This window comes from Polyodon spathula, chromosome 11, assembly GCF_017654505.1.
Source record: "Polyodon spathula isolate WHYD16114869_AA chromosome 11, ASM1765450v1, whole genome shotgun sequence".
In the NCBI taxonomy this organism is placed as follows: Eukaryota; Metazoa; Chordata; class Actinopteri; order Acipenseriformes; family Polyodontidae; genus Polyodon; species Polyodon spathula.
The window spans coordinates 7,611,615-7,755,793 of NC_054544.1; the positions used below are offsets into that span (position 1 = coordinate 7,611,615).

Genomic DNA, 144,179 nt, shown 5'->3' on the forward strand with positions numbered 1-144,179 from the left:
ATTTATTTTTACAAAGGTTACTTTGTGTGAACTACCAGACTTCCAACTGAAAGATAACACTAGAGGGAGCTAAGTTATTGCATCATCATTTTACTTTGAAAGACTAAAGTTACGATACACACTTAAAGCCCGCTGGTTTATTAGAAATGGATGGATAGTTTCAAACAAATTAGAAACAAATTATATATCTATTGTTTCAACTCCAAAGTACTACAAATATTTCTTCTCAGAAGATAAATTTAGCTAAAGGTTGCTTTATGTATTATCTTACACAGATTTATTTTTCAGATGACAAATTCAATGAGAGCCTAAAACGTTATTGTAGATGTTTAAAATTGACAGCTTTGTGTTCTGCTTTATTCTCTCTGTATTTCATGAATTTGGCAGATCAAGTTAAACGTTCTTTAGGATGGATTAAGTCCTTTCTCCACACAATACAATTATTGTGTTTAATGTTCTAAAAGGCAAAGGTTGTCTAGACCCAAACTGAGTTCTCCAAGTTTTCTGAGTGAAATTCAATTTACTCTAGTGATAAAATGACAAACCTTTTGCAGTTCTTTTGGAAAAGTGGCAAGAATAATAATTCAGACCTATATCACTCTGGTTGAAACAGTTAGTGAAAAGATAAGGGAATGGTGAAATGAATATTGGCTAAATTATATGGAAAAAAGGCTTGTCTAGCTGGTTCAGAATCCTGGGGAGGGTGATGACCTTTCTCCTTTTTGGATCTGAAATGTTCTAGACATGTTAGTAAAAAGTCTTAACTCTTTTGTTTGGATGAGACACCACTTGTATTAACATTCATAGCAAGTCCCGAGTTCAAAGTCTATAGGGATTCATGTTGCTTAAAGAGTAAGTAGGGGGTTCTGAAAAATATAGTGTTATACATCCCAGCGTGTTGCTACGTACCTGTAATTTTCCTTTTCATTGTTAAGACCCTGACAACTTTTTACACTTATAAATTTAAAGTCTCTTTCAAAGCTCTTTTCAAAATGTTCACTCTAGTGCACTGCGGTTTGAGATTTGTCCTATAAATCACTGCAGAAAGTGCTCTGGCTTTTCTCTTCTGTACCACATCATGGATCGTTGTTGCTGTGTTACCTGTTTGACAATGTGGGCAATAATCCTTACCTGATCAGTGCACCAGAGTGGACATTTTGAAAAGAGCTTTGAAACATACGTTATAAGTTCATTTATAAGTTCAAAACATTGTCAGGATGCTAACAAAAATAAAAGCATGTTATTTAAACAGTTGTGCCAACATGTAAGGATGTGTGACGTTATATTTATCGAAACCCCACTACTTACTCTTTAAACACCACAATGAGCTAAGTACAGATATTTCTTTACACTATGACTTGTGTTACATGATGTTAATATTACTGTTAATTTTCAACTATTTGTACAAGCACACAATCTCTCCAAAATCAGTCTTCACTAAGTATTTAAGCATTATCCTATTACATATGTTACAATCACTTATCAAATGTTAATCTGCAGCATGGTCCACTTTTGAAAAGTACATTTAGGTCTAAACAGTACATGCCATTCAGTGCTATTGTATAGCCTATAACACCTGTACTATTCCTTATTCCATTATTAACTACAATTGAAAATGTTTTATTGAGGGTAGACAGCTCTGTTCTATGACAGGCGCAGATGAAAAAGCACTCTAATTTTCAATGAGGTCTCAGGGGAAATGGATGATAAATGACACAAAGGTCCTAACATTATTAATGCATGTACATACCATTTACCCAAAAAAGTCATAAGTATATAATACTACTACTACTACTACTACTACTAATAATAATAACAATAATAATATCTTTATTTTTATATAATGCATTTCACAGCGCTTTACAGAGGTAGGCTGTGAACTGTGCATTATATGCAGTCACTTACAATAGGACATTTTCAAGGACAAATCTTGAAATTCACATGTTGTATGTTACAAGTTTACTGAAGGTATGTTACCTATTTTCTTTTATTTATAAAAGTGCTCATTTCTCATAACCATGCTGTGTTCCCTGGCTGGCAATCGTTCCAGACATTGTTTGGCTGTGTTGCAACAAAATAATTACATTAAGCACACCTCATCCATAAGAACCACAAATAAATTGGACCGCCACACTAGTATAATTACACTATAACTGAAGTATATATATATATATATATATATATATATATATATATAACTGAAGTAAAATATATATATATAAACCAAAAAATGGGATAAAACCTCAAATACACAGGTTCCCATGAGTTTTAAATCACAGCCTTTCCTTTGGATATGATGATATATGGATAACGAAAAAGCGAAATTCCTGGAAATATGGCTGTAACATGAAAGTTAATTTTTTGACCTGAGTAACTTTCACTAAACAAAACTATATTTAGTTTGGCTTTTGGACAATATTTTAATTAACACAAAGAACAAACAACATTTTAATTGAACCAATCTGCAATACCCATGGTCGATACTTTTCTAAAGTACATTTTCACAATTTAATCCTCACTTGAATAAAGCAGCATATCAAAGCATTTATTTAGCTCACACACACACACACACACACACACACACACACATACACACATATATATATATACTGATGCTCAATGAAAACACAACAGTCTAAGTTATACATCAATAGCTCATTGGGCATATACATAACGTTATTTACATTTTAAATAGTGAGCAGATAAGTTTGTTGATTGTTTGCATTGTATTGTTTCTTGGGATAACAAAATACTGAGCTCAAGTCATGTGATTTCATAAAAACACCTGGTGCTCAGTATTTGGTATTTGAGTTGAGTTAGAATTGCCAAAATTAGTTGATTAAGACTCTGTATAAATAACCATTCAAAAGGACATTATTTTAATTAACACAAGAACAGCGAAAGATACGTGAGAGACAGACCATGTCCTGGAAGGCAGAGAATCACCACATCTGCCCAGGACGGTCACATTTGACTGGTCCATCTGTGTAATCTTTTTCAGACTGCAGTGGCTACAGAAATTCCAGGAAGAAATAGCTTGCCGTCTACATAAAAATGATTTGCATGCTCGGAGGCCGTTCAGGGGTAACACCTGTTGACAGCTGAAAGATGAAATCATCATCTTCTGTGGGCCAGAGAACACCTGAGGTGGCGGCAGAGACAGTGCGGTTTTGCCCTTGACTGTTACTTTGTTGAAGACAACCGTTGGGGCAGTAGAAGTGTGATGATGTGGGGAGGAATCTCCTTTAACACAGGAATGACTTTGGTGCAGATTGAGGGCAACCTTACTGCTCAGCGATACATTGACAAAGTCCTTGAAGCAACAGTTTTTCCGTTCCTGCAAGCCAACCCAGAAGTGTTGATTTTTCCAGCAGGACAGTGCTAGGATTACAATTGCATGATTTCAAGAAAACAATGTTGAGGTCTTGCAGTGGCCAGCTTTTTCTCCTGACCCGAGTCCAACAGAACATCTGTGGAACCAAATCGCCAGTGCCACCCACAGGTGACAACCGCGATCAGCCGACCTTCGCCAGATGCACAGGAGGAGTGGTGGAACATCCCACAGCAGTCTATCCAGAGGCTGATCAGGTCTATGTGTCACTGCTGCCAGGATTGTATTAATGTTCAGGGAGCGCATACCCGATACTAACTTTGTAATGTATACATTTTGACAGTGTGTCCCATTTCATACTGAAAATGTATCATGATTCTTTGATCTGTATTTTTGTTCACATTGTCTGTGATTTTGTTTGATATCTCTGTTTAAAATATTTGATGAAATCCATTAGACCTCAATGTTGCATCTTCATCGTGCATGTGTGTGTGTGTGTGTGTGTGTGTGTGTGTGTGTGTGTGTGTGTGTGTATATATATATATATATATATATATATATATATATATATATATATATATATATATATATACTATATATGTGTGTAATATATATATATCTTATATATAATGTACACACACCTTAGCACATTTTATTTTATAGTACAGGTCCGACAGACAACCCAAGATGAATTACTTGCACAGCACAGAATACTTCACGTCATCTGTTTTTTTACAGCTGTATAAAAAGAAAAAAAACATGCTTACAATCTATGAGAAGATTTAGTTTCAGTTTCTCTTACAGAGAAATTACAAAAAAGCGGTAAATTACAGTGTGAAAAAAAAAACAGAAATCAAACCGATATTCAGAGGTAATATTTTTCGTTAAGAAAAACAACTGCATCACACTCAACTACCGTTCTCTCTCCTTTCTTGTCCCACTCCATAGCAACCAATACACACTCCTGATTCACTAGTACAGTACTCTCCTGACCTCCCAACTCCCACCTAATAGGCTTGTTAACTGTCAGTAAATGTACTGTACTGAAGCCCCAAAAACACACAAGAGTATAGTACTACAGATCAGAGCCTCTCATGGCGCTGCTTCTAAAATGCCTTAAATCATGTGATAAAATATCGCAGCGTTTGTAAAGCATAGTATTATTAATAAAGGCCGCTCTCATATAATCACTGCCCTCGTTTAAGGGCCGCAGTCATTTTGATAAATTTAAAATAAACGCTGTATTATAACACAGCCTTACAGCTCAGGTGCATTTGCGCCCTTTTAAAGGAGACACAGGCACGGAACAGTACTTTTTAAGGCACTTTTGTGCACTTTTATAAATTGCAAAACAAATAAACAAAGAAAAACTCATTGAAGTACTAACTAAACTTGTCTTTTCGTTCTAACTAACCATTGACGGCTAAGCCATTTACCAGTAACAAAGCATGTTAAACACACACATGTTCACACAATACCTTTTTCCTTGACCACACAGGTCTGCTCTTCACATGACTTTTACTCCTTTAGCCTGGCACACAGCTCTGACTGCAGGGTTTCCAACACTTTATGCATGGCTTCCACATTAAAATGGAGCCAGGTGACTCCAATCTGGCTCCTGGTAACCCTGCGGCATTCTAGGGAATGTAGACTACAATATTTCTACCCTTCCCCATATTCTGCCACTATATATATAGTTTTATGATTTAGAATACCGCTATTTACAGCCTAAAAACTTATGCTGATACAGGGAATGCTTTAGTTTGGTACATTTTGAAGACAAAATGTAGTTTTGTCATTGCAGCATGGAGACCGTTGGAGCATGGAGGACTCTCCAGACTGTATAATCCGTTATGAAAAAATATATAGGATATATTTAAAATATATTTTAGACTGTAATCCATATATTTCTAAAATTAAAAATATATGTTTGTTCCATAAGGGATTATACAGTCTGGAAAGCCCTGCAAAACATACAGTAAGTAAAAACATAAATTATTGTGAATTTTTTTGTTGCTTAAAACTTAAAATTTTCTTTTTTCTGTTATTGTTATCTTTGCCGAGTGAGACAGTTTCAAAAATGGTTGCAGGATGATCTGAGTTTCAAAATCCTCGTTGAGCAGATTTTTGTGAGATAAACCAGTTAACTTTTTACTCAGACTTTTGATCTATCACATGGATGGCAACTGAGTTTAAGCAGAAACACAAAAAAATGATTTGTCTTCTTGCTAATAGCACACTTATCTCTCTACACTCCATAAATCTTTAGAAAATTTCTATTACGGTACAATTTGTCCAGCTTAGTCTATTTATTAGCCATTTTATTCTGCTTCTTTAGAAAGTAATTGTGACGTTTATTTATACCGCACGTTCAATAAATTGTTAATTATAATGCACTGATTGTGGCTAACATGATTTAAAAGCTACATTAGCACTGTACCATTAGATTTATTTTAGACCTATCAATCCTTCAATCGCCTGTTTCTGCAAAAATCAAATAAAATTAGCATGAGACCGATTACTGTAAAAACAAACGCCATCATGCACTGTTCTTACCTTTTCTTGGATCTTAAAGAAAAATATAGAAAGAAAATATTAAGAAATAATATATATATATATATATATATATATATATATATATATATATATATATATATATATATACACACAAAAGAATGCAGGCACAAAGTAAGTTTAAAAAACACTGCCGTTGCGGATTCTGTCCCCTTTGGTGAGAAGGGATGAGGTTAAATTAATTCAGAGGAGCGAGGCTTGTCGGTTCGTTTCTAGCCTCTGCCCTGTTACACTCTGTAAATCAATTGTACAGTTCTTGTTTCTGCTCCTGTCTGGGTGCTCAATGGCCCATAAGACCCCCGTATCTGACACCTATGCGGTTAATAGGGTGGTTATTTGATCTCTCTTTTAATGCATGATCCTATGAGATAATTTCCTGTGAGATGAAATACTGTACAAGGAAATACCATACTGATTAATCTAATCCAAAACTGATTCAGGTGTCCAGATACAATAAATAGCCCTCTGATTTGTAATTGATACTGTCACATATTTTATATCACTACGGGCTGAGCTGAATAATGTTTGGTTAGTGCCCTTCTACTAATGGGAAGGGGGTGATGTATAGATACAGATGTGTTTTATAGGAAACATAATACCGTACTGTTACCATAGTTTACAATACAAAATACTCATCAGAGTGTGCTAAGCTGCCATAATATCTTAATACTATAATATTTAGAAATACAGTGAAAGTAAACATCTGTAGCTGCTTAAGAAAGGTGTGTATCCAAGGCAACTAGTCACTCTCTTAAGAAGAAGAAGAAGAAGAAGAAGAAGAAGAAGAAGAAGAAGAAGAAGAAGAAGAAGAAGAAGAAGAAGAAGAAGAAGGGGAAGAAGAATTTGATTACAGGGCCACAATACAGTTTGTATAATGTTTATAACCTTCACAAGAGGCCGTAAACATCTGTGTAAATATTTTGAAATGCAGATGGTGGTTTAAAATATGTTACACACACAAAAAACTCATATAAACACTGCTGCCTCGTCTCAGTAGAGTACTTAAACCCCTATTTAATCCTTTACATAGTTTTTTGTTATTTGAAAAGGTTTAGCTTGAGGGTTTGCTGCTGCTTAAAATTAATTGTTATACTTTGGTGACTGTTTTGTGAACTTCAGTTTTCATTCCCATGTTGCATTTAGCTATTATGCGAGCTACAGCGAGTCAGCACTGAAAAAAAAAAAAAAAAAAAATCATCTGCACATTTTAAACAGGGTTGCAGTACTCATAATTAACCAACATTTGTGAAATACTGCATATTATTATTAGAGTGAGGTAAGTAAACTGTTCTGTAGGATCTGACTTAATGTTACTTTAGTGTTTTACAATGACACTACCCTCCAGAAATGATTGGGACATACTATAGGTTGTATGGTACTATATGTGTATCTTGACATATACTGGCCATTGAGTCAAACATATCTCTATACCTGGAGGATGAAGATATGTCCCTTATTTGGACAAATATCAACCTGGAGGCCCAGTAACAAGTAATGTTAAGAGCAATGAAGGAAAGCTACTAGCTTAGGAAATTCAATGAGCGACAGAAATCCAGTGGAACCTGGCATGCATTTACGGCCCAAAGTGAAAATATTATTAAACCTCTAGACTGCCAAGTGGAATTTATCAAACATGTCAGCTGAACACAATGTCGCTTATAGGCTGTGGTCTGCTGTCCTGAAGGAGTGTCATTCATGATTACATTTTGGGCATTTTCACATGTCTTTAATTTACATCCATTGAACTTCATCCAGTTCAGGGCATTTGATTCATGCAGACTGTGATGTTATCTAAAAAACAAACAAGGGGTAAAACAGTAATTTAGGAAGTGTCAAGTTAGTGGACATAAACTTTTCATTACGTTATTGTTAAGAGTCACTTACGGTAACAATTCTCAGTGATGAAAACACCTATATTCTGTGTGTATATATATATTATAATATTATATATATATATATATAATTTATGACCCATATATATACGCTATATCTAACGGGTAATATATTGCACACATGCAAAATTGAGCCGTGTGTGTGTGTGTGTGTGTGTGTGTGTGTGTGTGTGTGTGTGTGTGTATGTTAGCTGGCGTAGTTCAGGGGGCGTGAAGCAGGGGGCTTCCAATTTCCTGTCAATTAGTACCTATTTTCTGTTTAAGCCCTGATCACTTGCACCTTCGCTGTCTAGCATTTCATTTTTGTAGCAAACGCTCAGATGCTGTCTTTTCGTACTTCACCGCTAATCTACACTTCGTCGCCTTTCACTGGAGGTCAACTCTCTGTGCAGCGCTCCCAAGATATTATCAAATATTTTCCTACCGGCTCCAGTGCTGCTTCTCATCATTCAGCTTCTCTATTCGGCTGCAGGAGCTCCAGCGACAGTCTTTCCTGCTCTTTCCAGCCTCCAGCCCAGCAACAGCACCGTTCAAACCGCAGCTTCATTTCTCATCTTGTCCGCATCTTCATTAGACAAACTGGCCCTCCACTAAAACCTCTAAAGCTCCTTCAACAAGACATCGACTTTCCCGACGTCAGCGTTTACCTTGCCATAATTCCTCTTTTTAATCCACCACAAAGATCTGTCACCTGAACATTCCTTTACTCTTCGCTTGCAATCAAGTGCCCCTCCTCCACTCCCAGAGCCAGCACAAATTACCGTTCCTTCAGAAGATCCTGCCCTGGATTTGTTTTAGCTACTTTCAACGTTTTAAAGACCTATCCAGTCAATTTCATACTCCATTTTAAGATGTGGTGGCTTCGACTGGTCACAACATGCTCCAACAACACTGCTGTTCTGCAACTTTTCCACCGGCGCCTCTGTCCGTGGCTACCACGGCAACGCCCTCATTGCATGACTGTGGGGAGTGGTATGTTGCCATGGTGACCAGGCAGCTTCATCTGCACTGCGAGCTCGGTGCTTCAGTACTGTAATCTTCTGGCTTGCTGCTGCTGCTCTTTCACAATCTGCGAGGTCTCGTTCAACTTGTCGAATTGTGACATCTAAATACTGTGTTAACGTATTTATATACATGACTAACTGTCCTAAAACATGTAATGAAGATATTCAAATCTAAAAGAATACGCAATTGTTGTTCTACACCGACAAGGATTTTAATCACAATAACCAAATATATTCTACCCGGCTTCACTCAAGCCAGTGGTTAATTCTAATCATAACCGCTAGATGGCAGTATAACACCACAACTTTTATACAGTCTCTAAGCTGGTTTGCTATCATTGTGAAGCTCGCACGCTCCAGCTTTTCTATACATTCCTGCAGTTTGTTGTCACTCCGAGGGATTCGCAGGAGTCCCCCTCCTCCTCAACCTTTGTGACATTCTCTGTTCCGTTTATCCACACAGATTGCAAGAGCTAAATCGGTATCTCTTTCTTGTAACTGAATTCTCTGTGCACTATGGGGGCACTCTATTCTATCAATACCACTGCACATTCTCAGCCAAAGCTGCTGCCACCCTTTCAGCTGACAACCATATCACGGACTGGTCCCATTCCCACCCAAATCTCTTCACCCGTATCTTCAGCGGCATTCATGCCAATGCCTGCAGCGCTTGCACCTCCACAGTGCACTCCACCTATTTATGCCCTAAGACAGCAGCTAGCTCTCTTCAACCCAGTCCTTGTCCCTTGCCCCTTGCCCTCTCTTCTCCGTCAGACAATTTACCCCCTGTGGCAGGCTGGCGAGTGGAAAGAGGCCCAGAGACAGACTGCAGTTCAAAAAATCCTAATTTTATTATAAAAAACCCCACAAAAATAAAGTGCACAAGGGCAAAACAAAGCTCTTTAGACACAAATAAAGCAAAAACAAAACTTACAAAAAAAAAATAAGGTTTCCAGGCTGGGCAATGCCTTCACTGGATTCAAAACTTTCAAACTAACAAACAACCACAAACACCAACCTGCTTCCTCAACTCCCTCCTCCCTACTGGGAGGCTGAGGCCTCCTTTTATGCCAGGTGGCTAAATGATAATTGATTAATTACATTAGTTGATTGCTCCCACCTGGGGCAATCAACCTGGACAGGGAGGAGAATTTAACTCCATCCCTGCCAGTATTTCCAAGGGCAGAGCCCTGCTCTGCCACACACCTCCCCCCACGTACAAAGTACGGATGCCGCAATCGGCCAACTCCCCCCTCCCCCCAAGAGTCCAATTATGTCCCTTGGGTGGGCTGTTTTGGTGGGTGGTGGTGGGCGGGGTTGATGTCAGAGCCCCCAAGCCTTCTTTGGTTGAGGTGGCCCCGAATCTCCAAGGTAGTATGGCGACGGCGGCCCGGCTCCCTCTGGTGGCGGAGGCGGCAGCGTACCCTCGGGAAGCGACAGCAGCAGCGGACCCTCGGGAGGCCTAAAAAACAAAAAGGAGACACCAGCAGCCCCAGGCGATGCGGAGCAGCAGGCAACCCCAGGCGATCCAAATATGTCACCCCTGAGCAGAGCGGGCGTGGCATCCCTAAGCGGTGCAAGGCAGGCATCCTTGGGCCATAGCTCCTCCCCTCTGGGCTCCGAGAGCGGCAGCTCCGTCCCTCTGGGCTCCGAGAGCGGCGGCTCCGCCCCTCTGGGCTCCGAGAGCGGCGGCTCCTCCCCTCTGGGCTCCGAGAGCGGCGGCTCCTCCCCTCTGGGCTCCGGGGATGGCGGTTCCTCCCTCTCGGGCTCCGGGGACGGCTGCAGCTCCTCCTCCCTCTCTGGCTCTGGGAGCGACGGCAGCTCCTCCTCCCTCTCTGGCTCTGGGAGCGACGGCAGCTCCTCACCCCTCTCTGGCTCTGGGAGCGACGGCAGCTCCTCCTCCCTCTCTGGCTCTGGGAGCGACGGCAGCTCCTCCTCCCTCTCTGGCTCCGGGAGCGACGGCAGCTCCTCCTCCCTCTCTGGCTCTGGGAGCGACGGCAGCTCCTCCTCCCTCCCTGGCTCTGGGAGCGACGGCAGCTCCTCACCCCTCTCTGGCTCTCGGGAAGGCGGCTCACCCCTCTCTGGCTCTCGGCAAGGTGGCTCACCCCTCTCTGGCTCTCGGGAAGGCATCTCCACACTCTTTATTGGAGTGACTGGGGCATCTCCCATGTCTACCGCCAGGTAATTAACCACCATGAGGGCAACTTCTGGGAAGGACGCCGGGTGGTGTTGTTCCTCCCACTGTTCCCACCTCTCCCCATCTCGACGCCACAGCGTGTTGATAACTATGGGGAGATCATGGACGAGGTCTGCCTCAGGGTGCATCAACCAGTCCCAGATCTCCTGGGACGGTGGTGAAGGTGGTGGTGCTGGAGGTAGTGGGGTGGCCCCTGATGCCTGGGGTGAACACTGCACCTCTTCCTGGGCCTGGCTGTAGGGGCATCCTGCCCAGTTGTGGCCGTCCTCCTCACACCGGCCACACCAGTTTGCCGGTGGCACATCTGGGCAGGACCGCCAACGATGGTCCTCCTTCCCGCACCAGGAACACCAGGGGAAGAGGCTGGCCGGGTCCTCCAGCGGTGGCTGCAGCAGCTTACATTTCTTCAGCTGCTGCTTGTCCTGCCTTTGCCGCTGTCTGCTCTTCTTTCCCATGTTAAAAAAAAAAAAAAAAATTATCCCATTCACAAAACAAAAAAAAAATACTGCTCATGAGCCTCTAGGTGGCGCTATCACTCTAACACCAAATGTGGCAGGCTGGCGAGTGGAAAGAGGCCCAGAGACAGACTGCAGTTCAAAAAATCCTAATTTTATTATAAAAAAACCCCACAAAGATAAAGTGCACAAGGGCAAAACAAAGCTCTTTAGACACAAATAAAGCAAAAACAAAACTTACAAAAAAAATTTTCCTCTGTGTATCTTCCCCCCGTCCCCGAGGAAATGCCAGGTGGCGAAATGATACTTGATTAATTACATTAAATGTAATGAACTAACGACCCTTGATCCATCCCTCTGCCGGTCATCAAGGTTCCCCTCTCTGGACGAGACGGTGTGGGGGGACAAGTAACTAAGGAGAGTGAGTAACTAAGGATTAGTGAAAATAGTAGTGAGTGGAAGTGGGAGCGGAGGCTCGTCTGGAGAGAGGAGAGGTGTCTGCAAGGAGAGCGTCCGGAGGAAGGAGAGGTGGAAGAGGAGGTCTCGTCCGAGGGAAGAGCTAGGGAGGGGGGGAGAAAGGGAGGGGGATTTGAGATACGGAACAAGAATAGAGTTCAGGGTCCGTCGCACTTTCAGAACCGGGTTAACCCCCAGATTTGCTCCCGTTTGGCAATGTCTTCAGAATCCTTGAATCACATTTCTCGACTTCGGCTCTGTTCTCCTCTGTGGAGAGCTTCGCCGCCGTCCTCTCGTTGTCCTCTCTCTCGCGCCGTCTTGCTCTCTCCCTCTCTCTACTTTTTTCGTCCGAGTCATTCCCCTCTCTTTGTCCCGGTCTTCCGGGACCATCTTCCTCCGAGGGGCGGCTCCCCGAGTCATAACCCTCATATGTGTTTTCGGTTGCTGGGTCCTTCGCCCCTGGGTCGTGTTGGCATCACCGCCTTCAGTCAGTGACCACTTTCTGTATCCTGTCTTCGGTGGCTGGGTCCTTCGTCCCTGGGTTGTGTTGACATCGCCGCCCTCAGTCAGTGACCACTTTCTGTATCCTGTCTTCGGTTGCTGGGTCCTTTGCCCCTGGGCTCATGTCGGCATCGCCGCCCTCAGTCAGTGACCACCTTCTATCCTAGCTTCCATGTCCAGCTTTGCTGGTCTACTACTAGAGTTGGCCTCGCCTGCTCTTCTATCCTAGGTCAGGTCCTTCTAGCCGGCACTCTGTCCTACTTACTGCTTCCTTCTGCTTCTTCTGCCCTATCCTTACCCCACAGCTCACGCCCTGTGAAATATATATATATATATATATACACACACACACACACACACACACACACACACACACACACACACACACACACACACACACACACACACACAAAACATGCTACTTAGAAATGAGCCACAGGTCTGTTGGGTCTAAGATTATTGCTATTTTCTACACACAGTGCTGGTGTTATAATGGCTCTGTGAAGTCATTGGATCTTATTTCTTTTCTGTGCAATCTGCTAGTGCAGATGATACCAGCAATGGACACTAAGTCAACTGCTTATTGTTCATTTTTGTACAGCTGTCCAGCACAGAAGAACATGGGAGTTCATATCCAGGGATAATCGGTTTTTCATTTGCTAGCAATGTTAATGCCTGGTCTCTGGTGAATCGAGCTTTTGGTCAAAGAATAGAAATGGTAATAACAGAGCTTACGAGTATAGCCTTTAATCCTTAGGTGACCACTCTCACAACCCAGATGAATAGTTACTGTACATGACGAAAACAGTTTAGAAACTACTGGGGCATTATTTTGTCTTAAAATGTGCTGTACTGCATTATCAGGAATTGAAAGTCAGTGAAGAACTTCAGGGAAACTACATTTGTCAGTTCACAGTTTAGAGGATACACCAAATCAATTTATAAGATTAAGTAGACCATGTGTCATGGGCTCGTTTTTCAAGTCTTATATTAAAAACAGCACTCCCAGATTATAGACCACTTTTACAGCAGACATAAGAATGTTATATTTTGGTTCTCAACCATGTTAAATCCTATTTACAGTTCCCTTTTATTATGACATGAACCTCATTGTGATATTCCTTGAGCTTTCAAGGACAATGTTACAAAGAGGGTGGAGTGTAGTTTGCATCACCATAATAAGACCAGCCAAACATTAAAGGTCTATTCTTAATAGCTAACAATGTGTGGCAATAGATTCATGGCCGCTTAAGCTAAAATGGCAATATGACGCTCATATGAGAAACTATAGTTTTCAGTTATTTATTTTATAGCTCTGTATCAATCCAAAAATCCAATTTTCCCCTAACTGCAAGTACCGCAGATTTTTTAGAAGTTCAAAATGACTAAAATGTTGTATTAGCAGTTCCAAATATAACCCTAAATCAATATCAACCAACACTTAATTCTCAAAAACAGACTTTGATTTTTTTTTTTTTTTTTTTTTTTTACTTAAAAGCCACGTGAATTACAGCCTTGTGGAAAGGGCTCTATAAGTGGATTAACATTGCACTTCATGTACTGGAAATCAGTTCATAATGGTTCACAATTGTGATTGAGCAGGTGACAGCAACTGTGCTCATATGGAGAATACAGCCTGGTAAAAACTTAACATACTATGGATGAATTTGTGAAAAATGTCATGAGAACATTTAAAAAAAAAAAAAAAAAAAATCTCTAAATTAGGTGTAGGTTAAAAAATTGTCACTTCAAAAGCAAAAATATAAAATATATAGTCTGAATATGAGTATGTCACATTTGGTGTACAGCAGCAGTATGCAGAATACTAAAAGTCTTTAGCAGTATGTAGCATACTGGTGGAATCCTCAGTGTGACAGATATGCACACTGACTTTCATTTCTTTACATGGGACATCCACCCATGCACGCTCAGTATTGAGCATAATACCAAAGGTGCATGCTAACAGGGAGTTCTAGAGAAATTGCAAAGCATGCAAATACACTATGTAGAATACATATTGCACATACTTATATACAGCATACTGCAGTATACAGAAGACTAAGTGTAGTCTGGTATTGCAAGCCATGCCCCTTTCTCTGTTTTACATGTGCCCATCAAACCCTCTGAACGGGGCCTCCTATGTTCTGTTCTGAATGCCCCTTTATCTAATCTCCATTTGTGACCCCTGGTCCTTGTTCAGGTTGAAAAAGTCCCCTTGGCTGACATTATCAATACCTTTTAGAATTTTGAATGCTTGAATCAGATGGCCGCGTAGTCTTTTTTCAAGACTGAACAGATTCAATTCTTTTAGCCTGTCTGCATATCTGCATCTGTGTCTGACATGCCTTTTAAACCCGGAATAATTCTGGTCGCTCTTCTTTGTACTCTTTCTAGAGCAACAATATTCATTTTGTAGCAAGGTGACCAAAACTGACCACAATATTCTAGATGAAGTCCTACTAATCCCTTGATTTCAATTCAACACTACATATCCAAGCATTTTGTTGGCCTTTTTTATAGCTTCCCCACATTGCCTAGATGAAGACAATTCTGAGTCAACATAAACTCCTAGCTCTTTTTATAGATTCCTTCTTCAATTTCAGCATCTCCAATATGGTATTTATAATGGGTATTTGTATTGCCTGGATTCAGCACCTTACACTTTTCTATATTAAATGTAATTTGCCATGTGTCTGCCCAGTTCCGAATGCTGTCTAGATCATTTTGAATGACCTTTGCTGCTGCAGCAGTGTTTGCCAGTGAGATAATGACTCAAGTGTTCAAACGCATATACAGGCAACTTTTCTGAAGAGGTTATTATAATAATAGTTGACTAGTGTTTGGAAAGGGGAAAAAAAAAATCAAGAGTGAGAAAAATAAGATTTGATATTAAAACAATGTGAAACATCTTAAAAACTATATCACACAACTACTCTGCCACTATAGTCTATGTATTAAAAATAATTAGCATGTTTATATTTTTTTAATCAATCATATGTACCCAGACCAAGACAAACCTGCCCAGACAGGGCACTAAATCAATGAGAAACAGAAACATCTTACTATACTACATGAATAAAAAAAGTATATAATGATTATGCTTTTAATGTACAGAGGCTTAGTAATCGCATGATACAGTTTTCAAGATGTTTCAAATTGTTTTAGTGCCCTGTCCGGGCAGTTTTCCAATCCAATCATGTATCCCGAACATCTGTGTATGTGGGTAATATCAGCATGAGTAGGGGTGAATGGACCGAAGCTGAAAGCTGAGGTCTGTTTACATGCTGTGAGAAAATGATACGTTGCTTTATTCTTAATATATAAGTTAGAAAAATCCAGCTATGTATTTTTTTCTAATCAATGTCAACCTTTATTTATTCCACTGTCATTTGCATTGAAATTGGGAAAAAGGCTGAGGAAGTTAATACTGTTAAAGTGGCTGAGGTAGGTGGCCGATTGTGATGTCATCGTTTTAAGTGTTCATTGCAGTTAAGTTGAATACAGAGAGGCTTCTTAAAGTGATTTTTAAAATCAGGTTATATCAACAATGCTGATATGGAGAACACAGAAAGTTAAAAACTGCGAATGGTATGGTTGATGAAGTGTCATAAAATGCAACAGACGAAACATGCTCTGTAATTGTCTGAAAGATCCTCAGCAGTCTGTAATTAGGGATATAGAAATGAATGCCTTTAAGTACAGTATATACAAACACTTGGCACATTTCCTTTGTATATTGGAGTGCATGAATAACACCAGTAGGGAAAAACAAAACTGCAAGCTATTTGCAAGGAGTGAGAATGCTTTGTGCAAGCAGATGAACACAATAGTAAATGTATAGTACAACTCTTTGATCAGTGTCATTCCTATTACACAAAGGAATCGATCACATTGTGAACTACCAGTGGAGTATCTTGGAAGGCCTCTTCAGTGAAAAACAGATTTCAAGCAGCTTTCCTTGATGGAACTACACAATAATGGAATTCAAAGGTGTTTTTCAAATTGTCCTCTTGTTGTACCTTTGAAAAATTAGCTTTGTCACAACATATAGCCCAATTGCCAAAATGTTTCACCATGGCTTTATTTTATTTTATTTATTTATTTATTTATTTATTAATAAAAAAGGGTTTAAATGTACTAATCCCATGAGGCTGAGCTCTTCTACAAACAACACTTAAAGTAAAAGAAAATTAAAGGTTTGCTCTTAATGTCTCGAATCAGTGCCTGTAGATGCACATTATATTGTATTCTTTCCATCCATATGCTCCTAACATAACTGCTCTCTTGATTTGATTACTAGTTTTTTCATACAAACTGTCAACGCTTTCTATTTGTTACAAGAGACACTCAAGTAAGCAAAAGGAGAATTATATATACCTGTCATTTGAATCACATAAAACCAAAGTCTGAGATAAAATAAAGTAACAGTTCCTGTCTGAAGAGGCTTCCCTGCTGATTCTGTTTATCTGAAAATTGAGTGTTTTTTTTTTTTAAAGCTCTTAATGGACTGAGATTTAAATAAAATGTGACCCTCGGAATAAAAGCAGACATCATGAAAACAATAAAATTATTCATTTAGCTTGGAAAATGGAATTAAAACGGTGGCTGCCTTTGGCTGAAATCTTTTACATAAAGAAATGTGGAGAGAAAGAAAAAGCGTGCAGCAAACAAAAAAGGGAGTCATCAGAATGATTCTTTAGTGATTATGCTTTCATGATTTAAGGAGGATTTTTATTTTTTTTTTCCCCAAGAAAGATCAGCATATATTTAATATAAACCTATATACAGCACTTCAAGGTCTTGGTAAAGTAAAACAAACTTTGACAATGATGTATGTATTTCTCATTGAGAAAGGTATCCAGAATGGGATTTGTGGCAGTGGAAACAGCCATTAGAATTTGATTCAGGTTTTCACTGAGTAATTCCCTTTAACATGTTTGAAGTTTTCAGTTATTAATTTATTAAAATGTAATAAAAGCTCTCAAAAATGTGTTAATTACACAACACAAAACAAAGCTTTGCCTGTTTTGCCTCTTTCTACGCAATTACTGAGGTCCAATCAATACCAGTCTGACAGCATGATTTAATATGGAGGTTATCTTGTTCAAACCAACTAAAACCACACAGACTGCATCTGCAATTATTTGTCTTGCTTTTATCCATTTAATATAAAACCATTTGGATTTCACTTCCTGATTTTCACTTTGCTTGTTTCCATAAAAATGCATCTCCCAATCTTCGCAACACCCCTGCAGTGGATTGTGGGATTGTATTCTTGGATAAGCAGTCCTCTGATTAATATACTTTAGTTTTTTAAGGTACAGTAAGAAAACTTAAATACATTTTTACACATGCTTTTTATATAATGTGCATAGAGAATAATGCAATGTCATCAAGATCTGAGTTTGTGGTTACTAATATTGAGATTTACAGTACCTTAGTACAATCTCATTTAATACTGTGTAAGTACATAGAGTAGCATTAACATGTTACATTACCTAACACACAATAAAACCAATTGATTTTTTTTTTCTGTATCATTTTCTAAACTGCTTCTCTTACCAGACAATCAACCACAACTACTTGGGTAGTTCTCATATTTCTCAATGCTTCAGCATTCTTGCTTCATTGATTTAAATCAAAACCTATGCAGAAACAGTGCTAGTTTTTACCGCGAAAGGTAAATAGAATAAAAGGCAGAGATACAAAACTTTTATTATGGAATTTCAAGACCATATGTATATTAATGGCATGTGCTCCTGGCCCCAAGGGTAAGTGTTTTTAAGGTTACAAATAAATATTATAGACTGCATCTTTAAATCTCCTTGTACACAATCTCTGTTCAGTGAATATTTATACAGTATACAGTATACATCACCCACAGCAATACTTTTTGCATTTACTTTGTTTTATTAATATTTTGCCAATTACAATGCCATTGACACCCATCTGCTGTGTTCCAAAATAGTTGTATTAGCAATAGCATGCCAAGAAACCTAACCTGGTTTTGTTTCAACTTAAATGGCATTGGTCATAAGAGTGCTTAAAGTGATTGTAGTGAACACAATAATTCCATAAATCTTAACCATTATGATATTGCATTAACTACATAGGTCTAAATGTGCAGTTGGGAATGAAACACAAGTTATATCAGACATGTATTTTCACTTGAAAACAAACATCTGACACAACACAAGGTTAAACAAATGTAGTTTGCTTGCCTTACCTACCAGGAAGTCTTTATTGCTTTACCTCCTTGGTGATTTCACCCCAGTAGTGTCCTCTGGGTCAAAGCATGTTATTGGACGAAAGCATGTCAGTCATTAGGGGAAGCAGCTGATTGGTTATTGACAGGAAAGAACCAGTGAAGGGATGGGGACAATCACACTCACCATGTAAAATGACCCAGGAAGTACAAGACTGTCTAAAAGCATGGCTTGCAAGCAGAGATGTATTTGTCTAGTGTATGTAATGTATCTATGTATCTAGTGTATCTAATGTACTGCACATTTGAGGCCAATAAAATGAATGGATGTGCATAGTAGAGAACATTTATGGAATTATTTTGTTATAAACTTCATTCAGCCTTTCAAAGGGGTCTGTGCATCTCTTGTTGCACAACCCTACAGAGACTTTTCTACTGAGTAATCATCTGGGGGGAACAAAATAAAAAGCAGTAAAAAGTAAAAATAATACAAAAATGTGGTTTATGGGGGAAGAATACTACAGCCTCTTCAATACGTTTTTAACAGACATAATGTAATACCTACAGTTCATTGTATTGTTCAAAATATAAAATACAATAGCTGGATTTGGGTCTTTCACAGGTCTGTAATAGAACCAGAAGGTTAAAGATCCTGGATCAAAATAGTACAAGAGCCAAGAAAACATTATTTTAAAGGGTCATTTCTTCCCTACAGATCTTTCAAAAGGGTTATGTACCTCTCAACCCTTGCTAGTGACACCCATGAATATATTACAGAAAACTATTGCTACAAAAATTATAGGACGGAAACACAGTATTTCTGTTAATTTGCACATGAAGTGAAAGATTCTAGCACAAGGGATTGCTTCATACAATGTAAAAATAGACCTAAAATGCATGTATTTGAAACTTAAACAATGTGCAAGCCTAGGTGAGAAATTGTATTGAAAAAAAAATTCCCATGCTTGAAGAAAAGAATTTGCAGTCTGTAAAAAATACTTCCACCTTAAAGAATAAAAAAAAAAAAAAAAAAAAAAACATAACATTATTAGCTTTTCCACAGCTGTAGCCCATTCGTGGCTATTTGCATCTTGCAGAAACGTGCAGCTGAGAGCGGCTTTCTGAGGTGTAATGACGGGTTGTCACAACACGCTGGAGGTGGCCCCCTAAGCAAAATGATCCCCTGTCAGTCCCAGAGCAAGGAACACATTGGCAACCTGTAATTCACTCGCAACGCTTGCTTCCTGCCTGGGTTTTGTTAAATGGCACTTTGTAGGAAGTAAATCTGCAAAGTTGTGTTTAATAACGTTTCTGAGAGTGATATTTGATGGGAGTGTTCAGAAAGCAGCTCATGGGGTTAAGAGAGATTTGTCATTTGTTTGTACTCACAGGTCTTAATCTATTCATTGAAACAGCCTATTTTTCTAACTATACATGTTAAGATAAATGGAAAACAATTATATGGGAAGGAGTTGAGGCAGCTTCCATAAAATCTTCCCTTGTCTATTTAGTTTAAACTTGGTACATTTTTTTAAATTATTCAGTAAGTGCTATAAAGTGCATTATTACCTATTATATGGTAAAAGGCGTCTATTCAAATATTCATGATGTAGAAAACAAAGAAGAAGAGGAGAGTATGCTGCACTGAGATGAGCCTGCAACACCTTACTGAAATTTAATTTTACAATGCTGGACATAGTTATATCTAAAATCCTTCAGTGGCCATTATCACCAAATTGATTATTTTATAAAATATGGCTCTGGAACACTGTTAAGATGGGTTTGCTGCAATGCAATTTTTTTTAAAGACAGGTTTTACCAGCAGCCACACTCTTTTAAAAGCAGAACATGTGTCACAATGGCCAAGAGTTTTGCATCACACTACAGAATTAAAGTCGACATACACCTGCTGAATAATGTTCCTTTAACATATTGAATTACATACACCTTTGAAGTTTTCCAGATACTTAACGGAAAATTGACAAAAAATAATAAAAAAATGACATTTTAAAATCTAGCAGGACATACTGTACCACTATTATGGCTTCTGGTAGACTTTTGCAATTTCATTTTGTAGTTTCTTTGATTACATGATAAACAAAAGATCTAAATTATGTTCATATAGTTTTTCTTTTAAAATTATGTCTCAATCCCAAAATTCTAGATGATGCAAAACATTTGGCCATAGCTGTACAAGTTGTTTGAGCTAATTGCTCAAAAGTAGAACCCTTCTTTTCTGAAAAGAGACATTGGTTACTTGCAACGCAGCTGTGGACCAGATTTGCACTGAACTACTAGGATGAAACGTAGGAATCTATTTGCAATTGACTATCACGTTTAATATCAATTCACTCTCTATTGCATTTTTTAAAAAGAATATAGAAATATACTGAAAGAAACATACATTTTTTTGTCAAATGTTTGTAAAGAATCACGTCTTGTTTTTTGCTTAGGGAAACATCACATTTGGACAATAACTTAAAACAATAGCTAGTATTAAAGTTTATCTTTCTAGTTTGATACTGTTGTTTTATTCACACATAACATGGGGCCAAAATGTTCATACATTCAATTAATACTACTTAGAATATTTTCTGCATATTCCTATGTACATAAACGATACACTGCTAAGCAGTCTTTGGAAACATTTTCACATTTGTACACTTTGAGCAAGTATGATCTCTTACCATACATTATTCCCCAACAGGCAAATACATAACTTAACTAAACCTGTGAAAAGTGCAGTGAAAATTAGAAATTAAACATTTTCAATCTAATCTGTCACCGATGCATACATCTTGCTGACAGTTTTAGTCACTTTAATGACCTGACTGTTCTAGAAATCTGTGCAAACTTGCACAGTTACAGAAAAAGAAAAGTATATGTTGAACATCACCTTATTTGCATAATTTACCAAAAGCCAATGAGGCAGTGAAAGCAGCGCTGGTGATAGTAATAAGTGTTTGGGGAAAGGCAGAAAGAGCACTAATGGTTTGCCTTTGGGGATATCTGTACTCCATGGGGGAGGAACATGAGAAATATTTTTCAAACAGCAGGGGTAAAGGTTTTAAAACTAGAAACATATTGAGTGATAAAGATGTTAATGCCACAGGGTGCAAGGCATTTACACTGTGTAATTTCAGCATTAAGAGGTAATAATCATGTTTCACCACTGATATTAAAACATACCCCTAAAGTCTTACAAAAGACTGCTTGATGACTATATTTACCATCTAGGTATCCAGGTAGCAAGGATAACATGATATGTGCCTTGGTGTAACTGACTGCAATCACCCTACATTACCAGGCACAGCTCTTTTGCTGTAAGAGATATCTAACAGGACACAGTCATAGGACAAAGTTTTAATTTTGGGAATCCTGAAGTCTCTTTTGTTTAACCCTTCATCAGTGGCTATAATTGGGCTCACACACAAGGCAGGAAGGGTTGTATATGAAAGACATATTTTTTAAAATAATAGATTTTCAATGACGTACTGTAGGAGGTAAGAGAGTAGGAGCTGCATGTAATAACCTAAACAATTATTTTTTCAATAGTGTACGGTAACAGGATACTGTAAAGAATGCAGTTATCAAATACAATGCTGGAAACTAATGTGTCACACACAGTTTCTACATCTCCCTGGCTGTCAGGCAAGTCTGAGCAATTTATTCTGCCACTAAGCAGGAGCTGTGGTTGTGGTATATAAAGAAAATATATATTTTTTGCAACCCTGGGAAAGCAATAAGGGGTGCAAATAAACCCCAAAAATGTACCATGTGCACTTTGAAGAACAATTACTCACTTTTCTGGATGAGGAAGTGCTTGGTATCAAAATAAAGATAATTGATTAAAGTTATTCATTTAGTAAGGATATCCCACAATATTAAAAGCTTCAAGAGATATGGTAGTTTTAAACAAGTTGGGTTGCATTTGAAGCTTTTGTTGGGAAAATGATCACAGCATGATATTGTCTTGTGATTGTATTTGTGTTGTAGCATACACGGGGCAAGGCTAGTAGGTACCACAATCTAAAACATGAAGATATAAGCTCAATATCAACTTCTGCAAGGGAGCCGGCTCATTTGAACAGTTGTATTGATGCTATGCTTCAGAGCAGGAGGTCCTGGGTTTGAGTCCCACCTCGGCCTGTGAGACGCCCCTGCCTGTGGGAACCACAGTAAGAATATATGGTCATTTTTGGACACTGGAATTATCCAGAACCCTCTGAAAACCTAGATATTCTTTTTTTAAATAAAACGTCATCTTCAGTTTAATGTTACTGTATTACCCCTTTTACTGTGGAATGGCAAGATATAAGCATAGCAAAGTGTTGTAAAGTTAATAGTTCACATGCTCTTTTACTCTTGACAAGTTAATACTCAATCGATCCTTGTTGCCCTCACAATACAGGAGTAGAACATTGATTGATCTTTTTTTAACCAAGAATTTATTACAAGTGTAATAAATAGCACTGCTTTCTAGAAATGTTACTGAGAGCATTGAATAACTTCTCGCCTTTTACTGAGGTTCAGTGATACATTAAGGAGAAATATAAGTAAATTAGCAGCATTTGGATTTTGTTTTGCCCAGCGATATTTATTTCAATTGTTTACATGACCTGTTAAAAGAACTATTACAGAAGCATTGGCTGTTATCATTTTATATGATATAAACAGTGTTAGGTATCATCAAGCCTTGCAATTAAACCGGGGCATGCAGATCAATTACATATGAAGACCATTATACACATAGGTTCAGTGCCACCGGGAGTCAAATAAAAGTGACATGCAGTCAATGTTAACAGCAGAACAGAGGTAAGTCAGGATACAGACCTCTCCAAATCCACCAGTTGAAGTTAGAGAATCCTACAAGAAATGCTTACTATAAAGCACAATGCTAACTCTGCGCTAATGAGTTGATTAATGTGCAAAAGATGTTTCAGATCTACACATTGCATCAAATTACATCAAGCACATGTTTATTCAAAACAGAATGAATTATTTAAGGAAAATACACAGTGGTAATTTATCAAATACAGGAAGGATGGGGAATGCTTTTGAATGTCAATGGAGTGCTGTTAACTTTCCATGAAGAAATTATAAATGAAGGCACCGAGTCAGTAATACAGTACATTGTGATAATGACATTTGGGAAGAGATACTGTGGCAAAGCTGTTAAGCTCCTTCATTGCACCAAGAAGATTAGTGAATAGATGGGCTTGAATGACAGTGAAGGTAGAAATTCCAGCCTGCAGAAGAATTGGCATGCAGAGGTCTTCTAAAAGCCAGACATTTACTTTACACGAAGGACCAATTGTCCTTCGCTTGAGAGCAAACTCTTGTCAAAATCTACAAACCAAAGACACTTGGATTCTCAATTCATTTGTCATTTGACTTTTTTTTTTTATCAGCATGGGCTTATGTAGGAATTGATCATAATTGTTTGTACTTCTCAAAGTTTTGGTGTGGTGAGAGGTTAACCAAATCAATGTGTGGATGTGTGGGAGTAGTAATCTAATATTTAATGACTGTTCAGTTTTAGCGCTCTCATAACATCCAAATGGTTGGTTGAACATACTCTGGATTCTCTCACACCTTACTCAGACAGAAACCAAGAACAGCTTTGTGTTGTATATCTTAATAGCTGGGACATAGGCCTGCCACAGCTTTGTCTTTTGTCACATAGTCCATGCCCATTATAAGCTTTTAGGGAGAAACCTGAGTATGTGCAAATGTCCTGAGTGTGTGCAAATTCATATCCCATTTTTATTAGTGTTTGATCGCTTCAATTTATATTTCATTTACTTGTTCAAGTTACAGTGAGCTTTGAAAAAAGGAGCATTTTGTCAGTTCTTAAGTGTCTGACAATCTGAATGAAGTTTAGCATGCTAAGACCAAGAGGGCATCTTTTATCTTTAAAAACAGATATAAATGACAGTCCAGTATCGGTCACTGAACTCACTAGTGCATTAAGAAATTCTCATTCTGTCATCAGAAAGCTCTGACTGGAGCAGAATGTGCCTGGGAGAGGACACATTGCTGATAGCCCTGTGCCAGCACAGAGCTGCCTGGTGATCACAACAAAGGAAAATTGGAAAAAGTGGTGAAACACGTATACTGCCAAAGTGACAGGAAAGTCATCTCGAGAGGGGATCACTCTTCTTTGTGGGTCCTCCTTGGCTGTCAGTGGTAACACCACCTTGAACTTACCGTTGATTTTGTCTAACAATAAATAAGATGGGAATTACAAGTTACTTCAAAGTTAAAATAAGTGTAAGAGATCAACCATTTTGTTTTCCTATTATTTTTATTTACTGTCTGTTTTCACTTGACAGTAAGTCTTGTGGAAGCTCTGTTATTTTGAGGCCTGAGTCTCTGCCATCATCCAGAATATTTCATTATTTTGTTATTATATTTAGTACAAAAAGACAGTGACGATGGTTATCTGAATCCTCTGTTAGGGAAAGGAATAAGTTGGGATAGCATTAAAATAACAATTACAATGACAATATGCTGTAAAGTCTCAGTTTTTCAATCAAGTAGGACTTCCAAAACAAAGATCTCGATTAATAAAAGTCTGGATTTTGAATTGACAGCTAAAACATAGATGTCTGCATGTTAAGATTTTGATTGGAATTATTGATATTAAACTGTCACCCTTGTGAACCACAGGAAGGTAAAAAATGATTTAACCAAAACTAAATAATTATGCGTGGAAAAGTTGGGGGTATTATGTATAGAGAAGGAAACCAGAATTCTGTACAAAAATCAAGCTGTGCTTTCTGATACATAAATTGTGCGTTGTCTTACAAAGAAGGTTAATGATGCAGAACGTTTGAAAAAATGTCGAAGCTACATGAATGGAATGGGATGAAAAAACAAACAGTGTATTGAATAAACATGGTGCGGTCTTCCCATCTAAAGCATTTTTTCACTGACAATGTATTTCCATAAAGCATTGCAATTGTTCTTACAGTATTTATCTGCTTTTTGTAAAGGTATAAAGGTGATGTTTATTTGAAGTACACTTTAGGTTATGACACAAATAGGGAAAATAATGCATCGTATTACTTAACAAACCACACACATTCAATTATATAGGTTTCTCTTTCTTCTGTTTGGTGTTATTCCAAAATTATACATGTCAGAGATTGCACAAGGGGACTTACAGGAGTAGAGCATTCTAGAGATATGCAAGGAGGACCCCATGTTGCTCACCTGGCAAAGACATAATCACATGGTGTACACGGTGAGTCATACAGTCACGGGAGTGCAGGTCTGAGTTACTCTGGCTCTGATGCTTCCATGACTTAGGTAGGCAAAATCATCAGAGACTGTTTCTCTTTATTGTGCTAAAGTAGACTCTTGCGTGTGTCACTCAGTGCAGCACTGAATCCAGGTTGAGCTACAGCACTCTGTTGCTTTGCAGATGGAAATGTTAATGCTGAAGCGATGTGTGATATTTTCTCCAGTGAATAACAACAGGCTTATATATATATATATATATATATATATATATATATATATATATATATATATATATATATATATATATATATATATATATATATTGTGGGTCATAAATTACTGCTTTGATGGTTCTAGGTGGGCAGGATTGTAACTTCATTATTTTCGTGATCCTGCCTTTCAGGGTATTTAATACATGTATTTAGGAACTTTAAGACACGCAGAGTAATTTAAATTTGAAAACCTCAAACCGTCAAAATGACTGCCGTGGCAGTTGTAGTGTTAAATGGAAAAATAATATTTGTAAAAAAATAAAAACAGTGACTAGTATTATCCCTCTCTTATAAGTTTTCCAGACCCTGGACTAGATGGCTTTTGTCACACTTCAATGTGAGTCAGTAAAGGAAAGAACCACACCTACTGTAATTACTGCAAAAAACAACAGTTCATAACATAACTATCAGGGAGGTTCGTCGTGTCCTACTCAACTGCAAATAAGACATTACAATTCATTCTAGTGACCCTAACCTCACCTCAAACTTCAAATACAGGTTAAACCGGTCTTTTCAACAATACATATTTTCCACTGGCTACATTGCTGCAGACACCTTGAGAAACAAGCAACCATTGCCAAGCTAAACTAAACCAAACTTGTAGCTTGTTTCAATAGAATTATTTCAAAACATGAAGAATGCAAGACTCCTCAGAGTAAACAGTAGCCAGACATCCTGGCATCTGTTACTATTAATTTACTGCTCAATGCTTTCATTGTGATTTCTCCCCCCCATATGCTTGGTATGCTGTTGCTTCTATTCTGTCCCTAATCAAGCAGGTTTTATGTGAATTATTTACTGAATGCGGTATTCAAAGTAGTTGAATATAAAGACTGTAAAAAGCACTATAAACAATTTATTAAACAAAAATGCTGTTCTCCTCAACAATATAATTATGCTCGGTCACTGAATCTTGAAAAATAAACCAAACTGGCAAATACGTGTACTAGGCAGGAAGTGGTTTGAAGATTTTATTTGGTTCTCATAGTTAGGTTCAGCTTCTTATCTGATAAAGACCAGGTGTGTCTAGCATACTGTAATGTGTTTAGTCTGAGATTAACCCAAACACCATCTATTAAGCAGAGTGAGACAGGAAAAATTACCAACTTTTTAATCTCTTTGATAATGTTGGAAATTCATAACAATATATTATACTGGGCATGTAAGCAGCACAGGAGCAGTTCGAATAGGTGGGGCCAGTTTGATGCAGAACTATATACAAACTATATACTCTGTTTTTTTGTGCCACAGAAAGCATAAAGCAATATATATATATATATATATATATATATATATATATATATATATATATATATATATGCAAATTTAAGCAAATACAATGTGTAATCAGCATCTTCTAGCTTCACTATCCTTCACTATACTATGCTTTAAGGAGGGTGGTACTGAGAAAGAAAAGCTTGACAGTGCTGCAGCAGAAGGGATATTTAATTATTTAGTCATCTTTTGAGGAGTACACCCATGGTTTTTGGTTTGCAAACTGTACTTCCCAGCTTGTTGCAAAATTAAACAAACTCACATTTTCATCTGTACAGGAGCATCACCCTTGTTAACTGAATTGTGAATAGACAGCTGAATTAAATTTAGGTCTCAATTTAAAGAAAGCAGTGCACATTTCTTTAGGCTGCTCTAGTTGAAACTGTAAGACTGCATATGAGCTTGTTAACAAACACTCACCGTAGTCTACATCCTTTCTTAGTTATTATACCTTCCAGCTAAAACTTATGCAAAGAACACTTTTGCAATGGCCACTTGTCCTCTATTCCCATGGGTTGAGTTTTTTTTTAAATTTAATACAATTATCAGTTACTAGCTACATCAAGAGTGAAGCAGGCTTCTAAACATCGTGTGGTATTATTGAAGGTTGAAACTAATCATCAGTGAATTGCTGAATGGTTTTGAAAGACCAAAAGTTAATCCAGACCAAGGTAAATGTAACATGACAGCAAGGATTCCCTAGAGATTACATAATTGCAGTATCACATGTAACACAAAGCAAGACATTTCCCACTGGAGCTCCTACAGATGGACATTTTTACATATTTAAGAGTTACGAGACAGTTAAATCATTTTTTACATCTGATCTAGCCTTTGCGCTGATATGCGGTGATCGTAATGACCTCTACTTAAGAGTTATTATATAAGAAGAGGGTGTTATTTTTACATAACTTTTACATTGTGTTGTTCTACTGTGTTTTAGAATAAGGTGGCAGATTTACTTTTCCTAATGTAACCAAAAAAACAAACAAAAAAAACAACTGGTGGTGGAACAACCATTATATTAGATAGAGAAGTACCCAGAACAGACTTGTCTGGTGATAGCAGTGTGCTATTCCAGCATCTCTCCATATATTTATAGCTACTCAAACACAGTTTTACTGCTGTAACTGGCAGTGTTGTTTTATAGTCATTGCAGATTCTGTTCCCTGTCGATGAGATGAGGTTAAACGCTCAGGAGTGACAGTGAGCCCAGCTCTTTTGCATAGTGGTTAAGATGCTCACCTGTGAAGTGTGAGGTCGCGGGTTCATGCCCATCCTCCGCCCTGTTTCATTATCATATTAGATTGAAAAAACAATAAGGCGGCAAATATCATGTTTATGTTCCAAATGTATGCAGGCCATCAAGGCAGAAACCTGAGGCTACTTAAAATACGCTAACAGATGTCTGAGTAGCCCAATGTGGCTCTCGTACCATCCAGCTTTCAATTTGTTTTAGAATTGCATCCTAGCATTGCCTGTAGTTTCATATAAAATCTTCCACAATAAGGTGTTATTGTAGTAAATATTCAACGTAGTTTAATGTCTGCGCATATTATATTATAATATTTAACTGTCAGCTTATCCAATTTATTCATTTTCATTTGGCAGAAGGGACAAATATACTGTAATAATATTGTACTCATTGGCTATTCATTTGACAGATATATGGGTACTGTGCATATTAAATCACATAAAACAATGAAACACTTGCTTCTAGAAATCCCTCCTCAATTTATTTTGTTTAGTAAATGTATATCTTGTTTTGTATTCATATTCATATTCATTTTATGTAAATAAGCAGTTTTCAAAGGGTACAGGAGAGAAATGAGAGAACAAAGCTATAACTGTTTGTTTATTTTACTGCACTTATATGGTGTGGACATTCAATGACCATTGTCTTTGTCAATATTTGTAGTCTGTACCCCAGTACCAGGTGGTCAGTAATCTAACAATGCATTATCTCCTAGATTGAAATTGTATGTGCTAAGGATCAATTCAGATCCACCTTTAATTTAGTCATTCTGTAATAGTATGCATATAACACCAGATGGAGCTGTCTGAGTCCATTTTGGATTGATAGAAGTTGATGTAGACACAACCTCAGTCATTTAGTCTTTGAGAGATTTCCCTCCTTCCTAAGCTTCAATTTTGTTTCTTTGATATACTCTCAAAAACTGTGGTAAATTGCTAATAACTAATGTTACAATTGAACATGCATTCTCTTCTGGTGGTGGTGCTAATAAACAAAACTGACATATAATTGTATTCCTATATTACAGTAATGTTTGTGAAAGTCCTTATTGCTACAAAAAAATAAATAACCAAAAAAAAAAACAAGAAACAAAAACAGTAAAGAAACAAAACCAAACAGAAATATTAAAACAAATCTGTGGTGCTAAAAACCTAAAAACTAGCTTTGAATTGCTTGGGTCTGTACCAAGGTAAACAGACCTTGGGATTAACTGACACCAGCAAAAAGGAGGCTCATTTTCAGAAACCACGTGAGAGGTTCCTGAGCACAGTCCAGATAAGAAAGATATTACCACAACAGTTTACAGTGCAGCTGGTCCGTTTATTAACTTGAGTATTTCATTATAAACATTAGATACTAATGATAGCCCACCATAGTCAAAATAAGCTGGGATAAAGTACTCAGCATATACAGTTTAGAAAGTGTAGCTTTTGTGATATTTATTTAATAATTGTCCATAGAAATGAGGCAAAGTGTAAAGGGAGTAAAAGTGAACAAAAAGCAGCACACAAAGGTCTTTTTGAAAGATTGATAAATATGGTGGAATCTCAATTAAGCTTTAGAAGAAATGCAGATATTAAAAATTTGGTCAAGAATCTAATTAGCTAGAGGTAATTAAACAGTCTCACACGGGGTCATTAATCTTTTTCACAGACCTTTGATGTTTTGCATACTGTCTTCCAGTCATTAATAAAATTCATAATGCTTTTCTTTATGGTGTTTTATCATCACATTTTTTGTATGAGCACGGAGCAAGTGTCAACGCATCACAAGGGCTCCTCTTCAGTTAATTTACTTTTCGTGCTTATTACATTAAAAGTTGCATTATCCCTTTTTGAGACACAATTACAAAAGCAGATCAAATTAAATCCTTCTGCAAGCATAGCTCACGAGATATATTTAAATAGGATTTTGATTCTAATATGGCCAAGTGAGAAATACAATCTTTAGATAATAATCTTTATTATTATTATTATTATTATTATTATTATTATTATTATTATTATTATTATTATTATGTATCTGTTTAATATCCTGAATGAATACACACTATTCAAATTACATACAGTATGCATTTGTATAATTCACTGTTGCAATGTCATCAATCACAATGCAGTTAACAGTGCTATTTTTTATATGTTAACACGAGGGTGAGGGTATGGAATAGGTCACCAAGCCATGCTGTTGATGCTGTATCATAAGGATGCTTTAAGAACCAACCGAATGCTCCCCTCTCCTTTCCTATTTACTGCCCTACAGTTAGTATTAACTACACGTTTTACCTGATCTGTTGCAATTGTAATCACATGTTAAATATGTACATTAGACAGTATTACTGTAACCCATTTTAAGAAAGGCAGCTCAAATGTAGAGCATCTGCAAATATGCTTTAAAACAATCCTGTCACTGCTTAATAGTGGAGTATTAAGAAAGTAAATGGATGTTTATCCAGAAATATTCCAGTAAACTCTTAATCCAGTGATGATCAGGCAGTGGTTTAAGTGCGTCTCACCTTACAGAACAGTGTCGTTTTAACCCTTCACGGAAATCAGCTGACTACAGAGCTGGCTAGGCCATGGCTCCAGGGAGTATCAGGTCATACTTGAGGTTTAGATTGTTATCAAGCGACATTTCCTTTCAAAGGAAACACATCAGATGATCTGAGTGGAGGCTGTCAGCACACATAATGTTAATGGAGCATATCATTGAAGGGAATTTGTGTTTCTGTCAAAAATGATCTTTAGTATAGTTCTCTTTTTTTTTCTTTTTAAATCTATGAATACATCAGAAAATACAGTTTAGCACTTTAAATCCTTCTCTGAAATATTAAAATGGGTGTACACTTGTTGCACCCCAGGAAAGTATTCCTCTGATGACTCTCCTTGAATAACAGGGTGGTTATAAAGCACATTATGCAAAAAACTAAGAGACCTTGATGTATCTACAGCTATGGCCAACAGTTCAGCATCATCCTATAGAATTAACACATTTTGCTTCGTAAACTACACTGCTGTATTACATACTACATTAAAAAATGTGACATTTCGAAATTTAACATGAAATGCTGTACTACTGTTATGGCTTCCGGTAGACTTTCACAATATAACTGTACAGTTTATTTGATTATATGATGTTAAATAAAAGATCTAAACTATATTCATATAGTTTTTAATTTTTTTCAATCCTAAAATTATAGATGATGCAAAACTTTTGGCCATAGCTGTACCCATGAGTCAATCGTGATTTTATTGCTAAATTGGCTGTTTCAGCATATTTCCACAATATTTTAAGTGTACGCGAAACGCATTAAAAAGGGAAACACTGCTTCTTTGACCGTGACAGCTACTGTCAAAACCCTAGTTAGGCAGAGCAGAAAGAGAAAAAAAACACATCAAGTTGCTAAAAGGAAATTATCAATCTAATTCAGGCTACAATATTTCACCTTCTTAAAAAAAAACAAAAAAACATGTACTCAGCTTCCTTGAATTCTATTTTTAACCAGGGCTTTCAGATATTTAAATCTTAAGGGCAAAATATGCCTCCTCACAGTTTCCTGGTTAACTGTAAGGTCATACTCAGAGCAGCTGGGCATGGGAGAAATGTACAATCCTGGAACCATTATATCATTTCCTGCTCTGTTTCCTGTCAGACGCCCCTGCCAAAAAAAAGTATATTAATGAGCAATTTCCAAAGGGCAAAGGGAGAAAACCAGAGGGGAGATGGGCAGTACAGTACAGAAAATGCAGTTATGGGAATCAGACTTAAGAGGGCAGGATTGTATGTCTTGTATGTTGAACAAAAAAGCAATTCCATACTGTACCTGCTTTATAAAAAAACATTTTGCTTTACTTTAGTAAAATTGATTTTATAGATGATTCAAGGCAGCCCCCCAAAAAAATTAAACTGACTGAAGGTAAAAGAGAGGGTTGACCCTTGAGATTCCTACATTAAATAGGGCTACAGTAGAAACATTTTTTAATACATCTAACTAATGAAGGTGGAGAGCATGATAGGGACTCTCTTAAAGACTCTCTTCATTCATTTGCACCAAAGTTACTGTACATGCTGAATGCCAAAACAGTCATGAGCACAGTCAAATATTTTGTCTTTTGGGATATAAATATACTTCTGAAAACACCTAAAAAAATATGCCCCATATCACACTGGAGAGTATTAAATACAAGTTGGCCATATAGGTATATAGAAATATTACATGTAAAAAGTTGATGAACATTCCCTCATATAATTATATTAATGTGTACTGCTATTTAAGGGTCATTTCTGTACACATCTATATTATATGCCAGTGTTCAGTGGACATGATTTCAATTATTACTGTTTATATACACCTCTCTCACCAGGACATAATTTAATTAAATGTAATTATTAGCTTTCAAGTCAGTAGGCATTTGCCATGGTTTTAACATGGATATTCTCATTTCCTTTGAAGTGTTTCATAAACCAAGGACATTATCAAGTACTACTGAAGCAGGCCAGAAAAACAAAGCTAAACAAAAACAAAAACAAAAACAAAAAAACTGCAAACATAGATATCATACTTTTTAAAGAAAAGAATCCTTTTTTGGCAAGCCAGATTTTTCTATTAAAATAATAATTAAAACAAAATAAATACATAATAATAATAATAATAATAATAATAATAATAATAATAATAATAATAATAATAATAATATGGCTACCATGTTTGTATGTGTTTCTAATTGGGAACAGGTTGTACAGGTAGGAGAATGCTGGAGAGAGATGCTCTTGAGCCCCACATTGTCCTAGGTTGACAGAGTCAGTTAGCCAGGTTTATTTCAAATAGTTCTTTAAACAAACAACTATTTTGTGTCAGTCACACATTTTTTGATGAACAGCTTTTTCAGACTAATTCACTTTCCTCCCAGAATCAGCCCAATAAAGGTCTACTTTGAACTGTAATTAAAATCATGTTAATAGTGGCAGTTAATAGCAAAAATAGGTTTTAAGAAGGTTGATTTGAAAGGAACCATTCTGTAACAGAGACAGGTTACACTCAAGAACTGAACAAATGTTGACTAGGATTAGAATCGACAAAATCCTTCAGATTGGTAGGTTCTGATTTGCCTTAACAGGAGCTAAGCCTATTGTAGGTTTAAATTACTGTTCTATAGTAATGTTGCATGTCAGTATGTCAATGATGTAGAGTAGATTTACCAGCTACAATAAAGCAGGTATAGTATTAATTATGTTTCACCTTATACGTTATGCCCTTCTGTCAGGGCCAATGCTAATTTATCATAACTTTATGTTTTCCTCGCCCCTCTACACAGGTATGTTGGTTTTCTGTGCTGTTGACCCCATCCCCCCAGGAGGACAACCAAGGACCATAACCAGGTAAGTGAAATCTCAATGTTCTTTATCATTGCATTTAACACGCTTAAAATGATAGTATCACAGTTTATCACTATTCAAGACCTACAGCATACAAAGCACCAATATTAGTAACTGAGCTATTCTACTAATATAGTACCAATACCTCTTTAATCTAAAAACATCTATTATAATACTCAATTCAGATCACCCAATATATAATACAATTAAGCTATTAGTAGTAATATATCAAGTGCATAGTATAGCCAACTAAACATCTTATTTAACTTCAATAATACAGGGGGATACACATGAAATGACTTGTTAAAGCATTGATCGATCGATAGGCATAAGAGGCGTAACCCAAACTCATTAACAACGTGTTAAGCAATAATAGCATTCCAAGTAAATATCACTTAGCTCGTAAGCAGCGTGTTGAACAATAGCAGCGTTCAAGGTAAGTATCAATAACTCATTAGCAGCACGTTAAAACAATAGAAGTGTCCAGAATAAATATCAAAAAGACTTATTAGCAGCACATTCAGCAAGCGTAATGTTCAAGCGAGTAGACAAGCTTAAGCAAAAGTAGGCCCATCACGGGAATCACTCAAGCCCTTTATAGAATGACTGTGGCAGTTCTTTAGACTCAGCCAAGTGTAATGTTCAGGGTCTGCGACGGGGCCCAGTCCTCTTCTCCTGTACAACCCCCTAACAACTGCAGGCACCCGTTAGAGCCGTGACAAAGATTCCAAGTCCACAAAACGTTCCAAACGTTCCACAAAAACCCTCGGCCTGGGAAACAAGGGGTAAATAACACAATTAATAGTGTACTACAATTCAATCATAACAAAATACAGTGCTGTAAGAAAGTTTGGGACTCGCTTACATTATGCCATTTGTTTTTATACACAAATTATGTGGAATATTCATTGGCCTGTCTTGTTTAAAATACAGGATCAGTCCAGATTTGGTTAATATTAAGTTGTAACATAACTTTTTTTTAAAGGTTTTGCAAATAATTGTAATTTTTTTAAACATAGTGACCTAAAAAACATATTTTGAATAATTCAAAAACTTAAGCAGAGCCTAGAAAGATAGGAGTGTCCCAAAATATCATTATATTTTTTATTGCTAGTAACATAACGCAGATGCAACTGCATTTAACTTGTGAATCAAGCATAACATTGAATCAACAAAATCAAAAAGGAAATGCTCCACTTTGAATAATGCAAAAAGACCAAAATGAAATATGGTTAAATCGTCTTAACAGAATTATAATATGTGACTAAAATCAACTGCAGTACTTCACACATTCTCCATAGGGATCAGGATTACTGTCTCTTATTCCTTTTCTTCTTGTTCTTAGTTTTACAGTTTGTTAGAAAGTAAGGTACAGTAATGTGCATTACCTAAGGTAAAATCATATTTTTGTTTTAGCCATTTTTTTGACCCAATTACTAGTTTAAAAAATTGGACAGTTCTTACTGTGGGATTATAAAAATAAATAAATAAAAACAAACAAACAAACAAAAAAACAACGTTTAAAGATTACGCTACATTTATCATCAACAAAGATATGAAGAATGCTGAAAAAATATTTTACAACTCAGCATTCCAGAACTTCCCCTCTATCTTGAAATAATACACTATACTGCAGTCCATACTTCACAAAATCTATCAAATCGCAGTAATGTTTCCATAGTTCCCCTTCAGTTGTTATTAAACACAAAATAACTTTAAACAATATAATACAAGATGTTTAGCAACATTCTGGATTTACAATACCCATTGTTACAATAACAATTTTACCCAATTAGAAAGATGGAGACAAGCACAGTAGACCATTTTAATATGACATGACATTGGGAGCTACCCTTCAAAGTCATAAATAAAAGTTGAAAGAATTTTCATTGGTGTGGAAATAATTTCCTTAGTGCTAATAAATAGTTTGAAATGCACAGTGTTTATTCTTACACTAATAAAGTAACAAGATGTTATGCTATGTAGGACAAAGGCACATTCTATGAAAGTGTAAGCAAAGGGATAAAATAAGAGCGGTTTGTTATACATATTTTACCATGAAGGCATAAATTATCCAGTATCGTTATAGGACGGGTAAAAGAAACCTTTTTTTTTTTTTTTTTTTTTTTTTGACAACGTCATAACCTTTTAAATCCTATTCCATAACAAAAAGATTTCTGTTTCTGAGTTTAAATGGAATTGAATATGTATCCCGGTGGAGTTGACCAGTGGCTCCCCTTAGGTTGGAAGGCTCATGCTTCCCTCTGCTTCCCATCATTGCTTCTTGACAGCCGGCATGTGGTGCCAATTTGTTCCCCCTACGCATAGGGCGGCGGAGTCTTGGATTTAATTTTCAGCCTTGACACAAGGTTTAATTTGCTAAAAAGGGGAGCTGCATGGCTATAAATCTTAAACAAGACACCAAGGTTGTAAAACTTTGTTTTTAGGCCTTATTTATTCAAGCCAGATTGGGGAAGATCACCTTTCGAAGCACTGTGTACATATGTGTAATGAAATAGATCACTTCTCGATCTGAGACTTTCCTGTGCCTGGAATCAAACATATATAACAGCTGATGATTTTTTTTTTTCTTTGCTGATTGTAACAAGTTGTCTCATAAGATGTTGTATACAGTATAATTCCCTACTGATATATCTTAGTAATTGTTAGCACCTAATTAGACAAAGAGATGAAGACATGTTTCATCTCAAAACTATTAGACAATTAAAGCATCTTTCTATAATCTTTGTTATAATTTTGCTGTGATTACTTGGTTGTTTTTATTTTATATTGCTTACTATGTTCAGTTTTTGCTTGGTGTGTTTACTATTTTGTTGTATTTATTATTAGTACACTGGTGACCAAATGGTAGAACTGATTGACTTTCTGAGGAAACTAACTGCATCGCCTGTTACCCATTACCTCATGCCCTATAAAAGGTGTGCTCTCAGCCCAGTGCAGGAGAAAGCAGAGCAAACTGTTTTGCTGGAGGACCTAGGCCAGGAAGTGGATGAGAGAAGTTGCTGGAGGAACCCGGAAAAGTTGGACAAAGAGATAATGGGACATCACAATCAAGTAGTGCTTTTGTTTGAATGGTGAAGTCTGTCTAGCTTGCAGATGTGCAAAAGGCCTAGAATAATTTTGTTCAGTGTGTGATTGGAAATGTTTTTTGGCAGTACAATACATATTGACTTCACTACTATGTAGGAATTATGAAGTGTGTCAAATAACATTGTACTGATTTTAAATTTTTGTTTTGTTTTTGTTTTTTTTTGTATAAATTGTTTTGATTATTGTGACCATTCACTGTAATAATTGACGGTTCCTTTGTTGTGGTCCTTGGACATTCATCTGGGGGGTCAGGGGTTGGCGTCACAGAAAAGCAAAACACCTGTAGTGGAAAATGGGAGGGGTTACTTTTGTACAGGTAACAGTGCGTGATTTGTCAGCGCTATGTGCCATGAAGATCATTCTCCTGGTAGAAGCAGTTTTAAATGTGAAATTAAAAACCTCTATATAAACATAAGAAACACATGGCAACATATTAGGTATGTCAAGAATATTCAATTCCTTAATTTGGTTTTAGATTTTACAGATTATTTTAGGTTTGCTAATGGAATTTAAAATATCTACACAGTGAAATCTGCAGCGCACATGTGAAGTTTGTTCTTTTGGAGGACTGACTCTGAAAAGTCATGCAAATGTCAGGTTTTAAAAAAAATAATTGCTTACCTTGCAAAATGTTAACAAGTGTATACAATAAGCTGTTGGATGTCTGGCAATGAATACAATATCATGCTTTTGAAATACAGTATGGTAGTGCATCTTTTATAATACTGGTCAATGGCAGCAAATACAATAGTAATTAATTTTATTTTTTTTTTTTAAATATTGTGAATTATGTGCTCCTGCAAGGTGATGGTTAATGGTAAAGGCTTTATTCAACTAGCACCACGAGAGCTTCCTCTCTCTAATATTCGGGATCCTCACCAAACTCACTTGACGTGAAGGGCTGTAAACACCCTGCATGAGCAACTTCCCATCTTTACTTTGCTCAGCTGACTTCATATATGCCTCAGCTGAAAACATTTAAATGCATTCAAATAATAAACTTCAGTCGCTATGTAAAATATACCCCCATCAATTAAACAATGTCAGCACTGTAAACAACATGCAATTTACAGAACTGAGGATACAAGTTTTTATAAATGCATTCAAATAATAAACTTCAGTCGCTATGTAAAATATACCCCCATCAATTAAACAATGTCAGCACTGTAAACAACATGCAATTTACAGAACTGAGGATACAAGTTTTTATAGCCAACTGGCAAATCAGAACCTTAAAACCACGTAGTGTTTAGTTCTAATAGTCATTATGTGACACCGGCGTGGAACATTTGATATAAAGACACAAATAGAATATCACAAATCAAGTAATTCAAAATGAACAAGGCAGCTTGTCATTTCGTGGCAAGAAATTGACAGTCTTGCGTCCATTAAGAGATGCAACCTTGACTTATTTTGCTGAAAGAAGGAACCATGACCAATAATTTGTTCACAGCGCTGCCTTCAATTTTATGGACTCCTTGCCATGTTCGTTTACCGTCTTCAAAATCTCCAGAGCTGGTGTTATTCTGCCATGCTCAACAACTAAACACCTCTCCTCTTGGGATCTTTCTGTAAATCTTATTTTCCTCAGGTTGTATATAATATCAGATTCAACTAAAGCCATTATTGAAAAAAATAAAACTGCACAAATTCTAACTGCTCCATATCCTGTAGGTGCATCACCACCAGAAAAGAACTATCTAGCCTGATGAGCTGCCATGGTAGCAAGCAGCTTTGTGAGGCACTCAAGGTTTGTGCCTCATGCAGCAGTGCTGTAGCGCTACATTGTTCCAGTTTTCTGACGTTGCGTTTTCGCTACTGGTGAAAGCGAGTTGAAACTTTTAAATAATGTCACTAGAGCAGTGTTCTTCACTAATTTTCAGAGGGGGACCACTTTTGTCGATAAGACATCAGGGTGAGGGCCGCCACACTGCCTTTTTCACATTTGTGCATTGTCTGCCGTCACTAAAGTCCACAAGCATCCGCCAGTGGCCCGCGGGCCTTGCAACAGAGTACACTGCACTAGAGTTTCTGTGGATATGCTTAAATGTGTTTATATTTCTCAATTAAATGAAACACATATGCAAAATGTTTTTTTTTTAGCCTTTGGGAATTATTGGTGAGGCCATGCCACCACTGTGTGTTACCATATTGTTTGAAATATACTTATTGTAAAGAGATATACTGATTGGGATAAATAGGATATTTAAAGTACAAAAAAAAAAAAAAAAAAAATTGCATGTGTTTTGTCTCCTGAGAGTGACAGAGCTACAGTATGAGTGTTGTTTTTTCTGAGCGACAGATTTTTCAAGGTGTTAAAAACTTCCATCTGCTATATATTAAAGTTCTTTCACAGCAACAAATGTCGTCATCGTGAGCCAGGTGGCAAAAAGAGAAAATCTGAACCAGCCATCTCAGTACTTAAGTCTAAAGAGTTAGGTAAGGTTACATGGATGTCTTTTTGTTGTATTATTTGGGAGTGGGAAGATCATTTCTTAGGCTTTATTGTGAATTTCTTGGGACAAATACACATACAAACATTTGTACACCTAATTTGTCTGTCATAGAAAAAGCAAGTTTAAGTCACTGTTTGTTAATAATGTAGTTTCCCCATTTTAAGTTGAGTATCATGTCATATAATTACCTCAGCAATCTCCTTGATTGGGCCAGTGGTGTTGTGTATTTCCAGTCTGAATATTGTGCCAAATGCATCAGTCCTTTTGGAACACCAGTAGTTTTTAATATGAAAGATACAAGCTTGGCATTTACCATTGATAAACCATCTGGTACTATTTACTATTTATATGAATTCTTTAGCATCAGAGCCATTTAAACTATTGAAATTAACTACAATTGTCCTATGATAAAGTACCATTCATTTTACCAAAGAGAACTATATTACCTAAGTATCATATTTTACCATATAGTATTGCTCAATTTCCATTTTATTTTGCATAGATGAGATTATATATATATATATATATATATATATATATATATATATATATATATATATATATATATATATATATATATATATATCAGTTTTCACAGAAATAAATCATTTGTAGTTGCTCTATGTACAGTTAATTTGATGGTAAGTATAATTGATGTCATATATCCAGTAGAGGTACAGCTGGTAAATAAATTGTGTTACAGTGTGAAATCTGATAGTTACTGACATGTTTCTCATTAACATAATCACCTTTTTATACATTGCAGGATACCTAACTACTATTCTAACACCGTTTTAGCAGGCCAGAACAGTCCTGCTCCGGTTAGGCGTGAAAGATGACTCGGCGTCTATCTTTCATTAAATAAAATTATATTACTAAGGGAGTTGACCAAGTTGCATAATTTTCCAGTAAACTATCACCTTTTTCATGCTTTTCATCGAGAAGGCTTTATTTTTAAATAAGCAAACTATTTATGATTTTCCTCATATACTGTAAATGAAACAAACTTTCAATAAAATAAATATCCCAAAAATTGTAGTGCTGCATTGTGTTCCAGGAGAAACTGCTAATCATTGCTTATATATTCAATAGAAGTGGTGTTAATTCACAAATAAATAAGAGAAAGTCCTTGCTCTGGTTTGCTTAATTGAAATAAGCAAACAATTTAAGTAAAGCCGGGGGGACTCTGGCCGGTGCGATCAATAGTGACGTGATTTTTTAGTCGCATCGGGCAGTGTGTTTCTATATGATGTGTACTATGATGTTAGCTATTAGACCTAATATTTACAGAATACTGTACTTAAAAACTGCTGCTATAACCATGATGTATTTATTATTAATAGCGTTTTAATTTAACTATACTAAATAACATTTTTATTTACAACGAAGGAAATACATAATACTTGTTTTCATTATAAGCATTTGTTCGACAGTATGTTTCCTACATTGTACATAAAAATGTGATTAGGTATAATTTAATTAAAACATTGTTGATATGAAATGAATCATGGGTGTAGCAGCATTTAAGTATTGTGTAAATATTTTGTCTAATAGTTAAACAGTAGGGCTGTTAGAACTTGTTTTCAAAAGATATCAGCACAGACATTATATACAAACCAATGGAATACCTTGTGTGTAGGTATGTATGTTTGAATGTACGTATGTTGTGTGTGTGTATTAAAAGAGAGGGAGAATATATGCATAGTATTGTCATTGACTTGCCTCATTGCCACTGTACTTTAATGTATTCAGGGTAGGTGAAACATCAGAAAAAAAAGACGAATTGTGCATCCCTTCCTGCGATTTCAATCAGGCAGTGTGTGTCTCAGAGGTGTTTCTTGCAACGCAACCTCATCCAGAGAGATGCGACGATCGCATCGGGAACCATGTCCCGGGCTTAATAGATCAGGCTCTTACAGAATTGACAGTGTGAAATAGCTATGAAATTATATAAATACATATAGTCTGTTTGCTGTTAGCATGGGGGCTAATGGTCTATGATTAGCACCCACAGGACTCACAGTGCCACTTCAACTAAAGAATTCAAGCCAAATATACTATTTTAGTTTGTTGTTCACTAAATTACACCAGCCACTGATTAGGAATATATCAAACCATAAACAAAATAGTGACTAGTCCTTTAGGCTTTTGACTGAATTGTGAAGATCTTTATTACAGATCTTTATGCTGTCCGATGCAAACTTTTTCTCAAGGAGATTTTATTCTCAAAAGCAAAAATATTAAGATCAAAGTACCTTTCTTTATTTCTTCAGGTTAATATATTTAAATAACAAAGTAGGCATTTCCTAAAGATGTGTCTTATTAGGACCATTATAAAACTTTGACCTATTTCATACCCCCTTAAACAGAGGCACACAAAATCGTATTGCTAGTCTACACTACCAGAGCATTTGTAACAAAAATACGTCCTTTCAATTTATTTTGCCTCCAGTGTTTTTTATTGCATCTCCTGCGGTCAGATGGAGTAGAACAAAACACTTCACAGTCACAGCCATGACGTACAAAATACAAGTTAAAAAAACAACAAAAAACTGCACCAGCCCATTAACTGTATCTGTAAGTACCCTAAATCATTGATCAATAACATCAATATTTCTTTCAAGCACCTGTATTGTTTGCATCAAACTGTGATAGCACATTAGATAGGGAAATATGGTTTGAAAACTGTTTTCATTGCCTGGTCATTATTAGGTTGAACCTGGAGAGAGAGAGAGAGAGAGAGAGGAGAGAGAGAGAGAGAGAGAGAGAGAGAGAGAGAGAGAGAGAGAGAGAGAGAGAGAGAGAGAGAGAGAGAGAGAGAGAGAGAGAGAGAGAGAGAGAGAGAGAGAATATGTAAAGAAAACAAGATCAACCACAGTTATGTTCTAGCCTTAGGCAATATATGGGGATCTAAAAAGATGGTAGAGAGGATTGTCAAGGGGCAGAGATAATGATTGCAGTACATGTGGGTACACAGAAGGCCAGTAGACTTGAGAGGGGTTTTACAGGGCTGGTAAAATGGTACAGCAGAATTGGAACAGCCCTACCATGCCAGGTAGCTGTGAGTAGAATGAGTTGTGCTAACAAAAATATGTGCCACAAAAGTCAAATTGTCTGTGAAAAAGGGGTTTTTAAAGATAATGGATTGTATCTGAACAGAGAATGGACAGAGGTGCTAAGAAAGAAGCTAGTCAAAAGCAGCCAGTGTGCTTTTAAACTGAATTGAAAAGCTCTGGGGAGAGGGAAGCGAGCAATTATAAGAGGAATAAGCTGAGTTCATATTTGACCGTAATTGCCATTACAGAAACCTGTTTAATCCAAGGTTTAGCAGTAGCTTGTAGAATGTTTAAAGTGTGCAGGGGGTTAGTAGACTAGAGACAAATAATTGAGGGTCAAAACTGAAGACTACGGCAGTTGAAAATGAAATTAATTTATAAAGTATCTTAACAATGTGGTCACTGTGGCCGGTAGAAGAGCCGGTTTAAAAAAAAAAAAAAAAAAAACCTTCACTGGGAGGTTTATGAAAAACATAAAGACCTGACTTACCTACCTTTAAGTTTTAAAAATAATGTGTGTGTGTGTGTCTGACACTTTTCAAAGGAAAACTGTATTGGATTTTTCAAATGAATATTCTTTAATTATGAAGTGTATGTGGCTTTAATTCATGTTTATGTGTGATCTCCTGGAGACTCATGGGAAACTTATTTCTGCCAGAGGTTACTGGACAATAGACAATACCATTACCGATTAGAATACAATAAACTACTAGTCAGAAATTCACAAGGAAAATGGAAGACATCATCTTGACACCTACTTGGATGAACATTTTGTACTTGAAATAACTGGAGTGGGGGGGGGGGGTGGGGTGGGGGAAGGCCAAAACCCCCTTCCGGTTTTGGTATCCTTAAATTATTATTGAGATATAAGGGAGACAATAATTCTAATTAAATAAATAATAATAATAATAATAATAATAATAATAATAATAATAATAATAATCATAATTGTGTATGACATGTAAACAACCCAACAAATTCCAAATTGGATAGGATTTGCCAATACATTTTAAACTTGACTATGAAAAGTCCATTGTACTAATACTATGATTGATATGATTCAGTTGAAGAGGCTACATTTCAAGGCTGTTTCAAGTAAATTTTGAATTTTGGTAAATCGTCAGGGGAAGCCCTGAAGTTCAGGGTTACCTTGGAAGAGTTATTACTTCATATATCCTACAAAGAGGAAGTAAGGAGTGTCAAAACACTGGATTGAGCAACATCTTGAACTTCAAGGTCTCATATTTAATACATCCTTGAATGCAAACAGATGACAGTGTAAATAAGTGATTGGAGTCATTGATAATACAGTGATTTGTTTGTGTTTTACTTTTGATTTAGTGCATTGAAGAATTATTATTTTTTTTTTAACACTGCCTCAACTGTGAATTGTTAAACAATATTTAGAGTTGTAAAAGCTTTTTCCTATTGCTTTGTTTTCCTTCCTACTGTACATTGTAATTTTGTGACTGTATGTACACAGTAACTGTAGTCCCTTAATGTAAAGTGTTACGGTGTTCTATACAAACTTTGAAAGCATTATTCAGAACAAAGAATCTGCAATGTGATGATTTATTGATTTGCAATTGTACAGACGATTTAATGATAAATAATACATTTGGCAGGAGACCTATCCCATGGGTGCTCGACAGCTACCTGAGCGAGACTGGCTAGGAAAACACAAATGATGTCATGCATCCCAGTGCCGCATTGGAAGTGGCAGGACCACCTCAACCAAAAGATGAGGCCGGCAAGCCATGAATGGATAACATAATAATGAATGATTAACACAACTAGCCGCAGTGGCGCACTGCCACCGACCCCCAAAAAATCTGGAAAAAGATGTACAAGATGCATGAGTAAAAGCCACACAGAGCCTTGGTGATGATGTTGGTTAGTGGTGGAAGTTTTCAATGTCTATCTTACAATGGATTGTCACTGCATGTTCATCCCCTTTTAGTTTAATTTTAGATTTTTTTTCTTAATGAGGTTTCTTTTAACATCTGTTGTTAGAAACATTCAAAAAGATTTAAAACAAGAAATCACTGTATAAATATATTTTAATAGTGATTTTCTATTTGATATATTCTGCATAGTAAAACACAGACAACTGCATCTTCGTCTGTTATAGCTTACACAGTAAGTAGAGGATAACTTTAGATATAAGGTAGATCTGAACCTGACAGTGACTGCATGTTGAATTATGCATTCCAGGCTTACTTCTGTAAGCCGTCAGACAGCTCGGATAAAGTTGTCTCTCTAAAATAATTGCTCTACCGGGCATTCATTTTACCTGCAGAAAAAAAGAGCGACTTGACTTATACAAATTATATGTTAGCTTATAATGGGGATTTTTGACAGCTATTAGCATTCTTTGAATATGAGCATTGATATAACTATGAATATCTTTGAATCACTATTCTACATCTTAATGCCCTCTGAACTAGAATTATTTTCTTTGTTTATGGAAAGAATAACCATTCACTGTGGAGCCCTGATCACTCAAACCAGAAGTGTGTATAACTACTTACAATGCCTCCATTCAATTATGTTACTATAAAGTGCAGTTTCCATTTTTTTTCATAGCTACAGTATTCTTTCATTGCATCTTAAAACCAGTTGGCATGGGCACATATTATTACTATGACAACAAATACAAATGCCTTGTTTGTAAAATAAATCACTGTGGTGTAATCACGTTTTGCTTATGAAATCCCCACTGGATACAATTGTGCTGCGTCTGGTGTCAAGCATTTCCTTTTTTTTTTATAACTTATCTTATGATTTTAAACTAATGTTCCCAGTATATATAGTAATTGCATACAACACCACATAAAAATGTAATACTAGATTACAGCAGAGTAATATTCATTATTGGAAGCAACTTCAGTGTGAGATAACATATCTTTTTAAAATTTTTGTTAATGAGCAATGAGAACTTATCATAGTTTACTGGAGGTACAGTAAAAAGTAATCTTTACCAGTAAGAGACAATTTATAGAGAAAGATTAATGCTATATGCTCAGAATGAAAGGTGGCACTGTGAACTGTTGAGATACTCACTGACAAATCATATTAATGTAACGTAATAGGTGTCCCCAAATATAACACAAAAAGCTAATTGATAGCAATATAATAATAACAAAGTTAAGAAGAATTCTAAACAAACAAACAGCTGTGCTAAAGAAGATAGAGAGTGAAACTTGGAAGTGATCTAGAACATTTTTCTTTGTGTGTGCCAGACAAGATTTCTAAGTCAGAACAAAGCACTGGTCAGCTCAAGCTTGTGAAAAAGCTTCTGCATTTTATTTTATTTTTAATGAGGACAAGAGATTATTCCCTTGAATGGTGACAGTGAGAAAAGCTGAAGGGCAAAGCAAAGCTAATACTGAAAAGGAGAAAAGGTTATTAAGTTACCTGGTGTAATTTATTTTAAATGTGAGTGTCAGTTGCAGGCGAGAGCTTTACATTATTTTAAATAAGCAGTGTCAGAACAGGTGTTGATTGTGTTTTGTGCTGCAGTCTTTCTGTTCAGGAACTGGATGAGGCAATGGTAAAATGAGGTATAAAATGTTCATGCAGCATTACTTGTATGCATTATGCATGCCACCTTAAATTACAGACTTTTCTTCTTTAAGCTGGATTTTTCCTTTTGATATTTGTGTTCCATGTTGTAAAAGTTTGGAGAAGCACTCCGATTTGCATAACTGAAAGTGTTGCAACAGGCTAAGTGGGTGTCATAGTTCGTTTGTGTGTCGCTTTATTGCATTGACAATTCCCCCTGTGATCACACCTAAAATCCAGTCCAGCACAGTGACCAAAATGTTCTTTTCTGGTAGCTGTTCAGGTTTCATGTAGCAGCTCAGGCAATTGCACTTTAAGAAATATTTATTCCAACTCTTTCAACTAGTACTCTTCAAGCTTCCTCAGATCTGAGGGGCCCTAAATTATGACATTCCAGATTGACTAGAATGAAGGCCAGTATATTGATTTATAAGATAAAGTGTAGTGCTAAACTGTTGAACACATAGCAGGCACTTTCAGTAGTACTGGCACCATTCTAGGAAATACATACTACAGAAAGAGGAAACAAGTTTAAAACAGATTAAATGCACTTCATACATCACGTGTTTGAGAGAATGACTGGCTGCCAAATTGTATGCCATTGTAACCCTGCCCTGATACATACCCCATCACTGTATCTGTATTATGTTTAGAGCTAAAAGATGACTTTATTTAGGTCTGAGACTGTTTCGATTATTATTAGACACCACCCCCAAAAAAAATTCTCAGTAAAAGGGATATCACATCACACTGAAATGTAATTAAAACACAACTTTTTTCAAGCATTTGAGTCATCAACATTAACTTTGTTTTTACAGTAAATAAATTGGGAACCAAAATGGCAGGAATATACAATATTCTATAATCTTGATCATGCCATTGTCACTAAATAAGATGGTGTATTCTACCTGACAGAGAGAAAGAACAGACTACTACTGTGAGAAAATGGCATACCTTATTTGTTTGCAACATTCAGTTGGTGTCAGGTTTAATAAAGACTGTATTCACTTGCAGCAGAGAACCCCACTGATTAGATGGAGAATTAAAGAAAAAACAAGATAATTAGATACAAATGAAAAACATAATGGTGTACAAACAGAAAAAACTTCAGATCCATATTTCCCTGGTGACAGACCAGCATACCACATAGCTTACAGTGACTCCCTATAGTCATGGCATATGCTTCCTAATGATCTAAGAATGGGAAATACCATGTTGTCATTTCCCACAGGCATTTTCTCATCTGTCACACTGGGAGGTCCAGACTGGGTGAGGTGCTCTGAGACATTTCCTAAACTCTTTAAATCCAAACTATTTCTGCCAAACTCCTCCCTAATGATCTGCTGTCATTCGTTACTGTCATTCTAAATATCTGTTAAGAACATAAGAACATAAGAAAGTTTACAAACGAGAGGAGGCCATTCGGCCCATCTTGCTCGTTTGGTTGTTAGTAGCTTATTGATCCTAAAATCTCATCAAGCAGCTTCTTGAAGGATCCCAGGGTGTCAGCTTCAACAACATTACTGGGGAGTTGATTCCAGACCCTCACAATTCTCTGTGTAAAAAAGTGTCTCCTATTTTCTGTTCTGAATGCCCCTTTTTCTAAACTCCATTTGTGACCCCTGGTCCTTGTTTCTTTTTTCAGGCTGAAAAAGTCCCTTGCGTCGACACTGTCAATACCTTTTAGAATTTTGAATGCTTGAATTAGGTCGCCACGTAGTCTTCTTTGTTCAAGACTGAACAGATTCAATTCTTTTAGCCTGTCTGCATATGACATGCCTTTTAAGCCCGGAATAATTCTGGTCGCTCTTCTTTGCACTCTTTCTAGAGCAGCAATATCTTTTTTATAGCGAGGTGACCAGAACTGCACACAATATTCAAGATGAGGTCTTACAAGTGCATTGTACAGTTTTAACATTACTTCCCTTGATTTAAATTCAACACTTTTCACAATGTATCCGAGTATCTTGTTAGCCTTTTTTATAGCTTCCCCACATTGCCTAGATGAAGACATTTCTGAGTCAACAAAAACTCCTAGGTCTTTTTCATAGATTCCTTCTCCAATTTCAATATCTCCCATATGATATTTATAATGTACATTTTTATTTCCTGCGTGCAGTACCTTACACTTTTCTCTATTAAATGTCATTTGCCATGTGTCTGCCCAGTTCTGAATCTTGTCTAGATCATTTTGAATGACCTTTGCTGCTGCAACAGTGTTTGCCACTCCTCCTACTTTTGTGTCGTCTGCAAATTTAACAAGTTTGCTTACTATACCAGAATCTAAATCATTAATGTAGATTAGGAATAGCAGAGGACCTAATACTGATCCCTGTGGTACACCGCTGGTTACCACACTCCATTCTGAGGTTTTTCCTCTAATCAGTACTTTCTGTTTTCTACATGTTAACCACTCCCTAATCCATGTACATGTGTTTCCTTGAATCCCAACTGCGTTCAGTTTGAGAATTAATCTTTTGTGCGGGACTTTGTCAAAAGCTTTCTGGAAATCTAAATAAACCATGTCATATGCTTTGCAATTATCCATTATCGATGTTGCATCCTCAAAAAAATCAAGCAAGTTAGTTAGGCACGATCTCCCTTTCCTAAAACCATGTTGACTGTCTCCCAGTACCCTGTTACCATATAGGTAATTTTCCATTTTGGATCTTATTATAGTTTCCATAAGTTTGCATATAATAGAAGTCAGGCTTACTGGTCTGTAGTTACCTGGTTCAGTTTTGTTTCCCTTTTTGTGGATCGGTATTACGTTTGCAATTTTCCAGTCTGTCGGTACCACCCCTGTGTCAAGAGACTGCTGCATGATCTTGGTTAGCGGTTTGTAAATTACTTCTTTCATTTCTTTGAGTACTACTGGGAGGATCTCATCCGGCCCAGGGGATTTGTTTATTTTAAGAGCTCCTAGTCCCTTTAACACTTCTGCCTCAGTTATGCTAAAGTTATTTAAAACTGGATAGGAACTGGATGACATGTGGGGCATGTTGTCAGTATCTTCCTTTGTAAAAACTTGTGAAAAGTAATCATTTAACATATTTGCTATTTTTTTTTCTTCCTCTATGATTTTGCCATTTGTATCTCTTAAACATTTAATCTCCTCTTTGAATGTTCTCTTGCTGTTGTAATATTGGAAAAACATTTTGGAATTGGTGACGAATGCTGATGAAATGCTTTGAACCACATTTAAGATTCGTACCATATATACTTTTAGTAGGTTTAGCAAGGTTGAGAATTTTGCTCACCGTTGGGTAGCCTCAGTTATCCAAATGCTTCTGTTGTGTTCAGCAATGTCAAGTTTGCTTACTTGGTTTTTAAAGAAATCTAGGGTGGAGTGGAATAGGTTTTCAGGAAAAAAAAAAAAAAATGTCCATAGACAAATATCACAGTCCAACCACCCTAACATCTAATTTGCCGCAAACACAAAAAAACCACTGGTTTAGGATTTATATATAATCTCCTCACAGCTGCCTCTTCTCCTTGTAGGCCACACAATCTCCCCTCTAAGGATTTGTCTTGTTAGGGTACTTTTATTGCGCCAACTGCTGCCCCCTTGATCAACATCAAATGTGCAGCTACACCTTATGCCCAACCTAACCCACAAGTGTGTTCCTATTGATTGACCCAGAAGCCCAGATAAGGGAACTGAATTTAGCAGGGGCCCAATCCAGTTTACTATTGAGACCTCCTGGTCACAGCTGAACACTAGTGCTCGTCTAAAGTAAAGCAACCAAACACACCCTACTTGTGTAGCTGATGAAAACAGGAGAGATCAGCCCTGTTTCTCTACACTATAACAATTTAAATATTTAGGTGCTGCTATTTTTTTTGTTGCCAAAAGGTACCCTTCAATGGGATATATCCTATTAGCATTCTGTGTCTGGAACCTCTTCATGGTGGCTATATGGTCCATGCAGAGCCTAATTCAGTTACGGCTGTATCAAACTATGTGATTAAGTCATAGGGCTAGTCCTATGATTGTTGTCTTCTGATTGTGATTATTATTTTTATAGTCTTCAAGGCTGGAACTGATGGAATTGTAAAGGGCTCACTGAAGCCAGAGCCTGCAGGGCAGTGCAGCTTCTGTTTTATCCTGCCATAGATCTCTCATAACATCACTGCCCTCCATGGAACTAACATCAATGTGTTAGGCACAAAAAACCAAACCAAAACAAAAAAAAACACATTCCATAGTAAAAGCCAACCTCTGTCAAACTCTGCATTTGATTCTGAATATATATATGTTTTTTTATTGTTTGTTTTGGACCACTTTGGATTATTAGCTTGTGGACCCTGTTTTTATTGTATTTGGAAAAAAACACCTCTTCTACAGGGTTTTGTTAATGTTGCTCTATAAATATTCCTGTGCCAGTTGAAACAAAAGTATATTGCATTTAATTAAATTAAGCAATATATATTAACAACTGTTCAGTTTTTACCATTACTACTTAATTAATGATAGTCATTATGCGCTATTAGTCATCGAATTAGCACAGTCACACTGAGAGTTTCAAACAATGTGCAGTATAGACTGTACAGTTTATAATTACATTACTGCAATGGAAAGAAATATGTCAATAGCTTTCAGTCAAGGTACCCTGTACTGTAGATTTTAGAATATACTTTATTTTACACGTATGTGCACTGCAATACATTAAAAAATAAACAAACAATACTCTATTATATACTGCTTATTATACAAGTAAAAAAAAATGTATCATTGAAAAAAAAATAAAAATAAAAAATAAATAGAGAATGCCACTAAGGAGCAGATGTACTAAATTGTTGCGTCTGTCGCAATCGTTGCAAACCAGTCGGAAGTGTAGTGTGAAATGAACTAAACAAATGACTGTTAGCATCAGAGGTAGGGAACCTTCAAGTCATGACCAAGATATGGGTTTCCCCTCACACAAGCCCTTTCAATTAAATGAGAGCTAGTCACAAAGCAGTTTTATTGAAGAGTACAAAATGTATATAAATCTGCACAGTAAATCTCACAATGTATTAAAGAGATTGTAATTAGAAAATGTAATTATCAAGTTCAGGTAAGATTGAAAGAAACACCAGGATCAATATGTAGAGGCTAAACTTGTACAAAGACAGCAATACCATACAGAGCACAGTTGAGACAGACACTGAAAATATAAAAGATAAAGTGATATCAATGTGAAAAGGAATTAAGTAAATATAAACCCACAAAAACACCAAGTGCAACATTAACCAGAAGGGTAAAAAAGTGCAAACCAATTCAAATACTGTCTATGCAAACAGTGGTAGGGCTGCACTTTCTTGTAGATAGATATATAGTGCAAAAGGAACATTCAATAATTTATGCAAAGTGAAAACACAAGGTGTATAGTAGAAGGAAGAATTATATTTAGATAGAGAGAGAATCCGTAATCACAAATCGTAAGCAAATAGTGATAAAAAAATAAACAATCGCTAACAGTAAATAATAATAAACATTAAAAACAAATAAGCAATAATCGGCGCTCACAACCTAAAAGAGAAGAAACAAAGAGTGAGCCATAATACACAACTTAAAAACTAAATACTGCACAAAATAATAATAAAAAACAAAAACAAGACGACTCCCTGCACTTTGCCCTACAAAATACCTGCAAGAACAATAATAATTTAAACCAGCAAAAGACAATTGGCAGCAAATTGGCAACCTGATTTCTTATTCGTACATTGACGTTTCATTTTCGAAAAATAAATTTTTATTCAGTTTAGAACACTTCTGATTAAAAACAAAAGAGGAAATACAAAGCAAAAGTACTTGAACTTTTATCATCTGCATCAGATTTCAATTTCACATTATGATAACAAATTAAAATAATTATATATAATTTCATTCGTACTTATGGTTGTTCATTTTTGTTAACTAACATTTTGTATTCAAAGCAAATCAAACCGTTTTATTTAAGCGCACACATCCTGACTAATTTAATTACCGTTTGAAAGGCGCAGGAATGCCGGTGGTAGCTGCTAGCTTGTTGTCTTCAGACGGTTTATCAACAGTTTTCTGCCGTTTAGACCAAAACAAATAGCATTTTCTTTTTTTAAATTGTTAATTTTTTCCTTTCCTCTACCGCTGTCAGGCCATACTTCACGTCTCTCACTCAGGATTCCGTCACGTTGTGCGTCCGTTTGTACTGCAACGTATAAAGTTGTGTCCATTGTCCAATCAGAAGAGTTCAAGTTTGAACCGCTAATGAATGACAGTAAATAGCCCAATCACAAACATTAATTTGAAAGACGTGCTATGGCAGACAACAAGCATGTCATTGGTCAGTTGTGAATGGCGGTTCATGTGTATACTAATTGAAAGCGGTACTGATTGAAGCGTATTGAGGCCACCGAAAAAAAAAATGTTTTCAGCACTAAGCCACTGCCTGGCAGAAATCGGGTGGGGGGGCGCATATATATATATATATATATATATATATATATATATATATATATATATATATATATCAATCAATTGGTAACAAATGTTCTCAAAATGCAATAAGTTTACAGAAGCTTTTCAAACTTAAGGTTTTGTATATAACATGGTTCTCATTTTCTCATTTTTCAAAAGGCATTCAATTACTTGCTTTCCCCCACCAGTGTAAATATTTTGTAAGGCAATTGGTTACAGCAATACTGCAGATGCCTAAAGCCAAGTCTGTTTAATTTGATACAGCATGCTTTATATATATACATATATATATATAGGTCTGGATTCTGGTGCAACTGACCTTGAATATGGGGTAGGTCACAAAAAGGCATTTCTATCAATTATTTTTACATCATAAAGACAAGATCTGGCTAGCTCAGAAGTTTATTTTATGTGTCTTCAAAGTATTTCTTTTGATTTCAGAAAAAGTAAAGGTTTTAGTCAACATATGCAGACTGCAGAATCCTTCAAGGAAATCTCTTTTAGGATTCAAGAGTATGTCTACTTTCTCTCTCTTTTTTAAAGCTCCCTTAAGGGCTGTGTACACACTGAATAACCCCATGTTTTGACAAACTTAGGTGGAACAAAATGTAACAAGTCTTCTATGTTCTGTGTTTTGAAGCCTTTTCTCAGTTCTGACAGACAGCTCGGTACCCATTTGATGTCTGCTTGCCGGTCAAGGATAATGGAGCATCATGGGACTGTTGTCATCTTTGTCAATAAAATGGCCAGAGGGAGACTATGCAAAAGCTACCTTTCTACTCGCTGTTCCCCTTCTTCTTCTCAAGACATGTGAAGAGCCTGTGTCAGTTAGGTCACCTTATTTCAAATTGATGTATCTTGATAATAGCATTATGTATAACCCAAAACATTTGACAGGCATTCCTTGAGTGGTTCTTTTGCTTGTGTGGGTTTTCTTTCTTTTAATTCCTGTCTTCTCAATGTCAAACAAAAGCTCTGAAAACTACTGATCATTTTTTGTTTGGATTGAATTTAACAAGATTCCTGTTCTTTGATGTAATTAAGCTCCTGAGGGTTGATCTTGGAGCCGGAGTTAATTTTTTTTTAGCATTGCAGGGAGCTATCAGAGCACTTCAGATGTCTGACACTCTTTCAAGCTTCACAGCACCTCATTCTGCGCTCACATAAAAGAACAAAACAAACAGACTGCCTGGTACTGACTCCTGGACTGATAGACCTGCTTATCTTGACGGAAAAGTCCCTGAGGCCTTTTAACAGGCTCAAAAATTGCCCACCTGTAGCGGAGGAGGCTTCTCAACATTTGTAAAGTCAATTTCTGTTGAGTGAGCAACCTGTGTCACTAGTGTTTAATGACATGTCAAAGATATTTACAATGGAAGGTTTACATTCCTGATGTTTGATATCTGGTGGTGCTAAAACTATTGACACCATTTATATATAGTGCTAAGCCCTTATTACTGTGCAAACAAATATTCCCTTAGGGAACACAAGGACACCTTACCAAAGGGGTGGAATGACTAAGCATAGACTTTACACCCCATACCCTCTACCCCCAACCTCATTGTTCTAAATAGGTTTAAATGCCTGATAACTGGCAACACTGTATGTAACATGCTTCTTGGGCATCTTATCTTCAAACTATATATATATATATATATATATATATATATATATATATATATATATATATATATATATATATATATATATATATATATATATATATATATATATATATATATATAAGCTCCTAGCATGACAATTGGGTCCCTACACTAGACTAAATAAGAATTTGAGAAAATCATATTACTGTTATTTATATATGTATGATACTTAAAGTGTTTATGTTTTGCTTATAGTAATCTGTCAATGACTACATATTACATCTAAGTATAACAATGAAGAACAAATTGCTTATAAATTCTTGCATGCATTTCTTTTGCTTTTTTGTAACACGATGCGTTCGGAGAATGCAAACGTCTTCATATCTGAGGTCATGTAAACGGTGATCTCCTAAGAATAGATTTATTTAGGAGCAGACATTTGTTACTGTTCATGTCCACGTCACATTCAAAAGAGAAAGTTGTTTCAGTGTTTGGTAAATGATGACGTTGCAAAGGAGCTTGTATCACTAACAACATTAAATGCAAGTTAACGTTGACTGACATGTTATAGACATAAACCCGCTGTTATTTGTATATTCATAATTGAACTAACAAACCCCAATTGTGCTCCTTGTACCTGTATTGAATTTAATATAGCTGCTTTTTAAATCACTTAACTACTACAGGGCCTTCCCTGATGTTTAATATTCTTTTACAGACCAAACAGACAGTAAAGAGGTCATTACGTAACACTCCAATTTTAAAAAAAAGAAAAAAATTACAGCTTGGAAATATCCAGCCACAGTCTCTTTTTACGTTTGGGATTTCAAATATTTAAATACTGTTCACTGCGCTGACAATCTTAAGAGCTTTCAAAGGACCTCTGTGTCTTAAATAAACCCTTTGTTAGCGGCCATTGCAAAGCTCACACAGAAGGGCTGCAAATGCACCCTCCTTCCCCAATAAATAAACAATTATAATGTAAACAAAAAAGGGCACAGCATTGCTTTACATGATATCTAAACAATTCTTGAATGGATAAATGTTGTTTGAAGTACTATATTTTTTTTTTTTTTTTTTTTAATTTACTTAAAAAAAAAGAAAACTGCCATTAACAGTAAATACATTTCAACTTGGAAACTCTGCATATATAAAATCTAGTAACAAAACAAAACAAAAAAAACACAATACAGGAAAGGGTGGCACATTAACATGAAGACCCATTATGCATTAAGAAGCAACTTCAGTCAATCATTTCATCTAAAAATCATAGAGCACAATGAGAGCTTGCATACATGACAAAAAAACCCCAAAGATACAAAGGCGCCATCCTTCAAAAAAATAAAAGAGTGCCAATCTAAGATTCAAAAATCCTGTACACATTTATAACTGGCCTGACATCTCTCTAAGGCATCAATTCTGCAAATCAACAGGGGTTATACAATAGTGGTGTACAGTGCCTATAGGAAGTATTAACCTCCTTTGGACGTTTTCACAGTTTGTTGTGTTACAACCTGAAATCTTGATGCATTTAAATGGTATTGTTTTCTGTTGATTTACACAACCTACTCAACACTTTCAATGTGTGAAAAAATATAAAACCTGAAAAATCTATTCACCCCCTTTGCTATGACTCTCCTAAATAAGCTCAGGTGCAACCAATTGCCTTCAGAATTCAAATTAAATGGAGTCCATCTGTGTGCAATAAAAGTGGCTCACATGATTAAATACACCTGTCTTTGTAAGGTCCTATAGTTGGCTAGTGCATTTAAAGCAAAGATACTACCATAAAGACCGAGGAGCTTTCAAAACAACTCTGGGATAAAGTTGTGGAAAGGCACACATCAGGGGAGTGGTATAAAAATATTTCAAAGACATTGAATATCCCTTGGACTACAGTCAAGTCGATCATTAAGAAGTGGAAGGTATATGGTACCACCCAGAATCATTGGTCAGAGAAGCCACCAAAAGGCCAATCACAACTCTGAAAGACCTACAGCGTTCTATGGCTGAGATGGGAGAAACGGTCCCTGTGTTAACAATAGCTCAGGTACTCCACAAATCTGTGGAAGAGTGGCAAGAAGGAAGCCATTTCTGGAAAAACCCATGTAAAATCCCGCTTTAAATTTGCAAAAAGGCATGTAGGAGACTGAAAAGATATGGCAAAAGATTCTGTGGTCCGATGAAACAAAAATTGAACTATTTGACATAAATGCAAATTGTTAAGTCTGGAGCAAACCCAACACAGCACATCACCCAAGTAACACTGTGAAGCATGGTGGTGGCAACATCATGCTATGGGGATGCTTTTCATTGGCAGGGACTAGGATGCTTATCAGGGTAGAGGCAAAATGGATGGAGCTAAATACAGGCAAATCCTTGAGGAAAACCTGCTTCAGTCTACAAAAGACCTAAGACTGGGACAGAGATTCACCTTTTAGCAGGACAATGACCACAAGCACAAAGCTAAAGTGACACTGGAGTGGCTTAAAAACAAGAAAGTGAATGTTCTAGAGAAGTCCAGTCAAAGCCTGGACTTGAATCCGATTGGGAATCTGTGGCAAAACTTGAACATTGCTGTCCACCAACGATCCCCATCCAACTTGACACTTGGACAATTTTGCCAAGAAGAATGGGTGAATATTGCATGATCCAGATGTTCAAACCTGGTAGAGACCCCAAAAGACTCACATTTGGTTCTACTACGTATTGACTCAGGGGAGTGAATACTTATCTAACCAAGACATTTCAGGTTTTCATTAACTGTTGTTTCACAATAAAAATTCTCTTGCCTCTTGAATGTGTTGAGTAGGATGTGTAAATCAAAGGGAAAAAAAATCCCATTTAAATGCATCAAGATTTCAGGTTGTAACACACAAAGGAAAAACGTCCAAGGGGGGTGAACACTTACTATAGGCACTGTATATGAAAGACGTCTTTTTAATATTGTTTCAGTGACGTACTGCAGGGGGTAATAAGCAGGGTACTGTAATGAATGCAGTAATCAAATACAGTGCTGGAAACTGATGTATGATGTAAACAGGATTGACTTGCTTATTGTAGCCCTACCCTTCTGCATCTTAAAAACACTGCATGGATGGTTTTCTGAACCCATGTGTTTGTAGTAATATTACAACCAAATGACTTTGATTGAGAGATTCCAACCATGGTGTCCATTAAAAGAAAAAATTGAATGTCTAGGTATGGTTTGTCATTCTGCAGACATGTATTATATTACAATAATGCCATGCTTTCTGGAAATGCCAATGGTTATAAATACTGGCAGAAGTGATCTTAATAAATGGTAACAATTGAGGTCATCCACGATTTAAATTTCCTCCAATAATATCTATTTAGTTCCAGAAATCCTCCCTGATTGGGTCTTTACATTGGCTCAGTTGACAATGTACGTTTCCAATTAACTGGCTGAGTTCCTGGAGGACATGGGCCACTGCCTCATTCCGCACACATGGTGCTTTAACCACATAACCTTGGCTGAAAACACAGCACCACAGCCGACATGCTCAACAATGTTATATTTCTGTAAGACAATAATCTTTGAAATTAATGTGGAATGTGGGCTTCACTTTGAACTGGCAGTATTTATGCTTCACTATTTGAAAAATAAAAATAAACAGGAAAATCTTTAAACCCTAACAATTAAATCTCTCGATAATACTTGGCAACTAATCACAATGGCTCCTTTGTGAAGCCTACAACGTGGCAAGTAAATATGGTGAAATGGTGGAATACATACATTCAAGCAAGTTTATACATTAAATGTCAAACACTATGAGGTAATTTGTCTATTCCCTATTACACATGAGCAAGGACACCATTAGGATCTAAGAAGACTGGATACTTTTAGAGATGCAGAATTTATAGATCTAAATCTCCATCTGAAGCACCATGCTGTGCGATATTGTAAAAACTGAACACTGTACAACATATAGAACATATATAACTTACCTGACAAACATAATAATAATAATAATAATAATAATAATAATAATAATAATAATAATAATAATAATAATAATAATAATACAGTATATATTCTTCTTCACAAAAAGAAGAGTTCTCGACGTATTGATGTACACAAGGAATAATTAACCTGCTATAGTACACAATGGCTTTATATTTTCCAGGCAATTCCTACACTGAGAGATGGAGAGAGTAACAACAACCGATATAGTTATTTTCAATAGCCGCACAAGCATTTATTATAGAACCAATGTGAACAGGTGGCTTCGCCTCTTTGACTCTTTAGTGTCTACTATTGGGTAAGCAGAGAAGTACAGGAGAATGAGAGAAATAGGCAAGTAAGAGACCCTTTGGTGGGGAACTATAAATAATTATATGAATAGTAATTTTTAAAACTATTGGGAAAAAAGGATACCTGCTCTAAACTGTTGTACTATGATTATAGAATGTGCTGTGCTCAATTTCTCATGAGCAAAAGAACAGGCTCATAAAAAAACACAATTAAAAGGGAAGCTACTAAACACATCATCTCATAGTTTATAAATGTTGTTTAATCAATGCAGTTAAGAATGATACCACGTTATAAGTTGGTTTGCTTTCATGCTGTAGAAAGAGGTGCGGACAAAACGGTGAAAACAGTTGAGAAATGGAAAGATCCTCCTCTCGATTGGTCAACATGTTCTAATCGTTCTGTTGGTTTTCTATAAACAGTATTAGAGTTCCCATTCCTTCATACACAAGTCAAACATTAGAATGACATGACACCAGAACACTGCGTCACAGAAATGCTCAGCTCTTAGTATGTCAGGGAAATGGTTTTCATCAAACAACTTTGTAACTGTAAAAAGAGACTCCAGATTTTGCCCAGAATTCCTCGAACATGCACAAAATGACAAGATTCCTTAGTAACAATCACCAAGAGCAATATTTCTGTGTTGATAACAACGCAATATCAAATCATAGAAAAAGGGTGTACAAGTATGTGCAATATTTAAAAAGAAATACATATTTAAATATATATTCCACTGATATAGTAATGTTCTTTGAGTACTGCCGCTTGTGAATGCTGTAGAAATGCGTGAAGGAGCTTGTTGCAGTTTTGATAGATGAAGATGAAGAACTGTGTTCCTGTCAGTCAGACACAGAATGTTAATTACACAATGCATTCCCTTATTTCAAGTTAACTGAAACATCTGGAAATAAATGTAAAACAAGAATCAGGCTACTTGGATTTAATAAGACCCATGTTATGATTTAATCTGATGCAGTAACAATTTAGAAAGCTGAGACCAAGTGACACATTATGTGCAATTTAATTTCTGCATATTGTTGTCAACCAGATAATTTCTGTAGTGTGTTACAGTACAATTATATTGAAATGCACGTGTGTAACCTCTCACAACCCCTAATCTTCCCTTGCTGTGTATGTGGAACATTTATGTCCCATGTTATTGCCTCTTGAACTCCATTTCCACTAATCAACTGACCCCTGTAATCCACTCTTGTGTTTCCCATTTCCTAGTTCCCAATAAACCATAACTAACTGGGGACCCATTCAATCCAAGCTAGCACACACACACGCACACACAAACACACACACACACACACAAACACACACACACACACACACACACACACACACACACACACACACACACACACACACACACACACACACACACACACACACACACACACACACACACACACACACACACACACACACACACACACACACACACACACACACACACACACACACACACACACACACACACACACACACACACACACACACACACACACACACACACACACACACACACTAATTAGCAATCAAATTTACACCTTCATCAGTGCTGCACTGACTTGTTTTTTTCAAATACTTATTGTATTGAATTCTACCAAATAACCATATAACATTTAAAACTGAAAAGGCCGTCTTTTCAGTTTTAAAGTTCTATTGTTCTTTAAAAAATACAGTACGGTATGGCAGATTTATTGCTGAACTGTGAATACAATTTCCTATCCAGTTTGAAAGATGATTCTCTTGATCCCTTAAATAAATACACTGGCCTAAATATGTAGAGAAAAGGGAGTTGAACTGATATTCCAGAGAAGTGGCCAGCAGAAACAGATGCATGGTTTAACTAAGCTAATGGAATGAACAAGACAGTGGAAAGATAAATGAAAGTGTTCCTGAGTTCAACCTGATGCAATAACATATACTACCTATGCCAACTTCACTTAATAAATGTGTGTTTTGCTTATTTGGCAGATGTCTTTATTAGTATAATTTTTATTACATTTGAAAGTGACGCTCAGCACTTCTTGCAAAATATTCCAGTTTCTCCACAAAGATTTGGGGTCACTTCGTCTGAGTAAAGCAGTACAGAGAAAAGGTGGATTTAAATGGTTCAGGTTTCATGACATTCTGAAATGCTTAGAAGTTTTTTTTTGTTTCTTTTTAAATGACAATTAGTGCATTGCATTTTTTCTCCAGACCTACTTCTTGTTTTATTTCTTATCTTAAGCGATTATTGTTCTTATTGGAAAACAGTTCTAAGACTATCTGATATATTTTACACAATGTATTTCAATTAAATGTAGGGGTTGACAGTAACTATCCCTAAATATGGTTTTAAAATGTAATTGCAAAATTAAGTATTTAATCAGAAATGTATATAATTGTTCAAGCCACTATACTGCTCATCAAAATCCTGGGATACGGAAAGGAATGGCTCCCAATTATTATAGATGCTGGTGGGCAGCTTTATAAACACTTTAAGTTACAGGACACAGTTCTGTGCAAGAAATACAATTGAATTATTTGATAAATGCAGTGTATATATTGTAATTACAAGGTATTTATTTGAACATTACTTGGTAAGCTATCAGTTGAAGTTATAGTGTAAGTAGGGAGTAACAGAGTTAGCTGTCACTTACAGGGCACAAATTCATAACCAAGTAATAGTAGAAACCATCTTATTAATACGTTATACCACAGTGTGAGTTCAATTACCATATTAGGAGGATACATTAGACAGTATTGGGAGGCATGCTGAGGATGAAAATAAAGTTCCCCCTCATGCTGGTGCTGGTTTTCTTAATGGATACATTCAATACTGACCTGTGTATTTTCAGTTCTTTGCAGAAACATCTCTCTTGAGAGGGGTCAGTGGTTCTCCAGAGATGTCATCTGAAATTAGGGCGTCTCCAGAGGGGCAGAGCATATCCAAGTCAGGACATTTAGCTTACAAAAAACAATAAAACAGTTTTCACATGCTTGATACTTATATGTAACATACAAGATCTACAAATATTGTGATGGGAAATATTTTAAAAAAAAATTCAACCGACTGTACTTTTTTCCCATAATAATAATAATAATAATAATAATAATAATAATAATAATAATAATAAATAACAGTATTATGTCTATTATAAAAAAAATCCCCAAGGATGATTATAAAAAAATAAATAAAAATCTGACTAATTCACTGCCAACCAACAAGCTTACTTATCATTAAAAAGGCTGTGTGGTCCAGTGGTTAAAGAAACAGGCTTGTAACCAGGAAGTCCGCACGTTTAGGCAAAGGTTAAGACCAATGATTGGTAGACACAACGGAAGGAGACCCGCCTCCTGCCTCCTCTGCTGTGTTTTTTTTAACGTGTGTGACGTTGTGAGTTGAAAGTAGGAGGAGTATGATTGGTTAATCACTCTGCAGGAGTAGGCAGAATCTCCCTTGTCCACCGCTCCTCTGACGACTGTATATGATATTACTCTCAACTGCATGGAGTATCTTAAGCACGCATGCAAAATAAGTAATATTTTTGCAAATCAAAGTAAATGTATGTGATCACTGTTCATTTTTTGCTTACATTTTTGAGGCGGCAGTGCCTCCCTTGCCAACCCCAAGGAGCCGCCACTGGTCCATAGGCAATGATTTGATTATGGTTGTGTGCTGTGGCTACACAGATTTGAGAAAAAAGAATTCCAGAAGTTTCTGTCATATTATATTAGTCATTTATCGCTATAGTAGATGCTGATGTAACAATCCAACTTCTTCACACAAAGATAACAGTGAACTCCAACCCAGAATAATTGTGTTGCGGTGTGAAAGCTCCTAGTGAAAAAAAATCGATGAACAGATAAAATGAAATTGCCTCTTTCGTATTTAGCGTATTATTAGGGGTAAATAAAAAAAAAAAATACCATTGATTTAATTTGAATAAACAGCTTGATTTTAGCCAGAAAATAGGATATAGTCACGTTACACTAAAATGACTAGGTTACGAATTGAAATGTACAGTAGCTGGTTGTACCCAATCAGTTTCTATTAAGATAGTGGAAAGATATCCAGATGTGCAGCATAATGAAGTCAGCATGAACCCAGCTAAATCCTAATATGCAGCATTAATTTAACCTAAGGTTCTCTCTGACTAAATGTTCCATTACAAATGATCAACTTTACATATGTTCCTGTTTTTAGATCTTTCTTAACAGAAGCACCGTCACAAGGCAATAAAATCCAGAGTGGTTTCCACCTTGAAGGAAACAGCTTCAGTGTAAAATGCCAGTCACACAAGGTCTGCTATTAAAAATATACATAGAACAGTAACACCTGAACACAAGTATCATTTTAATGTACAATTATTGCTTTGTATTCAACATTTGTATATAACTTGGTATGTACTGTATATATAGTAAATCAGTTTGTGTTTATGTATAATACAATATTAATGATTGCAATATATGTTTTTGTCATTTTGTGAATTTTAATTGCTTTCCAAAGAACATCATAACATAGTGGTACTCCATATGCTTCAACTCTTGAAGATATTTGAGCAGAAAATAGAAAAAAAATGAATGTGTGTGTTTTCTTAAAAATAAAACGAACAGCTCCTGCTAATTAAACACATATGAACTGCATTACACTATTACAGTTAGTTGCCACACTTAGCTAGGGTAGCAAAAAGAGAGCACATATAAGACTGCAAAAACATTAACTTAAAATTGAAGCTCATCTTAATCATTAATGCTTTAAACCATTCATGTAGGTTTTGTCCACATCACTGCATTTTATGTTGTCACTGGACAAGGTTGTAATGACCATTTTTAAAAATGTTTTAAGGGGTCCCAGAGTGGCTCTCATCCAGTCAAAGTGCTGCTGCTGGGAGCGCAGGATGAGTCATATAGTTTGGACGGCAAAGAGGCCGAGCTTTGCTGGGGACTCCGAAGGGGGCGTCAAATTAGCTCTCATGCTTAAGGGGTGGGGGGTGGTAAATTGGCAGGGATTACTTCTCCTCAATGTGCAACAGTGAAACCTACTGGCCAGACACTGAGCACATTCAGAGCGTATGAAAAGCAGGGCTGATCTCTGTTTTCTGGGATCGGTCCCTCACCCACCACGTAAAAGTGATTCTGGCTTTAGACTTGTGAGGTCGGAGGGCACGCCTATGCCCTCAGAACATCTGTTCTGTGTGGAGACTCACTGCGGTAAGGAAAAAAAAAAAAATATCATAATTGGTCACTCTAAAATTAAAAAAGGAGAAAAAAAATGTTTAGCACCTCATCCACAATTTAGATTTTCTTTAATGAGATGGAATTTAAACCTTATATTTTGTATAAATATCTCATACTAAACCAAATTTGTATGAATTATTCAACCAGCAGATTTCTGTGGATACTGATTTAACAGAGGGATTTCTAGTTTCAACGCAAATAAGATTTGACTGAGTGTACTGTAATATACTTTTGAATGGAGTTGCAGATACAGTATTTAAATAGAAAAAATATTGAAATGTGTGCAGGCAGTGGTAACCCACAACACATTTCACTATGTGTTCACTGTTACTGTATATACAGTTTATTCACATTATTTATTTTGGCAGAAGTAATTGCAATCCGAAATCAGACAAAAAAACAAAAAAAAACAAACAATAGCTTAGAACCTGGGAAGGAGGTTGGCTCAGTGGACTGGCATGTAGATATACGTGTTTCCCTGCAGACCTTTAGATGCATTCCCGTTCAGGTTGCTAACTGAATGAAGGACATTTGAATCTGGTAGTTTTTTGGAGGAAATTACAATTGGTTTTCTCAGCCCTTCCTAGTGAAAAACGTTTTCACATCGAAACCAACATCAGAGCTTGCACTAATTAGCACCTTTGCAGGCAGTCTAGCTACGAGATGCCAAGAATTGGACAGGCATAGAGTCTGAATTAACCTCTCATCCACAGGGTGGTCCCTCCAGGCTGATATAAGGCACTGCGGCAGGAAAGAAGAGACTAACTCATTCTGAAAAAAAAACTCATGCTGTTCACTGTGGATAAACAATGGCTTTAGTTCTTTATTACATCAATCTAAGACTTTTCACAAGCCCTGCATTACGCAGTTGATAATGAAGATGTGAGATTTCTATAGTTATAATTTACACAATAGCAAATAAAACAAGTAGTTATTTCCCATGTTCATTGAATACCAAATGCGTTGCTGTAGTTTTCACCATAAAATGTTATTGTATAAAGAAGCTATAGATATAGTTACTGGTCATTAAACTAATCTTGGAAAACAACATTTGTAGCTGTCAAATATTACATTCAGTAGTTCGGGATAAACACCAATCACAACATGTTTTAGTACAAATATTTATTGGGAATGCAAAATTACACAGAAATATATTATATACCCGATTCCTTCAAATTTAAGATGCCCTTTTTTTACAATTTTTTGCATCTCAAAAATAGCCTGCTTCTTAAATTTGAGTAGAGTATAGTGATGAGCGTATTAAAGCCCTTTCACATATCTGAAACATTATTATTATTATTATTATTATTATTATTATTATTATTATTATTATTGTTTAACTATTTAGCAGGAGTCTGTACAGCCATACAATTGAAAATTGAAACATCTATTTGATGTAATACTAAAATGGCTAGAATTAACCATAAGAGTTTTATAGAGATTTTTATTTTTATTTTATTGTTTTATATTTCCACTATCTTATGACCAAACTATTCCTTATTATGCATATTAACATACTGAAGAACTGCTGTATTTTAAACAGCACATCATATAAGCAAATTTTTACTTCATTGTCATATATCAATTATTTATATTTGTCCAAAAATCTTTGGTATGTTACCAGGAAAGTAAATTGGCCAACGTTAAGATAAAGGGTCCTCAATCACTAAACGGTGGTAACGTGTTTTGCACGCAGTAAGCCCCTTTACTGCGTGCTTTGTACACCTGCTGTGTTCACTAACCAGTGGCAGGCAACCTAGCGTGTGGAACAAAGTACTGCATTCGAGTCATTTAAATATAATTAAGAATTTTAATGAATGGAAATGTATCCAAATTACATCACAAACTACCGCAAAGGAGGTGTTTAATATGCAAACCATAATCACTTAAGGGCACTAACTTTACAAGGTGCCTCAGCATGTGTTAAAAGTAAAGCTTATTGAAACCAAGAGCTGCACAGGAGAGTGAGAAGAAGAGTCAGGGAGAGAGTATTTGGGACCAGGCAGACATTACTAGGGCTGTGTGAGGAGGAGGTAATAACTAGATACAGATTGAGCACAGATCATACTAGACTTATGCAGGACCTTGGAAAATTCACGATATCACAAATTTTACAGAAATCATGTATTTGACTGCCTACCATGAAAAATATGCATTTTATTTTCTTTTCAGTATTTTAGATTACTCTTCACCTCCCCAATCATTTCATTCTTTATAAAGTGTCAAACTCAAAGTCGTGCATTTGGTTACTACGGCAACGGGGTCAATTAAATACCGGCTTCATGACTGGTGAATTCCTCATACTGTACAATGACTTAACATATAACAATTTCGGCTATGTTAATATATTTATATAGACACCGTGTACGTGCGATATTTAAGTATGCTATGCTTAAAATAGCTTTAAAATATACAAAATAAACTGTTAATGTCCAATAAATGAATGTACACAGAATGAGAGTTGAGGTGCAGTCACAAATACAAGCAAGCAAACAGCATCTAATGTTAAAAAGTGACATTTTGCCAAACACCTTTTAAAAAGTAAATAGTTAAATTTTAATTGACTATGCAAGTGCTTTGCTGACTTTTGATTAGTGAAACAAAAAAAAAAAACAGAGGGAGATCAAGTTGAACAAACAAATATTTATTTAATTTGCAGAGTTAAACATAGATGTTCCATTAATAATTACTTTCTCTGCTTTGACTGTCCTTAATGTTTCATTGAAGTTAATGTTCACGCTGATTGAGCTCCAAAAAGCCTTTCAGAATTCTCTACCACTTCTACTGCTAATACATTTAGCTCCTGGTCTGTAGTCTTTAGATTCCTCACTCTGTCCTCCTTTGTCATTGTGACAAACTCAGAACTATACTCCTTTATATATAAATAACTTCTTTATATATAAAGTCTACATCCCCTTTCACAATTTCCACCTTTTGTTGCCTTACAGTTTGGAATTAAAATGCATTAATATATACTTCCAAGTGAAAAAAATATGCTAGAAATTTGTAGAAAATGAATTAAAAATGAAAACTGAAATAGCTTGGTTGGGTAAGTGTCCAGCCCACTTGTAATAGCAATCCTAAATTAGCTCAGGTGTAACCAATCGCCTTCAAAATCACACACCAAGTTAAGTTATTAAGCAGTGGAATCTGTATGGAACCACCAAGATCCTGCCTAGATCAGGCCGTCCCTCCAAACTGGATAACTAAGCAAGAAGAACACTGATCAGAAAGGTTACCAAGAGGCCAATGGCAACTTTGCAAGAGCTTCAGGCTTTTATGGCCAAGACTGGTCAAAGTGTGCATGTAACAACAATATCCCAAGCACTCCACAAATCTGGCCTGTATGGTAGGGCTGCAAAAAGGAAGCCATTACTCAAGAAAGCCCACCTTGAATACCATTTAAAGTATGCAAAAAAACACTTCTGTAGCCATGTGGCAAAAAGTTTTGTGGTTTGACAAAACAAAAATTTAACTTTTTGGACTAAATGCAAAGCGTTATGCTTGGCACAAACCCAACACAGCGCATCACCCAAAGAACAAGATCCCTACTGTGAAGCATGGTGGTGGCAGCATCATGTTATGGGGATGTTTCTCATCGGCAAGGACTTGGGTACTTGTCAGGATAGAAGGGAAAATAAATGGCACAAAGTACAGAGAAGTCCTTGAGGAAAACCTGCTGCCCTCTGCAAGAAAGCTGAAACTTGGATGGAAGTTCACCTAACAGCATGACAATTACCCAAAGCACACAGCCAAAGCTACACTGGCGTGGCTAAGGAACAAAAAGGTAAATGTTTAGTGGCCCAGTCAGAGCCCTGACCTAAATCCAATCGAAAATTTGTTGCATGACTTGAAGATTGCTGTCCATCAACGCTCCCCAAGGAACATGACAGAGCTTGAACAGTTTTTTAAAGAAGAATGGTCAAATATTGCCAAATCTAGATGTGCAAAGTTGGTAGAAACCTATCCCAACAGACTCACGGCTGTAATTACTTCCAAAGGTGCTTCCACCAAGTATTAACTCAGGGGGCTGGAGACTTATCCAATTATGATCTTTCAATTTTATATTTTTCATATATAATTTTTTTCTCAATAAAAACTTTTTTCCCCTTAACAGTGTCGAGTATGGTGTGTAGATAAGTGGAAAAAAAAAATCATCATTTAAATGCATAAAACTCTGAGGTACTGACACAACAAAATGTGAAAAAAGTTCAAGGGGGTGTAGACTTTCTATAGGCACTATATATATACACACACTATAATACAACATGTGTAAACCGCGTACAGAATTCCACGCGATGTGACAACTTGCAAATTAATCATTTACCTCGCTTTATTTGTGCATATAATTAGCTTCGTGAATAGAGCTACCACTGGTTCATTTTTGTGCGCGGTGTGACTTCCCCCTGCCATGCAGTAATGCTGGTAATTTATCGCTGTTAAGTGAATGAGGCCCAAAGTAGTCTATGTTCCCATAAAATGAGGAACTGTGTTCATGCAATCATTATTCTTGGGCTTATGAACTAAAGTATTTTAAATTCAGGGATAAAAGGAATTGAACCTAACACCAAAGAAAGTACTTTGATCTGTCTTAATAAGACTTTTAACAACGCTGTTTTTTATTGTTAATGCTTTACTATACCTTCGATAACTATATATTTGTTAATACGTGCCGTTGAAAATATGTAAAACTACTCGTCTTTTCTTTTGGAGATATGCATGTGATGCGATTGGCTTAGAATTGTGTCCATCAAATCTGTCAGTATAGTTTAAAAGCATTTTCCTTGTCAAAATGTCTTTGATAGAAAATAACTGCTGTCAGCTATTCTAATATTAAATATTAGAATTTTCATTGTTATGAAGACTTGTGCTAAGAAAGCATAAGCTTCATACCTCATGAATTTTAAAAGTATTTAAAGCACTGAGAATATCCTTTTTATGGTGACCTTAACCTTTATTAGGTCTTGGAGACAGGTAAGATGGTAAATGTACTAAACTGATTGCCATTGTAGAAGAGTAGTATATAGCTCTTCTAGGAAGGAATTCAATGCTTACCACTTACTGAGAAACAACATTTAACACAGGTTCCAGAGGAGCCCGTGATTTCAGTTTGTCAGCTGGTCTAATGCATAGATTAGTTTATAAGTTTGGCTGCATCACCATTTGGATTAAACACGATCACCTAGGCATTGACCCAGCTGCTTGACAGTCATCATGCGGTCAGCTTGGCTGTGTTTAAAACCAGATTAGAAGCCTATTTGATATAAAATGTTTCCATCACAATACAAATTACATTTGTGGTTTGTAAAATAGCATATCAAATGTTTTGTAATCTAAAAGTAAACTCTTTTTAAAATTACTATTATGACCAGTTACGTATAGATGTTAAAGATGAAAATATTTTTCATGAGTCTATACATCCTAAGAGGGTCTCCTGTTCAATATTAATGTCCCACTGAGCGCTGACACAAAGTGAAATGGGCGGAGATTTGTGATGCATGCCAAAATTAAATCTGATCAGAATGAAAACTCGGCCAATCAACATGCAGTGATTATACTGACTTTAATGGTGGCCAATAAACAGGAGCAGTATGAGGAAACAGAATGCAAGCAGCATGAACTGTGCTGAATGAAAGCGCATTTGAGAAACTCTGCGTAGTGGACTGTGTGAGTGGATGGAATGCATCAGTGTTGAATGAAAAGCAGATTAAATAAGTCCTGGTACCCAGTACCAGCATCAAAATAAGTCCCAGTACAGAGTACAGGTGAGTACTGGCACAATTTCACATGGGTGTCACGTTTCCAATGAGCAATACCTAACTCTTAACATATATATTTTAATTATGCTTTGTATGTTATTGTGTACTTCATTATTGTCAGGCTTTAGGAAAACTTGAGCTTTCTATGTTCAGATTTTAGAAAATGAATGTGGAGCAAATGGCAGCCCTTTATACTCATTTGAGAATAAATATCAACAAGCAAACAGCAAGTTTACAGCCACATTTTAAGAAGTGTTGTTGACAGCACCTGTCAGGTGCAAGTGTGCAAATAACATTGTAAATGACGTCAATAACACATGCTATTTACTCACATGCAAGCTTTTTTTAGAACATTTAATTGTTCTTTCAGTAATCTCCAAAGATGCCTTGAATACTGAAAACGACCTTTTAGTGAGGTGACAGAGTAACTCCATAACTGATTTTTCAGTATTCCCAGACTAACACACACAAAGGTTTGATCGCTCTGTGATGAGAACCACAACCCATTAGGGACTGAATTGAGACTTTCCAATTTGTTGCCCTTGTTAACCATGTCTAGTTCAAACAGAAGTTTCCAGATGTCTGTGATGGAGCTTTAGACAACTACCATGAAACCATTACTTTTACAAAAAATTACAACAGCAATACACGCAAGGAATCTCTTAAGATTATTTTCCCATTCTTTGAATAAGCATTGTATTTGGCCTAAAATGATGATCTGGTCACTGCTGATCTGGGCATGCTGTCACTGAAACACATTTTCCAAAAAGTTTAAATGCAGTCTTATTACTTCACACAATTGGAATTTACAGTATTGAACCAAGTGTTGCAACAATGTGAGAGGGAAGCAAAAGCACAATAGAAATCACAAGGCGCCTCCAGGACAGAAGGTAGAGAGAAATGTTAAATTAATGAGCCCATAAAAACTTGCTGCAAATGAAACGTGTAAATACATTGATCTTTTTTTTTTTTTTTTTAATTTTTTTATAACCTAATGGATTCCTTATGATTTTTACATCGCAGAAAAAACCTGTTCTATTTGCACCAGCACAGCTTCTTAGTAAACACTCTTCTTTCTTATCTGCTCGTTGCCTTCTCCCTAGGCTACAGCAGATTTTTCATTTAGCTAAAAGCTCTGTAAGAGGTCTATGAGAATGATAATCCTACCATGGGCCGCAGCTGGCACTTTCATAGTGCGGATGATTAGTAGAACGTTTTCCATTCGACCTGGAGAAATTCTCTCAGTGGGAAGTTAACATCCACTTACTGTCTTTAGCAGAACATGCTCATCAGTCCCCATCTGACACCCATGAACAGAGGAAGCAGTTTTAATAATGGAAGCAGGGTAAGCGCAGCATTTGGCTTTTTAATAGTATCAGTTGTGGGTATGAAGGCTGATCCCTTTGACCTTGCATCTGATTTTTAATGAATGTTCTTCAGTGCCTGTTGTAAAATCCTATTATTTAACCCTTGTACTGGTATAAACCTACATGCAGATGTGAACTAGCCCCCGCCCCCCTGTCCCTTAAGCCGGTACACAGGTTCTGCATGCATTTGTCTGACAGGTTTAAACATTTATTCAGGTTTCAACCTAATTCCCTGAAGCAGATGTAAGCTTCTATTGAGATATGAATTATCCAGTCCTGCAGATGTAAATCATTATATAATTTAGTGGAAAGCTTTTTAGATATAATTAACCTGTATGAAAAAAAAATGTATATGGATTTAATTTTTTCCTATTAATTCCTTTGGTGGATATTTTATATTGCAGCTTTCAATTAACTTTATTTGCACCAGGCTGTGAGGCCACACATGCGGTAATGTCTCTCGTGGATTTTAACGTATGCCCTTTATGTTTTAAATATGCAAAAAATAATAATAATCAGGGCTGAAGGGTTATATTGGTACTTGTTAAAATAATTTAAAACAGAGGGGGAAAAAACAATACATTCTGTGATTACATTGCATAGTCTTATCAAGATCTGTGCTGTGTAATCATTAGGAACCTGTTGCTGACCAGTCAGGTTCTAATTAAGTGATAGTGCCTGTCGTTAAAGCCTCTACCCTGTGTTAGTTGACCGCAATGGGAGTTATACATCCCGAGCCAAAGGTGAGGGTGCTAACAAAGGTCAAGGTCAACTACCACATTACCCTATTAGAAAACACATTTTCTCATTATTTTCTTTATTATTATTTTCTGAGAAAGTATTATGAAAATAGTTCTGAAAACGTTCATTATGTATGTAATTGTTTATGAACAGACAAATAACTTTATTAAACAAATCTGTTTTTGCTAGTCAGAGTTCCTTATAGTTTATCTGGACAGTGCCAGATATCTAAATGGATCAATAGTACTGAGCTGTCTGTGTATTGATTTGTTGTTGTTGAAAGATGTTGGTTTCTTTCTTCTGTGCCAAGTATTGATTGTCTGGTTTTGGTGGATAATAAAATACATTTGGACCAATTGTGTCTTTATTTAGCATTTGCTGTCCAATAGATGTGAACTGAGCTTTCAATACAACAAGTCAAAATGAAAATGCAGGTACTTGAGCAGATGGATTGTAAATCTGATTCACTGTTGATGTTGTGATGTAGCAGCCAGCATCTACTGTCCGACAGAAGCTCACTAGAGGAGGCTGTGGTACTGAATCAATTTCTAATGGTTAAAAAAGTCCTGTCTGTAGAATTACAGCCCTAAATTATATATAAAGCAGAACAATTGGGAAACTGTATACAATGCCTTTTTCTTTTCTTTTTTTTTTTTTTTTTGTAACAGCTGACAACTGTAATATGTTTTTTGTACATTCTTGTACTTTCAGGCCAGTAGGTAAGCTATGGTGCTTCAGGCCTTCATCAATATGACTTATTTTTCAACACCACATCCAGTGCTTGATACCTTACGTGGCTGATTGATGGACCTGTCAGACCAAAGATTCCTAAATCGAGATGGATTTCAGAGAACTTTATGTAAGAATATTATTTTTAATGTTGCAGTTTCCCTGGGCCACCCAAGATTCTACACCTGTGTACAATCATCAATTTACAGTTCTTTGAAATGGTCTTGTTTCAGTCCTAAATGAGGAGGACCTGAGACCTGCTTTTTAATGCATTTCACTAATTAATGTGCTACCCTGCCCCAGATTATGTACAGATTTATAATAGTGATTAAGGGCTGCTCAGAGAATTACACTTGCCTTCTACACTCAACACAAGCTGCCTGACAGTAAGAAATGATGGTATTGGTTCTTAAGAATTTCTAGACCATATTCATTAAGGATTTACCGCTGTTAACAACTGTGGGAAAAAAATAAATAAACAAAAAACAAACAATAACATTAAAATGCTTAAAATTAATTATATCTAAAAAAACATTTCTGTGTTCCATAGTAAAATAAATAAATAAATAAATAAATAAACATTTTATTGTATCTCATGTGCTCCAACATTTCCCAGACCACAATTATATTATTATGTTTTATTATTTTAATTCAAAGGGTGCACACAAACTGAACTGAACTGAAATGAACTAGCTGTTGTACATTTACAGTTTGTGCAAATCCACAGTACGGACAGGTGTGTAAACCAACAACCCTTCTGAACTAAAAACCCGTTCTGAGAAGAGTCAGATTTATACAACATGAAAAAACTTTATAAATGGATTGTGAAAGCAAATGTTTCCAGCAAAGTTTTATTTAATACTAGTAGAACTTCAGGTTAAATAACAGAACCTCACTTAAACCAATAATATAAGTGTTCATATAAGTGGTATAAATCTTCAACAGTTAAATATCGCACCTACCAGGCAATTCTGCTAATATTAAACATGAAGTGCCAGATCATTATATATATATATATATATATATATATATATATATATATATATATATATATATATATATATATATATATATATATATATATATATATATAATTTCTCTCTTCCAATAAGCTTAGGATTATTTCTAAGTTAATACCTGTGGAGATGGCAAAGCCTGAAGGATGGGATTACTTAAAATGGCATTTTTAATGTGTGACACCCTAATTTTAATGTGTGAACAGGAATACATCAGAATTTAACAAAAATAAAATCTTCTGATGTCTTTCTCCCTCCCACTGAAACCTGCTTGAATTCTGAATGACAATAGACTATTGTCAGAATGGAAGGACAAAAGAATTTGAATTGGAATAGAATACACCCATAACTGTTTTAGGTACAGTCTGTGGGTAAGAAGTTTGATGTTTGGGATTGGGTGTCAGTTTACACATACTAGAAACTTAAGCATCTGAAGTGGCGTAGAGGAAATCAATTTTATCAAGTTCAGCGTATAAAATAAGACTATGTAGAGGAAGCTACAGACATGAATAGAAGCTACAGTCAAACAGAACAGAATGTAGGAAACCCCTTTTGACCCAGAAAACATGGTAAAGGTGGTAGCAGCTAAAACATTGGGAGTTATTGAAGGAACAATCTGAGTCTGTTCCGGGGGTAACAATACTAACAAGTGACACGTCTCAATGGTCCAGCTTCTTCTCATTCCTAACATTTCTTATGCTGCTGTGTTCTGCCAACTTTCCCCATTGGGAAACACAATTAAGTTTAGCTCACATAGAGCTTGACTGTCCAACTATTTCTAAGGAACCATATAAACTATATTTGTATCCTGGATTCAGCAGGGTACCTCCTGTTTATACTTGCTGGACTCTAGTTTCAAAATTAGTCAATAGTATTACTTGCCTGAGGTATTTACAAGGTAAACACCACAGACATCAACACCCAAGAGCATGGTTGAAATTGAAATATTTCAAACCCAAAATACTAAAAATACACAACAAATCAGATTTACTTTTAACAATGTGTATGAAATGTAGGGAGACACAATGGAAATTAATATAATTGGCATGAAAAAAAACAATAATTAAACGGCAATAAAATATTTACTATTTTTTTTTAGATCCAATGTACAGTTTTAATTTTACAGATATGCCAGTTAATATCCTTTTGGTAGAAGTCATTGTTATTCAAGCTCATTGTTAAAAATGTTGTTTTGTTACTTTAAAGAACCATGCTGTGAAACTAGCAAAAAATCAATAATGGACATAAAGCTGAGGCCTAGCAGACTTGACACCAAACACAGAAAGGTAAATGGTTGGAACCTTAATTACTTTGATCCGTCATGCATTGTAGCGTTGTGTCAGAGAATCCAGTGCCATGACAGACACAGAACAAAGGGCATGGCTGTTTTTCATAATATCTCAACTCCCTCCAAATGGTTGATTAATAAGCTTATTGAACCTGTGCGCACAGGGCTGCATTCTAAAGGGATTTTCTTTTCCTATAGTGATCATTTATTCATTCTGTTTAGAGTAGTAGACTTGGCGAGTAAATAACCAGACACTAAACACTACAGCTATGGCCAAAAGGTTTGCATCACCTAGGATTTTAGGGTTGAGACATCATTTAAAAAAACAAACAAACAAAAAAAAAACTATATGAACATAATGTAGATATTTTATTTAACATCACATAATCAAAGAAACTACAAAATGATATCAGAAATGTCTACCAGAAGACATAATGTCACATTTTTTAAAATTTTTGTCAGTTTTTCTTTAAGTATGTGGAAAACTACAAAGCATTATGCAATTCAATATGTTAATGTAGCATTGTTCATCAGGTTTCACTGGACTTTATGAAGTAAAATTAGTTAATTCTATAAGGTGATGCCACACTTGTGGCCATAGCTGTAGAGTTCTCATTTTAAATAGTTCAGTCTTTGAACTTTAAAACCCCTTTAAATTTAGTATGACATATAATGACAAGCAAAAACTGTAACTTCTATGTGACCTTTAATCTCTCCTGCATTCAAAATGTGCAGGGGCAAACACTAAAAAATGTTCGACTGTACTAAGCTTCCTCACCTTCCCATATTTACATAATCTAGTTGTGAAGAAATACATAATTAGACATTCCAAATTTGGGGAAAATAAATACAAATAACAATTGGTCACTCTAAATTAAAATAAATACAAAGAAAACCTTAGTTTTACTGTTAAATCAGTAATCCAAGTTAATTCATCTTTTGTGCTTGTGTTGCCGATAGTTGTCGGTTATAATGTTTTTTGATATTAACAATGACTAGAATCTACACTTTAACTTTTTTTCACTTGATTATTGATTGTTCAATCCTTCATTGCTTCACAGAGCTGTAAAAGAGAGGCTTGAGTCTGACGAACAACACTGGCTGTTTTGTACTATAGCTTGAGTCATAGAAAAAGGAAGTAGGGCAGCTAAAGGCATGAGGTTGGGGTTGCCCACATAAAGGGGGCTATTCATCTTAGAAAGATGAGCGACCCAGCAGCCGCGGATCATCCTGGATGAGTTCAGAGTTCAGGCTTGCTGCTGGTGCTAGAATAGGAACTTGAAAATTATAGATTCAGCTCATCAGCCTGTTCCGACTAGTTCTACTGCCTAAAGGCTCCCTCTAATATATTGCTACCAAAATCCTTTCTCTTTTCATTTAGGATGGTTAATTCTCTCATTCAACAGTGACCTCAACATAACCCTCCATGTAGGCCTGTCAATGAGGAAGATATTAATATATCCCAAAACGGGACAGGCACACTGACTTACACATTACAACACGAAATTCTGATTGGGGAAAAGGTATACTACAATGGAATGGAAACTTGTTTAACCTGGAGTTCAAATTATAAAAAAAGGTGTTGTTTTTTCTGCCCCTTGACACATTTATCCTTAAAAGTCATCAAGTTACTTTGCATGTTGTGTTAAGTAAAAATACAACTGAAAATAATAAACGCCCCAACCAGTCAGAAATAAAGGGAAGAGAGAAACAATAAATCGCCCACATTCATCAGTCAAGAAGGCATACACAAGAAACCAAATACTTATGAGCTGCAAAATTTGAAATACTTGTTCATTTCACTTTCCTCTTTCTGTAGCTCCCTCCACTCCAGACCAGTAAAGGATTCCCTCTCCTACTCAAAGAAATCCTACCCAAGGATGCTAGAAAGAATAAAAAAACTGAGCCTTTTTTATATTCAGGTGTGCGAAACTATATTTCTGGGCAATGAACAACAGTTAGTTGAACATTTTTTTTACATGCCTATTGTTCCTCCATGCAAAGGGACCTCAACATTTTGCAGAGTAATACACATGGAGATTCTTAACTAAATATATATTTATTACATCAAGATTTTGGGTTAGGCAACAGAAAATTTCCTTTTTTTTAATGATGGTTTAGAAGAAACTAGCGTGCTTTGCAGTTCTACAAGAGAGAACATTTTAAAATGGAGATTAATTCAAATTTTTGCTAGCTCAGTACTTGTAAAACTAAAGCAATTTATATTCTTTCTCTTAACGATCCCCTTTCTCTGATTGCCGTAATGTAATCTAATTGTAATTATGATAGTATCTGAATCATGCAAACCTTAACATGATTGGAACTACTCTTTGCATTAAAAACTGATTTTTTGAATAATGATGAAAGGAGCTGTGGAAAATTAGTAAGTAATACATTTTTTATATCTCTCTTTTGTGGGATTGTATCCCCCCTCCCCAAAGCCACCTAAGTGGGGAATAACGAAGAAAGACTACCTAGCTGGGGTGGGGAATGCTGGTCACCACTATTAAAATGTCTTGTAGATATCAATGGCTCTGGGAAAATACATCCCCAACACATTCACCCCCTTCCAAAGTTTGTTGTGGTATAAAAGGGTTATTATATTTTTTATCTACGATGTCACCATTTTCAGGTTCAGCGTTCCGTTTTCACCACTGTTATGCCTACATGTACTGCATCTCCATAATATTCAAGGATCATCTTTTTATGATAATCGAGCATTGACAATGGAGCTTAAAAGGTTATGTATTCTAAACCCCTTGATGGATACACTGTAGGAGTTTAAAGACTTGAGCTGGAGACTCAGTTGATCTGATTGATTATGATGAAATGACACTTTATAGAGGTGAGAGAGTAAATTCAAGTAGCTTTCACAATATGGTCCAGAAGGTAAAGCACTTAGTGTATGAAATGAGTCAGTAATGCAGAAAAGGATAACCTAGCTATACTTGACCAATTTTGTGGGACCAAATTCTGTGACATAAAAGTGCAGGACACGACCACCACGTTCGAAATTGCCTGACGGACGATTATTAGTCAACCGATATAGTTCTCGTCGTCTTTTTGTTTTGTTATATATATATATATATAGATATCATAGATATATATATATATATATATATATTATCATATATAATATATATATATGTGACTGATACACAATAAAAAACACGACAGTCTAAGTTTTACATCGATAGCTCATTAGGGAACATACATAATATTAATTATATTTTAAATAGTGAGCAGATAGGTTTGCTGATTGTTTGAGTAGTATTGTTCCTAGGGATAATAAAATACTAAGCTCAAGTAATGTGATTTCATAAAAAAAGCCAGGTGCTCAGTGTTTGAATGTGTTTGTAATTGAGTTGTGTTAAAATTGCCAAAATGAGTTGATTAAGAATCTGTATAAATAGCCATTCGAAAATACATGATTTTAATTAACGCAAAAACAGCGAAAGATACACCCATGCCCTGTTTGAGTAATACAGATCACCTTGTTGTTATTGGCATGATTGAAGGTGGACTTTCTGTGAGAGAAGTTGCCCAGAGAATGAGATGTTCTGCTTTAACAATCAGCAGACTAATCCAGAGAAACCAGGAAACCAGCTCTGTATTGGACAGGCCATATCCTGAAATCGTGGTGAGCGATGTGCTGACTGTTGCGTTGTTCAAGCCAACCGGTGGGGCAGTAGAAGTGTTAAGATGTGGGGAGGAATCTCCTTTAACACAAGAACACCGGCAACCTTACTGCTCAGTGATACATTGATGAAGTCTCTGAGGCAACAGTTTTCCTTTCCTGCAAGCCAATCTGGAAGAGTCGATTTTCTAGCAAGGCAATTGCACAACTTCAAGAAAACAACGTCGAGGTCTTGCTCTGGCCATTTTTTTCTCCTGACTTGAGTCCAATACAACATCTGTGCGACGAAATAGCTTGTGCCATCCACAGGAGGCAACCGCGACCAGCCAACCTTCACCAGCTGGCTGAAGCTGCACAGGAAGAGGGGCGGAACATACCACAGCAGTCTATCCAGAGGATGATCAGGTCTATGTGTCAATGCTGCCAGGATTGTGTTAATGCTCAGGGAGGTCATACCAGATACTAACTTTATAATTTGTCATGTTTCATACTGGAAACTTATGATTCTTTGATCTGTATTTTTGTTTACATTGTCTGTGATTTTTTTTGATGTCTGCATTTAAATATAAAATATTAAAAAAATTAAATATTTGATTAAATCCATTAGACCTGAGTGTTGCGTTTCTTTTGTGCATCATATATATATATATATATATATATATATATATATATATATATATATATATATATATATATACATGGTAAACCATTGTCATTGGAGATTGTTTCTTAAATAGATTGCTCAAGACTTTTAATTGTACTTTATAAGTATGGCTGTTTTTAGAATCCATCTGTGCACACAAATGTTTCTTCTGCACATGCACGCATGATTTGCTCATGCAAACCAACTTTTCAAGCTATTGCCCTTTATGATTTCCAGCACTTCCATTGCCACCTGGGTGCACACTTGCTTGAAGGCAAGGATTTGCAATATGTTGTGATGATGTGTGTGTGTATGTACAGTGTGTGTTTGGGACGGATGGGTTATCATTATGATGGGTATGAATAAGGTTTATATAAAATTTGGCAAATAAAGCTAAAACTTGAGTAGAAAATTGGATAATGTATTGTAAATAAATGTTTACGTAAGTCAAAGTTATTTAAATATCTCAACTGCATACTTATATGCTTTTTTTTTTAATTTTGCTGTTTCACTGATTTTATTCTAGAAACTAGATCAACACTTTTACAGAGGGCTATTTGCCATGTTATATGTAGGCTTAGATGTATATTTGACTCTTAACATTAGAAAATGAAATCATATATATATATATATATATATATATATATATATATATATATATATATATATATATATATATATATACTCATCAGATACACACTCATGAGCCTTGTGGTTGCTGTTTCTGCTTGTGACTGACAATCCTGTAGTATAAGACATTAGGTAACTGTACGTATCTTTTCTAGGATCCATACGGTTAATCAGCGAGATGATACAATTCAATACAATATTTAGTTACTAAAATTTTGTTGGTCCCAGTAAAGTCTTTAGGTTGTGCTAAAATATGCTAGGTATATTTACATGCTAATGTGAAACTAATGTAAATATATTGCAAATGTGCCCAGAAGTGCATAAATGATTGCATAAGTAGATTTTAACTGTAATAAACTATTTCACAAGGGCCATATGAAATCCTGTGTCTTGACAAGCAAGGATGATCAGACTATCATTTTAAGTCTGACAAGATTGCTGTCTTAACATCATTAAAGCCCTTTTGATTGGACACTGGACACCAACTGTGACCAGCTGGTGAGACGTAAAATATTATGAGCTGCAATCTCCCACTATTCAATCTGTGTATTATAAAGAGGAAAAAAGATTTTAAACGGTTGCTATTTTTCATAGTTTTACCATATTTTAAGTGAATGACAGTCCATCAGATAGCATTAAAAAAAAATTGGAACTTACTGTATCCCCTGATGTTTAAACTGCATAATAGGAAATGATGATGGAATAAATACAATTAAAAGTTTTGGAGCCTTCAGTCAATTAATTTTCATCTTGGAGATCAATCAAGAGGCCGACTGGCAGGAAAGGGTTCCATTAATACAGGCTGGTTTCTTAGCAACAGCACCCTCTCAATGTGTCACAAGTCTGCGGCCCTCTGGCCTCTCAAAGGAAGTTCCTTAGGTGTCTTTTACACATCCACTGCTTTGTGATAGGTTGAGGCCTGCAGGCTGTCAACTGTGTCTCTTAAGGGAACTTGACAGATCTTAAAAAAAAAAAACAATTTTAATCTCACATGCCCCAGTGGGTGCCAAAGCCACTTCAGGGATCCTGAAAGATGCCTGCGTCGACAGGATTTGACTTCCAGAGGTAGAAAGGTGACAGACTCCATCATGAGAAAGGGGCAACACTGGGCCTTTGAGGCCTAACCTGCTCCCAGGACCTGAAGTGTGGTGTTGTATTGAAGCTATTTATCTATTTCACAAGCCTTAGGTACCACAGGGACAAAAAAAAGTTGAAAAAAAAAAAAAAAAAAAAAAAAATTCTGGCAGAATTCAGGGGTGTAAATGATGAATTACTTTTCATCAACTGAAAGGAAACATACTCCGGAACAATACTGAAATGGAGCAGGAAAGTCTGACCTCCTGCTTCAGAGCAGCCAATATCTTCATTCAAGAAGACAACCATGAAATTACACAGAAAATGGGATTGTCATGAACAGCCTCTTGAAATCTTGGTATACAGTCATTACTGCATGGGAAAGAGCCTTCATCCACACATCATAACTCGTAACAGAATGGCAGGGGGGGGGGGGGGCATGTATGCCAGTAGTAGCTAACTGAAATTTTATATAAACAGAATTGATTTTATCCCCCTCAAGAACCAACCAGACCTTTTTATACAGTCACAACAACTTTTTCACTCCGTGTTGCTGTATACCATTTTTATTGCTGATGTGTATTTTTCATAAAGGAATGTTTTATACACAATTTATATTTTAATAATTTTCCATTTTGTGTAACTATTAATGCAATTAAGAAAATATCAGTTTGTTTTCATTTCTAATACATTTTTTTTTTTACCTGCCAAGTACAATATGTTTAATAATGAATATAAATATGTATTCCATTATTTGTTACAATGGACAGCTGAATGTGTCACTAGTATTGTCCAACAATGTGTGTGATTTGTTCCAGTACCACACTTTACATAATTTTGGCTGTATCTGTTTTAAATTACACTTAGCATCTAAAATACTGTGGTCAGTCAAGAAACAACCACAGTAGATATTGCAAACCCTAATGGGCTGAATGGTCTATTCTAGTTCACCACACTTGTTGCGAACGTAAATGCCAGTTAGGTAGTTGTGTTCTAGTTTTTCAGTTAGGTAAGTTCTTGTTTAAGGGTTGCTTGTATTACAGGTCTGTTAGTTTTGTTCTGTCTTTTTTTCAGGACAACATGTGTACTTTTTTGATATCCCAGGGACATCTTTGTAAATACATTTGTATTATCAAAGCCCCATCAGTGTGAGTCTGAAATGTGCTATTTTACTAATGAATAACTGTAGAAGGATTTATAATTATATGTCATACAGCTTAAGCTGTTGCTAGATGTTTCTACACCTTTGCTGCAAATACAGAGAAAGTATTAATATTTATCAAACTGAATTATCTAATTGACTCGAAACAAACATGTCCTGCTTTTGCAAAATGCAACTCTTGTGCTGTTACCTTTACACACACTCATATACATATATAGTGATATAAACAATACTGATAATGTTAGTTGATTTTCCTAACAAATTCCAGATAGACCTGGTAAATTTTTACATTTGTACACATATGTTTAGCGTATATCTCGTTTACCTCCAGAATACTATAATTTACCTATATGTCATCTGTCTTGTTTGGGATAAAAATACATCTTACAATTGACGGAGGGGAGGGGGGAAATAGCTGTCGCTAGGCATAATACTTTCTGGAACAGGAGCCACTGTAATGCAAGAGGCTAGTTTTGCTCCCTATCTTTCGGCACAGTAGGTTAAGGAACAGACTGGCAGAAACAAGTCTTAAATTCTATTCCCAGCTTGTCGGACAAAAGGCAGGAAGTCATCTCCTCAATGTTGACATCAGCTTTATGCAAATGATTGCCACTGAAAGACTTCCCTTCATACCCTTTTTTAATAAATGACCTAATAAAGTAGAGAAATTGCCATAACTCCAGGGTCTTTGTTGTATTTTTAGCACAACAGTGTCTCTGTTACTGATCTGAATATGACTTAACACTCCTTGTTTAAAAAGGTCTGTTTATGACCCAAACAGAGACACTCAAGAATTTTTTTCTTTTTCTTTTAATGGTCCTGCTGGCTTGAGTGCCTTTCATAGCATGAAATCACCATAATTAGTTGTATCAAATAGATGACATAAGCCATAAGCCACAGAAAAATGGAACGAGTATCTGTGGAAGGTATTTTGAGGGATCTGTCATTTTCAAAGTACTCTGCATTTAAGGTCCCTTTTATTCCTAAACAGCCTTAAGACACTTTCTTTTCTTTTTTTTTTTTTTTTTTACTCTATGCAATTCACATAATTAGATGTAGCGGACAGATGATGTTCACAATGTGCCATTAGAAAGAGGTCATTCTCTTTCTGAAAAATGGTTACTGTTCTTGCCCATCACTAATTTGCAGCTTCAAAGCGGTGAGCATGTGACAGGCACGTTACTTAAGTTGCACTTATTTTGAAATAGTAATGTTTATATCTGTTTAGAAGTTAAATTGTAAACATGTTCAACTGCAATGAAAGATAATCCTGTTCTATATAAGTTGCAATGAAAACACTATAGAATGTGCTTTTTTCTAGTACAGGATACATACTTCTCCTTAAATTAGAATTTAAAGTGTAGAGTTGATTAATTTTGACTCAGACATAATCCTAGGGCAACATAGGGTGCTTATAAAAATGAGAGATAGAGTGGCTGAGTCTTTTCTTTGACTCTTATGCGTTCCTGTCATTCATGATGAGGTATACACACATATATTTGTTTTCATCTGGATTTATCAATTCAGTTTAAGATACTGTTATGCTGGCTGATAGAACCACAATAATATATTTGGATACAGCATACAACATGTATTTACACTGCAAATATTTACAAGATTAAGAAAACAAACAACAGGGAGTTATGGAGCATGCTTTTTAACTTGTAATGCAAACAGACCTTAGGTCAAGGTTATGTTTAACTTTGCATGTGACGCTGTTGTGTCATTTTTTGGCTTTCGTTATCTAGAAATGAATGACACATGAAACAATGAATGCACTTTCCATATTTTCTGTTGTTTCATCTTGTAATCAGAGTTTATTTGGGACGTTGTGTACCAGTCTCCACCCAAACATATTACCCTGTGAAATGTGCTGTTTAAGAAATGAAAACCTTACAGATGAAACCCCAGTTCTCTGAAAGAGAAGACAACCAACAACAATACTTTTGGGCTATGCCTGCCACAAGTTAGGCATTTACTGAGCATTTTATGTCAGAGCTCACGATAGGCCCCTCCGGGGAGTGACGTTGTCGGTCCCGCCTACCAAGGGATTAAGTAGTCACTCCGCGGAGATCAACTTCTCTTTTGCATCAAACCCGCAAATGCGAGTGATGCGACCTTGCAAGGTTTGTTGGTCGTTTTCTCTTTCAGGGAACCGGAGTTACATCCATAACTTATTGTTCCCTTTCAATTCGAAGACGACCAACAACAATACTTTTGGGAAAGTATATCAAATCTGTTGCGAGGGAGCTTGAGCGGACAGCAGATGAGGGACGTCTCGCTACCACCGAACTAATCTTTGTGGTGTGAGCGTGCAACATCAAGGACCCTAGCCGCCGAGCACCCTTTAGAAAACAGGTCACCCGGATATGAGCACCCAGGGAAACTAAGTCAATAGGGATATGGCATGCAGGTTTATCTGCTAGGTACACCTTCAGCATAGAGGGGGACCTGACCCCCTCTAGCCGATCTTGCAGAAACTGTAAAATAGTTGCTATAGAGCAATAGATGGGATAATGACCTCTGGTCATACACCAGTTTTGGAAATATCTCCACTTATAGGCATACAGTGCCCTTGTGAAGGAGGCCCTAGCATTCTGCATTGTACTAACTACTGCTTCTAAGTGCACTAAGGCGGACAGACAGTGCCGTTCAGGGGCCAGACCCATAGTTGGAATTTGCCCGGCTCTGGGTGCGAGGGTGTCTCTCGCCAGACGAAGGAGATCCATGTGCAGTGGGGTCTCCCATGGCTGGCCTTGCAGCAGCTGGCAGATATTTACGAACCAGATTTTCCTGGGCCATCTGGGGGCCACTAGAAGAATTGTCGCCCCTTCTCTTTGAATCAACTCTACAGTGGGCTAATCAGACCCAGAGGAGGAAGCACACGTTATATTATTTCTTTATTTATGTATTTTCATTTTTTAAAGCAGCACACACTCACACACGGCAGAAGCTTGAGGGTAGGGTATACAAAATTATCTATTTATTTATTTATTTATTTTTGGCCCCCACACACCGAGTGAGCAGACAAAGTCAGCCCAGCGGCGTCGACTCGACAATGGGTGGGGCAGAGCCAGGACCTGGTGGAGGAAGCATCTGTCTTATCTCTCTTGTTGCTGTTATTATTTATTATTATTTTTAGCTGCATAAAGCAGAGTAAAATACAGACAGCAGATGCTGTGGTGTTAGAAAGCAGACTACAATCACAGAGCGATGTAAGCTGTTAAAATAAGAAGTTTTAAAATGGAGCGCAGTTGCGCAGTGTTTCAGCTCAGTCCTCAGAAGCCGAGTTTCTGAAGTGGTAAGCCGACTTCCAGCAATAAATTGCAGGGAATTAGCAGAAAACTCGAAGTGAGTGCTCTTTTACAAAGAATCAATCATGCAACTGGAGAGGTTAGGTATACCTACCTGATTGTGAGAAGCAAAAGAGAACGTGACTACTTAATCCCTCGGTAGGCGGGACCACAGCAAAATATAGCACAATATAAAATATACCATTAAACATCACAAACTGATTGACAGTCAGGAGCAACAGTTCTAGCGGTGGTATTGTATATACACTTTACAGTGTGCCTTTAAAAGTGAAAAGGTATACTGTTTTGGCTGGAAAAGATTTCCATTCTCTTAGCATGGCAAGAAAGCTGTAATGAAAGGTAAATAATGAGCAAACATTACCATATGTTTGCCATTACTTCCTGTTTCCCCATGTCACACGTGTTCATTGTAACCAGATGGTTAGCATCTTTTTCTCTGGAATCCTTCAGTGTGGTTATAGTGCTTCATGCTGGTTTCAGTGCCAAAATCTGTCCTGCGTAAAATCTCAGAATCTTCACATCTCTCTTACTTCCTCTCCAAGTGAAGTTCATTATAGCAAAGACTTTATCTCCAACAGATGATTAAATTACAATTTATCTAACGATAGCGAGTGGTTAAAGAGTTTTACCTCAACTGTATATCGCATACTGTATGCAAAGAGGTACATTTCAAAAGTCACATCCCATATAAAACTTTCCTATAGTTAAAGCAAAGAGATGTAATAAAGCACAGTGAAAACATGGCAAAGCATAAGTAACCATTGTAAAAATTCACAGAGATATGGCAAAGCACATTGAAACAAAATGTGGATAACCATGGTATAAGTGCCTTGGCCTTGGTTATTTAAGGGTGATTTCCCACATTTTTCAAAGAGTAAGCATTGACTGCTAAGGGTATAAAGAACTGTTACAAATGTGACTGCTACCAGTGTAATGTTGGCCTACATAAAAATTAACAAACAAATGTTGCAGTTAATTGCAGTTTGCAATTATTTTTAATTATTTGAAAGTAATTGGTAATGCGTTTTCTGAAGTTTCATTTATAAATTATTATTACGTATGAACTATTACATGATTTCCTGCTGAATTTGCACTTGGGTGATTTTGCATTGTTTAACAATTCATTAATTTGTATAAAACTGCACTGTAAACGCTATTTGTTCAGCTGTGTAATGCTTAATATCATTTACAAGTATCCAAGTAGAAAAAAAAAGCTGTACATCCTTTAAAAAAAAAAGAAAACAAACACTTAAAAAAAAAAGAAAGGATAAGGTTTTTTTTTTTTTTGCTTATTTGTTTTTGATCCATGGCTGGCTTCAAAATGAGATTTCTGGATTTCTGACTTTAACATGAATAACACAGACAATTATTTATTTAAAAGCCTGTTAAAACAGGCCTAACTGACAAAAACTAAACCATTCTGATAATCTATTGGGGACATTTTGAAATCTCAGCTCCATTTTATGTATTTTTTTCCCAGAGGACCAATGTTAAGCCAGGTTGCCAGCCAGGTTTCAAATACATTGCTATAGAAACGAGACGAGGATACACGTCTAATGATTGTTTTCTATGAAGGACATATTGTTGACTATCAATAGACATAAACATTCAGATTTTTACTGAAATCAAATTGTTTCATGCCAGCCAAATGCCTTTTATAATATATAAGGCTGATATTGATTTGGATTTACTATATGATATTGACAAAGCTGACCACCTGCTTTTTTTCACTAAATTATTTATCAATGTCAACATTCTTGAACATAAGTTTAGCCAATAGACTAAACCTAAATGATGGCTATACATTAATCAGCTAATTACTTCAGTAGTAAAACCATTTGTATTGTTGCTACCATTTCATTGATTTTTTTACAGCGATACCACTCTATTTACAACATTAGTCACCAAAGCTTCATACCAATAAGATGGATAGTATATTTGATCTATTTGTTTCAATGATGAAAAGAGATCTAATACTGCTTAACAAAAAAAAATCTGCAAAATTATTCCAATGCCAGTTTTAAAAGGCAAAACAGGTTCTATGCAGGGACAAACAACTGTTCAAACGACTTTAAATTGCTGACAGTTGGCAATACTCACGCAAAGATGCCTGCTTTGGGCCTTGGCTTGGCAAAGAGAACCAGCTGTTTTGTTTACCTTCCGCTGAAATGTCCAAGAGACATTTTGTCAGCGGTTTATAGAACCAATCTTCTCATGCTACTGGTGTCGTTGTTCTGGCACGTGTATTACAGCTGGGAGCCTATCTAAATAACTCCAGACAGCCAGAACATTTGAAGGGCATGAGTTGTGTTCCACAGCAACCAGCAATGAAAGCATATGATTTTCAAATAACATTGAAAAGACTATAACAGTATTTGGGGCTGCCACCGGGATATGATACATGGCTTGTTAGCAGCAATGTTGTGTTTTGAAGGAGGCTGATTGCTGGAGCCCATGTTGCTGTTCTTTCACCTCCATGTCATTTAACAATTAAACAGACACTGTTGCTTTTTTAAGTTATAATTTTTACATACTTAGTTATTTACCATTTCCTTGTTGTACATGTATTGTATATTGGTAATATTATGTCAGTGATTCTTTTTAGGCATAATAGTTTTTCTAGGGCTATGTGTTAAAATATTTTCCATGGTAATCAAGTACCTTCAAGGTCATTTAAGAGTGGCGTTTGTATTCAAGCAATTTCATTTCACTATCACAGTTAACAAACCATTGTTTAGGAAGATAGATCACATACATTTTATATAAGAATGGTTCCTGGTTTGTGGTAATAACGGAACATGTTTCGAGTTTGCTTTACTGCTATAAATGTTTCTGCTGCAGTTGTGACTGAAGGTATGAACACATGTTTTTAAGAATGATCATTGGCTGCCTTTTTCACAGTAATGAAGTAAAGCTTATGGATAAGGAAATGACTACATCGGCCTGTGCTAAAGTTTCATTCTATCTGAATGGCCAGCAGCCGTCAAACATGTGATAGCGCCCTGCAACGGCGATTCCTGATTGATGGATGAAAATTCGACGGTTTCAACAAAATATTGCTGAAACCTGTGCTGCGTGTCAATGGTGTTTTGTCTATTTAATCTTAATTTAGTTGCTAGACAAATCAAGATGTGATGATGACGTCAACACGCTTCACTATAGCCTTTTTTCATTCTAAATGTACCCATACAGATACAGACTGATTAAATAAAATAACAGTAGGTATACTGTAGGTGACCACTGAGATACAATATCTGGTTTACATTGGTTTTCACACAACTGAAGAATAAAGGTTAAAGGGAAATTAGCCAGATCAGAGTTTTATAAACACTTTAATGTTTAAGTTTGGACATTGGGGTTTAGATCCCTATTCCTCTTTAAAAGAGTGTCATGGAATTTAAATTACCCCCAGATTAGGCAGGTTTAAAATATTATCGGAAGGACAGAAAAAACACTCGCAAACACAAATGTTGTCCAGTAAAAGTCTGAGAGACTGGAATTTGCAATTGAACACATTCCAAGCAGGTTAATTTTAATGAGTCATCATTGAGGTGTCCATTCAAAGATCATCATGTCAGCAGTGATTTATTTCAGCATCTGTTTTACAAAGTGAAATATTAAAGACATATTAAAGTGATTAGGAAAGTGTTCCACACCTGCAAGCATTTTACCAGTGACAGAGCTCATTAAAATTGCCTCTATCTACTGGCCAGCTAGCTGCTGACCCTTCCTTTAGTATTTATTATTTTAGAACACAATTGTATGAAATTTGGAAGATCATGACAACAGTTTTAGTCCTTGTATTGAAATAATTGCTTGGCAGCATTTGTTCTAACATATGGTATAACTAAATGTAGATTATTGGTTGATCTCATATATCATGTGCACCGCTGATAACTCAAGACATTTATCACCCACATGGCCTGACTATCAGCTTTGGTTACATTTAAAAATAAGTGTTTCCATATGATTTTCATACCTTTCATTTGGGTGGAACCAGAATAACCCTTGAAACAACTGACATACTGTAGATGGATACAATAATTACATTCTTATACAGAATAGTGTATCCACATTGGGTGGACCCAAAAACATGGAATACTACTTTTCCATAAAGCACACATGTTAAGTGCTATGCCTGTGGAAGTGGTCCTCTTTACATGAAATCCTTTGAGGGCAGAACCTGTATATTCCCTTATAATAGTTTCCCATAGTAAAAGCATAGCAACATGTATTAGAAAATGGTTCAGTGGTTTGTGAACTGCTAACTTTTATTATTTTTTATTTAGATTTGAGTGCTTGCTCATGTATTTGTGTAAGTTTCAATATTAAAGTTACTGTTAGATCCTAACATTTATTAGCTAAATAAATAAAATTAAAAGTTATAGTAATAAAATATTAATCCTTAATATATTTAATATCCTGTTAATCTTGTATTATTGCCGCTGACAGCAAACATTATTCTTGATTATCTTTTAAATTATTTTTGTAATTTATTATGGGACATTTATTTACACAATAAATCCCTCTTCGGGTTCTATTGCTTAAATAGAACATATCATGGTAAAGTATAGTTGAGCATTATAAAGCCTAGAGAGGTATGGTAAAGTGTATTTAAAAATATGTCAAACCATGGTAAACTATGGTAATACTTGGGAAATGCATGGGAAAACTACAAGATTACTGTGCACATTTACCCTGGTAAATGTTTATAAGGGCGGGTTTTATGATAATGATTTAACATTGTTAGCAAGCAGCAAGCAACAGTTAAATTAAACACTGATTTAACCAAACATAATGACTTTATACAGTAAATGGATAACCAGAATTCTTGTAACACATGCACATTTCATCATAATTATATATATATATATATATATATATATATATATATATATTATATATAATATATATAAGTGCAATATGAATTTCTGAAAAATAATGTTTTACATTGTTACATTTCAAATGGAAAAAAAATACCATTAATTAATTAAAATTTTACAAGTTATCAAGTTTATATTTTTTTTTTTGCATATACACGTGTACCAACAATACATGATATATATATATATATATATATATATATATATATATATAGCTATATAAATATATATTATATTATATATATATATATATATATGATTTTCTAGATCTAGTGTACATGTTGCCTTTACTAATTAGGATGCAACATGTGCTGTAGCAGTTCTTAGCTCCCTTGACTCTTAAAGCACTTTGCTGGCTCCTTCAGTTCACAGCATCACAGGCTGGTTGATCTCTAGGAATCATGCAACCTTAAAAAATGAAGCCACTTTATTTACTTTAAAAGCGTGTTTTTTTTTTTTTAATTACTCTCAACAAAAAAGAATACTCATACATATATTAATTTGTGTATAGTGGCATAAAACCTTGTGAAGCCTCCACCTTAAGTTGAAGCTTGTTCTGTTGAGGCATTCATCAATATCACCAGGCAACAATGCAGGAAACCAGTAGCCAAGTCCATTAATGAAATGTTAATGACTGAATTAAGCCTGGAATAACTATACTAGGCTGGACTGCTGTGAGTCCATTAGCATTGCTGGACCCTGCTGGGGAGCAAGTAAACGAGAGACACACTAGAGAGAAACTTTCTCTGAAGGGAAGGTTATGTATTATCAGGCAGGTGTTTGAAGTCTTGTGATTGGTTTATTTTAAATGAAGCCTAGGGCTATATCATTTCATAGAAAGCTGGTTTTAGCTGGTTTTAGTCTGCTGCAGCACTACAACTTTGTTTATATGCAAACTGTTCACATTTTTTTGTTTTAACTGTCACAGCAGTGTCATTTTAGTCTTTTAAAAGCCTGTAATGTAATCATTTTAAATAGCAGGTGCCCCAATATTACATTTTTATAAACTTATATCAAAATGTAGCTGTGCAAGGATGTGAAACACAAATGGAAAAATTGGAAATGAAAGGGTTAAGAGATGTGAGGGATGTGTTTCCACTAATAAGATAATATTACACTTAAATTGCTCTGTGGACAATTTCTAAAATTCAGCAAGGAAACAGGTACAAGAGACGACACATCATGCCACCCAGTTTACTGGAAGTGTGAAAATGGCATAAAATCTGAAAGATGACTGAGATGTACGTGGATCATTTTATTTTTTTTATTTTTTTATCTTACCTGTACTGCAACAAACTGAAACGTGGGTTCAGGTGTCCGCACTTTTCAGCTAAAATCTGCATCATCAGCTGTGTTGAAACAGACAATTGCATACTTAATATATCACTAATTTACCAGTAGAGGGAGTTGTTTGAACCTAGGGCAGGTACTAACAATAACAGATGTGGGTGTTGGGTTGTGGCTTTCAAAAGCACAGACACAGCAAATATGCCTGATGCATACATACAAAATACTGAAGAAAGTGATACTTTAACCAAGTCATCTACTTCAAATCAGTAAAGGCAAAAAAAAAAAAAAAAACTTATTGAAGCAATTTACTGAAGACTTTCGTTATCATAGGAAAACTTTTTTATTAACATTTTTTTTTTTTTTTTTTTTTAGCTGTAAATAAGTATTTGTCTCTCCTGGAAGCTGCAATATATCATTATGACTGACCAGACCTAGAATCTATAGAATGACAAAGTATGTTCTTGCTGGTTGTTAAGCATATGTGATATGTTTTTCCTGGTTGCCTGGCAATGAAAAGGGTTTTCTAAACACATTTTACAGTTTGTCAGAAACTCAAGGGCTTTTTTTAATACCCTTAAGTTGTTTCCTTGTGGATTTTGTACAGACAATATTACAATGTTTTAACCCTTTGGCATTCAAAAGCATCTTTATGTTATTAGCACAGATAACTAAACACACTACTGTTTAAAAAGCTGTTATTTTAAAGTGATGCATTGGGACTATATGCAGCACAGCAGCTTTTCTGCCTGCTGTATTTACAACACCACCTTTTAACCTCTTAAATTTGGACATGTATTTCACTAAAGCCAAAGTGACAAATAGAAGTTTCAAACAAGTTAAAGAGGATGTTTAGAATATATCCCAAATATAGGGCTCTGCTTATCTTAAATAATCCCGTGTTCCTGTGAAATCTATTTATTTTACGTATCATCTCTATATTATATAGTCTAACTAAGATACAGAAATAAGATGCAACATTTTCAGTCTGGCCCTACTTCTGCCTACTTTTACAAGAAGTTGGGACCGAGTCAATGGCTGTGCTGGGATTCAAACCAAGGATATCTTGGCTCTGTTAATCTAACCATGAGACCTCAACGGATGTTCTTAGATTCATTGTTACAGTCAAAATATAATTACAGTGTTATTGTGTAGTTGGAAATGTTGGAATTGTACTTAGAAACATTGGATGCAGTGGTACATTCTGATCAGATAAACCAAGTTACCAACAGCAACTCCTGCTGGGACTAACTGGAACTCACATACTCATAAGGAAGTGTACTTGGTCAACAGTATAAACAATAAAATACTAGAACTCTGTTCTTCCTAGAAGAGAGCTTATAAAGCTGCTTTAATATAGCGGGCAATAGCCTACTTTAAAAACAAGGCTATTGCTTATCATTTGCATAACATCAGTCTTACACATCTCTTATTGTTTCACTGTAGGTCTTTTTGTTTCCCTGTCTATTGTTTACTTTCACTCAGTTGAAGTCAATTTATTGCGGTACAACACAAACTTGATGAACGTACTTGGCTTTCTCTCTCTGTTCACAAACTATGCTACAAGTTATAATTCTCTACCTGACAACAAAGCATCATTTATAAAGGTGTGCATAGGAAAAAAAAAAAAAAAAAAAAACTTCACCAAAAAATAAAGCCTGGAAAACAAAACAATCAAAAGTAAAACAATAAGTGGCTTATGACAATGTAATTATGATAAGAAGTACTATTTATGACACCTTTAATCACATACCTAGCACGATCTTCTGTAAGTCAATTCCCATAAATAAAACCTATTAAGAAACCTAGAATTGAATGTCTATATGCAAATGCAGTGCACTGTATCATACACGTTTTATAATATGTGTGTATGGAAATTTGAAACTGTAACTATTTTAAAATGTGTGCGGCTGACTGGTGAATAAGTACACTTCAATTTATGACAATTTTTTATACTGAATTTCTTCCCTTTCCTTCAAAACAGACTTCTTTCTCTGTTACATTATACATCTTGAATAAAATCACATTTTTCAGAAACTGAAAAAAAAAAGGTTATCACCTTCACCCTTGCATTCCTGTCATTTGTACACTATCAGCTCATTAAATGCACATTAGGATACTCCAAGGGACTTTAGGAGCTATTAGTGCACCTAGAATGGCATAACAAAATCTCTATTCACTTTCAGAAAGATGGCAATGCAACATTTTGGATTTCATCACTACATTATAATAGTCTCAGATGCATTTCCTCTGATGGAAACAGTTGTACTACTGAGGAATTATGTCCATTTGTGTATCCCAGGAGGGACAGAGCAAGAGAAAACGCAAAGTTTATGAAACTAGATGACATTAACTCTTTAATCCTACAGTGAAACATTTCAATCATTCAATAACCTACAAAACCCTATTACCGCCAGTCTGCCAGATCACTTCAGGTAATGTACTGCAAAGCGACTTCAAAGCCTTCTCCATTTCAAATAATAAAATAAGAATACAACTACTGCATCTGTGTATTAATAGCTCTGTATACAATATAATCATGTTTTTGTTTTCTATTGTGACATTAGAAGAGAAAAAAATTTTTCTTATTGACATTGAAAACTTCTTTTACTCAACGTAAAACAAATTAAGCTGTTACTAATTTCTAATCTGCGTGTGTGTGTGTGTGTGTGTGTGTGTGTGTAATAGCTTAGTGGTTTTTTTTTTTTAATATATTTGTAACCTTTGAATGTAGGAAGAACAATACATTGGGCTTTACTATGCTACTAGTACAAGTATCATGTGCGCACTTAATCAACACATGTGATTCTCAGTTAGTCATATGAAGAAGAATACAGTATTTCTACTGATCTACATTGCTGGTTGACATATTTTTACATTAAATGTAACAAAAACCACGCACATTATAGCCTACTATATTATTTTAAGTGAGTGGATTCATACTGTCAGTTTGAAGGAAAAAAAAGTGTATGACTTAAAAAAGCATGTTGATTTTCCACTGTATTGCTCAGATTTTTGAAAGTGGGATTTAATTCTACCTTTCCTGTAGGAAATGTGTTTCTTCTTTGAGTTAAAATTGTTTTAGGTAGCAATACAACATGTTGACAACCTTACCACCCACCAGAGGGGCTGTTTTATGGTGTAACCTTTTAGTAGGCCTGCCAGAACACTAGGGACATATATATATTATATATATATATATATATATATATATATAATATATATAGATATATACATGAGGGGGGGGGTGAGAGGGGGTCCAATTAATAACCTTTTTTATCAACCTTCATTTTTTTTTATCACAATATCTAGGTAGTCTCAGTATAGGCACAATATGTTTGGCTAAATCAATTTGAGAAGCTACTGGACAGACACTTCCTACATCTTGTTTCCAAAGACAAGGTTTACATGCACCCGAAAATCAACTCTACAGTCATGACTGTGACATGGTCATGCGAAAACATCATGAAACAGCAAAAGCATGTCCTTTTGGCAGCGCGTCTTTAAGAGCAGGGTCAATCGCTTTCTCACAATCAAAATAGTTGTAAAAACCCATGTAAACTGGATCAGGAGTCGTGCTTGTGGCTCATGAGATTTCAACAGTCAAGATCCAGTTCTTCTGACTTAATCTCACGTAATCTCCAGCGGAAAGGCTGTACAACACACACACACACACACACACACACACACACACACACACACACACACACAAATGTACATTTATGGACTACTTTAACACTAGATTTTACTACTACTTTAACACTAGAGCTGCCGCGGTTATACTCATGCCTACAAGAGCCGGTACATTTTAAACAGCATCAATATTAAAATGAAAGACAAACTATCAGATACAACTCAAAACTTTTATTCAAGCACATCATATCAAACATCTGCACAGCTGAAACGTCGTATTTAAATGAACAATTAAACATAAAAAGGTTTATTTTCTAACTTACTACATATAAAGCACTACTAAAAAAAATGAAAAGAATCATAAGAAACTAGTGTGTAAACAGGTTTATGTACATACAAAACTGTAAAAACAAAAGTAGTTTTTAATCTAAAATGAAAGTAACATGATTTCTATTTTGTGTGTGTGTGTGTGTGTGTTTTTTGTGTGTGTGTGTGTGTGTGTGTGTGTGTGTGTGTGTGTGTGTGTGTGTTTGAAGGGTAACCAGACAAACAATGCACGGCATAATTCAGAATGTGCGTAGCAACACGTCAATTAATTTCTCTCGTTAAATGTTTTTATCTTCATGGTAACGCATGAAGCTCTCCTCTCGACAGAGTCATGCATGAAGCTCTCCTCACGATATTCAGAGTCCTTCTTTTCCTACTTACTAAGCAGACACAGAAATTTAAATATCCCCTCCCCTAAATGACTATGAATTGAGCAATCTGCATTGGTACGGCTGATTGTTTTTTCCAAAATCAGAACAATATAGCAACGCATTTCTTGAAAAGTACAGCAAACACATTGTGAGGAAAACTATCTTGACTTCTGCATGTAAACGCTGCCACTGTCAGACAAAGATGCTGTTGGTATCAAAATAAAGGCCATCGATTAATGTTTAATACCATACTGTAATAGTTGGCCCTTGGGACATCACTTGGTTTTGACATATTTTAATGCAGGGCCATTTTGCACCCTTGCCTGCTGAAATTTACAAGCATTGTGATATTAAAAATATAATGATGACTACTTTTATAAATATAGAATTGTATTAATTTACTGCATTCTAGTATGAAATTAACCTAATTTTAGGTAGATAAGCGAGACTTTTAATAAAATGTCTCCTGTTGCCTGTGAAACAAAATTGTTTAGATACTTGATTACCGGTTTCAAATTATCCCTTTCAGACTTACCCCACGTGATATAGTACATTGCTTCTTTCACCGGATGGCCATCAATTCCCTCATTTTATTCATTCCCATGTATAAAACACAATGTGAGAATAAATTTGACGGCTATATCACATCAAATATGTGACTTGTTTTGCTCATACGTTGCAAATGCCTTCATTAAAACCAAACCACTACCATTGGGACCACATAAAACATGCTGCCGGTACCTAATATGGTATTTATGACCAAGCTAAATGTAGAGTGAATTAAACTTTAAAGGATTGTAGTCAGGTAGATTTCAGACATTTGTAAAGAAGTGTCCATTAACAAGATGAAAGAACCTGCATCCCCTTGTGACCTAAGCCTGTCAGCTTGGCAGTCAGGCGTACCTATATACCTAGTGCTACAGCTAATCAAAAACATACTGCCAGACTGCCCTAAGGTAGCTCAGTGATATTTACTTTAAGAAATAAAATTTCACAACCATCAAATGTGAGCAGTATTTTTCTTTTTTCTATGGGAGTTTTTTTCCAGAAAGAATGGGGGCAAAAAATAAACTTTTCAATTAGTGTAAAATGTAGTGACAGGCTGACATAAAGGGTGTGTGCAAACTGAGACATGAGTTAGAATACATCAGATCACCCCGAGGCTTTAGTAACCACAAGGCAAGCTTGGGGAAAAAAAAAAAAAAAATCAAGGACTGGGAGTGTTTTGAATTTCATTGGATCAGGTCCATATTCACCATCTGTATAGAACAACTAGGACCAGACCCTCTTACGGCTTTGTATTGTAGGTGGGATAAGAATCTGGGGTCCTTTATGTCATCACTGTCTAACCATAGCACTGGTCTGGCCATAGCCTCCAGGACTAAAATGTCTGTTTATTAGACACTGTAGATTGTATTATACTGGTGAGATTGTATTATACTTTGCATTAGCGTTAGTGCCTTGCCCAGTGGTCAAAAGTAGGTCCTATGTCTTTAACATGCTGTTCTGTGATTAGAAAAAATAATAACTAATACAGTTCAGTACCAATCATCAATAATGTAACACATGTATAATGACTTTTAAGTTTAATTACTGTGTCCTTAACATTTATGCATTTGGAAGTGTACCCAAAAAACCTTATAGGCCCTACTGTATACTGAAACAGGGTATTGTGAGTTACACTATATCACACTGTGTGGGGGTGGGGGCCGAAATATGTACTGTATATGGCTTAAATCTGTGATTCGATGTTTAGAACATATATTTCTTGGATTATCTGATTTTAGCAATAAAATTGAATATGCTGTTTACAAAGAAACCCTGTTCACTTGCTGGGTTGAGGAAGTGAAGTTTTTTAATAAATAAATAAATAATGTATTTATTTGTTTATTTATTTATTCATTTATTTAAAATCCCATACCCCTGCCTAAGTGATAATACAGGTTTAGTTTTTAATTGAAGGAAAATAATTTTAAAAATTGAAATAGTTTTCAGCTACTGTTTCTTAACTTAAAATTAAGTTATTTTAATACTAGTCATGTCTGTGACGTATTTCGTAAAATGACTGTATAATTTAAGATTTTACTACATAAAGCGGCTATTTAGCATATCAGCTTAGCATTGTCTGTCTGCCTGCATAATGGTACAGACAAAACAGATTTAAGGCAACCTATTTAAGCCAACCTGAGTCTTCCACGCTTTTGATCTATGCATGAGCCATGTGTTTTCTATACAGTCAGACAGCCAACATTAGCTGAGAAGACAAATGATGAAAATAAGTTAATTTTCTTAGATGGTTAAGTAAAAATGAAACAGGGCACTAGGCAGGGACTTCACACTGTATTCATAGAGCTATGTGGTTAGACCTGTATACATACGACACTGTCAATGTTTTGTTTTGTTATTTTTTATTTATTGTGTTGTAGGCAACAGGCAGTAATAATACTGCCTCAGTGATAATATTTTTGTTCAAGTTTCTCTATTATTAACATTGCTATTCCGGGCATGTAGATAACACATCTCAAATATATAAAACATTAAAATAGATGTATGACCATGACATGTGTCAGACAGCTTTTTATATATATATATATATATATATATATATATAAAATCATGCTAGATTCTAAGCTAAATTAACGTTTAAAAAGATGGTAAACGACAGCGAGCTATGCTTTTATTATAGCACAGCAGGATGCTTGTCATTATGAAATGAATTCAAATAATAGGATTACAAGAGAAGGATGTTTCAGAGAGACAGCTCACTCCCTAACATGTCAGTCACATGGATTTAACCTGTCATAGCCTTCAAAGGATATCTGAACTGATTCATCTCTAATCTAACCTGTTCTTGTTTTGAATTCGCCCACTTGCTAGAGCACTAGATTAGAGATGTTTCTTGATAATGCAACTCCGAACGTATTGTAAATAAATATAGTAATGCCACTGTTACTCAACAATAGATTACTCTTGTCAGTAGATTTCTTCAGCTTACGAACTTCATATTAACCATATTTTAACAAACTTTTCTCAGTATGTATGTATTTATTTGAATAAGTAAGGTATTAGGGATTAAACCAAATGGTAGATTAGTATCGTAAAAGCGTCATTAACTAGTTGAAGATTTGGTGTTATCTTAAATGAAAACATAATACAAATTAGAAACTTGCAGTGCTACCAGGGGTTTCCTCCAAAGAAAGGGTTTTCTTTGTTCCCATTGCCAAGGCCTCTAAATATACTATATCTGTTATTACAGTAAAACATACTGCTACAGTATATAACATCTATTTTAAAAACAATATGGGACACTAAACCTTTAGAACAAATACAGTCTAGTTGTATTAACTGCTGTTAAGGTATGGTTCCTGAATTTTTTTTAAAACTTCATAAAAATGATAAAAGGAAAGTAGATCAAAGTGTGTTGCTTTTCAACGTGGTCTCAATTAAAACAAAAGTACCGTCGTACTTTAAATATTTATTGTTCGGTTATCCTGAGAACACATCAGCTTTGGAATTGAGCTGGTTTTAGACACACTTTGTGATCACACTGACAGTTTTCTGTACACACATGTGTTGGCTTCTGACACATAGAGCTGATATGTATCTACATGTGTGACTAATTCAGAACTAAATGTTTATGGAACATCCAGATGAATTTAACACAGAAGACTGTATAGCCAAGGCTAACACACAGGCTTGAAGGTAGAAACAAATCATTAATTACCAGACTGCTTTATAATAGCATTTTGTTGTACAGCAATGATAGTTAAAGCATTACTGAATGATTTTATTTACTATTACTATTGGTATTATTCACAAAGGTTTAAGGAGTATTTTAAGGAATGTTTTAAACTATTTTTAAAGTCTATTTAAAGCCCATTTAAAATAAATAAATAAATAATTACATTAATGAATTAAAAAATGACCCTCTCTAAAAAAAAAACGGAAAGGGGTTTAATGATCTACAAAATCAATCAGTTAGATCTAATTTTTAAGGCACTATTTAACCTCAGTCCTAAACATATTGTGCTAAAAATGTGTTAAAGTTATATTTTTATGTTGTTTTTTTTTCAAATGAAAACAAAACAAAACATATATTGTTTGAAATTACTGAGCTCTATTTCTATTATTCTATTAAAATATACCATATTATCTCATGGAATTTTAAGGATTCCACAAATTCCACATCAGTTGTATGGATTCCATTTGGATTTGGTCAGGTGGCTTTGTCCACAGGGATTCACAGGAATCTGTTATTAAATGGGTAGCATTCAACACTGCATTCTGATTGGATTAGGAGGTTTGGAATATACAGTATGTGCACAGCCCTGTTTGCCAATGATAATAAAATATGTACACCACAACAATTTTAAAATAAAACTGTAACCCTTTTTTTTCTTTTTTTGGTTCCAGTGATACTCATATAATACTTACATTTATACAGGCCACCAACATTCCTGATTTTAAAACCTGTGTGATTTAATAGAGCAATTACATAAAATAAAAATAAATACATCAATACATTATAGAACATTATTTTAACACTTTGTGGTCCTATGCTGGACCGGGTCTGACATTACAATTTTCCCTTTCCGGTCCGATATTGGACCCAGTCCGATATCATCAAGCCGAGAAAACCTTTCAATGCCCGAGTGAGAACGATAGGATCCGAGAGAAGCCGAAAAAAAAAAGGACCGGATCTGACCAATACACATACCCTTCACCACAGACATGACACGGACATAAAGAAGCAAGAGAGCTGCTTCCGCATCCAGCTCTCAAGGAACATCATGGACATTTGCCAAGCTTTGTGAGATGTTATACTAATAAAATAATGACTTGGATCGCATTATTGATGAGTTTGGTGATAAAACGAGTGATCTGGAGATGATTTATCAGTATGCATGACTATGAAGAGGTATGTGATAAATACAGAGAACAAGGGGTGGGGCAGGGCTGGAGATGCGGTACTAGGTGTCGTGTTGATATGCAGGGCCTTTTAAGCCTGATTTACTTTGAATAAAATTACTGTAAAACAGTGCGTGTAAAATAAACAGCGCGTGTGAAAATAAATTGGACCTGACTTGCCTGACAGGCACTGAATAAATGGACCACAAAGGGTTAAACTATTTCTTATCTGCTCCAATTTGTAGTGTATTCATCTCAGTGTCATCAAAGTGGTTTAGCTTGTGTGATTCCTACAGATTAGTAACTTGGTTAAACAGTTGGCAAGATACCTTCATACAGCAGCATAAAACCATTGTGTATGTTGGTACCTTATATTTATTGAAGACATTGAAGAAATGCTGATATAATCCCACCTACTTGTTACCTATCTTCCACTCTGCAGACCAAAATAAGGCATGGGTATAAAGATTTATTTGATGGTGGGGAGATCTAGAAACAAATCAAGAAACTTGGAATCCCCCTTGAAAACCAGAACATTTAATCTAATCTGATATATAAAATACACAGTTTGTCCCATTATATGACATACATCTTCTTGGTATTGACAAGTAACATCTGGGCCTCTATGTTATGGACAACCAATATTCTTTGAACATACTTTAGCTATCAGCTCCATAGGAATATACTCAGCAAGTAAAAAGAAGATCTGGTAGACTCACCACATCAGTCATTTCATATCCTTTTCAAGCTCATAATGATCTGGGTTGGCATTAAACCAAGTGCCCTCAGATAAAAGGACAATGTGCTAATCCACTATGCCATCTGAAATTTTACATTTAAAGTATCTCACTTTGCTCTATAATCTAGGCCTTTTATCAGATTAAGTGGATTTTTACAGTTTTGCTGGTAGTATCATAGAGCTTTTGAACCAAAATAGCGTAGGCATTTCTGCCAGTTACATTTAGATGGAGCAGTCAAGAATGCTGAAATTGCAATATATTATTATGAATAAAGAACACTGTGCAACTCATAATCTGCACATCAGTTACATTTATAAGCACAGAGCTGCAAACTTTATGTTTACACAATCCGTATACAGGCATACCGGCTGCTCACTCTTCACTATGCGTAAACATGTCAATCTACTCTACAGGTCTAGAAGGTTAAACAGTCAGTCAGAAACACCCTAATTCTATTTACCTGTCAGCCTCTGTGTCTAATCGAGATGCAAGTTTTATGTATGGCCGATTAGGTACGGTGTTTAAATATATTCTAATTCAATTAAGGTGTTTAAAGGTGTATTTAAAGACGTACATATATTTTAATGTTTACTAAAGGCAGCTGGGACTTGTTTACTGATTTAACTGACAATAGGGACAAGATGTCAAATCATATTAGCCTTGAGAGTAGGGTCATCGAGTGGAGAAACTAAATGAGTAGCATATTTTAGTGTTAATAATAATAAGAAAAATTATTTTATTGTGGTGGTCAATTTCAATAAATCAGCATTTTCATAAATTCAATTTAAGTGTTGGTTATATGTTTTTCTTATGATTTATTAAATACATTATACATTAAGTACTGCATGTTTTATTTTTATATTTATTCTTGTAATCTCTAGACTTTTAAAATTATTGTTACTGCTCTATGTAATGTCACAAGGGGACTGATCTTGGGATCTATTGATCTGCTGAAACATTAACAATGATTATTACTACTAAATACAGTATGTATAAAGTTTTAGCAGGTCAAGGAGGGTTGATTCTGGGTGACCTGAAAGTCGCTGAATCAAGTCGCTGAAAAAGCCGTGATCCCATTTGTGTTCTGCAGTAGTCTATTGGCTCGGGCCTACATTTAAACCCCAATCCGAACCCAACCCAACAAACAAATCCAAACCTGACCCAAGCCTGAGACCTTTGAAATATCAACATACCTGACCCGCCCATCTCCACAAATATCATAATTCCAAACATACGCCATTGAAACGAAGTACCTTCCCTGTTGAGTCTATTCACGATTTCCAGTTAAAAAAAAAAAATCACTCTCAATTAATAACATCTCATCTTTACTTCCTTCCTAATAATCCAACACTGCATGATTTAAAAAAAAAGACAACAGCAGGCTTCTTCAAAACTTTGTTACCATAAGTAGCCACTTAAGCTCACGAATACATCCCTTTTCAGTGTGCCTCTGCAGAGATGAATTTCCAGACTTTTGCTGTCATATTTTAGTAATATTTTGCACGATTTGCATTGTGCAATGCCACATGGATGTTTATTATCATCGAATAAAACAATGTCGTGATTTTTCCAAACTGGATTTAGACTTACCCTTTCCAGCAATGTAATATTCCGCTGCTACACATTCTCCTGTTGATAGTTTTTTTTTTTTACTCCATCAGTCTCCATATTTATTTTTTTAATAAAAAAAATAAAAATAAAATAATAATAATAATTTAGAGTGGCCAGTTATTATTTTTATTTATGTTCCCCCAATTTGAAATGTCCAATTATGTTTTTTCTCCTCACCGCAGCACAGACGTTCAAACCCAAACTATAATATACAAACTACACCCGACACTTATTGTTGGTACCATTGGGATCTTGTCAGGTAGCAAGGCTCTACACTGTAAACCTTTTCAGACCAGAACATTCAGGACCAATGCAAGTTAAAAAAATGTTTAGTGGGTCTGCCTGGCTTCAACAGTGTGCTTCAGCCAGTAGTCAACTATCCTTAAATTAAAAATGTACATAACTTAGGTATAGTATGTCCTCTGATAAACATCCCAGTGCTTAAAGATAATATGGGTTGATTTATTCTTATTTTAAAACAGGTGAGACAGATAATAGATTGACTTCCTTTGCTGCTGCTTCTGCAATCTTTGTATCTTGTCTGCTTGTTCTGTTGTGTCAGTAAAGGTTTATGTTGAACCTCAGATCCATTGTCTACATATCATGCACATTTATACACCACAGTAAATCCTGGTATGATCTCTATAGACTAAAAATTTACCATGTAACCTTGTCTGACAACTCCATTGATCCAGAACTAAGCATGTGACTCAGACAATTCAGAAGGCCTCTAAATATGTCTGATATATATATATATATATATATATATATATATATATATATATATATATATATATATATATATATATCTATATATATATATATATATATATATATATATATATATATATATCTATATATCTATATATATATATATATATATATATATAAATATCTCTCTCTCTCTCTCTCTCTCTCTCTCTCTCTCTCTCTCTCTCTCTCTATATATATATATATATATATATATATATATATATATATATATATATCTCAAATTGACCCATAGGGGACTGGGTGTTTATTACTGATCCCTTTGATGATGCCAGTCCTCCACAATTTGATTTTGCACCTGTTTACACAAATGTGCACCGTCCCATGGAACTTGAGAGTTTGCGTTCTTTATTGAAGTGCTTTTTTGGCTTTTGTTCCCAAAAAGTAAATCACTTACCTTTATGGCTGTACAAACAAAAGAGCATGCAGCTACTTTACAGGTAAGCCAGCTGCAAATGGGAAGCTGTTTGGTTTGAAATGACAGTGCTGTGACAAAATACTTTCAAAACACAGTACTGCAATAAAGCAGGAGTCTTTAGCAGCCAGATCCATTACAATGCTCGTGCAAATTAGCCTTGTACACATATTTGTGACTATCCCTCCAACACAAGGGAAGCAGAGACTGCAAAAAAGGTGCAGGTTCTGCTACGAAAATGAAAAAAAAAAGCGAAGGCAACCCTGGGTTTTGTTGTATTGAACATTTCAGTAAATGGCACCGAGCAAGTCAATAATGGCACACGTTTTGATGATTTTTATTTGATAATTACTGTTAACTGATTATTATTATTATTATTATTATTATTATTATTATTATTATTATTATTATTATTAGCGTTATTAGCAGGATCTTTATTTTCATTGTTAAAAAAAAAGAAATTTTTATCTCTATAATAGTTAATGAAAAACACAGTTTAGGTCGTTTATTTGTGTTTTATTCATCATATGTTAACATTATATAGCAATTACAGGTATTTTCAAAATCTGGTATCTGGGAAGAGGTTTCAGTTTTACATCTGGAGCTGAAGTGATTAAAATGCCATAGGGACACGTTAAAAATGCAAAACATAGTGAAACCATGTTCGGGAAAGGATAACCCAACCAGAGAAGTATGTGTGTTGAAGGGTGGCTGGGGTATTGAGTGCTGTGCCAGATACACAGGGTAAATATTTGTATCTCAGTGGAAGCCTACATCACTGAGGTCAGGCATCTGGAATTTTTTATTGTTTATAAACTTTTGTTCTTACAGTTGGTTTTTGGCAGGAAAGGTACCAAATAATGCATAGCTCCCAGAAAAAAGGGAACTGGAATCTTTACACAGAATGCAGAAGCAGGAAAGTTAAAATAATTCTAAGTAAATAAGCATCATCTCCAACTTCAGGTTTCTTTTCCCTATTATGTAAAAGCTTGCATGGTTATGCATATATTGCTATTAATATTTTTGCCAATGATTGCACTCAAAATGCATTGAAAAGTAAAAGCATACTGAAACCAAACCAAATATCTCTCTATATAAAAGTTGGATTATGTAAAGGGGATTGTAAAAGTGTCTCTATTATAAGAACATAAGAAGAACATAAGAAAGTTTACAAACGAGAGGAGGCCATTCGGCCCATCTTGCTCGTTTGGTTGTTAGTAGCTTATTGATCCCAAAATCTCATCAAGCAGCTTCTTGAAGGATCCCAGGGTGTCAGCTTCAACAACATTACTGGGGAGTTGATTCCAGACCCTCACAATTCTCTGTGTAAAAAAGTGTCTCCTATTTTCTGTTCTGAATGCCCCTTTTTCTAAACTCCATTTGTGACCCCTGGTCCTTGTTTCTTTTTTCAGGCTGAAAAAGTCCCTTGCGTCGACACTGTCAATACCTTTTAGAATTTTGAATGCTTGAATTAGGTCGCCACGTAGTCTTCTTTGTTCAAGACTGAACAGATTCAATTCTTTTAGCCTGTCTGCATATGACATGCCTTTTAAGCCCGGAATAATTCTGGTCGCTCTTCTTTGCACTCTTTCTAGAGCAGCAATATCTTTTTTATAGCGAGGTGACCAGAACTGCACACAATATTCAAGATGAGGTCTTACAAGTGCATTGTACAGTTTTAACATTACTTCCCTTGATTTAAATTCAACACTTTTCACAATGTATCCGAGTATCTTGTTAGCCTTTTTTATAGCTTCCCCACATTGCCTAGATGAAGACATTTCTGAGTCAACAAAAACTCCTAGGTCTTTTTCATAGATTCCTTCTCCAATTTCAATATCTCCCATATGATATTTATAATGTACATTTTTATTTCCTGCGTGCAGTACCTTACACTTTTCTCTATTAAATGTAATTTGCCATGTATCTGCCCAGTTCTGAATCTTGTCTAGATCATTTTGAATGACCTTTGCTGCTGCAACAGTGTTTGCCACTCCTCCTACTTTTGTGTCGTCTGCAAATTTAACAAGTTTGCTTACTATACCAGAATCTAAATCATTAATGTAGATTAGGAATAGCAGAGGACCTAACACTGATCCCTGTGGTACACCGCTGGTTACCACACTCCATATTATAGTCCATATTATAGTCTCTGGCTAAATTAAAACAAAAATGTTTAAATAGTAATTTCAATACTATATAATTTAAAAAATAAAACAAAAACATTACATACAAATAGCTTATGTCAACATTTTTTTTCAACTATAATATTCAGTTCTTCAGATTACAAAACAGTCTGCCAATCATAAAAACATATCTTAACAACCCTTACTTTCAAATGAGGGTACTGGGCTTTTCCTCTGTAATATATGAAGATGCACATTCCTTAATGCATCACAAGATGAGACTGGAAGAAGTCAAACTATTCTGCAGTCAACCTGAGGGTCTAGTTTCCTGTCCTTCTACTTCACAGTCCAGCAGCTTTTTCTTCAACAGAGACTAGTAGTCAACAACCTTCTTTTAACACTAGAACCGCCACGGTAGTCATTTTGATGGGTTTTACTTTTAAAATTTAAATTATGTGCGTGTGTTAAAGATCAATGGTTGTGTGCTCTTGACTTTTCCTAAATACATATATTAAACATCCTGACGACGTTTGAAAGTCACAATCGCAAAAATAAAAAATAAATAAGTTATAAGCACTTCTACCTAGAACATTTTGATGGCTTGTTACAATACATGCTTTTATTGTCAATATAACCTGCAATATTCAAACAGATAACAACATAGAACATCTGAACAGCACTGAAACACTATGTTTAAAAAAAACACAACACATGTACTGCTGAACCTCATCTTCTTAAAAAATAATAGATGGGCCTCTTAAGTGAATTACAGGAAAACAATTCCATCTCTGGTTTCTGTGATACTTTATAAATTACTTGACCTTAGGTCTCGTAATTCATGACGTCACAGAAACCCTAGATGGAATTATTTTCCTGTAACTCACTATATAAAACAGTTTGTGGATGAGGGAAAAAAGTTACAAAAAAATAGATGCCAAGAACAAGTAGAAGAACTGGAAGGTTAATAACAATGTGACTGCCAGAAATATTCAAAGTGAACTGGCTGCAACTGGGACTGGGATTTCCATTTCAACCATAGGCCGAGTATTGCATGGTGAAGGTCTGTATGGTCGCAAGCCAAAGAAAAATCCACTCTTAGAAAAACATCAGAAGGACAATTGTAATGTGCAAAACGGCATTTGAATGATGAATATAAGTTCTGGTCAAAGGTTTTATGGAGTGATGAAACAAAATAATCAGGCTATTTGGTCACACTGATAGTCATTACGTTTGGGGAAAGTCTGGTAAGGGATACAAAGAAAAGAACACCATACCTACTGTCAAGCATGGAGGTGTTAATATCCTTCTATGGGGCTGTTTTTCCTATATTGGCACTGGAAAGGTAGTTCTAATACATGGTAAAATGTATTCCACAGCATACCAAAAGATACTGGCCAATCATCTGAAACCCTTCGCTACAAAACTTGGTTTAAAGCACAACTGGATGTTCCAACACAACAACGATCCAAAACATATCAAAATCTACTTCAGAATGGTTAAAGAAGAATAAAATCAAGGTTCTGGAATGGCCCAGTCATAGTCCCGATTTAAATCTGATTAAGAATCTTTGGTACGAGTTGAAGAAGGCTGTGCACAAGAGAAGTCCTCGGAATTTGAATGAATTGGAAAAATTTTGCGTTGAAGAATGGTCAAAAATCACTAAAGAATCATGCCAAAAGCTAATTCACAAATATCCTAATCATTTAAAATAGGTTATTATTACTAAGCTATTAATTTATTTTTTCTTATCAGGGTATGAATAGTTTTAAATGAGCATTTTTGAGTTTTACAAAAAATTGCTGAAATAAATACTACAAAATATTACTACAAAATATTTTTCCTATAGTTATTTGTTTTTCGAGAACTTTCTAGAAATTACAATAACAAAATTTCCACTCGGAGGTATTTTAACTTTTGACAACAACTGTGTACATATATATATATATAGATATAATATATATATATATATATATATATATATATATATATATATATATATATATATATATATATATATATATATATATATATATGCTTTTATTATTATGTTTTATCACATTATAAACAAGGTCTTCACACAATTCTAAGCAATGAAATTGGATGTATTAAAACATTAAGTGCTCTCATATTGAAGTGCTGACAGTTTGGACCTATATAACTATTCCCTGAGCACCAAAGCCTCACAGCAGAGGACAAGTATCCTGACAATATCTATTAGAAGAAATTTAACTTGAAAAATATTTTAAAGTAGATTACTTTGAAAAGAATCAGATGCATTTATACCCCCTTTCTCCACACTACTGTACAAGGTATTCTGTTTCCTTTAGTATGTATACATGTTATACAGAAAACATCATACCAATGGGATAATGAGTCACAGACAGGTTTGTTTAAAAGTGAGTTTATATTCCAATTTTCTTTCACTTCTGATACCAGGTCACAGATGTTTGATCCTAAGAAGCGATTTTTGTTTGTTTGTTTCACCAGCAATGGTGGCACACAACAATACAGTAAACATGAATGACACAGAATTCAAATGTAGTTAAACTTTTATAATCAAGACTGGTATATTTAATTCTGTTTCTTATGCAATTTTGAAAAGTTTTAAAATGTATTATTATTAGTAATAGTTAATAATAATAATAATAATAATAATAATAATAATAATAATAATAATAATAATAATAATAATAATAATAATAATAATAGGGTGTACTGCATATCTAATGGTATTGTGAGATTTACAGATTTCCTGTATTTGCAACTGGAATGCTGGCCTGTAGATGGCGCTGCACTCTACAGTTCTTCCGTCCTTCGGTTCACAATGAGCCCATTGTTCACTGACCTCCACTCACCAATTCCTCGCTACTTCTCCTATACGATCTGTCTGGTTGTATGTTCTATTTATGTTAATGTGTACCTCTGTGTAACTCCTGTCTCTGAGTGCTTAGATGCCCTGTTGATATGTGGCCTGCAAGGGGGAACAAAAAGAGAGCACAGGCTATTCCCATGATAAGAAAACTTTCTTCTCAGGAACACCTAATCTTTGGGCCCTGGCCAAGTACCACAATCTGTAAGCACAGCTGACATGGGCCACTGGGGACACTTAAGAGCATTAGGTGTGTCTCTCTCAGAGCTCGAACACAGCCAAGCATGAGCAGTCCGACCAAAGAAAATAAATTATGTGGACTCCAATTTTAAGCAATTATAAAGTATTAAGTTACACATTTGAAAACTTCAATTGACTTAACCCATTAAGTCCTGTATTATGACTATCTGTTTTTTTTTCAACCTCCACCCCCCATTAAAACTGTAAAATAACCTAGTTTATGTTGCAGTTGCTCCCACAGCCTATTTTCCATTCACATCGTTAGTATTCACTAAGAATGTTAAAGCTTTTCAACCTCTTAACATACAAATCAATGCCATGATAATACAATTAAAACATCCCTTAATTTAACTATTTATTACTTCCCTAATCTTTAAATTCTTTATTCACATGTATTACAAGAAAGTATGTATTAATGGATTTCCCTTTACTTGTGGCTGTAAGGAGATGCATATTAAAATGAAGGTGTTTTAATAGGATTTAATGCAGTTGAAAGCCTAGGTACAGCAGCCTGTAATCAGAGAATTATAATGTTATTAAAATGCTTCCTGCAATAGAACAGTGTTTGTTCTATTGCAGTGTTATTAAAGTGTTGCTCCTCTCACAATAGTGGCAAACCAGTTGCAAAAATAGTCGGAAGTCTAGGGTGAAATGTACGAAACATGCACAATGCTGTTATCGGCTTTTAGGGAACGCTTTGCGGCAGCAGCTTTTCTTTGCAGTTCAACCTTAGATGAATATATAATTATTCCTGTAAGTATTCATTTTTAACATATGCTTCTACAGTATATACAAAATGAACACTCTTCAGGGAAACCATGTGTAGACTTGGAACCTAAACTTTGTTTAGATCTAGCAGGTAAACGTTAAGCATCTGTCTTCCTGTATAGAGTTCAGGTTTACATTAAGCTTCCATCTCATTAACATGGTGTAAACTGAAGATAAACAGGAATGACAGAATAAGTAAAGCATGATGGTTATGTTGTGCTTATGAAATGTGATAGACAGTGGCCATGGCTACACGCAGATATGGGGCGACGGGCACCACGCAACCTTCCAGTCTTTACGTGTACGCCTGTCGTGGCCTGTTTTTCACTTTTTTCACAACAGCCACTGTATAGATTTAACCAATGCTGATCTAGGGCATTCAATAGCATGGAAGATGTGCACACTGAAAACATCACCTGGGAGGATGTGAGGAACAAGGGCAGTGTGGGAGTATAAAATAAATAACCTTCCAGGATTTAATATTACTGGATAATCCCAGTTAGTTGCATGAAACCCCTCAGAACAATTTCTGTCAGAGACAAAAGTATTGTCAGACAGAAGACACGTATTTTACTTGGAAGTGCCTATAATGTACATTTTTTGAAGAAATACAAATATAATAATTTGACAATATGCTGCAGGATCTACTAAGGTTCTACTAACCAAGGATCATGGGAAGTTTCATGCACTATTTTTATAGTTCATGACAACTTTATTTAATGTACAGTAATTATGTATGCTGTCAGCATTTTGAACTTTCCTCTGAGCTAGGGAACAGAGATGTATCTAATCTTGTTGGACGCAGATCATTAACATCATTAAAAAGCATCTCATTATGTGACATACATATGTACTGTCTGGTGAGCCATCACTGACTCATTCAAGTCTTTCTTTATGTTAGGATACAGTAGCACATGTTTAAAAACACACACACAAGCAAGATGGTTAACTAAAATATATAAGATCTGAGTGTATCTGAAAGGAAATTAACAAATAGCATGGGATATTTAAATTATGTTGATAAGAATACAATCATTTTCTGTAAGGGTAAATGTTCTTTTCATGTAACAGCTCATATTTGCCTTTTATATTTGGAAAGCCAAGTACTCTCATTGACAACACATATACATTACATTAATATTCCACTTTGCAGTTGCCAGAAAATTAGTTCATATTAATGCAAAAATTAACATTAAGACCCTGTTTAAAAATAGTAGCTCATGGGCATAATCCATTTAACAGAGTTAGACATATTATATAATTTAATCTTCTCTATTTAGATTGAGTTTCTGCAATACATAATTTTTTCATGAGAAAACCAACTGTTAATTTGTACACACTTTAAATCTGAGTAGGACATATATGCTTCTTATAAACTGCTGAGAATCTTTCAGCCAGTCAGAGCTCATGTTTTGCCTATTCTACGACACATCGCGGTCACCACATCACACCACTTTCAGTTTTACGGTGCTGTATTCTCCATAGCAGATTTAAAAATCATACCTGAGGTACCTTTTCGAATTCCATGACAGTCTTCTGCATAATGGTATTCTCTACATTAACCTTTTCACTGTTTTCAATTAAATGTACTTCAGGTTGATAATTATTAGAAAACAAATCTAGCTGGATTTTGATTTGTATATTAATTATAAAGTGCTATGTAATAAATGTATAATAGTGACCCCCCCTCCAACTTAAAAATGTTCATTAATTTGAGTACTGCATATGCAAATTATTTTCACATACTTAGCATATTACTTTTGTAGGAGTCAGAGGCCCAAATATCAGATTTTTTTTTTTTATTTGTATGATTTAGAATTGCTGACAATTGTTGAAATGAGGTTTACTTCCAACACACTAAGCCAACAAAATAAGTTCAGTAGTTTGCTCAGATAGTTCCAGTGATTACAATTTTTGCACAGAGAAGTCATATACAGTATGGAAATGCATGCTAGGGTCTGTAGATCAGCCCTGCCAGCCTAATAGAGTTGACTAATGTCAGTTAAAATAATTGCTACATTTATAGATGTTGCACCGAAAAATAAATCAATAAAAGGTGCTCATTTTGCAAGAAATATGGATGGAAATACAAATGTCAAAGACTTTTAAAGATGAGGGACTGCACATTAGTACTAGAGATTCCAATAGAAATAACCTCCTGCACTTCTCTGAGAGACACAGTCACTTTCATTTTCTTTAGGAAAAAGCTATTTATCTGATCACATAACCAAATAATCTGTGTTAGTACAGAAAAAAGCTATGCAATCTGTAATCTTCTGAACTTGCATGACATTTGAAATATCTTACTACATCTCCACAGAGCCAACTAGGACTGACAAAAAGCACATATTGTAGGTTTGCTCCATATCACACTGTTAGCATAGCTTTATTTTGTACAGTTATAATCTGTTTTTCAGACTCCTCCTTGGAACATAACAAACACACCGTGTTATCACATCAATATATTCCACACTGCTGCCATGGTATTACAATAAGGTCACTGACCTGCACAGTGACTTAAATCATCAGACTTCTGCTAAAGTCAATAACCTATTTGTATTCAGCTAAATTCAACTAGATAACTTTGGTACCAGGCTAAACATTGAAGCTTAATGGTCAACTCTGACAAATAATCTAGTTTGAAAAAGTCCCAGAACATCACATGACTTATCATATCAAATAATAGCAGTAACCACAAGATCTGCAGATTCTGCAATTACAGCCATCTACACAGTTAAGCAGTTTAGTGTTACAATTAATTATTTTATATGGATCTTATGTTTGATTTAATGCTAAATTTCACAGGCAAAATGTTTTCAGTAAAAAAAGAACACAGGATGTGTAAAAAATTACAGGCAAAAAGCTTGTTCTGACAACTAAAGCTTACATAACATCAAAGCATAACCTTTAAATGCAAGCATTTATGACACAAACAGTAATGTCATGATACTAAACATATGAAGATAATCCCCTGCAAGTCACACACACAGAACCTAATTGACATAGAAGTCAAAGTATCGTGATTTGAAAATGTAATGAATGGAATTATAAAGTAACCACCCATTTCTAGGTTACTTTGTACAGAACTGCAAAATACCTTATGGTATATACAACTACAAGGGCAGGCTCTGTTACTTTCTGGTACTACTTTCTTTTGTATCATCAGTTTTATGATGTAAACAATTAGTTATCGCTGCTCTTTAACTGTATATTATTAATCCTGATGGTGTTTTCCTAATAGAGTGACTTACTGATCCCTTAATAACTTAATGAAATACAATACAAATACAGTTTAGATCAAGTCAGTTTGAGTTTCACACATCCAGACTTCACATGTTCATCTCTTTTTTCAGTTTTATGTCAGAAATACCTGTTTTAGGGTTATAAGAATACCTTGAGAACCAACCATGATGTTTCTGCAGTTAAACATGGCAGGTATCCAACGCTTCTCCCCTGGTCCTCACCATGAACATTTGTTCTCAAAACAACTGTGCTTCCTGAGCAGCCAGAGCTAAGAGATACATATTTTGCAAAGGCAGTTAAATATATTACATTTACTGGAAATCAGTATTGCTCTTTCTGCAGTGTAGTCAATGAATCATCAACTGACACATGAACACCGGGGCCAAAGTGTCAGGTGCTGTTTCATCAGCCATTCTTTCATAACCACCAGAGAGTGGGTCATCAGCCACAAGCCTGATTGCTTACTGGAACAGCAGCCTACTGACAATGCAATAGGATGTACACCCTCATACACATTCCTTCCCACTGTATACGTGGTAAGCAACAGGCCTTGCTCAAACTGTAACTGAATAGGCAGGTACAGAATAAAAAACAGGCAAAATGAGAAACTGTACCTGTTCAAAACATATCCTGTGCAACTTCACCACTGTGAATTGTTCTTCAGCTGACAGTGGTAACAAAAGATAATACAAATGAAACATATGCAACTAATGCTACATGTGTTGATTTGTTGTCCTGTTCATTAACCTTGCACTGTAATAAAACCATCAGCTGCTTTCAAGTCTGTTAACAGTATTTTTTCTTTCTTTCTGAAGAGCTATTAAACAGAAACTATTACATCATTTTGGAACAGGAATAAAAAAATAAATAAATGAAAGAAATGGAATTGGAATTCAACTGGACCAGGTAGAAGATGGAAACATAACGTTAGTCCAAGAGAGGAAACCCCACCATAATCTTTTTTTTTTAGTGCGGGAAGCTTTTATCTGAAACTGGAATCACCTAACACTGTCTGTGTGATTCTCATTTATGGGACTGAAAGCTGGCAATTTTACCTATTTGATGCTCTTGAACAGTTGCAAAAATAAATCTATTGGGGTCTTTTGTTTTTTTTTTCCTTTGGATTAGAATAAAATGATGTCCTTTCAAAATCTCTTGATGTTCTTTTGCTACCACATTGGAAATGTACTGCGCTCTAAAAGCAATAACCTGTACTCTGAATCAAAACTTGAGGATTAGTGCTTTGGATTTATTGTTTCATGTTGTATTTGTCTGCTTACCTTAGTTGCACACATCACACTACCCAAAAAGCACATTCTAGTCCAAAGCAATCGCAGCTGAAAACAAAAAAAAAGACTTGTTTCTACCCTGGAGCACATTATGTTTATATTTTTATTTCAGAAGTAACCAACGTAAATGGTACTGAATGGTGCCTCCATTAATAAATCCGTCAGGGGTTAAATTAAGCGATAGAGCCTGTCGATGGAGGCTCTACCGTGTGGTAGATGACTGCAACTGGAGTTATTCATCCAGAACTGTAGGCGAGGGTGCCAACGAAAGTCAAGGTCATCTACCACAAGATAGAGCATGCATCGAGAGAAAATGATTTATTTCTTTATTTTCTCCTTAAAAAAACCTTTAAAATCTATATTTACCTTGAAAATAGTCCCTAACATAATTAGAATAGGAAAACAACATACACGTAGAGAAAACTGTTTTTATTATTATTATGACATCGCCAGATAAATTAATTGTAGGATTGTTGAATAGTCTGTGTGTTATAGAGTCAGACTCGAGATTCAAACAGGCAGGGAGTGGATTGGCTGGTGCTGAGAACTGAAACAGGGTTGGCAGTTTGACTGGCTGGTTTTGAGGCAGGGCATTGTTTATATCCAGCTTATAACAGAATTGTGGAGCAAATGTGTCTTTCCTGTTGGTTTGTTGTCCAGTAGCTGCGAATTGAGCCTTCATTACAGTGTCCTGTCACAGACACGATTTTCCTTGTCTCTAGACCAGCGTTAGAAAGTGTCAATGTTTATGTAGCTTTTTATGTTATTAGTTGTAGATTAGAATGTTAAGGGAAAAAGCCAGTACTTATGCGCGTATTGATTTAAAATCTAATTCACAGTTAAGCACTTCAACGTTCCAGCGGGCATCTATGCAAAATAGAAACCTGCTAAATCTGGAAGCTGATTTGCTGTTCACACTCAATCATTTTCTAATACATGATATACCACATTATTTTTTTCATTGTATAAATGACTTGCTGAAACTGTAAAGCTTTTTAGCTTAGCTTTATGTGAACAGCAAATGTGTTAGCAAATGTGAACAGAGCCAATGATTTCTGTCAATATAGTAATGCATGTGTGTACACATACATGTATACATAGATAGATGCAGTATATTTAAAAATAAATCTATTGGGGCCTTAAGTAAGTAATACAGCATCGGGTCTCGCAGTACCGCAAAGTACGCTTTTTTGTGTGCTACATTCATCTTGCGGATGGACCAAGATTATTAATTTTTTTGCTGTACAGTGTGTGTGTGTGCTGTTCTGTCTTTCCTGCCATTTGTGTGTGTCACCCTCCATGAGTCTGTGAGTGGAAGTGTGTTTCGTGTGTAGGCAGGGCTGGCATGCTGCCTGGGGTGCAGCTGTATGAAACTGTGTTGGCTGCACTGTGATTTGTGTTCGGTTTCACCATTCAGCTGTTTGCGCGGGACTGAGGGTCTGACCGATTGGTCCGTGTGTATGTAAATGTGCCCTTGTGTGTGTGAGCCAATATTGCTCAAGGGCAGCTTTTTGTTGTGTTGTTGATGTTGCATAACTGAGCTGTATCTTTCTTCCTGCTGTTCCAGTTCAATTAAAATAGTGGTTTTAACTGCTTTGAACTACTACCTGTTTCTCTTCATTTATTCCTTCTGAGGACCAGATATGCCTCCGCTACAATATACAGCATATGGAAACTAGAAAAATAAATAGGTCATGCTAAATGGGCCAATTTGTTTTGAGAGTTTCTAAGACGTACTGTCAAAATGAAACCCTTACTGTTAAAATGTTTACAACCATTATTCGCTGAGTACAAGCGAGGGCTGCGGAAAGAAAGAAACCTCAGGAACTGATAACAGGAAAGATGTGCTTTGTTACTTAGAGATGAGTAAGGAGATTCCCCTTGGTTTGCGGAGAGTCGCCCTCACAGAGGTGAGACTGAACCGAATGGTCTCCAAGGCTGGGAAGCAACTGATACTTCCCCTAAGAGGAACCTAGAGGTGAGAAAATGGGAAGACAACAGAGTTAGATAGATTTGGCCGGGGGTCCCCCTTGTCTCGCTGAGAATCTTCCTGGAGGAGGATGGAACCAGCGGCGGCTTTGGGAAGTGAGCTTCACTTACTCCCAGAAGGAGACCATTGCTGAGGTGGACCGGCAGTTGCAGAGGTGTGGTCTATGCATAAGTTATTACTGTAGTTAGTTTGAAATCATATGTTTATTTTAAAAAGGAGAAGTAGAATGTGCTGATAAAAAAAAAAAAAAAACACTGTATAGAAGAATGAGGCTATTGTTCCTTATATGAGATAGCTCCCTGTATATACATGTAATGAAGAAAAGTGTAATTAATAAACTAAAACCTTAGTATACCAGTAATTAGCTACAATATTTTGGCTTCAGACTTCTTCAGATAGCACGGTAGAAATAGCAACATATACTACAGTATGTAAATAATAGAGACAAAGGGTAATTTTAAACTATGTACCATTATTGAACTGAGTATCATACTCTAGATACAGGGCAATGATTTTTTTGAACTGAAACATTAACTTGATAACTACATGGGCACTTACTCTATGCTTTCCCATGATTATTGTTGAAAAGTTCTACGTGATGACACATCACATGACCACATACATTTCCATACATTGCAGACTATTTTACTAAATATTACTACATATCTAAAATCGTATGACGACAGTAAAGGACATAAAGGATGACATTACATAAAATACATGGGATACTAACCCTAAGGAATTATTTGCCACACAATGAGAACCATCAAATTGTAATCAATGAATGCATTCACATAAACCAATATTTTGTAGATTTACAGTATATTGAGGCACAAGCACTGTACATAGTATACTGCACTTGCATAATATGTATTTCCACAGATGTAGAATTAAATTGAGGATTTTTTAGCATGGTTATCTAAAGCTGAGTTCTCTAAAACAGTTGCAATACTTATAAGGAAATGGAAGTACAAACACCTCCTAATCTACATAGTTCCCTAATGTCTACAGCATAAGCCATTGCATTTCCTTTGAGGCTGATTTGAACCCTTAGGGGATCAGTTTTTGATTGATAGATACCGTTAAGATTCATACCATTTCTAAACTTCCAATTTAAGGTAAACAATTTTAACTACAGCAGTTCATTATTATCCTGCCTGACAGAGTTTTATTACCCCGACTGACATAAAGCTGTAATTGGTAATTCTGAAAAATGTAACTAAAAGGCCAGAATCATTCCATTTTTGTTTCCCCAGTGGTTTTCTAGCTTTATTTTAGAATGCACTGTGTACATACTGGTAGCGGAGAAGAGCAAGGGGTTTCACAGACATACTGTTCATGCAGGTTTGTATTTGACATTTTCCACACCTCTCTTGTAGAGCTTAGTGAAAAGTTTCGTCTGCTTTTTGTCATGGAAAAATTATAAAAGTGTCACCCTATCTTTGCAGGGCACATTTTCATGCAAATACGGTGCCACAATTCCCAGCCCCCTAATAGCTTCTTACAAATGATGTGCCATTACAACAAGGTTTATTTAAACAAAGTTAATACGTCTTTAATCAAGCTGGAGAGCGTTTTCAAAGGTCACACACCAAATCAGGCTACCCGGATATAGCCTATCAAAGTATTAGCTTAAGGGGGAGAGAGAATTATTTCATGGACAAGTCATTTTAAGCAAATCTTTATTTACATATTTATTCAGTTATTAAATTGTGTTTCTCCCCACCACCCCCACCTCTTCTGGTTCTTGCTCATGAAGTCATCCAAGCTGATAGCAAATGTGAACAGAGCCAATGACTCCTGACAATATAGTAATGCATGTGTGTACACATACATGTACACATAGATAGATGTAGTATATAGATAGTTATATATGCTTTCTCTCTCTCTCTCTCTCTCTCTCTCTCTCTCTCTCTCTCTCTCTCTCTCTCTCTCTCTCTCTCTCTCTCTCTCTCTCTCTCTCTCTCTCTCTCATATATATATATATATATGTATATATATAGTTATATCACAGAACCACAAGTATCACTTCTGTAGCATACTTTGAACACCTATGACCTTGCGTGATGGTTTATTTATTTATTTATTTATTTTTTACATTTAATTTCCAGACATTTTCTTTTTACTGCTGGCAAGTTATATAATAGTTTCCTCCAACAATATTAAGGCATAAATCACAAATTTTGATTGGCTCTTTCTCACTGAAACAACAAGTCCCCTAGGTGGATGACCACTTCACCAACTCTAATCAATTAATCCGAAGAAGAAGAAGAAGAAGAAGAAGAAGAAGAAGAAGAAGAAGAAGAAGAAGAAGAAGAAGAAGAAGAAGAAGAAGGATCACTGGAATTCTAGAAAAGGGAAACTTGGTGGTGGATTGTTTGAAGTCCATAAGCATAAATGCAAAATACTGTTGATTTTAGTAATGATTTAAAGTCTAACATTTAGTGAAATTGTTAAAATAAACTAGTTGTATTGGCAAAAGTTTATAGCCTTGATAATAAAAAAGCAAGGAAAATGTTCACTCTTTCCAAGGTATACTTTCTATAACAAGGGTACTCTGATTTTTGTGTTGTCTGTGAAAGACCAGACAAATAGAAAGCAGTTATAAAAGAAAAGCCCAATTAAATCAAAGTCTGCAAAAGGATCCTTTAGAAACAAACTTGATTAAGGGTTACATAACAGAGTGGTGTAATGCAGTTCTGTTCACCTCTGCCAATTCAATGCAGACCAGTAGAAGGGAAATCATTTTGACCTGTGAGATGTTTAGGTCTCATGTAGATAAGTTCAGGCCTTTTTTGCTTGGTGCATTAGTCCACATCACATCACTGAAACAATTGCCAGTAATTCATCAGAATTGCCATTACTTCTTATATGAGCTGAGACTTCCACACTTTAATGGAAATAAGCATTCACCCTCAAAGAAAGTACAGGCCCTTGCAAGTACTGTATGATGACAATATTATCTTGCCTCCTATATTATGATTTTGGTTTCCAAGGAAAAAAAATAACCTAAAATAATCACTAACAAAGGCAACATGTATTGGTATTTCAAACTCTGTTTATATTTTACAAGCATGACTAGCTGTTACAGTCTGGGTAAATGCAAATTTTACCAGTGATTACTGCTGTTCAATACAAGTCAATAATTTAACTTTAACTTCAAAAGGGATTTCTATTATGATGCCCTATGTTTTTGCTACCTGTCACACAAACCTCTTTAATGACATTGGCGCAAAAAAAACCATTCTCAATAAGAACAAATAAATGAGGCTGCATAGCTTTAAAAAAAAAAGATTGCATTAATAAATATCTAAATACTCCAGATCTGAGTCCATGTGCAGATAAATTAAGGAAATCAGAGCCTAATGCATTTTTGAAAAATGTTTAGGTAGCACGAGAAGCCTATTTAAGACGCATTAACCTAATATATGTGTTTAAAATAAATTACTTATGCACGTATAAATGCAAAGAGAGGCTGGGTATTTTCAAATACAATTTGTATAACCATGCTAATATTAATAGCTAATTTCATGTATGTTTAAATATAGATTACACATTTCTGTATTCATTGCACCATAGCTGTACATTATTACACCTCAATATACTTTACTTTGCATAAGTTATATAGAAAGATCTGTGGCATAGCTATGGATGTGCTTTGGGTGGGTGGGGGGGGGGGGGGGGTTCTCAATTCCTTGTTAACCCTTTCAGTGCTAATGCTCATTTCTTGGGGTGGCATTTGTACAAAATGAATTGCTTGCTTAGACACAGCTAACTAAATAAAAGCCAGCAGGGGTTGATAGTATGAAAAATGGATTTTCATTACTGTTTCATTGATTCTAGTAAATAAGGGCCCCAGGCCTACTCTGCAAAGGCTGCAAAACTGTAATATTTTAATCTAAGGTGACACAGACCAAAATGTATGTGGACAAAAATCTTCCTTGAATATTAAACAAGGGCCCCGAGACAAGGGATAAAAGTGTTTGCAGGAGCATTTAAATGTATGCAGATTGCTGTCTAACCTATTTAAAAAGAGAAATTAAAGATTCTTGTCATAAATCACATTTGCTGCCATGGATATGCCTTGTTATGTTGGTGTTTAACGGAAACCTGAAAGGTTAAAGCACTCGGTGCATTAAATTGTACAAGGATAATTAATACTTTTCTCATGGCTATTTATAAGCAATGGAAAATAGAGTTGGCTCAACTGTGACACCACAGTAATTTTAGGGTGTAAAAAAATATTAAGTCAAAGAGAATGCAATGAAAGCCAGGAGAAGATTAATGCAATTAATAATAGACTGTTAATAAGAAATACTAAATTAATATGTGGTGTATCTCTTCTGAAATGTATTATTTATTATAAAAAAAAACTATGTATTTATATGTTTAATGAAAACATTTTTTTTCATATTTTGAACAATACTTGAACAACTGTGGGTATTTTGCTATTACTGTACTGCTTTGACAGGAGACAATTTCTAGTGTAAATGTTAATATAGGGCTATTGTCACAGTATAAACAAACAGTCATTTTCTGATGCAGAATGCTATAGGTAGACCAAGTTTGACAAGCTTCCAAGCTCATTATGTTGCAGTTATATACTGACCTGTGTAGCTGCATTTTTAATACACACACTACTTATAGATTAGCTTTGCATGCTGCGGATCCTAGAAGAAATAATTGAATTATATTATGAAAATACACCATCTGTGGCTCAGTAAGGTACTGTAGGTAGTGGGGAGATTATTCTTTTGCACATGTTATAGCACACATGTATCTCAAGGAAGGTTAAAGGAACCACTCAGTTTCTATGCCTTATTCTTGGGTTATCTTTTTGCACCGACTTTCTGGGTCATTTTACCTTTGCAGTGTCTTCTGGGTCAATACATGTCACTGGCTAAAAGTATGTCAGTCAATAATGGATACAACTGATTGGTTATTGACAGGTAACAAGCCAGTGAAAAGGATGGGGACATTTTCACTCTCTGGGTGAAATGACCCATGAAGTACAAGACATTCTAAAAGCATTACTTGTAAAAATGTTTTTTAACCTGATATAATACCAGCAATAATGTTTTCAAATTAGAATAAACTGTTGTTGTAACATGTGTTTCTTTCAAAACTGCATATATCAGACATATATAATTAATAGGTGTGTGTGGTGGAGACATTTTTTGGCACTGTTTTGTTAGCTACAATTACTTTAAGTCGAAAATTAGGCAAGGCCAATAAAAATGATTTACAGAAAACTGTATACATATGCTGACATCTCCATTTTACAAAGATGTATATCTGGGTGACGTGTAACAAATGTAGTCAGAACACAGTTTTCATAATTTCAAAGTATTTAATTTGATTTATACAGATTAATTAACTCAGTCAAATAATGTAAAATATCCAGTGTGACCAACATACATCTAATGTTTCCAACATACAATAACATAAAGAATAAAAATAGATTAAATAAAGAAATTGGTGAATGTTTTGGGTCTTATCCACAACCCCTAATGAATAGTTAATCCACAGACACTGCTTGGTGGTAATCCTCAAACCAGCAGCATGCTGGTCTGTGTGTCTGTGGGTTAACTGCTCACGAGGGTTCACGGATTAAGCTCAAAATGTTTGGCATTTTGTCTTGCTTTTTATTCTTGCCTTTGTGAATTTGGATTGCATTTGATCTGCTGCTACCATATTGTACATTTTTGGGCCCAAATCACTAAACAGTCTCATAGTAATTCTATAATTGTGACATTTCCAGCATCATTTTTGGCTGTATTTCAGTTACGGTCAGTGGAGTAATGCAGAGGTATTCTCTCAACATAACATGGCCATTAATACCATTGTTTTTACCCCAATTGTTACAAACAATAAAAACAAGTTTTAGATGCTTATAAAGATGTTAAATGAATTCCTTTAAAAGTTAGTATATAGATTATATGGTAAACCTTTTTTTAATCCGTTCAAAGGCAAAGTCATGATATTTTAAAGTTAAAAAAATGACTAACTGTTAATGTTTTTGCGATACTCCTTGTCACACTTTCATTTAGCAAGGTTTATAATGCTTAAATATACATCACCATGCTTAACTATGCTGTACTAAACTTTGCATACATACCTTAGAATATTGCTGTAAAGATTAAACACTTACAGAGGCTCTCAAAAGTATTCACCCCCCTTGGACTTTTTTACATTTTACTGTGTTACAACATGGAATCGAAATGGATTTAATTAGGAGTTTTTGCCACTGATCAACACAAAAAAAGTCCATAATGTCAAAGTGAAAAATAAAATCTACAAATTATTCTAAATTAATTACAAATATAAACAGAAAATAATAAATTGCATAAGTATTCACCCCCTTTGGTATGACACACCTAAATAAGCTCTGGTGCAACCAATTGTCTTTAGAAGTCACATCATTAGTTGAATGGAGTCGACCTGTGTGCAATTAAGGTGTTTCACATGATTTCAGGTTAAATACACCTGTCTCTGGAAGGTCCCACAGTTGGTTAGTACATTTCCTAACAAAAACTACATCATAGAGATGAAGGAACATTCAAAGCAAATCCGGAATAAGATTCTTCAAAAACACCATCCCTATTATGAAGCATGGTGGTGGCAGCACCATGCTATGGGGATGCTTCTCTGCATCAGGGCCTGGAAATCTTGTGAAGATAGATGGCAAAATGGATGCAGCAAAGTACAGAGAAATCCTGGAGGAAAACCTGTTGAAGTCTGCAAAAGACCTGGGTCTTGGGAGGAGATTCATCTTCCAGCAGGACAATGACCCCAAACATACAGCCAAAGCCACACTAGAGTGGCTTTAAAACAAAAAGGTCAATGTCCTGGACTGGCCCAGTCAAAGCCTGGACCTCAATCCAATTAACAATATGTGGAAAAAGTTGAAAATTGCTGTTCACCAAAGGTCCTCATCCAACTTGATGGAGCTTGAGAAATTTTGCAAAGAAGAATGGGCAAAAACTGTAGTGTCCAGATGTGCAAAGCTGGCAGAGTCTTATCAAAATAGACCCATGGCTGTAATTGCTGCCAAAGGTGCCTCTACCAAATATTGACTCAAGGGGGTGAATACTTATGCAATCAATTCTTTTCTATTTTCTATTTGTAACTATTTTAGAACAATTTGTAGATTTTATTTTTCACTTTGAAATTATGGACTTTTTTTTGCTGATCAGTGGCAAAAACTCCTAATCAAATCCATTTTGATTCCATGTTGTAACACAGTAAAATGTGAAAAAGTCCTAGGGGGTGAAAACTTTTGAGAGCCACTGTATATGGTATATAGTATCTCTTTGTAATGTCTGCAAGTTAAAATAATCAGAAACTTGATTTTGAACATCTATGTTGAGATTACATATCCAGAGTAATGTATTGATCGTATGAAAGTACAAATTTCAAGTTACAATGAGGGCCTCATTTTTGTGAAATACCATAGGTGGTTCTTTATGGCCAAATGGGATGACACCAACACATCACATGGTCAATATGGTATAAAAGCTGTTCATGCATTTGATGCCCGTCATTATGCTGAGCCTTAAGCAGCATGTTGTCCTAGTGGAACACTTTAATGAAATAAAAAAGAAAAAAAAATGCTGCAGCAGCTATGAAGACATATCCAACTCCTCTTTGGAATGAGGAAGCACTTCCGCACCAGTCGAAATTTCAAACCAAAGGCAGCATTGTCTCAGCATCTGGTATCAGAGATTCATAGTATAGCTGGATAAACAGATCCTTTTATCTATCCTGGCTTCGTGTCGGTAGCACCCCCCACATGCACCACCTATGGGATTTTTCCTATGACTCTCATATTATATCCTGCAAAATGCTGTGATGAGGTGAAAAAGCCTCATAAATATAGTTTATTTTTGTGATTTGTTCTGTGTTAATAACTTATTTTGTACCAGTACTTGTTTTCACTTTCATATTCTGAAGCATAAATGTGTATAATTGCTCCAACTACACGTATAACAGTATTTTGTTTATTTTCAGATGTAAATGTGCTTATTTTTGTTCATTAGTGTTAGTTGTTGCTAAATGGGTACATTGACTGGACCCAGAAAAGGGTTCCTTTTGAGCCTTGTTTAAAATATTTCCAGGTGAGAATGTGGAGTGAGTGGAGTAAAAGGTTGGCCTTGATTGGTAGGCCAATACATTATTCAATTTGATGTAAATGAGACAGGTGTGTATAAAAGGCTACAGCTAGCCTCTAGCTTAAGTCTTGTAGAGGCTGAGGTGTAGGAAGCTATAGAAAGCTGCAGGAAGCTGCAGGAAGCTGTATGAAGCTGCAGAAAGCTGTAAGAAGCTACAGGAATTTTTGTTAAAAAAAATTCCTTAATACCATTACTATTTCAACGGATGCCTGATTTCCTGATCACTTTTGCCTAACTCTCACAGAAGTCAATCCGTATTATTATTATTATTATTATTATTATTATTATTATTATTATTTGATGCTATACCATGCTAGACCTTCCTTTGTAATAACACTTTGGTCTTTTGCTAAAGACCAGTATAACCCAATGCCACCCAACAAGATGTGACAGATATACAACACTTCCTACTTATTGTAGTTTGAAGAAAAACAGACCTTGCTATCTCGCTATGCTTTCCTTTTTCCATCCCTCTCTATGTCTTGTGACCATGTGATGATAGCAGCTCATTAAATATGTCTGTAATAAGTTACAAATTTAGGACGATCCCAAGGCATTGTTATTGAGGGCTTTTTTCTTCCTCAGCCAGCCAGCAAGTTTTAAATGAAGGTAAAGCACTTTTTCTCAAAACCCTATACTGTTCTTCACGGCTATATCACTGACGTCCAATATAAACCCTCTATATACTGAGGGCCACAATGTACTGAGATGGAAAAAAAAATGTCAGCAACAAATATTGTCATGTTTCTATTACCTCTACATAGAAACAGTAAAACACAAAATACCTGCACTATAGAACAATAATTGGAGTACCAACTTATGCTTTATTACAATAAACACAATACAGAACATCTAACACTGGTAACATTTTTTGTATGTACATGGTTATAGTAAATGGATACTGTCAATTTGACACAACTTTAGACGGCATCTCCACTTGCATTCTATTGACTCTGTGGCAGGTGATGGTGCCTGCACTTTCTAACTGACTGCATTGCCATTTCTTTCTGACACCTGCAATGATACACCAAAATCAAACTAATAATATATTTTGAAAAGAGATCATACAGGTTTAGGTCACGTCTGTTTTCAAATGCATAGCTTTTTCATTACACAATCATTTAAGTAATAACATCTTGTGCGTGGTCAAACTGAATTAGTGCATGTATACTGATATAAAATGACTATTCAAGAACAACACATTCATTTGAAATTGAGATACAAGATGAAACTTCGCCTTATGGTGTTTAGCAATAGAGAACATTTTATTTTGAAATTAGCAAAACATTATTTCTTCAAAAAAATACCTAGCACCTAAAATGCACCTATGTCTTGTGCAGATCAAGGCCTAATGGCTATGTCTCTAAAAATAGTTCATTACAGCATGTATTAGCCAGTTTTAGAGAAACACTGAAAGGTAAGACTGTCAGAAAGCCCATGGCAATGTCAGGTCCAATGCTCAATTTTTTTGTAACATGTAGATTTCAAGCCTTTATAGTGATAAATGGTTTGGGGCACTAAGGTTGGGGGAGGGTTTCAAAAAAATAAAAAATAAAGGTTATACAGTCTAGAAAAGGAATTGCATTGCTAATTCTGCATTTCAAGTCCTGAATGAATATATTTGTTTTAGTGATTCCCACAGACAATTTGGTATTTTTTGATTATTCAGGACAATTAACAAAGATAAATACAGCTAAATGTTTTCTTGTCTAAGCTAGTAGTGAGGTAGCCCCTGGCCAGGCTATAATTATTCCTATTAGCAAATTAAACCATTACCTCGTGTTCTTCCGTTTTTCATCAGGAACGGGAAATTACCTTTTAGGCCCAAATGAACTCAAAGCAGCAGTTTTTTTTTTTTTTTTTTTTTTTTTTTTTAAATAACACAGTCTGGATCTTTAAAATGCTTACGCTCATATACGCTTATTTGGCAATTCAATTCTGAGAGTCTTCTGTTGCAACACATATAAACTCTACCATTGTGGCATGTTCAAAGAGCTGTTGGATTCACTATTTCCACTTAATGTAAACTATGTGAACCACTGAAAAAAAGGCCATGAAAAGAAAGTACTTCTTGTAATAATCATAACCATCTGTGTTATGTAGGTAAGACACAAAACAAATACAATCATATATAAGACTTAATTACCCTTTTCTATATCAATGACTAGACAGCTACTTTAATTAGGCTATGAATGTTTATTCTTAGCAGGATATAAACATGTTTTAGGACCTGTATGGTTGGTCTAAAAAAAAAATAAAATCACCTCACTGCAAGACCATTTGTCAGTCCAGTACAGTTGAGGCAATTTAAAATGCCACAAGTCCAATATAGAACTGTATATGAATTCCAAAATTCTCACTAATATAATATCAGCACAATTCATATGACTTTCAACGTTATCTGAGTAAAATCCATTATTATGTTTTTCGTTCACATGCACTGCAGGCACTGTATTGAGGTTGAGGACCAAATGATTTTTTAAGCACTAAGCATTGTTTTAAAAATAAATAGTGTAAAAGAGTGGCGGTAGTTCAGTTTAATGCAGCACAGGCAGAGACAGCAGCTGCAACAGGAGCAGGGGGGGCGTGTCCCCTGGACTGTGGACTGAGTGTGTTAGTTCTCATTGGTTGTCTGTATCTGTATCACTGTGTTTTCTGTGTTTTTCTTAATTTACATATGTGTATTATTAGTTGTATTATTTTATGTCTGATTGTCCCCAACCAGGTCCGCTTGAGCTGGACATAGGAGAACGGTGGGCTGATTGGGGGTGTAGTCTGTCACCGGTTCCTGACTTGTGTGCATTGTGAATAAAAGTGCCTGTTCATTTTAAACGCTGACTCCTCTTTCTTTCCTCCAGTGCTGTAATCTGCTACAATACTTTTCATTGGCTTGAACAAAAATGTAGGCATTTGTCTAGAAAAGCAGGGCTTATTTCTATTGAGACCACTCTTGTCACATTATAGTGTTTTGGGCTTTTTGGAATGAGGCACAAGCAGGGTAAATAACTTACCCAAAGACAGAGAGATAATCAGTGGCTTAAGCAGTGGTTTGAATGTCTCGCCTCTCAACCTCACGTTCAACCACCAGCTTCTAACTGGACTATTCTACTAAAGAAACAAACAAAAACCTTTTGGTGGTGGGAGGTTAGGAGTCAAAGGCACACTATATTGAGATCTATTTTACTTTGCTTATCGATTTGGAAATGCTGAGTTGAAACATACCCCTGCAGCAAATAAAGGGTATTTGATAAGATACTTTTCCATATGTTATGTTACCTTCAGATACATTAAAACATGTTTTTTTTCTTTTATTTTCTACCTTCCTCGCAAGTGGTGGAGACGTGTGCTGATCTCAAGGGGAATCATTTGTTCATCTTAATTTTAACTTTGCCGTGCTTTGCATTTTTTAATCCTAACGAGAATTCTAAAAATACTTTTAAAACAGTTCTCTGCGTTCACCTCTTCCCTTTTTGCTTCTGATAGAAATGTTACAAAGGGGAATTTATGATTACTTTTGCCTGCACAAAAGCAACGTTGCAAAACACTTGGCAGCCACAGTTTCCATTTAAGGTTACCTGGCAAAGCCAGCTATGACAACTGCAGCTTTGCCATTGGACAGCTACACTTGCTGACAGATGCATTGCTTTATAGAAACAGGAACAGTTTAGGTGACATATCCAAATTACACATATTCTTTGACTTATGAAAAATATGTAGACAGTTAATCTAAAATTACAACACTTCCTTTTCTACCTCCAGTAAGCAAAACATTCTTCCAAGTATTTGTTCTGTACAAAAACAATTTAAGTTCATTGAGCAATTGCTAATACAATAATACATCATGTACCCGTCCTAACCGTTTATCCACCCTGTTCAAACCCTTCAGCAACGCTAGTTTATTATTGAACAGAGGTGAATAGTTCAGAGACTGTAGATCTCACCAAAGTTTTCATACACTGTGTTGTATGTGCTCCGTACGCTGCCATTGCTGGTAGTGACACGTGAGCTGTTCAGTGTGTTGACTACATGTAAATAAATCCTGGTCGCCTGTGGGGTATATCAACTTCAACCTCCATCTCGATCTGCCTGTCACTCAAGAGCGAATGCATGCACCCACACGGCAGACGGCTACTCTGTCACAAGCATTAATACCCTGTATCTTTCTAAACAAGGGATTTAAGGGACCTCCATAATACAAGCTGAATCTCAAAACAATACTTGTGTGACTATAGTAATTGTTTCAGCTGTGTATAATGGTATTTAAAACAGGATTCATTTATCCACCCTTACTCTGGTCCCACTGCAGTCAGAAACATGATGGACTACTGTACTTTCAGTATTTTTAAATTCTTCTAATATGTGTCTGAAATTAACCATGCTCTTGAAATATGTTCCTGTTTTTTTAAACAGTGGCATTTAATAGAACTTTTGTTTACTTTAGTTTAGCAGATGCTGTATACACATTTTGCAATCAGGCAAAATAGCACAATGCTGACAGAAGAGCAGAACTGCTGTTGCCAGGTAAATCACAAACTGGATTCATGTGTTGTTTGACACCTCAAAATATAACTCAGTCATCGTTTAAAATAGCCAGTAGAAGTCATTCAAACCAGATGCCTCTGGCTGACTGGGGAGTTCTGCACCTACAATGCAGGACATGCCATGCACCTATTAAAACGGAACTGTTGTGGGTGGCCGGAAGAAAATACGTTTTTCTGTTCAACCTGTAATTTGACAACATCTGTAAAGAATTATCCCTTGCCCTGGCACTGGTAATTGTTATATCTTACATCAATCACAAGGGAGATGGTGAGTGTGTTAAAGGGTTTCAACATGAAAGTGAAACATGCAAGGAATCTGGTTTATAGAAGGCAGTACTTTTGTCTTTTAAAATAAAATGCTAGTATAGATGCGTTCCCATTATTGTATAATGTTTTGATTGTCTGCATACTTTTAATTGTCTGAGCTCCAGACAACAGATAATCATGCCATGTGTATGCCGGTACACTACAGTTGTTAGCCTTAGGGCTTGTACTTGGACTTAACCCTGAAAATCATTATTAAAAACATTGTAAGTTATTGAAAACGCACAAGGTATATTTGGCAGTATGCTTAAAGCACAACAATGGTATAGAAACATCTGTACAAAACATGTAACTAATGCAAATAAGACTACACAGAGCAGTTAAGCTTGCTTAATGATCACATTTTTAAATTATTTTGATTTCAGGTTTTTTATTCACTGAACAAAGGTATTCTAAATATGAGGTTTAAAGACAGTTCATGGTTGAAATGTGCTGTCCCAAATTCATCCTAGCAAAAGATTTATTCATCACCCATTCTTTCCATCCCTATTTATCTATTTTCTGATGATTTAAACCATTTTTAGCTGTAAAAATGCCATTGTGTGTCATGGCTGGGTCATATTATTAAAAGGCCTGTGCATTATGTATATATCTATTTTAGTGATTGATTACTGTAATTGATTATTAATTTACACCTAGTTTCACAGACTCTGATTATCACTAATCTTAGGCAACCTAATGTTAGGTAAGGTAGTCCAAGACTAGTGCTAGTCAGGATCTTTGAAACCAGCCTTTAATGTCTGTGAGAGACATCAATATATTGTACTAACCCTGAACATGCATAATTAAAAGGCAAACAGTTGTCATTAGGTTTTCAATCTATACTTTTAACCTAACAGATGTACATTTTATTTCCTCTTTTTCATATATAAGATTTGAAAAAAAAATGTAAAAGGATATTAGAATTTGAGGAACTTCTGTTTTGTAATCCGCTGGACAGGTGCAAATTTAGAAATATCGTGTGTGCCGTTCTCACATTGACTGGTTTCGCATGACACATCAGAATAGTCCATTTTTACAAACTGGATTGCAAAATAATAATAAAAAAAAACATGGACAGAGCTGCCTGGTTTAATTTGGGGTTTTAGAGCATCAGCGCAGAATTATACAATGTAACACTCCAATGGTTTAATCCATTACTGACAACCATGAGTGAATGAGTGGGTGGGTGGGACAGATGTGTATAGTTGGCTGCAGTGTGATAGGAGGGTACAGGCACTAATTCAGAACTTCTTGACCCAGGATAACCCAACAGAGATGCAACATGTTGTTACAAGAAGTATATTCTCCAACCTAATTTTAGGACAGAAGCCAATTGATTTGATAATAGGACAGAGGCCAACATGAGTCAATGTCTGAGACTGGTGGACTGCACTAGCATTTAACTCCTACTTCTGTGTAAAAAACAGCATTGTTCCTCAGATCATCCTAATTTCTTCATTGATAACCATACACACTGAGGGCTAATTTATCATTTTTCTGTTTTCTATGCTTGTTGTGTATGTTTTATTATTATTGGATGTTTCAATACAGGTAGTGGCATTCTTCATGGAACATGTTTATCTGGTAATCTTTTATACATATGGTACAGACGTGCAAGACATGGTTAAATGTGAAAGACTGGCATTATATTTTGTTATTGAAGTTACAATTATGCATTCATTCCACATAAAATAAGAGTAATATACTTGCAGAAATGTGTGTGGTTTTTAATTATGTTTGTACATTATGTTTTATAATTGTAGTCCACATTTTCATTTTGTGTGCTCAGTATGCTTTACTAATAATTTACTCTTGTTATATTAAATTCCACATTAAAAAAAACAGCAGATTAGCTATGGATACATAAACTGATAATAGAGCTTAACCCTGTATAGAGAGCTTTCTGCCCTTAACTTTAGAATAAATACAATACATCCTATAATTAATTTTTCTAACATAAAACTATCTCTGACACAACCTTACTTTACCTTGGCTTAAATCTATGCAGACTCCTATATGATCAAATCAGTGTTTTTCCATGTCAAACTCAAATTAGTTGAACCCTCCCTCTCATTACAGGGGTAGGAGTGATATTACTCCTCTTTTAATTAGCAAGAGGATGGCATTTTTACTGTTTGAAAGTGAGAGTGCATAGTGCTATGAGGGGAAAGTAATTGGTAGATGAACAGCCCACCTAGGTAAAGAACTTTCAAATGTACAACATGTATTTATTTAAGGCCATTTCTGGGACTGAACTTTCCAAATTAGTGTCTCCAGTTTCTCTCTGTTCTTTTGAAATTGTCCAGATTTTGTGTTGAGAGTTTAAAGCTGCAGCAGTGAGCAGGCCAACTGGGGGGGGGGGGTTAGGGTGGAGGACCTTTTGAAGGTTTCCTGCAGCTGTGAAAACACAGGCCTCTGGCTGGTGAGAGTTACTTCAAACAGCTGCTTCAGGTGACTGAACACCTTAAGTCTCATTCATCAAATGCTGTTTACTCTGGCTGACAGGCCAGACTTGCCCAGAATTAAACCTGAGGAAGAAAGATGCTGTATAGTGACTGTGAGAACTGAACAGACTCAAACAGAAGGGTCACTTAAACCACGCCAGGTCAAAGTCAATTTCATGTTTCCATCTAAGGTCATGCTTATACCTTTATTTTCTTCTGGCCTCACATTGGGTCAAATTATTAAGTGTCTTTATATCAATAATTATATTAATAATCGTCACAAGATATCGTCATTGTTTTGCGTGCAGGCAGTTGAAGGCACCAAAGGATGGACAAAAAGATTTTCAGATTTCCAATATAGTTTCTAGCGGGTGCTGTATCCCACTCTGTTATATGTTTATAGGGTCAGTAGTGTGTCCTCTCTGCAAAAATTATATTGCAACCATTTTGCTTAGGAGGATGAGGAGTGTTTTCTGCTTTTCTTGGCAGAAAAAAATCCACCTCCCAGCCTAAGGGTTATTGAACTAATAAAATGGTCACGTAATGGTCACGACATGGAAATGAGGTCACGAGATCCAATTGCAGTTGTGGTGGACCAATCATAGCTTTTCTATGAAGCCTTTGTAAAAGCATATAGAATGAAGTTGCAAAACTGCCAAATTAACATACAAAATTCTAGGGTAAACCTATACGTGTACATTCTATTTTAAATAAAACAAATAATACAGGTTATTAATAAGGTTACTGCTTCAAATACACCTTATAATACACATTCACTTAGCACAACTTTTCTTTTACTTTTAATCTTACATTAATATTGGAAATGAACTCAAGAATAGACTATTTAACACCCGTTTTAAGAATAAGAATGACTTTCATAATGTAAAAAACTATATCCCTAGTATAGTGATATTAAGTATTTTTAGACAACTTAGTTGTGAAGTTAAGGACATGCTTAATTAAGTTTGACGTCAGTTAGAGCAAACAAGCAGACATTTGCCATGCTAAAATAGAATGCACAACTAGTTTGAATTAATTACAGTGTGTGTTTAAATTTGTGAATACAAGCTTTATAAGGTTATGAGCTTCAACACAATTCTGTTTTTTTTTTTTTAAATGTCAAACACAAAGATTAAGATTTACTGTGACCCCATCATTCTTTCCAAACATACTACAGTTATTGTCCAGCACTGATATATAATCACTGTGAAATTCATGTCCACATTTATAGACAAACCTGTAGGTGGCACATACATTTAGTAAAACAACATGTAAACCTGCGCAGTGTATTATTACACAGAACCACAGTAACCCTTAGGCATTCTCCCACACATTTAACACTATTATCTGCATCTGTAATAATAAAGGATCATTTGTTGTCATTATGTCTCTACTTTATTTCAAACCTGTATCTAATTTCTGTCACCTTCCCCTGTGTAGGGTGTTTTCATTGCAACTGTACACCCATCTATCTTGTACTTTTAGTTTGCATTTTGAATTATGACCACCATCTGAGAGCTTTGCTTACAACAAGATATCATTGCAAGAAATATAGGACTGTCTACCCCCAAATACCCACTTTTATACCTTATATGTGAATCGGTGTATTTATACATACAATCTGAGTTAGAGATGGCTCTGAAATAGTTCTCTAGTTACCACTGAGACAGTGCCATTTGTTTTAGTGACCTGCTCATTTTTTAAAGAAAGAGAAGCTTGTCTGTTTGTTTAGAAAGCTCTTTTTTGCATTTGGAAGAGTGCGTTAAAACAAAGTACATGCAAATCATGGTTTGTATTAATGGTAAAAATAGCATCCCATTTCTTCTTGAAAGGTGAACGGGTACCACAAAGCAAATAGTACGCAGAGTGCACAATAAAATGCTCTCTGCGTAATTCAATTTCAAAGTACCCAATCATCATAAAACATGACATGAACAATTCATATATTTTTGCCCTGGTATGAGGTGGTCTGGTTCATAACTTTTTTTATTTTATTTTTCAGTTCAAATGTAGTTTTTTTATCGCCAAGGAAAACTTATATTGCAATTTCTGTAAGACTAAGGGTTAAATGCATCACTTTCCAGTGGTTGACAAATCAGATATTTTCTGGAACTCTGCAAGTGAAATGCATAAAATAAGAACTATTATGATTTTTGACTAGGGGCTTCTGAGGTTCTCATCAAGCCAATGAGATCTAAGTCACTCTAAATAGTATTTCTGTCCTCTCAGGAAGGTTTGCTCATTAAACACATTTTTTGAAGGATGGAGTTATGGAACATTGTGTTGCAAACAAAATCTATCCTTTGTGTGTCATCCAAAAGGCAACAAATGCTCTCGCAAATTCTTCTGCCAGCGTTAGCAAACAATACTACTGTGTATGCTGGTTACAATAAGATTAATGCTTTTCAGTTTTAAATATAGTTCAGATAAATTATAATTGAAATCTGACATTTTCTTTGTTCCTAGAATAATTTAACCTGTCCCCATTATAATCCTGTCATAATAGTTTGAAAGAAGCCTTTTTATTGTTAAAGAACAGCACATCAGTATTTGGAATAGCTTTGGTTTAACTTTATAAAAAAATCTAAAGCAGTAAAAACTCAATAAAGAGAATGGCTTCCAGATGCTCTGGTTTTATACCACACATGTAGCCTGGGATATCTGTAGGCAACATATCTTGGTATCTCTTATTGATGTACAGTACAACTGTGAACTGTAAATGATAAGATTCACATGCACTCATTTTTATATTTTTAGATTCTTTTAACTCCCTGTGCTAGTCTTTTACAGTTGCCAGACTGCTGCAGCTAAAAGCTCTGTCAAAATGTAATCACATACATAAATAAGTATATGCATCTGATAGCTTATCATATTGTCTTTCTGTTATCTGATTTTAGGGGACACGATTCATGCTTACCCAAATCTAGGAATAAATCTCCGTCACAAGTAAACAATAAATTTACAGTCATGCAGGACAAACATGAGTTACCAATGTGCAAACAAATGACACCATTTAATAGAGTAAGGTTTGTATTAAAATAATATATATTTATTTATTTATTTATTGCCATCCACCACTTTTACTCAGCAGTAGCTCAGATGACAAATAAAGTCACCACTGTTTTCTGGAATGGCCTGTACAAGTGTTTATCATTTATTTCATTGTTACTTTCTGCATGTTATTCTGTGGCTTTTGTGTTATTTTAATAATGAATTGCAAGGCGACACACAGAACAGTTTGCTCATGTTTTCTTTGACAGTGAGCATGACTATCCTCTTGAGCAGAACTGTTATTTTAAAGCATGTTTGCGCTCACCTTACTAAGGGTTTCTTCTGTATTTCAGCCAGTGCTGTATGCTGGAATATGATTGAAAATGATTGATGGAGGCAGAAATGGAAGAATCACACACTGTCACAAGATAAATGAGCTGAGTGTGGGTGATGTGAACCGAGGCTGACATTGTAGAGGTGGAATCAAAGAGTGAGCAACCTCTGACAACACATGCTTCACAGCACTGACCACTGTGGATCTATATGATTAACAAACCTAATGTTGTTGTTATATCTGAGACCAGCTACTATATACACCCAAGGGACATGCTCAGAGTATTATTGTTATTATTATTATTATTATTAATTATAACAATAATAATAATAATAATAATAATAATAATAATAATAATAATAATAATAATAAATAATAATAATAATAATAATAATAGCATTATTAATATTATTATTGTTGTTTTTATTGTTATTATTTTGGCTTATAACTTTTAAAAATGAGTTACCCTTTCCTCCAGCATATTGTAGTGACTTAACATTGTTAACTACAATGAATGGCATGTTTTGCTACTGTTTGGGTGTCCATTTTCAGGGCGTATTTTGTTTCTTATCCTGCTTCCAGTAAATTGATGGTATTCCACCATTATTAGTTACTCTAATTTAACAATTAATCGGATGTAGGGGAGCAGACTGTAATGCTACCATTTAAAATACATCATAAACCATACATTTATTTTATACCAATCAGAATGATCCATTAGCACAGTTAAAATGGAAAATTCAGATCAATGTTTTTTTTTTTTCTGTACTTAAAACAAACCATTTAACAAATTACCCTGGTGCCTTATCATTCATTACCTATGTACAGTATTGTTATAGATAAGGAAGAAGAAGAAGAAGAAGAAGAAGAAGAAGAAGAAGAAGAAGAAGAAGAAGAAGAAGAAGAAGAAGAAGAAGAATATATGCATGCTTGATATAACATATACTTATTTTAAACATTTATTTTGGTTATAGATCATGTATAAGAAATCAACCAATGTTGTATATGCCAATACTCCATCACCCCTTGTCATATCGTGCATATGGCACAGTTACAATGCAAAAAAACCCAGAAAAAAAAAACCTTACAATCTTAGTTTTGGGGATTTGTAATAAGTTGATATGTTATGCATAGGGTATGTCATTATTGTATGAGAAACATCATATGGCCTTCTTAGTGGTGCAGTGATCGAATGGAAACATATGTATGTAGCCTGGGATACAGGTGTATCCAGTGTGGCAAGTTTCAGTGAATTGGCCACAGTAGCACTGTTACTTGTCACAATGCATAGCCAACATTTGGAGACTTAATTCATCATGACCTGCTTGTGACTAGAATTGTGCATTCTCGGGATTGTTGCTGAAGAGTTGCACACAACTCTAACACAGGTAAAATATAAATTGAAGTCAGAAACATGTGTCTACTTAACTTATAAATATTATCTTTTACATTTTATATTACCTTTCTCTGCTACAGTTTATATAGGTCATGGATCCCATGACACATCACGTGACCACATCAATATGCATACTGCTGTACATTGTGGAAAAGAGATTCTCTCATTACTAATTACTAACAGTCTCCATTTTTTGACCAGTCAGTGTAGTTAGCATTATATAGTTTCCTATGTCTGCACCCGTCTCTCTTTTTTACAGTAATGACAGCTTTGGCACTCCAAGTCAACACCCAGGTAGCACCTGAATACATTACTACCTGATTAATCAACTTGTTTTATGCGTGAAAACTGGCACTTCATTATAAGCATAACAAATGAGAAGAAATTAAACAATTTGTTCTTCAATTAGAAAACTTGATACAGGAGGTTTTGCTTGATTATGTCTATTTAATGTTCTCACTTGCTCAAACCTGAGAAAAAAGGATTTATAGGTAGACTGTGTTACCAATCAAAACCAAATCACAAATTAAAATAAAAGTTTACTGCATAGTTTGAAATATGACATTTTGAATGGCCATATGGCTCTGGATTCAGTTTTCTTTTCTTTTCTTTTTTTTTTTTTTGTTGCCCCAAACAGCCCCAATGAAGCCAGCAGTCTTTCTGATTACACAAAAGTACATCTATGCATGTGGAAGATTAAAGTTAACAATGAAAGATATTTATAATAAATAATCTTGTATTGTTAAAGAAAGGATAGCAGATAGTCGCCTACTGGTACTCAAAATTGATGTAACATAACACTTTGAAATCAGTGCAATTTCATCCAACCCTTTTGTATGAATAAAAAAAAAGCTTATCATAAAGAGATCTTTAATCTGTTTATTTAATTACATCATACTGGAAAAGTTATTTAGCTATCTCGATAGCTTGATCTTTGCATCTTCCTAATTCCTTCCTAGATTATACTGACCTTTTTATTTTATGTGACTTTTTGTCTTCTGTAATTTATTTAAATTGTTTAATCAGAGGCAAGAACGTCATAGCAACTCTAGCTGGCCCAGGCCAAGGGGAAGACAGCATTTGTTTCCCTCAAAAATATTCTAGAACAGGTATTATACAATGTCTGTGCAAACAATGTCTACCTTTTACCCCTTTCTGTTTATGTCACTTCCTTATTTCCATGCAGACTCAGACTCTTTCTTTTCCTGCCTGGTAACTCCTAGGCCTGAAACTATTCACTCTAAACTGTAGGAATATATTTATTTACCAAGGATAACCATCTCTGACCTGACGTCCCAATAACTCCAGTAAGGTAGCGGAACTGTCCTTTGAACCCAGGATCTCCTGACTCCTGGTCCTCAGCTCAAACCATTTTACAACATTGAATCGTTAATGGTTGAGCTGACTGTGAAATACGCTGACAGTCGTAAATGGAATGGACAATATGCAATCCATACTGTAAATCCAGTTCCTGGTGTGCGGGTAAAAACTATTTAGTTCTGAACCATTTCTCTCATATACTTATCTACATAAACACTGTTTTATAATTAATAACAATGTACTAACATTGTTTTTTTATTATTTAAACAAACAAAACAAAACACTATACAAATGCAATGTTCTTATTTAATTAATTTGAATAATCCTGTTCATTTTAAGGTTTCATGGATTACTCAAACATATGTCTATTTTTATTATTTAACTATACAGCTAGTTATGTGGGTGATTGTTAATATTATTGTGCATTTAATTAATATATTTATACATATTTTTCGAGGTACTGTTCTTTGCAGAAAAGTTTAACAACAGATGGACAGTGTCACAATCAGGCTTGAGGTCTATCTGCAGGCTTCAGTATTTAATTAGTGACTTGGCCCAATTGCAGTGTTACAAAGCTAAGAGATGTGATCAAAGGATTAGACACCCGTCTGAAGGCACAACTGTTATACCTTCAGTATTTTTGTTGTGAAATCTGGGAGTACTTGGCCTATAATGAAGGATATTTGGTTAAAGGCAACAGAAGGAAGTCTTAAAATGATATTCCATGACAAAGTCAAAATAATAGAGATTTGGCACTGGGTGAGACAGGCAGAACATGTTGTTCTCAAGTGGTACATTTTAGGCAAAGCAAGTCTACTGGTTCATATCTGAATATTAAAATGAACAAGTGCATTTGTTCACATAGGGTGTAAACATTCAGTACCCTGCTCTCAGTGATGTGGACTCCACTCTTTTACGTGGCTGAATTGCTATACATTTATAATTATTTTCCATGTTTTATTTTAAAATAAACACTTTGTGGTTCACTTTGTTATATCTATCCTGCATTGTTGTTGATTACAAATGTATACAATATATAGAGAACAACAGAGTAAAGTTTGGACTTGTGTTCAGGTTAAGGAGAATAGACAAGCCTCCCTTTTAGGAAGGTGCCATTGTCTTAGGCTCTTGGTGTACCAGGCCTTGGGGATCAACAAATACTGACATGACTGCAAAAGGAAATCCCAACAAATGGGCATTTCTATTCTTTGTATGTTTGCCTTTATCTGTATGGGTGATACCTATTAATGAGGGTTATTTGTACTTAAAAGTAATAACTCCATTTCTTAACAAGCTTTTCTGCAGTACTGCATTGTCCAATCTGGATGGTTTCACCAAGAAGGGAGAAGGAAGTAAATCACAAAACACATCTTTCATGCAAATTGAATGATGATACTATGATTTCAGCAATACCTTATTTACCTAGCTGCTGGGAGAATATCTAACCCCAAAGTGATTTCTTGTTTTATGTTAGACAAAGGTAGCAGATGAGATAACAGAATTCAGGATTGGGAGGGGGGGGGGGGGGCTTCCTGAATTTGATCAATGAACTCAATTACTGCCCCATCCTGGGGACTTTCAGCTTCTCTTCAGGATGATGCATCGTGCCTGCTGCACCTGACACATCTCCAAAAATCTCTTCAATAAATAAGAGGGGAACTCTGGAGCGCAAAGCTTTTTTTTTTAACAGCTCTTCCATGGTCCCAGCTGATTCCTCCTCGCTAGGGTAGCCACTAATACATTCCTTGCTCCTATGCATTATTAATGCTCACCGCTCTCCAAGGTGGCAGTGACAAATAGGGAGCAAAATTCACTGACTAGCGGTGGATGTACTTTTTAGTCATGCTTGATTTTTCTCAGTCCATTCAACTATGCTTGTTGAGGATTTTTTCCTCTCTCTTCGGTAGAAGTACCAGCATATATTTTGAAGGAGCATTCAACTTACTAGTTGCAAACCTATGAGTAAAAGCTTGTCTCAGGAGGTCAGAAGGGAAAGTGGTGTAGAGGGAAAAAGTAGCTTTGATGTTTTTGTCTGAACAAGCTTTTCTATCTCTTATGTTCTCAGAAGTCCCAGGTTAAGCCTTAGTCTAGCCTGGAGACTAAAATGTAATGTAATAGCCACTGGGGGGGGGGGGGGGGTTGTCTATTATGAACTATAGCCCTCAATGTCTCATTCAACATTCAAGGAACTTTTGCCTGGGTGAAGGCATTTCTGAAATGCCCTAGGGGGGCAGAAACACAGGAAATTAACATAGATTGTTCAATGCTACAGTTGTGGCTGGCTGCTGATCAAGACTTGGTATTGATAGTTAAGTCAGCTCAGCCACCTAGTTTGGGCTGCCACTGAGCAAGACAACGATTTTGAAGAGAACATAAAAAACATATGACGGCTTTGAATTTATTTCTTTATACGTATAGCTATAAATGCATTTGCTAATATATAAATATTGTGAAATGGTGGATCTTCATTTGGAGGTAATTTACTTTTATGTACCAGTACAATAAATGTTCTGCTTTACAAACTGTAATGACATTTTGAGGAGCAAAATCTAGCCAGCAAATCTTCTTACATACATTTCTTGAATGATATTGCAGGGTGATCAAGATATGAGCTGAGCAAACTGGCTGCTCCACGTTCAAGGTTTCTCTTTCTATAACCATCAGAGGGATACTGTATCTCCCATATAAATGTGCCCATATTCAGTGAATCAGTATTCTATTCATGATCTACTAGTATACTAGTTTCAGTAATCTCTCCCTTTTATATATTGCCTTAGCTGCTCATTTACAATTTTTCTCTTTCTTCATTAGATATTCATTATGCTTGTTGATCATAGTATCTATTTTGTTTAGTAATAATAAACATTTCATTCCATATGTCATTTCGGCTGCAATGAATGAAAATGTCTTAGCGGGGCCTGTCTTTAAATGTTACTAGCACTGATTTAGGTAATTAAAATTTAAAATGGGGCCCTGAATGTTTTCTATTTTTCACTCAAAATGCAGATCTATAAAATCCCTTTTTGCTCCACAGTTTGGGTTAAAACATGAAATCACCATTCATATTCAAAGTCAAATACCCAATATCACAGAGCACTGTTCAGGACCAATATTCCCCACTGACTACCTTTAGAAATGTCTTTGAAGTATGCTTGTAGACTAGGAAACATTGATTATACCCCACTTACAAAACATGCTATAAACACTTTGGAGAGTCAAGCATTTTAATAACCCTGGAAAACACTGAATGGAGTCCATGGTGTCTTGTTAAGTCAATAAATATATTCCTTCAGAAATAGATTCACATAGCGAGCATGTGTAAAATCTTACAATAGAAGCAGTTTTGCCTCCATGGATATAGAGCAAAAAAAATCCAGCACTTAATATTAGGCAGTTTGTTGGGATTAGAGCAACAGGCAGTATCAAATCTATTCCTAATGAGGTGAACCAGCTACTTTCAGCTCTAACAGCTTACATTTCTTCTTAATTCTGCTCCGCTTTGGTGGTGTTTAGACCCTTTGAAGTAGAACTCCACTTTAAATAAATGCCTCGCTGCTATCTACAAGCTGAAGTTATGTTTCAACTAAATTGGCTGATTTCATTACAGTCAGGTGAAGAGTCTTTGAATTCCAAGCAAGAGTGGGTTTTAACAGCATAGCTGTTCAGATGTAAGTCGAGACAGTGGCACAGCAGCAGGTGTAAAGGTTTAACTGTTTCACTCAAAGATACCAGCTATTAGGGTTTGGGCATTTTTATATTTAGCTAATCCCTTATGTATTTGAATGAACATGTTTCTCTCTTCAATGGGCAGACTGAGATTCCAGTAAGTACTGGTTGTAGTTTTAACTAACAAGTATAAATGTATCTACAGTTTATACAAAATAAAGATGTGTCCTAAAAATCTACAGATTTTTTAACACAAACTTCCTGGGTTTTCTGAAAAAGATATACTGTAGTCACGCCTGAGAATTTATTATAAAAAATAATATATCTTTCTCATAATCTATACGCCTATTCAAGACTTTATTTCAGAGCATATATAAATCAAGTTTAAATGTACTGTACTTAACAAATAGAACAGCAGCAGGAACTTTTGTTATACTTCCATTACTCTTTAAAAAAAAAAAAAGACTTTAATTTCTTGACTGTGGAACCTGAGCATTGTTTAAAATGTTTACTGATTTCTAATAGCTATACACAACATTACAGAATGGAATCTGTCAGGATAATAATTAAATTTGATCTTCGAAATCATGCTATATATCCGATAAAACCCCCAAATTGTCAAATAATGTTGAGCACTGATACAGAATCTAAGTGCAGTGATACCAAGAAGTGTATGCTGTACATAGCACCAAAAAAAGAAGGAAATAGAACTTGTAAGGCTTTTATAAGAAACAACAGAAAGTGCTATAAGGAATGTGTCGGTTCCTCTTGAGTTGTCCATCTACAACAGATCAATAGCCCTTCCAAGCATGGGACATTTTGACTTTCAGTCTGAGAAATTGAAGGTCTCAGAGAAGTCAAAGCTGCAGCACAGGTCCATCATTGTATGTCACAGAAATGAAATGAGTTGTCTCCATGTAGATCGATGACTGACATAATAGTGGGCTATTGAAAGGAAAAGTAACAATGTTTGAAAAGTTATTACCTAGAGTTGTGCCAGACATTTTGCACTGATGCATTACATGTGCTTCTTCTTTTAAAGCATTAAAGAAAAATACAAAAGTGGCAACAAGTTTTGATAACTGTAATTTGAGATTTGAGCACAAATGGGGGGTGGGGTGGTGGTGGTAGGGGTTACAGATGGTCCTGTGAAGCACAGAAAATATCTATGATTCCTCAGTATATACAGTAGTTCCTCTCCGAAACTGAAAATATGTGTTGTACATGCCTAGGTGCAGGAATTCTTTAATCATCTCCACTGCTTATTCTCAGGTGAAGGCAGCAGTATGTGTTTGATCACAATGGGGCAGTACACATACATATATATATATATATATATATATATAAAGCATCAGCAGACCTGTAACTAAAATCTGACCATATTGATGATGTAATTTGACCACGATTCCCACTTAGATGGTTTTAGCCATAGGCAGTGTACAAAACGGCATTACAGACTGCATATGTTGCAAGCTGAGACCATTGGTTTTCTGGAGTATAATGGGTCTGCCCCACACAGAGAGCTGACAGAAATGGAAGGCAGATATTATCAGTTAGCCGGTTCAGTCTTCACTGTTTGTAATCTATTTTTTCCCCTGCAAATCTGAAATTAATGCAAACATTATGTGCCAGTTATGCTGAAGACTACATACTGTCTGCATAACATTGGCTTGATTCTGACTCTCATCTCCAGCCATCTCCATGGCATATGGTTCCATGCCTCTGCTGTTATTTTTATAGTGCCTAATAAAGGTAGCCAGGAAATGCTAAACCTAGCAAAGAAACAACTTATTGGTTGAAGTTTATTTCAAACATTACAGAAAATCCTAATAAATACCACAACATTACAGTGTTTAAAGTGTTTGCTAAATATTGATTGTTGAAATGTATTTAGGAGGTTATTGGTATTTGTCCCATACTGAAAACCATTTAATCCTATTTAAGATTAAAACTTAATCTGGGATCATTCAAACTTTAAAATGATCCCACTCTGACTTGTAATGCAAGAACAAGATGTTCATATCCCATATCTGGCCCACCCTCTCATGTTATCTCAAAATTGTCACAAAGAACAAACTACTCCAGTAAGTAAAAAGCATGCCAAGTTCCCAATCAGATAGTCGGCCCTGCAGACAACCTGCATTTTAACTGAATGAATCCTTTCCTGTTTACAAGGGGGCGGCTGTCAGCAGCAAGGTGCCTGGAGCACTGATCTCATCTGGCATGTCCAGAAAAGTGATCTGGGATTTTTATTTTTTTTTGCCCATTGACCATTGACATTGGATATTCTGGGTAACTTTAGACGGGGCAATCAGTCTGAGTTGCTGCATGCTGTAACTACACTTGCAGAATCTAACCATACCCTCTAAAGGATGTTCTAAGGGAATCCAACAAGAA

General features: G+C 35.7%; 1 long non-coding RNA gene across 1 annotated transcript; it reads right to left on the minus strand.

Moving 5' to 3' along the window:
- Positions 1-34,203: 34,203 nt before the first annotated feature.
- LOC121322647 lies at positions 34,204-87,349 on the minus strand. The gene is made up of 3 exons (XR_005951067.1): positions 87,243-87,349; positions 61,386-61,508; positions 34,204-37,429 (listed from the first exon to the last, which is right to left on the minus strand). It is a non-coding gene; the product is annotated as an uncharacterized LOC121322647 (long non-coding RNA).
- Positions 87,350-144,179: the final 56,830 nt, after the last annotated feature.